The sequence below is a fragment of the Lycorma delicatula genome, chromosome 3 (assembly GCF_047948215.1).
Source record: "Lycorma delicatula isolate Av1 chromosome 3, ASM4794821v1, whole genome shotgun sequence".
NCBI classification, from domain to species: Eukaryota; Metazoa; Arthropoda; class Insecta; order Hemiptera; family Fulgoridae; genus Lycorma; species Lycorma delicatula.
The window spans coordinates 183,579,923-183,724,101 of NC_134457.1; the positions used below are offsets into that span (position 1 = coordinate 183,579,923).

At 31.1% G+C, this 144,179-nt stretch overlaps 1 long non-coding RNA gene across 1 annotated transcript; it reads left to right on the forward strand.

Moving 5' to 3' along the window:
- The first annotated feature begins 23,880 nt into the window (after positions 1 to 23,880).
- LOC142321109 (uncharacterized) lies at positions 23,881 to 99,733 on the forward strand. The gene is made up of 3 exons (XR_012755585.1): positions 23,881 to 23,991; positions 69,126 to 69,254; positions 99,618 to 99,733. It is a non-coding gene; the product is annotated as an uncharacterized LOC142321109 (long non-coding RNA).
- The last annotated feature ends 44,446 nt before the right edge of the window (positions 99,734 to 144,179 follow it).

The window sequence follows — 144,179 nt, forward strand, 5'->3', positions numbered from 1 at the left end:
TTTTAAAAGTGAAAAAATAGTAAAAATTTAACACTAATAAATTAATTTTTTCACCTTACTTTGGCTTTTTTGGGCTCTCCAATTTGATAGGCCTTTCTGATTAACAACAAATTTCATCTAGGAATGGTTATAAAAAATATATAGTATAATATAAACGGAGAAATAATATAATATATTATTAGAAATTACATCTAATCATTTTTATTTTGTAAACGAAATTGATTTGAAAAGGATAGTTTTAAAAGAACTGTTACGTATTCTTCTACAGGGCGAAAAATAATAAAACGATCATAGAATTTCATAATATTTTGCATACATTTATTGAGGAACATTATTTATATATATATAATATCATCTCATACTACTTAATTTTCACCAATAAAAACTTCTAACAATCCTATATCAAGAATTGAAGAAATTATGAGACTATATAAGGGAGTATGTGGGAATATCAAAATTGTACGACATTTACTAACCTGCTCCTGAATTGTATAAGATTACCATGGAAGAGTAATTGTTATCAAGAACAAATAATTATTGTTATAATAATCAATATAATCAATAATATATACTGGATCGGTTACGTGGCTGTATAATTATATTTCATAACCTTATTTAGTTAAAATATGATCTTTTTTTATAACGTACGTCTGTTACATAAAAAGTGAACTTTATCAGTAATGTTCATCTTAAGTATAAGGAAAGTAAATACGTGGATGGTTCAGGAGGAAAGGGAAACAATTTGGGAACGGATTTTAAAGTTTTATAAACGAAAACGCTTTATTATCGAGTTACAAATAGGTAAAATTTCGCCCGGATTTCAGTTCCCCCGCTGATTGATGTCATATTGAAATTTTTAAGCTGTTATACAAGTATAATGGATAATTATATATTTTTAAGGGGTATTATTAAGTTGGCAGAAAATGTAAGTAAACGAGTTAAAAAGTGCATCAACGGTGGAATTTTCGAATATTTATTTTAAATTAATGCAGTATAAACCACAGTGAGTATTTTTTTAAAAGTAAATTAAAATTGTTTAATTTTTAATTTTAGTCTAAATTTTATGTACTAAATAGTTTTTTTAATAATTTTTACAAATTCATAACATTTTTCTGTTTTGTTTTTAATAATAAAAGTTACTTTTTTGTTTTATATTGGCTTTATTACATTAGTTTCCTCAGAATTCAAAATTCTGCAAGTTTTGGTAATAAAATTTACGCATTTATTAAATTTGTAACATGTTATTGTACTTCAAAACCCAAAATAAGTGTCTATGTCACCCAACTTTTCTGTTATATATTGGTTATCATTAAACTACGGCAGATACAGCTCTGGGACCTGTTTTATTCGATTTTTTTATGTCAAATACATAAACCCACCGGGTTGGTCTAGTGGTGAACGCGTCTTCCCAAATCAGCTGATTTGGAAGTCAAGATTTCCAGCGTTCAAGTCCTAGTAAAGCCAGCTATTTTTACACGGACTTGAATACTAGATCGCGGATACCGGTGTTCTTTGGTGGTTGGGTTTCAATTAACCACACATCTCAGGTATGGTCGAACTGAGAATGTACAAGATTACACTTCATTCACACTCATACATATCATCCTCATGCATCCTCTGAACTATTATCTAAACGGTTACCGGAGGCTAAACAGGGGAAAAAAATAGGTCAAATACATAAGATACCATCACGTTTAGTTTTTATATAACGCTTTAAAAATTTCAGTATGACCTCATGTCCACGGGGAGGGGTCATTGAAATCCGGGCATAATGTTTTGCTATCCGTAAGTCAATAACATAGCGTTTTGGAACATAGGTTTGCACGTACTTTTTTCGTTATTTCAAGGTCTAGAATTAGTTCCTAAATTATTTCCCTTTCCTCCTGAATCTCTAATTTAAAAATTTACATTCGTAAATATTTAAATATAAATATTTACATTCTTTAATTCCATGGGAATAAACTCTTGTTTATCCGATTAGGAAAAACAGAATATTAATGAACCCTTATTTTATCAAAGAAAATTTAAGCAAACTAAATCTTAGATTTCCCATCTGGAATGAATTATTTTTCTTTGAAAAGATTTAATGATAAATTTTTAATGCCAAACTTAATTTCTAGTTTCTTTTTTAATGAATTTTTTCTACATGTAATATACTTTCCTTAGTAAAAAAAATAGCCAGAAGAAATTCTGTAACATATAGGGATGGTTTTTAGGGATAAAATACGATAAAAAACAAAATTAATACAAAAATTCAAAATCCGTTTTCTTTATAAAATTTATAATACTTATTACTCACAGCATTTTATTAATACATTATTAGAATTTAATTCAGACATTTCTCATCAGTTAGTTCTAATGAAGTTGATTTCATTCTGTTTTTGTCACAGATTAGAAAATTATATTTTTAAGTCCAAGGATTACTTTTTTTTTTAAAGTGACAACGAATTTAAATGGTGAATTTGACCTTTCAAAAAAAATCAACAAATATTTTAAACATTTTTTCAATTTAATGAGAATTCTAATTCACCGGGATGATCAAGCGATAAAACATGTCATCGTAAATCAGCTGATTTCTATGAGCTAATTTCATGAATCAACTTCTACTATTCAATCATAATCATTTACTTCTATATATTTTGTTGTTCATTTTGTATACTAAGTACTTCCTACAATAAACCAAGATGTATTTAAAACAAAAATAACAATTTTTTATTTTATATATTTCAGTTTACGTTCAGTTATAATTATTACGACATAAAATGAAGTTTCATTGCTCAAAATTATACGAGGTGTTAAAAACTCAAACTAAAACTCATAACTGAAATATCACATCTACTCATAAGTCATTTCATTCATAGGTCATCACATTGATTACGAAACACTTAAATTTCAGGGCAATTCAAAATACAATATCACTTTAAACCAATTAGTACATTTAAATAATATTTACATACCAAAGTATTTCATTAAAAAACCTTTATCTAAATTCAGGCAAAACTGGATATTCCGGAATAAAATTATACACACTTTCCTTTATTTAAGTATTTTACATTTAATATTTTACCGATGAAATGAAGTGCATTTTATGATGCAGCAACTGTATTCTGTTCTTAAAGAGCCAAATAAACCATCTTATTATCGATACAAGTAATAATAGTTCAATTCCGTGTATAATGTGCGCTTAGTACTGTTCTGTTGTGTATCGCTGCAACAGGTGATTTTTCCATGTACCAATGTAACCTAAATCTTAGCATTATCAGGCTCTCAATTTAGTAAATTGACATTAAATTAGTTACATATTTGCTTCGTTTTAGAAGGATATTTTTTTTCTATTTAAAATTTCTATCGAAAAAATTAAGGTATCGGCTCTCTAGTAGATTAAAACATTTTCGTACACCATTTAAATACAATTTTAATGTTAAAAAATGAAATAAATTAATTTCAAAAAACAGCAAAGTAGTCATAAAATAAGTAATTTGGTAAATTAAATTACTTTCCTTTTTTAAAAAAAAAAATATTTTGAGTCTAATTTCAAAATTTCATACTCAAAAAATTCATTTATTTTGGAGCTCTTTGTCTGTGCCTATATATAATCGATCTTGAACTAATTATTATGAATTATATTATTAAAAGCATTAATTGCAAACTTCGCTTTCCTTGTTTCTTTTTTAACAGTCTTTTCAAATCGTTATTCTTCAGGCAAGCATAACCAGAGATATCTGTAGTTATTCACAACTTCTATCGGTTAATTTGCAAACCGTTGTGTTTTATAATTAGCCACTTTTCCAATTAGCCATAAGAATTATTTTTGATTTATATAAGTTTGTTTTCATACCCGATTTAATTCAATACTATTTAAATGTTTTTAACATATTTTGCAACGTAAGCCTATCAGACACCAATAAGAAATTGTCTGCTATCTTTGCAACAACTTCTAATTAACGCCTAATGCAAATTACTCTTTCAATAAAATATTCATCTATATCCTTTAAAAACATAAAAAAAACAAGATCGGACTTAAACATTATTCATGCACGGGACCCATCCGACTTACAAAGTATTCAAAAAATTTATAAATTCTAAATCACAGGAGATATTTCTGCAAATTGATCTATTAATGACGTTACAAATTTGGTTGATAAACCAAGAACAGACGGTTTATGATACCGTCGTGGTTTTTCTGGATTTGCAGCTGGATCAGTATATTGAGAGATTGACGAAAATGTTTATATAACTACAATCTATACATTTAAGAACATAAATAAAATAAGACAAATCAATAATAACAACGACAATAAGAATGATAAACGACAGTAGTAAAAAACTAACAATAATAATCAGAATAGTAACAATAGTGATAACAGCAAACAACAACAATAATAATAAATGTAAATAATAAGGAAATAGTAATCATAGTAATCACAACCACAGTAATAATAATAAAGGGTGATTACATACGAGGTGTGTGAGAAAAGTAATGAGACTGACTTTTTACTTACCAAAGTTTTTATTTTTTTCAACCAAAAAAATTATGCCCTTCAAAGTAGTTCCCTTGGGCAGCTATACACCGGCGGAGTCGTTGTTCCCACTCCTGCTAGCAGCGCTGGAATGCTTCAACTGGTAGGGTTTTTAACTGGTCAGTCACAGTCGTTTGAATGTTCTCCAGAGTTCCAAAATGACTTTCTTTTAAGACATGTTTCAATTTCGGGAAAAGGAAAAAGTCACAAGGACTCAAATCAGGGGAATATTGTTGAGGAACCGAAAGAATGCGTTTTGAGGTAAAAAGTTCCGTGTTGGAAATGGCCGTGTGACACGAGGCATTGTCATGAAATTATTACAAACATTTCTCATGTCCAAATCGTCTGTCAAAATTTTTTGTACGGTGAAACTGTTTAAATTTAACTGTTCACTCATCGTCCTTATTGTTAAACGACGGTCTGATCTCACAAGAACCCTCACACGCTCAACGGTTTCGTCAGATTTTGAAGTTGAAGGTCTCTCTGAGCGAGTTTGATCTTCAACGTCTTCTCGGCCTTCCAAAAATGATTTATGCCAGCGGAAAACTTGTGTTCGTGATAAGCAATATTCCCCAAAGGCCTGTTTCAACTTTTCAAAGGTCACACTCGCGGATTCCCCAAGTTTAACACAAAACTTGATCGCACAACGTCGCTCTAAATTCCAATGCTCCATTTTCGTAACACACAACTTCACTGATGGTGCTGTTAAAAATAATCTGTTGGCTTAACGGATTTGAAACTCGTACTGTTCATGTGGAAGGGATGAACAAACCGGTCTAGCACAGACCGATAGATACAGCGTTGCCAGATCGCTCGCAGTGTTACCAATCTCATTACTTTTCTCACACACCTCTTACAAAACAAAATTTAAAGTAGTTTTAAGGATTTATTTACAGAAAGTTAAATATTGAAAACCAGAATCCAGTTCCATTGCACTAGACATTATCATGACCTCTTTTAATCCTAACACTTTTAATCACTAGTCTTGTATTAACAACAATAGTACAATAGATAAGACTAGTATGAAATTTTTCATTGCAAATGAAAAATGATTTTTCATTACAGTTCAAAAATAAAACTACACCAACAATTTGTGAATGAAATTTAGTGCATTATCTCTTTAACTTATAGTGTAACAGTAACTCACCAAACCACATCTTGTTTTCAAGTACTGGAATTACTGGTGACGTCACCTTAATTGTGTCGAATTTGTACGCACTAAAAATTCGCTCCTTCATTGACCTCCTCGCAGAAAACTCTCGCTTCAACTCGAATAATAACTCCTCGCTTAGAACTCTCTCGCAGAACTGATTTCAACTCGTTTACCCTGGAGTATTTATACTCCTACCTCTTGACCTGCAGGACCATCCCAGTTGAGCGTAAGAGCAACCGACCGCCCTTTTATTTTCCCATGTATTTCTACTCTGGGTCCGGTAACTCATCTCATGAAACAACATCTGTTTAGGTGCGTCAGCGATCAATATTACAATGGATGATTGTTAAACGGACCTGTTAGCTTTACTAAAAAGGTTCCTTTTAGCCCCTTTATGGATTCCTCCCATTATTATATTTTCTGCAACGTCTTCTTAATTGGCAGAAATCCGTTTCTTAGGTCCGTTATACTGATCTTGTTACAAAGTACCTATCTACACAGTTAAAAACGTCAATAATATCTATAAAGTAGGCTAAAATCTTTTGAAGTTTAAGCTTAACGTTTTATATACTTGTTATTATGAATTTTATAGATCTTCAAATACTCTTTCCTGAAACCAGCTTGCCATTCCTTTAACAATAAATTATTAATATGCTTGTGAATATCTTTCTGATCATATGTCCAAAAGTTATTTCTGTTTGTTACGTTTTATCCTCTGAAATATTTTTTTTAAATATTATGAAAATTATATATATTTTAAATAAATTTGATATTGTTCATAAATTCTACTATAAAATAGCAATTTATCGAGAATGAATTCCCTTGCATTTTTACAAAACTCGAACATCATGTTTTCTGCATGAGGTACATGACAAATGAAACGAATGCCATTGACCGGGTAACTCTCTTACGTGTTCAGTTAGAAACGCAATAGGTGTTACATAAGCAGCCTTTTTTTTCTTTTTTTTTTATACGCTACTCCCCTGGGCCGGTCCGACTGGTTGGTATTACGCCTCCCAGAGAAGTGTCTGCTATACTCTAACGAGCCTTCCCGCCTATCGGCTGTATGTCCGGCATGGCAGGTCGGCTCGCCGGTCAGATCTTTTGAGTACTTATTTTTGCCCTCTTTTCTGACACCACGCCATACCATGATTTGTCTTGACATGGTGTCGGGTCTTTTCTCTTTTATTTAATTTAATTTTGCAATTATTCCCCTAACCTAATTTCCCATGGAGTCCCCAGTGGATCCTTGAAGCCGGCACACCTCAGCATGCCGACCCTCACCACTGGGGCTGTCCGCCCTTCCCTATCACTATCCTTAAAAACCTAGTGTCCTCTCATCCGCATCCTTCTGTGATATAACTCCCCTCGCGAAGTCCGCCACCTTCCTCCAATTATTCTCGTTGACCATCATATATCTAAATACTTCTATGGGGCTTTTCCCGTCAATTCCTGAGTGGCCCTGAGTGTTCTCCATTTACCACACTCTAAAAAGGTGTGTTCAGCACTGTCTTCTATCCTACAATACATGCAGCCCGGTTTCGGCCTTCTTCCAATTCTACACAGGTACTCAATAAAATTTCCGTGACCTGTAAAGAGCTGAGTAAGATAGAAGTCGACCTCTCCGAATCTTCTATCCAACCATCTAAATAAATCTGGGATTAGATCCTTTGTTCGTTTGGCGGTCCCCTTCACTCTTCATCTATTTTGCCACCTCGTCTTTAATCTATTTTTTGTTTCTTGTACCTCTATCCCCTGCATCCTCTAACTCTACTCAATGCCATTAAGGGGGACCCCAGACAGAACACATAGCGCCTCATATGACACTGTTCTGTAGGCTGAGACCACCCCCACCAACAGTCCCCTATGCACCCCAGTAAGGCAATACATAAGCAGCCTATTACCGCTGCAAGTTTTTAAAATTACACAAAGAAACATGCTACCTTAAATAATTGAACATATTAATTCCTAACTAATCATTTGATAAGATTTATAGAAAGAAATGAATGGAGGAAAATTAAATTATCTAATTTATTCTGTGCTAAAAATTATTATTATTTTATTAAAAATATTAAATTTGTGTGTAGTTATGTATAAATACTTTTAGTAATTTATTAAAATTTTTATCACAAAATTATTGTGTAGAATTGGCTGAACTGATCTCCAGGTTATCCAAAATTAATATAGTTATAAAATTAAAAAATGTATTTTTTCTGAAAAGTTTTAGGATACTGATTAGTGAGAAAATGATTTTCAAATAAAATTTGTGGTTCTTTTAACCGCTTCTGAAATTTGGACAACCAGTATTTAACAAAAATAAATACGTGTCAGCTCTTGGCGCTAACCCTTAATTACTAAAAATAACTGAATCATCTTTTAATGTAAATAATAAAATATTCAGCCGATTCAGAAAATCTTGCTGTATGTAATGGCTTTCTTAATAATATTATAACCACCGAGTGAAAATAATGGTTATTTAAAAGATTTTAGCTAGGAAAGATATTTTATGTTGCTATATCAGTCTGTGTAAGTCTGTATGCAACATCAGCAAAGGGAGAACAGAGATAGCATCTCTTCTCCAGATATAATAGTCTTACTCAGCATTAAGTGAAATATAGCTCAGGAGGAATTCGGTTAAAATGATTTATCTTCATAAAAGACATTTCTCTTTGACTAACCGCCTACCCATACAGAACTTCTAACAAGACTCCCTCGTTACAATCTCTACAAAGCTGCTGATTTTTTATTGTTTTAAATCATTTTTATTCATTTTATAAATATAGCTTATTAAAAGAAAAATACGTTTTTTTTAAATATTTTTTCTTTTATGTAAGCTTACAAATAGATTTATTTTCTAAGGAACTTTTTTTAAAAAAAAAAAAAACACTTTTTTTCACATATTATCCATTAATTTTCATTAACCAAACAGGGTATGGTGAAATGTTTTTTTGATATGACGGAAATTTTAAGTTAACGAACATACACATTTTATTCATTATCTACTCAGTAAGTTTTTAATAATTTTTTTTTCAATATCAACAATATTTAGAATTGTGTGATATAATCGTGAAATTAAGTAAGCTTAAACTTCTAATTTGTTGTTAAAAGTTGAATACTTATCCGTTTTAACATTTTTCCCTGAATTTTATTTCTAAAAAAATTACGAGTAAACTGACAAAGAAGCATTAAAAAAATTTACTTGAAGATTTTCTTTCATAATTAGCATATTTTAATGTAAATTAATAATAAAATATTTTATTGACCTTATCTTTTGGTAACAAATCAATTTTTTACCGGCTTATCGAAAAAAGTACGGTATTATTTTCTGTCACATGGTAAGATTCAGGGGGAAGGGTGAAATTGAATTTTCTTTACTTTTGAGGTATGAGAAGTAGTTAAATACACTTAAAATGTAATTTCCTTCTATATACGAGGTGCGACAATAAAGTAATGAGACTGATTTTTCTTTGCAAGATTTGTCAACCCTGCCGCTTGCGTAGGTACACCATCTTTGACCTTGGTCTATAAGCTACTTCTAGTCCAAGCGTTACATTGATGCAACTGTTCAGTCGTGAGTTGTGCTGTAATAAGTGAACACGTATTTGTGTCTCTCATCACAGAAATGAAACCGCAAAATATTGCACAACGGTATGCCATTTCTTTTTGCGTTAAATCGGGTGAAAACGCGATGACAACTTATGTTAAGCTTCAGAAGGCTTTTGGAGAGGAGGTTATGTCAAGAGCTCAAGTTTTTCCAATACGATCCAGAGATAAAACGCCAAAGTTCGCGATGGTGCTCAAAGGGATCACCCAGACCACAAAAAGCTCGCATGTCAAAGTCAAAAGTGAAATGCATGCTTGTGTGCTTCTTCGATTCCATGGGAATTGTTCATAAAGAGTGGGTGCCTCCTGGACAAACAGTTAACCAATATTTCTACAAAGACATTTTAGAAAGACTTCGTAAACTAGTTCTTCGTGTTCGTGTTAACATTGCTGATAATTGGATTCTGCATCACGATAATGCGCCATCCCATACTGCTCTATTAGTACAGCAATTTTTAACCTCAAAACAAATTTCAGTACTACCACAGCCACCTTATTCACCAGATATCGCTGCGTGCGACTTTTCTCTATTTCCAAGAGTCAAAATAGCGGTCAAGAGACACCATTTTCAAACAACACAAGATGTCCAAAAAGCTGTGATGAGAGACACAAACACGTGTTCACTTATTACAGCACAACTCACCACGACTGAGCAGTTGCATCAATGTAACGCTTGAACTAGAAGTAGCTTATAGACCAAGGTCAAAGATGGTGTACCTGCGCAAGCTGCAGGGTTGCCACATCTTGCAAAGAAAAATCAGTCTCATTACTTTATCGTCGCACCTCGTATACATACTATATGTGTATATACATATACACAGGCCTATGCCTATGTATAAAAGTTGTGGCTCTAAAATCCATAACTACTAGATCAATTTCGTTAAAAGTTAGATATGTTTTAGTAGTGTATTTGAAGTTGTGCATGTGAAACGCTTATGAAAATTGATTCAATTGTTTTTGAGTTTCACTCAACTGTTCCAAAAAGTTGAAAATATTGTGGCTTAAAATCTCCAAAACGACTGAATCAATTTCATTAAAATTTACATAACATGTGATAGTATATCTGAAATTGTGAATGTGAACATTTAATGAAGATTGGTCGAGTCTTCCTTTAGTTACGCTTAATTTACGACTTTGTATTGGTGTATTTTTTATACGCGCTTAGCAGCGAGTCGTACTGATAAGTGAGTTTAAACTTGATGCATATGTGTAAGGTCTACAAATTATTTTTAATTATTTCATCAAAATACGGTAATAATGATTTAATTTTCTTATAAACAGAAACTTATATTTTAATATTAAATGTTAAAAAATATATACCTCTTTTAATGTTCTCATTTACCCTATGTTTTGTATACTTCTTGCTCAATAAATCATAAAAAAGTTATTATACAAAATAAAATAGCGAAAAGCAGGTCTTCTTGCGCAGAAATGCACAATAATTTTTTCTTTATAAAATTTTATCATTTCAATTGCATTGTATAGAAAAAAATTGTGGTAAATATTAGGAATCTATAAAATGGAAAAAAATAATTGTCCAATTTTCTTCTTTTTTTTTTTTTAATTTAAATGGGTGGGAAACTGGGAGAAGGTTGCCTTATAATTACTTATTACATTTTGATTTTTTCTTTTCTAAAGAAATATCTCACAAAAAATAATACAAGTATCGAAGAAATAAAACAACTAAATAAAGGTTTTTTTTATGAAAGATTGAACACAAGACTGCTTTTTTCAGATGAGGTTTCAGTACCTGTGGAGGTCAGATTTTTTAAATTTGAAAAGATTTTAATGAATTTTTTTTAATGTTTCTTTCACTGTAATCATATTAAGGAACAATTTTAGTTCAACCAAAGTCGGCTGAGAAACAATAAATTAACTTTAAAATACTAGCCAAAAATGAATTAAATTAATAAAAAGATCAACTATTTTACTAATTAAGGAACTTTTAAGAAGTGTGTAATCTAAAACATATCCTTTCTATTAAATAAGTAAAAATACTTCTATTAAAAATAGTAATAAACGTTTTTCAATTACGAGTAGCTAAAATAATGTACTTTTGTATAATATTTTTATGTGTAAAGAAATGTCTGATATGATATTTCTTAACAAAAATTTATAAATTTAATATTAAAAAAATTATAAAAATATAAAAATATTGTAATGAAATAATAAAAAAAAATCTTTCTAAATAGATGTGATCCTAAATATAACTAATGCTTTATAGATAAGGAATTGAACTATTTAAATTTAATTTAAAAAATAGTAAATATGAAATCATTTTTTCAATGTAAAACTATCCATGAATACCAATAATAAAGTTACAGTTAAAGAATATACTAACCAATAAATTACTTTAATCAGCTAATAAATGTTTGGTCATAATGCCAATAGCAAATTAAGAAATATATATAAATACCGACTAAGGTGTATAAAATTTAAACGTTATAAATAAGACTATTTTTAAAAAAATGTTGTATTCAATAGGAAGGAAACGATCATAACAAAATTACGAGTCAAATAACTATTTTTAGAATGATTTTTTAAAGGATTCACTTATAATTGATGGTATAAGTAGATAAAAAAGAAAACTAATAAAAATTATACATCATCGTGGTTCAATGGGCATTGTTTTATTGAGGAGAAGTATTTAAGTGAAGTGCTCGATCAATATTCTTAATAACAGAAATGGGAGTAGGTTAAGAGTAGAAGGATAAATTACAGGACATGATGAAAGGAAGAAATCTTAAAGCGGAAATTTGTGAAGTTCTATGGAAGTGGAAACTCCGTGCTGAAAAGCAGAGATATATGTTTCAATCCGCTTAAAGTAACTAAAAAAAAAAAAAAAATGTTTTCATGCTCTATTAATTATAAAATAAAAAAATATATATATTCATAATATAAAGTAAAAGGGTGAGAGCTTTTAAAAATGAAATAATTTTCAAGAACTAATATAAGAGCTAGAATGTTTTTAATTAGGAAATAATTAAGAATCATGTTAAAAAAGGTGGAAAACATTCGCACGTATGGTAAAGAATACACTAGAAATAATCTGATGTGGACACCACATGACTTTCTTGTACGCCTGTTAAACTACTTATACACATTTTTAAAAGTACGTAAAATTTTATTTTACTGATAATCACTTCTGATTTTTTATCGTTATAGAATTATTATTTATTGTAAAGTTTTTTTTTTACAATAAAAAGTTAATAATTATTAATAAATCAATATATTTAAAGAAAAAAATTACAAAAAGGAAATGAATTCGGATGCAAATTGATGTGGATCTTCCCATGTAAGATCCAAATATTTCATTAGTTAAAATTTTAATTTTTTTTTAAACATGACACAGTTGATATATAACATTATTTATATATAAATAAAATGAAATTCAACCTTACCAACAATTCGTCCGCGTTCTCTTTTTTAGCACTTTCGGTCATTCGACCATCCTCAGGAAAAGTTATTATTCAATTTGAAATCATTAAAATTAAAGTATATAGAATGTAAATTTATATCAACTGCGACCTTCTTACGTAACAGATATTACTAAATTTACACTATGACGACCATTTGTGATTTTAACATTTTATAAATTTACATTCTACATACTTTAATTTTAATGATTACAAATTGAATAATAACTTTTCCTGTGGATGGTCGAATGACCGTAAGTATTAGAAAAGAGAACGCGGATGAATTATTGGTAAGATTGAATTTCATTTTATGTATATATAAATAATTAAAATTTTTTTGGCTATAACTCTCGAACCAATTAAAATAAGTACCACTTATGATAAATCGCTGGAAAGTTCTAAATGAGGGCTTATTACTGCAGTAAAGAAAAAGTAAAAAATCCAATTTTTTTGGATTTTGTGCTTTTTTGGACACTTTTTGCCGATTGTTATAAAAAGGAGAGGTGCACAAGTAAATTTACAACAGTTCTAAATCCAAAATTTCAACATTCTACTGCTAATAGTTTTTGAATTATGCGAGAACTTTGGCCTTTTTTTACTGTACAAGGAGGTAATGTTTTTTTTACTTCCTTGTACGCGTAAAAGGAAGTAACAAAGGCCAAAGTTCATTCTAATTAAAGTAAAATAAATAATTACAGTAGTTAAACGTTTTAAAGAATAATTCTAATGAAAATGTTGACAGAAACATAAAAAGTATTTAAAAAGTCAAATATTTTATTAATTTCAACAAAAAAAATAATAATAATGAAGAAATTGCTTACGAACTCATTGAGTGTAATATTTAATTTATAGAAAAATATATATCTTCTACTTTTATTTAAAACTTTTATTCAAGAGGAAAGGGCTATGAGAAGGAACTCCCACTATATTCACTATCCTCATGCTTGAGTGAATAATACTGATAAATAACAATTAAACCCTGTTCATTTTATAAAAAATTATTATTGTATTGTAATTTCTTCAGAGCAAATTTTGATTGTCGCAAGACTCGAACAAAACTTTCTGAAGTATGCAGATCTAAGAATAGTCGGCTTCCATCTTAAAAATAGTGTGTTTCAAAATGAATATCGGGATTTTAAAATTATGTACTACTTATTAAGTTATAGTAACATTAATAAGTTATATATGAAATGAAAGAGCAACACCGATAGCTTTTTGTGTCAATGTTCAATGTGAGCATGGTCCGTCGAACAATACACATCCAGCCAGTAGGAGAGTTCATCTCATACATTAATCTGCAAGTCTGGAGTAATCGATGCGACAGCTGTTTCAATCCTATCTTTCAAGTCGACTGGTAAAGATGGAACTTGATTTTTATAAACCCCCAACGGTAAAATATCGTACGGTGTCAGATCGGGCGAACGTGGAGGCCACGGCTAACAATCCTGGCGACCAATCCAAAGGTCGGGAAGAATTTTATTCAACCAATCACGTACAACGTTATTCCAGTGAGGAGGCGCACCATCTTGTTGCCAAATAAAGTGCTATGGTTTCATATTGTAGTTGAGAAAAGAGCCATTGTTGTACTATATCAAGATAGTTCTTCCAGACACAGTTTCTTCCGCGAAAAAGTAAACTTGCCCTCGGGATACGACACAAAAACATTTGGTTTTTTCGTTCACATTGCAGTATTTCGTGATGATTTTCTGTTGCCCAAATATGCAGATTATGAGTGTTTACTTTTCCATTAACATGAAATGCTGAATCGTCACTGAATACGACACGATAAAGAAAGTCTTCATCGTCACAGTTCATCATTTCAATTGAGAATCTAGCACACAAACTATAACCTGTAGGTTTTAGAGCTTATAACAGATGTAAACGATATGGACGCAGTTGTGTTAATTTTGAACCACATGGGTAGATATAGCTGGTTGGTTACCCGTTCCTCGTACGAGTAAAAAAATGTATTTTGCACAGTCCTTTGCGTTACCCAGTAAACACCCAAAAAATGTAATTCTCTTTTTTTTTAACTGGTATTTTGTTTTGTTTTTTAAGTTTTATTTTTGTGGAAAGGTTTGCGAACAACGAAATCTGAAGAATGGACTTGTATATAATATTTATAGTTTTTCTTTCTGAAGTTTATATTTATACAGCTTGTTCTCACAGGAGACTCAGGACCAAGTCACATACAATTGAAGCATACAATAGAAGCATAGACTGTCCAAGTGGATACCAGTCACTTGAAGCATCTGCCCTTATAACTTATTTATAGTCATTGAAAAAACAACTTTAATTGGAAACTGGCGGTGCTTGAAAGTGAAGGCTGGTCTAAAGAAATTTACCCCGCACACGGTTGCAAATTTAATGATAATTTTCTCTATAACCAAAAGTGAATATAATGAAAGACAAGGGACCTTTACTGTTGAAAATTAAATTCGAAATAAATTTAAATAGTTTAAATTAAATAGATTAGTCGACTTGACCAAGGTTTTGGTCATAGTAAAGTTCTATATTCGCAAGGAACTTAATCCGGTTGTTACCGCAAGCCATTAAAACTGCCACTATCTTGGAAGTTTGTAACATTTTGTAACGTCAATAGTCCTCTGTTCTTTCCAGATATATCATCTATGTCTATGCAAAATTTCAGCTCAATCGGTCTATTAGTTTTTTACGTGAAAGAGTAATAGATTTACAGAAACCGCTAGATTTATATATATATATATATATATATATATATATATATATATATAAAATAGATGAAAAAACCTTGTCGTTTAATTTTAATTACAAAATCTTAAAAAATAATCAAACGAATATACGCGCAGTCTTCCTTGAATTTCTATTTAAGCTGGCTTTCTTTCAGAATATGCTAGCATTTTAAAATTTCAATAGAATTTAAACCTACAAATATTCGATTGTGAATCTGGCAGCGAATCTAGAATTTTTTTTACAGTTCTAAACCAATAAAATATAGTTAATATTTCGGTAAAATTTCTGTTATATTTGTTCCCGTTAGTTTTAGATAAAAACGCTATTAAACTTAAAAATAACATCCAACAATAATCTTTTTTATTATTATGCTTCAGTCATAATAATAAGAGTAGGAGGATAACTGGTGAAGAATAAAATAGAACAAGGAGGTTTTGCACATTAACATAAAAGAAAACTATAATCCGTTTAGATATAATATAATCAGCGAAGATTATTAAAATAAACGTAAACAACTTTTATCTGTAAAATGCATTGTATTTAAAAGAGTATGAATCAAAAATAAAAAGAAAAGAAAAACGAAAACGGAATGAAAACAGAAAATTAATAAATAGTAAAGTAAAATGTAGAAACTAAATATAATTAAAGAAACATTAAAATTACTCCGTTTAAAAAATGCTATCAGATTCTGAGAAATGCCGAAAATATTATGTTTTAATGAAAAGTGAATATTCAAATAAAATAATTTATTACACATTAAAAAGTAATGATAATTTTTTAAATAAAAAGTATAATATTTTTATTTTATATAAGCACTGTTAGTGGACGATAAACATGATCACAGAGTTAAAGCGTAAAAGCCGTAGCATGTTACCACACGGAAAACCAAGCCGACCAGTTCAAAGCGAGAATATTTTATACAAAAGTCTATGTAATATAAATAGCGAGGCAATAAATTCAGGACGAATTTGGGTCATGTTCAACCTCGACTGATATATTGTGAAATAATGTTGGGTAGAAAATAATACTGAATGAACCTTTAGGAGAAAAGGTTTGGCTTACTCGTAAATATAAAAAAAATTGATATAATAACCGATTCTGTTCATACTTTTTTTGAGAAAACAGAACTATTAAAAAAATTATAAAATAAAAAAAAAACTATAATAAATTAATAATTTATAATTTCTTTTAAATTTTATCTAACATGTAATATATAATCTTTTGTGTCCAATATTATAAAAAAGTATCCATCAAAAAAGAAAAACTTCATGTTTGAACTTTTATATTTTTACTAAACACAAACAAAAAGAATTAAGTTTTATACAGTAATATATTTTAGTTTTTATATATTTACTCAAATTCATTCATTTATTTTTATTCATAGTGTTGTGACATTAGAGCAGGTCCTGTCACGGCTGCCGTTCTCCTCTTTGTTCTGTCTGTTGCTAACCTCTTTGTTTCCTCATATTTTCCCTTTTCTATAATCCCATCCATCATTTGAAATCTCTTTCTTCCTCTTCATTTCCTTCCGTTCACCAGGCCTTCTATCGTATCCACTAATAAACACCTTCTTCTTATTCAATGTCCTAACCGGTTCCTTTTCATATCGCATTTAACATTTTTCTGTTCTCTCCGATTCTCCTTAACGCCTCTTTATTTGTTACGTGGCCATACCATCTGACATTTATAATTCGAGGCCAACCCGCATCTCAAATGCCTCAATTCTTTTTCCGTCTGCCTTTCTCATCGTCCACGTTTCAGTTCCATAGAGCATCACACTCCAAACAGAACATTTTATTAATCTGTTCTTTAACGCTAAATTTAACTTTCCACACAGCAGTCTTCACTTCTTATTAAATCCCTGCTTAATTCTTGATATTCTTGTTTTAATTTCCTGTGTGCAAGACAGGTCTTCCAGTTATAAAGCTTCCTAAGTACTGAAATTTCTTCACCTGGTCTAGAACTTCATTTCCTACATTAATCTCAATCTTCTCCTCTTAATACCTCTCCACCTAATACCAAATATTTTGTCTTCCTTTTTTTGATTCTCATACCGTGACTTTCGCAAGCTTCATTTAACTCATTAAACATTTCATTTAGTTTACTTGGGCTTTCTGCCAGTATTGCCGTGGCGGTAATTCTTGTTTTATTAGTGAATTATAATTCACTAATAAAAACCCTGTTTAGAATTGGTGTTGTGAGCATTAGAAGTACTGGCCATGTTTTTGACCTAAGTTTCTAAGAACCTCAAATATTTTTTCTTAACGATAAAGACAAAAATATACGGACGATAAAGAATTAAATAAATCGTTGGATACTTTATATTTGTTTTTATTAAGGTAAATTGTAGAGTACGGTTCCTTGCGACTATATCCCTGGTGGTTGTTTAAAAAAAACTTGCTATTTATACTCTCAGTAAAGTTGAGAATAATATTCTTTACATTGAACAATGTGTTTTAACAATATTCTCAACAAATTTACATAATTTTAATTGATTATGGGTCAAAAAATCAATGGAACAGTAAAAATCTTATCTTTTGATATTAAATAATAATTTCTATTTTGTTACGAAAGTATAACTCATCCCGGTTTAGAGAAGGCTGATTGTTACAGACTCTCAAGTATCCAACTGCCGATGGTAAATTATTATCGGGAAAATTAGAGAAGTCTGTGCTGTTTCGTGAGAATGGAACCACTACAAAAAGATTTTTTCTGACATATATTTTCAAACCTGGTTGTATCCACAGGCAAAATGATCCATGAGTGATGGTTAAGATTCTTAGGTTCAATTTAGAGAAACCATTATTCTTAATACCTAGAGGAGCGGCAAAGATATCAATAAATTATAATTAATTAAGTTAAAAATATCTCCATGATTTACGAAAATGAACGAAATCAATACAAAATATAGTTGGAATTCTATTTTACTCAAAATATTAATTTATTTAAAGAAATACATATTTGGACTAAATTTCGTTCTACAACAGATTTACATACATTATAATAATGATCAAAGCGCGCAGTAGGAGGTAGCAATCATACAAATAGCTCAATAAACGCTATACTAATTTATTTCAAGAGCAGTGTTTGGGAAATATATACATATACATATACACACACATATATATATATATATATATATATATCACATATTTCATTGTCTGATCATGACGGAGAGGAATTAATGTATAAAGGAACTGAAAATACGTATTAATAATATACAAAGCGTTAATTAAAGGAGTTATAATTTATATCCTACGCATATAACAATTATTTTAATTGTAAATATTCTATATAAAATCTATTGAAAACAGAACTGTTTGTAGTCTTGGGCTAACTGTACAGGCAGTGTTTTATAAATAAATCCACGTTTAAAATAAAGCGTTATTTCTGCTGATACAGTTAAAATTTCAAAACCGTGAAAACGCGACTTAAATTTTTGTTTTGATAGAGATTATATTTAAAAAAATAAATTAATTTACTTACAATTAATATTATTATTGTTATTCCCAGTAGAGCAGAATTATAATGTCAATCGGTGGGGTAAATTATTATTCCTGTTGCATTTATAGAAAAAGATTTTTTTGACGTTTAACCTAGGATCACTTTTCAAATCAATGTTTTTCCTAATGATTACGTTTTTGCATAAAAGTTCTAACTTCCAGGTCGTGATCTAAATCACCTTAGTCCGAATAATATTTTTGTTAAAATTTGTATTTATTTTATAATGATACATGGAGGAATAAGTTTCAGTATTTAAAATAATAATTTTTTTTATATTCATCTTCTGGTTCATAATAAATAAATAATACTAAAATGAATCCTGAACTAAAATTAAAATATGAAAAACTAAATAAATATGAAGTTTCTTTGATTGACGTTAAAAAATGTTTAAGTCGTAATAAAAAATAGTGTTTGGCTTATTCCTTCCATTAGTACTTTCCGATGGATGATCTGTCAGTTACAAAGCGAGCTGAGGTTAAGTGATAGATAAACAGATGCGCTTATGCCTAAGGAAACTTTTTTTAAATGTAAAAATCTTACACCGCGTTTTCATGTGACTTCATAAACGTCATACGATTTGTTTGCTATTGATGTAGTAACGTAGTCTAAGTAGTATTTCTTTCGGCCTTTCATCCGGAGGTCCCGGGTTCGAATACCGATCAGGCATGGCATCTTCACAACGCTACAAACCATTCATCTATTCATCTCATCCTCAAAAGCAATGCTCAAGGTTGTCCCGGAGGTTAAACAAACAAGAAAAAATTCATGTTTGTAACTTTCGTGTAAGGGAAAGTGGAGTACACAACAAATGAACATCTCATTAACTGGACGTTTCATTAAAAATGTCGGAAAACTAACTGCACTCTTGAAAGTTGAGAGTTTAAACTACAATACATTTATAATGAAGAAATTAACAGCTAACCTTCTCAAGATAAAAAAGAGATTTTTAAGAGAGATTACCAAGAGATTACACTACTACGGGTTACGCAATAAATATTTCGTGTTTAGCTACAAATGTATTATCGTAAATGGAGTATAATTAGATTTATCCTCTAAATTAATTTCTTTTTCAATGAGATGAGTTTTTAGTCATTTTTAATGTTTATTGTTTTATCATATTTTTAAATGCATCGGTGTTATCACAAATAATATTTACTTGTTACTTGAAATGTACGTTAAACGATAAATAACGGCTTTAGAATGGTATAATTATTCATCATCCCGTGTAAGTCAGCTATGAAATAGCTACACAGAATACTATTTACATAAAAAATTCAAGATCAGCAGCCTTAGAAATCCCAAGAGTGAAAGTTTTATAAATATTTATTACTAATTTTTCGAATTTTTCTTGAATTTCACGACTTTTAAACTATTTAAAAAACTGTAATTCTGATTTCTAAAACTTCTAATCAAATTTTATATTTTTTGTTTGGTGAATTTTTATTAATTTTTCAGCTTAGATCAGCCATATAAATTCGTTATTTGGTGTATTATATTTCTGATATCAGATTTACTTTAATCGCTTGTTTGAGCGGGTAGGCTAAAATTCAAAAGCTATCGGGATATATTATTAAAACCTCAACGCCTTATACTATTAACTTATATATTCAACGGGTAACGGGAGGTTACCGTACTAATTCACGGGAGTCAATCTTGGTGATTGTAGGCGTGAAACCGATAGATTTAATTGCGACAGAAAATCAGCAGCGTTATGTTGCTAAGAAATCAGGTGAATTGACTTCAGGAAAACTTCGCGAGAGAGAACGGTATGGCAATGCTTTATGGCAGGCCAGATCGGATGAAGCAGAGGGTGGTCGTTATACGCATGATCTTTAGCCAGACTTTGTTGGTTTGCGAGGCGCCCCTTGGGTTCACTCTAACAAGTGTGTGACACAATTGCTTTCTGGTGATGGCGCCTTCCGAGGCAGACTCCAGCGATTTGGCCTGGTGGGTTAAGGTGTGTGTCCATATTGTGGACAACTAGATGACGCTACCATGTAATTTACGAATTTGCAAAATACGAAATTTTGCGCACAGAGACTATTTGTCGGTTCGACATTATCGGGTCGATATTAGAGCTCCATGAGATTTGGAAAAACCAATTCTGGCTGGGTGTAGGCTGGGAATGGGTATATATATATATATATATACCCATTCCGACTGAATGGGTAATCGTTGAAAATTTCCTGGTACCTGGCAAGAGAAAGGATTACCAAGGGAATTTCCGCCTGATCTTTCCTGTGTTTTGGTTTTGTTATTCTTATGTTATAAGGTTTGATGTTTTTGTAGTGTTTTGTTTGTTTAGTTTTATTTTTAAGTTTATTTTTGTTTCTTGTTTTGAGTTATGGTTACGTGATGAATTCAACTTCTAACCTATCGGGTAGGTAGATGCGTTTTTAATTTCGGTTTCTTCATGTCACTCAGTCTTTTTAAAGATTCGACATAGATGGGTTTTGTTTCAAAGAGTCCGTTTCCTAGAAGTACACCGATGGGAATATCACATATGGTATTCGCATCGATGGCATCCTGACTGAGGCAAGAACAAGGCTGAGAGATGCCTTTTGCCGGGGTTCTGAAAGTTATTAGGACTAGATACGGAGGGGTGACGTGGCGACCAAAAATACCCCATAAAGAGGGGTATCCTTTTAGGATACCCCTCAAAATTATTTTACTGTAAATTTTCGCGATTAAATACCAAAATTGATTAAGTTAAAAATTTTGGTTCTTATCGATTACCTGCCCGCCACATATATTTTCGTTCCATCGGTTTCACACAGTAAGTAGTAATCAATTTACATGTTAGCTAAGTATTATTTACTTAAATGTCATTATATTTTAAAATTAGTAAAACAATCAAGACGATTTGATAATTGTTATTTCTATTGACAGCAGCGCTTATCATTCAACTGATATCTTTTGAATACTTCTTCTTTTTTTAATTCTAGTTATTATTTCACTTCAATTAGGTCGGTTTGGAGTTTAGTGCTTCTAATCTGCATTGTACAAAATGAACATTTGGAAATTACCAAATACGAAACAGAAGGCCGTGCAGTTCTTTACTGAGGTTGGGATTCTACTGAAACATCGTCTATGTCCAAAAAGTTATAACATGACGTTGTCTGTAAGCGCTACAGCGAGATGACGTTGCAACCGTCATGAATATCGTATATCAGTGTCTTTGAGTGCTGGAAACTGGTTTCAAAATTCCAGATTACTTTTCTTAACTGTGGTACGTTTTATTTACTTCTGGGCGTGAGAAATATCGTCGATAACATGGTGTAAACGGGAACTGGATATGTCGGATGAAACGACCGTTGATTGAAATAACTATTTATGTGAAATATGCGTGGACGCATATTTCACATTATGGAGGTAGAAGAATTTATGGAGGTAGAAGAATTTTGTTATTTGTGAAGTAGAATTACTAAAGATGGACGAAGCAGGAGCGATATAAAATGCTGAATAGCACAAGCTAAACGAGCCTTCAGTAAGAAATATAAGTTGTTTACATCAAAAATTAATTTAAATGTCAGGAAAAGATTTTTGAAAGTGTATGTTTGAAGTGTCGCTTTATATGGAAGTGAAACTTGGACAATCGGAGTATCTGAGAAGAAAAGGTTAGAAGCTTTTGAAATGTGGTGCTATAGGAGAATGTTAAAAATCAGATGGGTGGATAAAGTGACAAATGAGGAGGTATTGCGGCAAATAGATGAAGAAAGAAGCATTTGGAAAAATATAGTTAAAAGAAGAGACAGACTTATAGGCCACATACTAAGGCATCCTGGAATAGTCGTTTTAATATTGGAAGGACAGGTAGAAGGGAAAAATTGTGTAGGCAGGCCACGTTTGGAATATGTAAAACAAATTGTTAGGGATGTAGGATGTAGAGGGTATACTGAAATGAAACGACTGGCACTAGATAGGGAATCTTGGAGAGCTGCATCAAACCAGTCAAATGACTGAAGACAAAAAAAAAGCGTGGACGTTCTATCACAAAAGGATGATCGAAAGATTGGCGGTATTCGGAAAATTGTTGAATTGGACACAAGCTTATTTACAAGGCACAAAAACAATGCCGTGCGAATTCTGCCACAACAATGGATTTTTGGCAGTACATGTCGAGAAACCGAGGAATGCTTTCTCAGTTGCGTTCCCGATCGTTAATTTTCAACATTTATGAAAGAAATTAAAAAAACACGTGGTGGTAGGATCAACGTTGTACACGGATTAACGAACGAAATCGATGAAGCGGGATTCAAGCACTTAAAAGTGAACCGCCGTTTTAACCTCGTCGATCCAACCACACGCGCCCACACACAAACTATTGAAAAATTAACGGCTTTGTAAAATGACGGAGTAAGAAGTACAAAGTCACGGACCGCCATTATCTGGAATTATATTTAGCGAGTTCGTGTGGCGGCGAGACGTTCGCGAAAATGTCGCGTTTGACGCTATAATTGAGGCGATTAAGGACACTTGGCCAAAAAAACATGCAAAATACGTGTGAGGTAAATTGCAATGTATTGTAGTAGTAGACTATCGGGGGTTTGATTAAAACATTTGATTTAAACTACGCTTATATGTGGCGGGCAGATAACCGATAAATACCAAATATTTTTTTAATAAATGTAATTTTGCATTAATAAAATGATTTTTTTTATCAGAAAAACTAAGAATTAAATTAAATTATATCTATTATCAAGATTTAATAGTTTAATCTTTAAAAGTGATTACAAAAAAAAATGGACAACTGGTGACAAGAAACATTTTAAAACAGTTCTCTTATTTGCGCTGCTCCAGTACATAATAGATTACCTAACAGTATTAGACTGTTCGCAACGGAACGTTGGCTCAAACGTCATCTAAGACAACTCTACCCCACCACTAGCTAGTCAACGGTTAGAATGCGTGCGCACTCTGCTGCTATCCTCCCTAGGAATAGACTCGTCACGTTGATTAGTACAGTAGTGAGTTTCTGTTAAGTGGATATGTGATTATTAGATGTAAAATTTTTCTCTTGTGGGTTAAATACAGGAGTTTCAAAAAATATTTGTAAAGGCTAAGTAATGAGTTAATATCTGAAGTAAGTACAAAACAACAGTTTAAAAACACTATTTAAATTGCTTAAATTTAATACAATGTAAATTCGTTTTATTTTAGTTTTTAATAGCATAATCTGTAAACCATTAATAAAGCATTATAGAGACCATAAAGCATTCATTTGCTTACACGCATACAATTCGTTCTCTATTCTGTATACGCCTACTATATGACTAGCTTGCGTTCTACTGAAGCTGTATTATAATAGTAATAATAATGCATCTTGACATAACACGCGACTGAACAGTTGTAGGAAATTTTAAATAGTCGTGCATTTTTAGAAGTATCTATTGACAAACAGGCTGTTTGAAAATAAATACCACCGATGATAATATTTATGACGATATTTCATTAATGACATTTTTAATGTAGAATCTAGTGCATACAAAATAAATAAAACTGTTATTCTGAATGTTAACAAATTTATTCGGGCCCATTTTGTTTATATTATATGCAGTATTTTATTCTAGACCAGCATGGTATCTTAATATTAGTACTGCTATTGAAATTCATAGTTATATTAATACTGTTTTTATATATGCTTGTTAATTTACGTGTCTGTTTATGGTAATAACAAGAACCACCGAAATTATATGAAAACTTTTAATGTGTAGCAGTTTCGTAATACTCTTCTCATTTACCCAAGTTTTTTCTCTTTGGTGTTTTTTCTTTGTAATAAGGTTAAAGACATACAAATTAAAGATACTACGTGTAATTAGTTTGATTATAATGAAAATATTGAAAAAATATTGAAAATTTTCTTTTTCAGATTTCAACCTTTATTAAAAACATATATATATCAATCAAAAGAAGAGGTAAAGATCCTTGGTTCACGATTTTAACCCAGTTCAGCGATCAGAATTGATAAAAATTATATGAACTTAACAGAAATAAATGTATTCTTCGATTTTTTCTTTTTAAAATCTATTCCTTATTCAAATAATTAAGACAAGAAGAAATACATGTCACACCTCCTTTTCTAACATAGTGCCGTAAGTAACTTCAGTCAAACTAAATTGAGCTACAACAGTACACAGAACATTTTTCCTTCCTTGTATGAAGTAAAGGAAGTATTGTAATCGCGAAAATTTCGGTTTTTATATTTCAACGGTTAATATCCATTTTGACTAGTTTCGGCGTGACGTCTGTACGTACGTATGTATCTCGTAACTGAAAAACGATTAGCCGTAGGATGTTAAAATTTTGGATTTAGGACTCTTATAAAATCTAGTTGTGTACCTCTCCTTTTGATTGTAGTTGACTGAACCAAAAGTGTCCAAAAAAGCCCAAAATTCCCAAACGTTTGTATTTTTTATTTTTTCTTAAATGCACTAATAAGACCAACTAGAGACATATAAGACCTAATCTATAAGACCAACATTTCGTTATTTTATTTTACTTCCATTTGAAAAAATATCAACTAAATTTATCTAAAATTTTGTAGAAAAAACCCTTGATCCTTAAAAAATAGTTACACGTCAAGAAAAAGGCTCCACTCAACTCATCACCGTAGCGCGTATGAAAAATACATCACTACAAAGTCAACATAACCTTCTTTTTTTTACTTCTAATTGAGCATAACTAAATAATCTTAATCACATTTTCACACGCACAACGTCAGATAAACTATTACAGTGTATGTATATTTAAATGAAATTGATCTAATAGTTTAGAGATTTTCTAGCCACAAAACTTTATAAATAAATCTATATATATATATATATATATATATATATATATATATATATATAAGGAAATTTATATAAATGTTTTTATGCAAATAGTATTGTCGTATTCCTCGTACAACAAAGCGTAAAGAAAATTCATTTTCACCTTCCATTCCCACCATGCGACCAAAAGTAATACCGTACTTTTTTCGAAAAGTTTGTAAAACAGCTTAATATTGAGATAGTAGAATTGTTATATTAATATCATCTTCTACTTTAAAGAAAAAGATACAAAAATATATTTTTGTCTGAGAGATCAGTCCTCCTCCCTTTTGGTCTGCAAATTTATTTAGTTCAAAACTGATAGCTTGAGGTTTCAAGCCTTTCTTTTTCATAGTGTTATACAATTTGGGAAATAATAAAAAAACTTAAATATGAAAATCTAAGTCATGCCGCCTACCTACCCAGGTTCTAATTAGTTTCTTATTAATATAAAAAATAATAAACTTTCTATGGTTAAACTATACTTTCACTTTTCAACATTTTTCAACGGCGCGTAAAATCTCAATTATGTCAAAGAAGCGAGGTGACCAACTAAAATCTTAAATTTGTTAAACATTTAATTCATTATTTCCTGTCTCAAAAAGATTTTTATTCTAAAAAATATTTATATTCAGAAAATATTATAAAACATTTGGAATAATTTTTGTAAAAATATATTTTAAGTAAATATGTTTTTTTGTTATAGCATTTTATTTCAATATTTCTGTTTTTGAATTATGTAAAAATCTCTACTGAGTAAATCATATTATCTGATGAACTTTGAAATTAACATAAAATTATTACTTGAAAAGGTTAATCGATGAAATCTACAAACATAAAATTAAAACTTTCGGCAATATATGTTCAGTATAGGCTTTTTATGGCTTTGTATTATAAAAAAAACCTGATACAACAAATCTTTTAATACACTATTTAGTGCTATTTCTATAAGTTATTTATTATTATTGTTATTATTTTTACATAACAACAGACATATTTTAATATAATTTTTAATAAATCATAAACCATGATTGAAGTATATTTGCATTCTTTCAGCAAAAGACTATTGTTTTAGCACAAACTATTTAAGGGGTGCATTACCTTATCTAACAAGTTTCAAATGAGCATTTCAGAGAATTCTAATAGTTTGGGTTTTGTACTCATTCTGAAAATTATTTACATTTTATGAGAGTGATTATGGTTCAGTAATAGACTGCGGTAATTCCACTAATATCAGATTTGATCCGTTACTACTGTTACTTAAATTTAAAACAAATAAAGTTATGTAGGTAAAATCTATAATCTTAAAATTTACTATGTCAATATATTAATAACACGTTCAAAATTAACATAGAATTCCAAATTTAAACCCATCTAATTAACCGAGTCCATTGATATTTTAAGAAACGTTTTATCTCTGCTAAAATACAAACGGAATAGATTGAATAAAATCAGTTCCAGACTATCTTTTTCAGAATTGTTAGAATGGCACTGATAAACTAGAAGAAAGGTGAACTTTCTCAAACTTTACGCATTTGTAACGAGGTTAATAAATAAACGATAAGGAGACTTAAATTCATGTAGATATATATATATATATATATTTTAAAGACCTTTAGTTTGAAATTAATGACAATAATAAACTATATAAAATTTTTCAATATTTTATTTATATTATTATTACTTATAAAATTAAAACCTATAATTTTAAAAATCGCCAACCTAAAGATCATATTCGTGATTTCTTAATATTAATTTTTATGAATTTTTTATTTTATTCGTCAGACATAACGACTGCTAAACGCTAACCCCCTCATGTCTTTCAGCTAGAGATAACGTTACACATGTAAATTCCATTTTTTTTTTTTAATTTGTATTAACAAGCAACTTCAAAAAAACTGATGCTTGTTTTATAAATTTCTCTTTTCTACAATATCTTCTTCAAATTTGAAAATTTCGTTTTTGAATCAAGAAGTGGAATGCATTCAGTATTTAATAAATGGTTCTGGTATCTTACCAAAAAAGATTTTGGAATCTTCGGGAGAGCGTCTTACATTTTTGGAAGAAAAAGGTGAACTGCACAATGATTACTTTCTTCTAAATAATGAACATTTAATAAATAAGATTTAATTTTTAAATAATAGATTTAATGTTTAAATCCCCTTTTTAGAAATAATATTTTGTTTTTTTTCTTTCGTTGTTTTCTAAGATAAGAATTTTAAATGACCTCTGTCTTTTAAAAATTAAATGTCTTAATAAGAAGTTTTATTGATTTATGTAAGATCTTTAACAGCCTGTCTTAAGTATGACAGCACAGTCAGCTCGCTGAAATGATGACAGGTGTATTCCACACAGCGACTGATCACTTTGTTTATTGATAACGTTGGCTGTGTAATAAAATTACTTGCAGAGAAATCAACTTTATAAGGATCTCGGGTTTTTCGTGCATCAAAACTATACAAAATCAGCATATTATGTATTTTGTGTGCATTAATATATTATAGTAGCAGACCCGGCTAGAATATGCTTCGTTATTGCTAGATTTAAGTATATATATATATATATATATAAATTAAATGAACACAATTGAAAGTCTAATGACTTTCAAATTGAACATTACGGAACTTACAAAATTTAAACTTTCCCTTTCACCCTTTTCCTTTTCCTATCTTCATTTTAACATATTCCCTTTCCTTTCCCATTTTCCACATCTCCCCTTTCTTTCTCCCATTTCTCTTTTCCTTATTTTCCTTTCCACTTTTCTTTTGTTACTTCCGCTTCCTTTTCCCGTCTTTCCGTTTCCCCTCTTTTCTTTATTCAATTTTCCCCTTCTTCCCTTTTACCTTTTTCGATTTTTCCCTCTTTCCCTTTTCCAATTTTTCGCTTTCTCCCTTTTTCCCCGCGCGTAAATCGGTCCAGTAGTTTTTTAGTTTATAGCACACATATCGGAAACAATGAATGGAATCGTAAAATATTTAGTATAGCATGTGTTGCTTTTACGTCCAACAGATAGCGCTGTTTTTCAAAAAAGCATGTTTTTACCTGTCACAGCTGTGACATCTTAGGATATAAAAACGCGCGTATTCGAATGCAGCGTTGTGTACGAATTTCAAAGCAATCGGTGAAGAACTGTCGAAGATTTAAGATTTTGAACAAAAGAACATTTACATTTTTATTTATATAGATTATTATATTATTATCATCAATTTATTAATCACTATTAAAACAAATAAGTTATGATTTTGTGTTTTTGATAATTTATATCTCGAATATTTACATTAACCAAAGAAATATTGTGTATAGATTACTTTAACTATTACTTATATTTAGGTTCATCATCTTTGTTTTCAAAAATATTATTAAGGTCTATTATAATTATTACACATTACTTGTGTAATATCTGTTAATATATTTTCTCTTTTTGTCAATAATCTCACTAAAAATCAATTATGATGTTAGACAACTTATTTAACGTTTTTTGACGTGGAATTTTTACAACCTACAAAATTTCCATTTCATCTCATCCTCTGAAGCAATACATACCTAGGAGGCTAATAAAAATATCGAAGTTTTCATTGAATTTGTAAGTAAATTGACCGTTAAATTTTCTGATACTACAAGTTAAAATAACTCTGATATAATAAAATACAAAGAAACCAGTTGAGACTAGTTTTTTAATGCCTCTGCACAATCGGTGTCATTTTAGATACTTACACAAATTTTAGGTACTACAGTTTCAAAATACATAGTGTAAAAAATGTACAAATTGTAACAAATTTTGGAAGGTTTACTGGCAGCATGAATTAAACAACATTTCTATGAACCTTCGTGCTATTACTTATTACTAACTATTACTAACTATTACTAACTAGCTATTACTAACTATTACTTATATTTAGGTTCATCATCTTTGTTTTCAAAAATATTATTAAGGTCTATTATAATTATTACACATTACTTGTGTAATATCTGTTAATATATTTTCTCTTTTTGTCAATAATCTCACTAAAAATCAATTATGATGTTAGACAACTTATTTAACGTTTTTTGACGTGGAATTTTTACAACCTACAAAATTTCCATTTCATCTCATCCTCTGAAGCAATACATACCTAGGAGGCTAATAAAAATATCGAAGTTTTCATTGAATTTGTAAGTAAATTGACCGTTAAATTTTCTGATACTACAAGTTAAAATAACTCTGATATAATAAAATACAAAGAAACCAGTTGAGACTAGTTTTTTAATGCCTCTGCACAATCGGTGTCATTTTAGATACTTACACAAATTTTAGGTACTACAGTTTCAAAATACATAGTGTAAAAAATGTACAAATTGTAACAAATTTTGGAAGGTTTACTGGCAGCATGAATTAAACAACATTTCTATGAACCTTCGTGCTATTCTGAAAAAAAAAAATTAGGGAAGAATTTTGTTTCGTTTTTACTCTGTAAATTTTATTTCTCTTTCAGACATAAATCTTTAAAGTGGCTGTTAATTTCCACAATTTTGATTGTTTCACAACATGATACACAAAGTAGAATTTCGAGATCAAAACAAATCGTTTGTTGTTTTGTTCCATTCGGGGATTTAATTAAAATCGGTATTTCCCTTTTGCCAGCGGCAATATAATAAATATGTAAATGTCGATAGTAAAAACATAACACTTCTTGTCTGGGGGCGTTCGAATAATAATGGAAATGCATATGTAATATTGTTTAACGTTGTGTAAAATAATAATTTAATTAATTATGAATCAGTTTCTAAACATCTGTAAGCAAACTTCAAGGATATATTTTATAAAGGGTAAAACTTCACATATCGTTATAATATCATATAATCATTTTTATCGTTATACGATCTTTGAGTTAACAGATTTAAAAATTTTCCGATGTATGAAAAACTGACAATATAAAACTTATAAATAAAACAAAAATCACAACGTCATAATAAATAAAATATCTTTACAGTCATTCCGTATAAATAATTAAATATTTATTATCAAATCAGAAAAATTATTATTTTAATAATAGAACTTTAGGCAACTTAATAATAAAAGTAATACGAGGTCGCCCAAGATAAACCGAATCCAAAGCAAGCGAAGAACACATGAACTGTAAGGCGATATTATACAGGTAACCCACCGGGTTGGTCTAATGGTGAACGCGTCTTCCCAAATCAGCTAATTTGGAAGTAGAGAGTTCTAGCGTTCAAGTCCCAGTAAAGTCAGTTATTTTTACACGGATTTGAATACTAGATCGTGGATACAGGTGTACTTTGGTGGTTGGGTTTTAATTAACCACACATCTCAGGAATGGTCGAACTGAGACTGTACAAGACTACACTTCATTTACACTCCTACATATCATCCTCTGAAGTATTATTGGAAAAGTAGTTACCGGAGGCTAAACAGGAAAAAGAAAAATATTATACAGGCAAATGAAAGATAAAAACTTACTTACATGGGTTCCTCCATCTCTACATGCACTGCTGGAAATTTTGACCGCCGTAGTCCAGGTACAGTTTGGCCCCATGAATCAAGTTCAGTGCGACATGCTATAACTCTCTCCGTTGGATTTTTGTGATGGCGTTGCGTATATTCTGTTGCGTACATCATGAGTTTGTAAATTATTGTAATAAACCTTGATTTTTAGGTTGCTCCACAAAAAAATCAACTGAATAGATCAGGCGATGGTGGAGGCCATAGATCCTTCGAGATAGTCCTATCAGGTGTGAAAACTGGAGTGCACTGCTTAGATAGCGTGTGCTGTTGCGCCTTCCTGGTTGTAATAGGCAAAACGTCGTTGTCTGGCGTCAGTTTCCCCATGAAGGGATGGAAAAAGTCGTAATGTTACGTGCTGAGGTCATTGTGCATTTGAAAAAAATGGGTCTAATGATTCTCGTCCCCAACACAGCGCATAACACTCCAATCTTTACATCATGCAGCAGTAGCTCGAATATCTTTGGTGGGTTTTCCACATCCTGATCCCATAGTGGAAAACACCCGTCATGTGACGGTTACGGTCCCAACGCCACCCCCTCCGTTCGTAGCCCTGATGGCTTTACCAAAGGTCATCTTCATAACCTCGGAAAAGTGCAAAAGCCTTTATCTTGCCTCGGTCAGGATACCACCGATGCGAATGCCTCATGTGACATTCCCATCGGTGTACTACCACCTACAGAACTCATAAAAACAGACAAAACACATCTCATCAAGTCTTTAACAAGACTGATTTGACAATACCCGAAGGAACTGATCTACTATCCGAGAGTTCAGCAGATCACAATAAACTACACTAAAACATAACATAAAACAAAAACGAAAACAAATTACAAACCATAAAATAGGGCAAACCCAGGCAAAACACTAGATCCCCTCTGTAATCCTCTCCTTTGCCAAATAAACAAGGAAATTTTCCACGATCATCCATTTAGTCAGATTTCTTCAATTCATACGGACTCAATGATATCAAGCCGAGAAATAGTCTCCGTGCGAATTAATTCATATTTAGTGCATTCATTCACCATGTGAAGGCGTCGTCCACATTGCGGACACATACTATATCCAGCATACTGAATCACTGAAGTTTGTCCCTGAAGGGATCATGCTCAGAAAGTAATTCCGTCTTGTATCTGTTTGAATTTACCAAAGAGGCGCTCCACAAACCAACAACATTACAACAGAAACAAATTTCAATCAAAAATCAAATAATAAATAAGGTTAAAGACTCAATAAAAAATATATATTTATCGTACAGTTTACTTGGTTTATCGTATTATTTATTAAAATATAACAAAACTAAGAACAGGATAAAATGGAGATGAACAAATTCCTCTTTGTTTTTATTAGTAGTTTATATCTTACACTTCAACAGGAATATTTATTTATTATTTAATCTTTAAAGCTTTCTATATTTTTACATTCTTTCTAAATTTTTAAGGCTTACATTTTTCCCTTTTATTCTTTGAAAAGAAATTGTAATTTTTCCATGTGAGTTGAATGACAGTTGGTAAAATATTTGAAGATATTGTAATTGATTCCAACTGTTGTCAGTATTCAACTAACTGTAATAATCAAACATATTTATATATATATATATATATATTTTTTTTTTAATGAGATATAAGCCTGAAAATAATATAAATTAATATTTTTGACATCCTGAAACAACCTCAATCTTCTCTTTTAACAAGAAATATTTTATGTAATTCTGTTACAATTTTTCTAATATGAAAATAGAAGTTATTTTATTTGTCTTTGTTATTAATTTATATAAGGAAACAAGAAAGGTTTATCTAAATGTTTGTCTTAATTGGACGAAAGTGATTTAAATGAAATTCTCGTATAAAAATCCGTGTAAATATTAATTTAAAATTATTTAATAAAAGAAACAGTAATACTAATCGTATATCTTTACTTCTTTGTTTTCAATCAAGACTGTAATTACGTATTATTAAAAATAGGAAACGTAAAATTATTTTGTGTTATTTTCCAAAAGTTGTACTTTTTTTATATGTGTATCTCTACTGATTAACATGTTCCAGGTAAGACTTGTATTTGTAAGTATTTGGATTAACGCGTACATTCATTAGTATTGTTATCCTATGAAGCGCATCCATTTTCGTGATATTTAAATGAATGAGAAACACAGATTTGGTAATTCAAATCTCGGATACATAATTTTTTATTTATTTATTTATTATTTTTTTACTTAACTCGATTTACAAAATTGTAGTCTGTTATAGGGTACGTGTACGTGTGAGCTATTAATATTTTGAAGGAATTTTTTTTTATTTTCCTAAAGTGTACGTTGAAATTTGTTCAATTAATGAATAATAAGCGACTCCCTACCGCCCAATGAGATGAGGATGACAGATTTGATACGTAGATTAGGTGTAGTCTTGTGCAGACTTAGGCCGACTATTCCTGAGATGTGTGGTTAATTGAACTCCAACTACAAAAGTACACCGGTATCCACTGTCTAGTATTCAAATAATTATTTAACATACAAAAGCACTTATGTTTACTAGAATTTGAACCTCAGAAACTTTGATTTCAAATTAACTGATTTGCAACAAGTTAACTACTAGACCAGCCCAGTGGGCTAAAGAACTTAAAAGCTTTTTTTATAAATCTCGTGTTATAATAATCTTATTCTATTTTTAAATTATAGAAATTTTATACTAAAATAAATCTTTTACTTTATATACTAAAGCCTTTTATTTATAAAGAATTTACTCTACAATATAAAGGCAAGTATATTATTATAATATGTTACTCTATTATTATACTACCTTTTTGCCTATCATCTTGGAGGGGTAGCAGCGTCCTTTCTTCTATGCAAAGATATTGTGCTTTCGAATCCCTTTCAGGGTTGGCATTTTTTGATACTAAAAAAAAATAATTTTCATTTAATCATAGAATTAAGAATTAAATAACTTAATTAAACATTAGCCTGCTTGTACTATAAGAATAAATTAATAAAATGAAAATTTACATTTTTTTCCTAAGTAGAATCTCAGGTTGTTAAATTTCAGAATGATATAATTGCACAAATATAATATTTTATTAATAACGTTATTATTCTTAAATAAATAATATTATTATTATTATTATTAAATATCATTATTCATATTGTATAAATGCATTAAATATAGATAAAATTTTATTATTTATTTATGCTTCATTACAGCAGTGAAGGTAAAAGTTATGTTGTCTGTTGATATTAGTTTATGTATGGAGAAACACTACCTTTTATACATTATACTCGTAAATATGCAGCATACAAACCGTGTCGTACAAAGTACGATATTAAAAGGTCTTGTCTTTCTTATTATTATTAATTAAAATAGATGTATTTATATTCACTTAATATATTAAACTTTTAGGTTAAGCAAAAATTATAGGAGACTAAAAAAAAATAATATAGTATTATTTATGAAAAAGGGGAATTTCCGTCAGACTTCAAAAAAAGTGTTATAGTAATGATACCAAAGAAATCAGGGGCAGATAAATGTGAAGAATACAGAACAATTAGTTTAACTAGTCATGCATCAAAAATCTTAACTAGAATTCTATACAGAAGAATTGAGAGGAGAGTGGAGGAAGTGTTAGGAGTAGACCAATTTGGTTTCAGGAAAAGTATAGGGACAAGGGAAGCAATTTTAGGCCTCAGATTAATAGTAGAAGGAAGATTAAAGAAAAACAAACCAACATACTTGGCGTTTATAGACCTAGAAAAGGCATTCGATAACATAGAATGAAATAAAATGTTCAGCATTTTAAAAAAATTAGTGTTCAAATACAGAGATAGAAGAACAATTGCTAACATGTACAGGAACCAAACAGCAACAGTAGCAATTGAAGAACATAAGAAAGAAGCCATAATAAGAAAGGGAGTTCGACAAGGATGTTCTCTATCTCCGTTACTTTTTAATCTTTACATGGAACTAGCAGTTAATGATGTTAAAGAACAATTTAGATTCGGAGTAACAGTACAAGGTGAAAAGATAAAGATGCTACGATTTGCTGATGATATAGTAATTCTAGCCGAGAATAAAAAGGATTTAGAAGAAACAATGAACGGCATAGATGAAGTCCTACGCAAGAACTATCGCATGAAAATAAACAAGAACAAAACAAAAGTAATGAAATGTAGTAGAAATAACAAAGATGGACCACTGAATGCGAAAATAGGAGGAGAAAAGATTACGGAGGTAGAGGTAATTACTAAAGATGGACGAAGTAGGAGCGATATAAAATGCCGAATAGCACAAGCTAAACGAGCCTTCAGTAAGAAATATAAGTTGTTTACATCAAAAATTAATTTAAATGTCAGGAAAAGATTTTTGAAAGTGTATGTTTGGAGTGTCGCTTTATATGGAAGTGAAACTTGGACAATCGGAGTATCCGAGAAGAAAAGGTTAGAAGCTTTTGAAATGTGGTGCTATAGGAGAATGTTAAAAATCAGATGGGTGGATAAAGTGACAAATGAGGAGGTACTGCGGCAAATAGATGAAGAAAGAAGCATTTGGAAAAATATAGTTAAAAGAAGAGACAGACTTATAGGCCACATACTAAGGCATCCTGGAATATTCGCTTTAATTTTGGAAGGACAGGTAGAAGGGAAAAATTGTGTAGGCAGGCCACGTTTGGAATATGTAAAACAAATTGTTAGGGATGTAGGATGTAGAGGGTATACTGAAATGAAACGACTAGCACTAGATAGGGAATCTTGGAGAGCTGCATCAAACCAGTCAAATGACTGAAGACAAAAAAAAAAAATAAAAAATAAAACAATTATAACAAAAAAATTAAATATATGATACCCATTAATTTGCTTTTGCTATATAAATTCTCATATTATTTTCAACCATAATATGTTTACATTTCAGAGTATACTGCTAATATAATATAGCTAATTTAATAGCTAATACAACTAACTTCTTATGAAATAAGTAAAAATATTTAAAATGTTTTTATACGTTACGGAAAGGTTCATCGCTAGGTGTAATTATATTTATTCATTAAACTGGTTCTCTGCATGACCAATATTTTAATAGGATAAAATTTTTCTCTAAATAAATATTCACAGCAATAAAAATCATATTAATTAAGTTAGATGAAACCATAATCAGCTAATAAATAATTGATTTTTAGTCGGTCGATTTTCTGTCAGTCCTAACCTTCTCATTCTAACTTCGTAGTTGACACGTTTCGGAGTACCTCATTCTTAAACCTACTTAAAAACGCGTCAACTACGAAGTGACAATGCTAAGAAGGGCAAAAAATAACACTGAAATCAATTGTGATAATCCTAACGAAAATATAAAATATTAGTACAGGAAATACTTTATCTTTATCTAATAAAGTATTCATTAGATGTTGTGAAAACATCTAATAATACTTTTCAAATCAGGAAATTAAAGAAGTAATACATCTAAATTAATCATATTAATGATTACAGTGCGTTATTAAACGGACTAATGTAGTTCGTTTAACTAATGCAGTTTGCTTACAGTTGCTGAGTGTCGGTGACGTCACATCAATCAAATAATTATACCACTGCGCTTGACCCTTTCCCAGGGATTTTCTGCAAACACTATTGAATTATTATTTTGTAAATATTACTAAGATGTGATTTTACAGTTGAAAAAATTATAATAATTGTCCAGTGTTTACAGATTAGTTCTTTTATAAAAGTTTTTTTTTTTTGCTGTAGAACAAAAATTTACAATCGGTTTCTCCTGATGAAACCATAAGTAAATCATATGTTAAAATATCACATAACAGAGGGTCCTCCAATGATAACCCACTTCCCACGTAAATAAACAGTAAAAAATTATAATAACAGAAACGTCCATATAATAAATATACTGAATAGTAAAAATTAAGCTTCATATTTACTCATGTAAAAAGTATTATCATCACTGGGTTCTATAACTTGTCTGTAACTTCTTCATATTCAAATCTATAGACCATATACGTCCACCATATTAAGTTCGCACGCAATGTTTATTATCGAATAGAAGATAAATAGAGGTAAACAAACGAATGAATGAAAACAGCATTAAATACTAATAAACAAACAGTAATACTGTTAAAAGAACAAAAATAAAAGTCAAAATAATAGAAAACGAAAATAATAAAATAAAAAAATAGTAACAAGGTAGTACAAAATAAAAACATGAAAAAAATTTCAAATTTAAAAAAAAAGTTGAATAAAGATTACTCGTATTAAAGGTAGATTGAATATCCAAATTTTTTTTTTGTTGAAACTATCCTGGAAAGGAAGAAATTTTCCTACCAACTTCTTATCTATTTTTTTCAAAAATTATATTCAATCGTTTTTTATATTTTAAAAATTTTAAAGAATATATGAAACAGATTAAAATATTATTACGTCGGGAACATTTGTTTACTTAGTACCAAGCTTAACGTTAATAAACTAACCTAATTTTAATAAACGGGTGCATTTTCTTGCAAGTTGCATGAACATGCACCCGGGAGTCGAGGTTGTAAGACTTCACCCGTGTCATGACTCGGCGGTGCTTGTCCTGGCGTGGTATTTGCAGGGGACAGCCTCGTCCGGGATCAGCTGATTTAAAAGTCGAGAGTTACAGCGTTCAAGTTCTAATAAAGGCAATTACTTTTATACGGATTTGAATATTAGATCATGGATACCGGTGTTCTTTGGTAGTTGGGTTTCAATTAACCACACATCTCAGGAATGGTCGAACTGAAACTGTACAAAACTACACTTAATTTACACTCATATATATCATACTCATTCAGCCTCTGAAGTAATACCTGAACGGTAATTCCCGGAGGCTAAATCAGGAAAAAGAAGCTTCGTCCGGGAGGAGTGGAAGGCTCCGATCATCAATGATCGGGCGGGGACTCCCTTGCTGCAACTTTGGGGGAGAAGGTAAGACCAACACAGGTAAAGACTACCTAAAGGTAGTCCTGTTGGGGATCCCTTTGGGGGTTCCTCATTAGAAGCGAAGCATAAAGATCGGAGTCCCAGTGGGGAGACCCCTCATTAGAGGCATGGTATGACAATAAACGACCGAGTCCCGGCTGCCTGGGTAGGACTTTGTTCCTGCCGAGGTAGTTTGAGGCGGTGGCACCCCTCGGAGCTGAGTTTATGTTTGAATGCGTGTCCGGTTCCAGGAGACGGGAAAAATAAAGATGCGACGTATTAAAAAAATAAAAAATAAAACCTAATTTCAATAATAATAATAATAATAATTGTATGTTTTCAACTTAAACTTCCTACATATTTGAGACATGGATAGCTTTAATGACTAGCCATATACGTGAGAAATTTTTTTTTTTTTTTTTACATGATTTTACTTTACTGATTGATAAATTCATTTATTCGCTATAAAATCTTACTGGCTGAAGGATATTTATTTCACTATTTCCCTCTGTAACCCAATAATATTAATTTTTGTCATTATTAAATAAAACTTTAATCTCTGTTTCGACCTAATGAAAAAAACATTAGAAAAAGTTCCCTAGTAATATATTACTGATAAAATCTTTTGGAGTTTTTTAAGAAATTTTATTAAAAAATTTATTAGTTAAAAATTAAATTATACGTTTTCTCTCTTTATTGTAACCCATTTTTCTTCTTTCATTCGGCTTACAATTCCTTAAATTTGAAAGTATTCTGTCAGTTTACATTTAACTCGCATGTTTTTTTTTTATGTTTTTCATTAAAACACTGAATTATAAGAGGTGAATATTCTTCATTTATTCTTTTGAAAAATGAATTATAAATATTTTAATGCGGATTCATAAGATACTTTTGAAGTAAATTGTCCTTCGATTATTCTATAAAGTTTCATTTAGACCAGTGATACGATATTTTTTATGGTATGATAGGTGAATAACAAATAAGAGTAATATTTCCATAATTTATAAGTAACACAAGATTTTTTTTACCCACTTGGAGTGGGAATGAAAATTAATTTTCTTTACGTTTTGAGTTTTGAGGAATATGAATACACCATTCACCTGGGGTTTCCTCCTTCCATATATACCTATGTATAAAACTTTGTGTCTCAAAAATCTCCAAAACTACTTAATCAATTTCATTGAAATTTAGATGTGTTGTAGTAATGTTTCTGAAGTTGTGCGTGTGAAAATTTGATGACGAATGGTCGAGTCGTTCTTGAGTTAGGTTCAATGCAAGGTCGAGAAAATTTGACCGGTCAAGTTAGAACGGAATTCGTTATGGTGAACCAACTGGAACGTTGACGTTTCTTTATTTGCAGTATCTATTGTTGAGTTAAACGTGATGTATCTTTCCAAGAACACAAAAATTTTTAGGAATTTAGCATACACACGCTGGTAAACTACAAAACCGTTATGCTATACCCAAATATGAATTAATTCTGTTTTATTACGGACAGTTCCTTATTTACCGGTGAAAGCTAATATCTTGCAAACTTGAATCTCTCTTCTAAAAATTTATATTTGACTTATACTCTCCGTGTTCTTTATTTAAAGCACCATATTGTATTTACACTTTGAAAGAGAAGAAGTCATTATAATTAAGTCTTTCAAGATTCCGGATGTAAAAAAAAAAAATAATATCGGAATTTTGATTTAAACAGTGCGGCAGTGATTCAGGCGAGTCTGAAAACGTTACTAAGAGTAATTAATTTTATTTAGTTTTAAAAAATATGAACATAACGTTGATATGAAAGCATTAACTATTTTTGATTTTAAGTCATCGAATTTATTGTCCAAAAATGACATCTTGCGAATGACTGATATTCTACCGTACATACTCAGTAAGTTTCTCGCTAAAATCACCCATTAGTATTTGCATGCGGCATCTCCAGGGAATTCTAGGGTTTTTGAAAGCTCAGTATCGGAGACCTTTCTTGTTAAAAATCCTGACAAATGAAAATGAGCCTCATCGCTCATCAGTAAATTGTTAACAAGGTTCTCCCGTTCATTAATTAACTGCAATAAAGTTTTACAGAAATTTACCCTGTTTTCATAGTCACGTTCATGTATTGCATGAGATGGATGAGTTATTTGAACTTGATACCGCTAAAGTTTGAGGTCATTGTGTAAAATGCGCCATATATTACGATCAGACAGTCCGAGTGACACAGAATAGCGACACATTGACCGGCGTGGACTACGTTTAAATGTCTCTCTCACAGTCAGGATATTCTCGAGTGCACGTACTGTTTTTACCCTCACCTTTCTTCTTTAGCGTAATACCAATGGTCTCAAAGACTCGAACCCAAGTCTGTATGGCTTGATCTGATGGAACGCAAGATTGCGATTAAATATTTTCGAAATTCACATTGACTGATTCCGTAACTGTTACAGTTTTTGTAAAACACTTTCACAGAAAAGGTTGCTTTTTACTCCATTGCTCCATTGGAACTAAATGCTTTTCAGTAAACTACAAAGTGACAGTAGCGGTTTCATCCCTGTTCAACTCTATTCCTAAAAAAATGTGTTGCAAAATCACACAATCCTTTTCCGCATCTGTATCTCTCGGATAAGGTGAAGAGTGTTGATTTAAGAATAGAACCAAAGAACTAAAAGGACAGTTTTAGCTGCACATATGGCTAGATTGATTTCCTACCTTTCTGCTAAACACCTTTATTAGAAAAGATGGCTATTCCTGAACAAAATGTCTTCTGTGTTTTGCCGTTTGCTAGACGTGAATCTGTAGTTAAAATTTAACGTGCGTTCTGTAGAAAGTTTCATTGTGATCTTCTAAGAGACAATAACATTAGTCGATGGCAAAATCGGTTTGAAACGACCGGATATATTTGTAAAAGGAAAAGTACAGAACGATAAAGTGTATGAAGAAAATGATGAACGGTGAGGGAGTGTTTTCTCTGTACTCCCAAAATATCTGTTTCGATGGCCAATCGCGAATTAGCAATGCCGGTATGTCAGTGTGAAATATTACTAAACGCTTATAGGCTTACCGTTTACGGGCTTTGAAGCGTATCGACGACTCCGTCCGAGGCGACTTGGCAATCGAAATGCTGCAGCACGGAGTGACGACTTTTTTTATCGTAATGTGCATAGTGATCATTTCATCTTAGTAGAAAAATAACACACATCTCAATGTCAGGAAATCCTCATAAACTCTTACAATCTGAAAATAACTTTCTAAAATTAAATATTTTCTGTACGATATCCCGTTGGCAAGTTTACGGATTATTATTTTTCGCTGAAGCAAGCGAACAGAAGTTGCTTGTTTGGATATGATTCGTACTTGGTTCTTTCCTTAACTGAAAGATGGACCAGAAAATTTTATTCGACAATATGTCGGTGCACCGCCTCACCGGTCTATCTGTACGGGATCGGTTGAAAACGTTTTTCCCAACTGCTGCATCGATAGGAATGGACCCGATGCTTGTTTTTCAGTGGCCCACAAGGTCACTCAATGTAACCCATGTGGTTTTTTCTTTAGTGTTTTATAATGAATCTTGTATATGAGCCTCCCTAACTATTAATCAACCCGATTTGAGGCACAGGATTTAAGCACTTGAAGAATTAAAATACCGTTATTCTTTTTTGTATACCCTATATTTTTTACGTGCATATTAGGAAGTTAATTCATGTGGAAAAAATGAACAGGGATTTAAATACCTTACGGGAAACTTGCTCTGATTTACCTTTTTCCAAAAAAGCATTTTAATTTAATAATAGTTTTACTAATACTGTCTGAAAATATGATATATACGAATAAGGATTAATAGTGACGAGAAGGAAATTTTATTTTGTAAAATTAGCTAGCCCGTGTGTTAGGAATCTATCAGCATTATTGAATTCTTTTTATATTTACTATAATTTAATTTATTATTATACTGTATTTGAGGTTTATTGTTCTCAAAACTGCAGCAAAATGCAATGAATTAGTCGTGAAATTTTAAAAAAAGTTTCCCGTTGACTACTTGCAAGGATTAGATGAATAAATATTTATTTAAAATCGTTAAAAGAATGGAATCAATATTTTTTATTTTCTATCCACTCAATTTTTAATTTAAATTTTGTATGTATATATATTATTATTTACACACACTCACACACACGCATATATGTATATATATATATATATATATATACACGCGCGCACACACATACACACACCATTAACAATGAAACAAGCTTTTATTCCATTTTAACGTAATAAATGACACTATGTTCACTGCAGTTGTGACTATACAGAAATGTAGAAGACACAGTGATTTAACAGTTTGAAAATAGTCTAAAAATAGTTGGTTAGAGCTTATAGGCAATTCAAAAAGTTCTATAAAGATTACCGATTCTATTGCATTCTGTTCAGAGGTGGCAACGAGAATTGAAAAACAGCTATCCGGCCAGTACTACTGTTTATTGCTTTCCTATCATCAATACTCCGTCGACCAAAACTTCGAATCTGCTTGTTCTCTATTAAACAGCCGAATAACAAACCAGTATGAGTGAGTAATACTTGTCGAAGAGGTCCATTATAAATATCATACTGCATTTTACCAGATAAAATTTCTGAAAGAAAGAATAATTTCCGACCTTATATATAAAAATACATTTATAATTTATTAACAAATATATATATATATATATATATATATATATATATATATATATATATATATAATATTAATTTTAAAATTAAACATATTCACAACAGAACTAAAATTTGAAACTTATGATATTATTCAGTAACAATTTTTTTCTGTTTAACAAAGTAAATCAGAATAACTTGAAATTGTATGAAAAAATAAAATAATAAAGAAAATGGTCAACGTCATTATTATTATTATTATTACTGTTATTTACCGTAGATTATGTCATTATGCTCATTAATGCATGGTTGTTTGATAAAACTCTAATTGAAAGTGAAAATGCTCTCTTTCATGGGGAGTATTTTCTTGTGTTCATATGTAATTTACCAGTTCTGTTTGTGTTTATTAATTTTTATTTGTTTGTATACCAAGAGAAAGTTTAATTCGTATTTATTTTTGTGTAAATAGGTTCCATTTACAAATAAAATATGTTAAACACTTTACCTTAGTTAAATGGCAAAATTTTACCCTCTGTTTTAGAAACCATTTTCGAAAATTTAGCTCTTTTACGTTTTAATTAGTATTAGAATAACTTTTTTTTAAACGTGGAAAAAGTTTTTACTTCCAACAAAATATATTTATCGATTCATTTTCTAATGTATCTTTACATTACAAATAAAATCACATTCCACTTATGAAAAATATTTATGTATTACCCGCCGTACAAGTCCTAGTAAAGCCAGTTATTTTTACGCGGACTTGAATACTAGATCGTGGATATCGGTGTTCTTTGGTGGTTGGGTTTCAATTAACCACACATCTCAGGAATGGTCGAACTGAGAATGTACAAGACCACACTTCATTTACACTCATACATATCATCCTCATTCATCCTCTGAAGTATTATCTGAACGGTAGTTACCGGAGGCTAAACAGGCAAAAGAAAAAAAGGTTGGGAAGGCACAACCCACTGGGTTGGTCTAGTGGTGAACGCGTCTTCCCAAATCAACTGATTTGGAAGTCGAGAGTTCCAGCGTTCAAGTCCTAATAAAGACAGTTATTTTTACACGGATTTGAATATTAGGTCGTGGATACCGGTATTGTTTGGTGGTTGAGTTTCAATTAACCACACATCTTAGGAATGGTCGATCTGAAACTGTACAAGACTACATTTCATTTACACTCATACATATCATTCTCATTCATTATTGAAGTATTATCTGAACGGTAATTGCCCGAGGCTAAACAGGAAAATGAAAGAAAAAAGATCGGGAAGGCAATGGCAAACCACCCGTAAAACCTGTCAGGAAAATTCCAATGGCAAAAACATCAACGCCTATGGAATTGTCTAGAGTCAAACACGACTAAATGGCAAACTTTGATTTTTGGTGTATGTATATATATATATATATATATATATAAATGTATCTTAAATTATATTTACAATCGGTTTCGTAGATTAGAAACCATAAGTAAATTTCATCACAATGATCAAGTTATAAAGGAGTTTCTCTTGAAATACGTTAATTAAATACATTCTAAACACCAACCGTGAACTCTTGGCATCTAAACACCAAACGCAACTCTCAACAAGGATTGGCAAGCTAGGTGGGATTCGTCCACGAAAGGAAAGTGGACGCATCTTTTGATCACGCACATTGAGCCGTGGACCGGAGGAAGTTTGGCGAACTGGGATTCTGGTTGACACAATTCCTGATCGGCATGAGGTCTTTCGTTCATACATATGTAAACGATGAAGACCTGAAGACCCCTTCTGCCCTTACTGTCGTAAGTTAGACACGTCAGAGCAAGTGATATTTCAGTGCTTGCAATGGGACGAGGAACGCCGCGACTGTGGTGCTGTAACTGGCAGCAGAAACTGACATTTCGAGGTAGGGGTCATCTTTGGAACGATGTTTCGCAGTCCGGCGGACTTCAACACTGTGACAGGTTTTGTGTCGGGAATACTTCAAATCTGGAAGCGAGGGATTGCGGGCAGCTCCGTACCGAGCTGCTGTTCGCCAATGCTTGCGCGGGTGGTTGGTGGTGATGAAGTGTGAGGACTCTCGAGCCCCTGAGCTAAAAGCCTGAGTCCCGACGGGGCAGTCCCTTCGAGAGTGTCCTCGTTAGAGGTGAAGCATAAAGGACCGAATCTCGGTTGCTGAGTGATGGTGGCCGGGAACGGTATATCCGGGCCTGGCGTTTCCTTCATCTGGCGGCTAAAGGCGAAGGCACCTCCCTGAACCGTGTTCATGCTTAATTAGGGGTTTGGTTCCGGGTGGCAGGGATAAAAAAAACTCCAGACAGTACTGAACTAGAAATCATAACAATGTCCAGTACTAAGAATAAAACCACAATTAAAAAAATAATAATAACATAGGAACAAATAACATTGTAAATATAAATGATCATAAAAATAGACAAAAATACTTTGATGATGTACAACTTAAGAAGAGAGACCTCGTCCTGAGTATCACTATTGGGTCCCTAAGTCAATACATGTACCCGCTTTAATCGCCTTTCATCCTCCTTATTGTCTAAGAGGTTAACAGCTAGATAATTTCCGTTAAGTTTTAATTTGTACTTATTTGCAAATCGATCGACTACCTCTCTACACACGATAACTCTTAAGTACGTGTGAATTTTGTTGTTCCGTACGAACCACGGCGCCTGTGTAATGCATCTCGCAAATTTATTCTAGAATTATCAAGAATCTCTAAATTGCTGATACTTGCCGTACCTAAGAGTTAGATTCCGTATGTCCAAACCGGTTTTGGAATCACTTCGTATAAAAGTAGCTTGTTAGATAAGGGTAGCTGCAATTTCCTGCTTAACAAGTATAGCTCCTTAAATCTGATATCTACCTGCTTCTTTTTTTTCTTTAATGCGAACCTTCCAAGTTAGACGACCCAGATGAATACCTAAATACCATACACTTTCAGATTGCGAGATGTAACCTTCATCTAAATGGATTTCTGGGCTGTCACCTCTTCCCATCGTGAATTTCATCGAGTCGATATCACTCGATTGACCTTTATTTTATTTTTTTTCAACAATTCGGTTAGAAAGTTTATAAATTATATATATATATGTTTATTTATTTATTTTTTACTAAAATACACATGTAACTTTTAGTTTCATCTTATCGTATATCTGATATAGGAATTTTCTACATGTTTCGCCGCATTAGTATATCAATAACATCAGGGAATGAAAATTATCCGCATTAAGTTACGTCAGTTTTACATACAAAAAAACTGATAACATCACAAAATCTGCGCGGCTTATTGGTAATTTCAGTACTTTATTAAGCACAGCTTTCTCTATAGGCCAACAATTTTTCGAAAATTTTGAATTTGAATTTAAATACATAAAGCAAATAACAATGTTTAATGGTTGTCGTGCAGACATGGTTGACAAGTTATGTACAAAACTAAAAAATACGAATAATCAATTACGTATAAATAAATACAGGCTACACAATTAAGTTTGCAGAATAGAAATATTAGGGACAAAAAAAATATCTATTTGAAATATATTGGACCAGAAACTTATAAAAGCACAAATTTATTCAGAAAAAGAATTGGTACACAAATAGCATATGAAACTAGTAATAATTCAGAAATGAAGATTAACGCAAATATTGAACATAAAGATAAGTACAACTGTTCCGATATGTACAGAATGACTTGCGATTCGTTTCATAGTATATGTAAACTGGTTAAACAATAAATTTAAATAATGGGTACTAACAACTTATAGCTGCTACAAGATTGAATCGGCCAGAAAAAATAAATTATTCACGTCATATGTTCAGCAAGGAACATGAATATAATGTAACTTATAAATCTATGAAGATAATAAAAGTTTGTAATAAAAGCTATAATATGAATCCATTTGACATTTTACAACTTTATTAAAACAAAAAATCGCTAGATTCAAAACTCTTAAATAAACAAATTTTGAATGTGTAACATGTTTTCTGTATTAGCAATAAAGGATAAGATTAATAGAATTTTTATCAATTCAAGCCTCAACTTAGACCGGATAACACGGCAATTTGCTTGCGTGCTTCTTGTAAATATATATTTTTATATGTAATATTGTGGTATGATACGTGTTTTTTGTATGTGACTGAAAAAACATAATGTGGATAATTTTCATTCCTTGATGATGTTATATTTTACGCGGCGAAATATATAGGAAATTCCTATAACAAATGTATGGACGATATTAAAAATGATATATGAGTTTTTAATAAAAAATGCATATATTAACTTTTTTTAAACTGATGAATCGTTTAAATTGTACAGGACGTCGAATAAAATTATTTTTTATATTAAAAAGTTAATTTTATGATTATTGTATTTAGAAATTTCCAAGAAAATAAACTAAATTAACAATATAAAAAATAAATAAATTAATAATAATTTATCTAACTAAATAAAAATGTAGTTGGAGCCAATGGAGACGTTTGGTAATATTACCAACTTAAACCAAAATGGATACTTAATGGTTAAGTGCTTAAATACAGTCAGCCGGCTTGTGTACAAATCAATCATAGTTGCTATAGTTAGGCTGTTGCTATAGTTACGGAATCTGTGTTCCATGGTCATACAGTCATGACGTTGACAACATTTTTCTTGTCAATATTATGGTTTGGCTAAAACATAAAAACCTATTTAAAACTGTTCCCTCCTAATTCCATGATAATTTATTTTTTTAAATGTACATCTCGTACAATGTTATTCAATATTTTTTTTTTAATTAAAAATTATAATACATAATGAATATAAATTATACATCTATAATTATATCGGTAGAAATGAACAGAAAATAAGAGAAATTATCAGTATCCAGATAGCTTTTAAGATTAATCTCAAGAAAAAGTTTCTACAATTCTGAACAAACGTCATTAATACCTAGGAAGAATATTAGGAATTTTATTATTTATTAATTAATTGGATTTAGATAGAGACAAATTATTTTAACATACAACCATTTTATTGATGTTCTTTCTTTACTGTAAAAAAACATATTACGCCAAAAAATTAGTAGAAAGACTCGTTCACACTTAAAAAAAAAATTAATCATCGTTATTTAAGAAAAAAAAAATTATCCACAACTAGAATAGATTCAAGCAAATATTCTAACCTATATATACACCATTAAGAGTATCAAGATACTCTTGATAATTGTTGAAAAATTCATAAAAATCGGAACTGCTATTTGAAATGTAGCGGTTTAGCAAATTTTTATTGTAGAAATAAAAATTCTTAACTAGATCAATGAAATCGTTTTATATAGTTCTGATATAAACATAAAATTTGAAAAAAAAATTTTCCAGCGATTTTTGTTTCAGAAGATCTTCCTTAGTAAAAAATTAGCACGTTAGGATTTTAAAAACTATTTGTTTCAAACACAAAAACTAGACTCGGATTTCAATAAACTATAACGAGTAAATTTTTAAACTATGGTATGATATTATGATATTGTAGCAATATTGTATCTTATCTTTTTTTTCTTAGAAAAATAAGAGCAGTTGAAAATTTTGGACATTTATTTCATAATATCCAGTTCAGAATTAAATGCATTAATAGTTTTTAAAGAATCCAGTGTTTCAAATCTTTTCAGTAGTTGTGACAATAATTTTTACTTTCAAGAAGAAAGATCTCCTTTAGCCTATATAGTGTGTTCCATTCTAAGGCTTATTTTCTGCTGAACAGACCGATTTTAATAAATAATCATGACGTTTATTTCTTACCGAAATTTCTACGACGTTCTTTTTGTACGTTTACTTCATAAAAGTTAAAGATTTAAAAAAAACTTTTTTTTTACTATTTGACTGTATTTTTTTATATTTGTGCCATCTTTACTTACTATTAGATAGTTAATGCGAAATAATGTATACCTTGATGTCCTTCTGTATTGAAAATATTTGTTGCAAGCAATTTAATTTGCAAAATAAAATAAAATAAACATTCTATTATATTCTTTTTGTATCTCCTGAGGAAGTTACTGTGTACCGGAACAGCTGTTGAGATCTTCTAAATAATTTTGAGAAAATCAAATAAAATATTTCTTTATTTACATTTGTTATGGATTTTCATCAACTAACGACTTTATCCATCGTTTATTTAATTCGACAAACTTTAAGGTATAAAATTCTTAAACTCAATTACAGAAACTCGCTTGAAAAGTATTTTACATAGATTCTTAGCATATTTTTCCTTACCTTTATCAAGACAAGGTTTTTTGCCGTATCATTCTTTGTTAACTACTTACTTATAAATATTTTAAACAAAAACAGTGGTAAATAAAAAATCAATAATATTCTTTAAAACAAATAATAGATCTAAAAATTCAATATAAAAACTTAGTGTTATTTTTTCAATCGATTAAATTTTTAATTTTTATGTCAACTAAAATTTAATATTTAGTAAATTGAAGTTGGCAGTTTTTCCTGAAAATAACGTAAATATTAATAATGTTAATTACAAGCAACGTCAGCCGTCAAACGGATCAAAATCTTTTTTTAAAAAATCAAACTGATTTTTTCTCGGTAAACTTTAACATTCAGATTTCCCATATAATTCAATGCTTAAGAAATAAGACCGGTTGAATTGTTTCGTTCGAACGAATCTCCAGATTTTATATGTTTGTTATACATTTACTTAGCTCAGAATGGGCAGATGCCCATTCTGAGCTAAGTAATTCAAGCGTGATGAATTTTTTTTTATAAATCATGTTATAAAAACTGGAGTCTCAATTTTTGTTATAGACGACCTTTTTAATAAATTTGAGAGTTACCGTATATTACAAGAAGAAATTAATTTCGAATTCTGTGCAATTCAATAACCTATTCTAAAGCAGATATTAATGATAATTTATGTTATATTCTGGTTCTTTTGAATTTTTTCTATATAAACTATCAGAAACTTTTTTTTTAAATTCGTAATAAATTTAATGTCATAATAAGTGGTGACTTTAATGTTAATATTTTAGACAATTCTAGTCTTGTGACGAATGGCATACTAACTCAGTTTGAATTAGTATTAAATATGAGTTGAGTTCAAATATTTCGATATCCCAGCCAACTAGAATTACAAGAACTTCGGTCACCTGTATAGATAATATTTTTATAACTGTATTTAAAGTTAATTTTCATCGTTTACTGTAGATTCTGTGTCAGATCACGTTAGTGAAATTGGAATAGGATAATTTAATAATGAAAACATTCAGCTAGAAAAGAAAATTACTTTTATTCTTTAAAAAGGATGATCAATAACGATTGATTTAGAAACTTGAGAATTTTGTTGTAAGAAAAAAATTGGTACAGTAATAAGATTAGCTTTGATGAAAAATTTAACAATTTTCTTATTGAATTTCAAAAGACATTCTTTACAACTTGCCCTGTAACAAAAAATTAGCAGTTTTAAGCATAAAAAAGTACGATTTACTAAAGGAAGTTTAAATCTAGCTCTATTTTTAGAAATCTGAAATACCTCAATATAATTTGTCTCATAACTTCCAAAATTATTTAAAAATTTAAAACGAATTGAAATTAAATTTAGTTGCACTGCTATAAAAAAAAATATATTATGGCAATTTAATATTTAATTCAAACAATAAATTTAAACCCTTTTGGGAAGTTATCAAAAGTTAAAGAGGATTTGAAAATAAAACAGTTCAGATAAAGGCAACAAAAAAACAAAAGGACTAAACTTCCGTTTTCTCATCCCCTATTCAGGTAGCAGAGGAATTTAATAATTTCTTTTCCAGTATTTCCAACAATAGAATTCATGCATTTCAAACAAAGCCTTGAAACCGTCAATTTCAAACAAAGCTTTCAAATCCTTGAATGACGTCGTGGATGAATCAATATTTTTATTTCCTGTTGACACCAAGGAAATTAAAACTTATATTTTAAATGTGAAGAGAAGATATTGCGCGGGTATTAATGATATTCCTGCTAGTATTTTTAAAGAAGTCGTAGAGGTTCGTACTGTTATATCCCTTAAAAATTTAAATAATGAATCTTTCTTTCAGCAACAGAATATTTCCCAGCTACCTTAATATTTCTGTTGTTATTTCCCTCCATAAGAAAATATCGGTACAAAATTTACAATATTATTGGCCAGTTTTGTTATTGTCCATATTTTCTAAAGTATTAATAAAAAAATATCAAAAAGTCACATTTTTTTCTTCAAATGCATATCGTATTAACGAATTTTCAGAAAAAAGTTTAGAAAAACAAGTTAAAAAAGAAATTGTCTACCGACATAGACATTTTTCAGTTTTTGGGAAATATTCTTAAATTTGTAGATTAAAAAAAATCCCACTTTCAATTGTTGTTGCTTTTTACAGTAAAACATTCGATTTATCTCCATATATTTTACTGATAAAAAAAATTAGTAGCTGTGGCATCAGAGGATTTAAAATTGTAAACAATCTCTTTTGCTAAACAGCTCCCTTTTTTTTACTAATCGTAAACGAATAGTTGAAAATTTATTTTTTGATAAGAGTATACATTTAAGATTTAGATCATCACTTCAGGGTGTAGTATACGAAGTGCTTCATGGAAGAGTTCTTGGACCCTTGCTTTTTTTATTGTTTATTATTGATTTACCTTTAAATCATGAGCTATTCATTGTAACCGTTTTCGCATACGACACAACTGTAACTATATATGAATATAATTGAAAAGTGTACAATAGCAGCTCAAAAAAATTATTCAGTGATTGATTGTAATCATCTTACTTTAAATATAAAAACGCCCTTGCACTATGATTCTCAAATAGATAATATTGCTGATCGCGTGTATAGAATTCCCATTAACGATAACGATAGTATTTCTGTTGCCAAAAAAGTGAAGTTTTTAGGTATTTTATCAAATGCAATTTCTCTTTGGATTATCAAATTTATTTTGTTTGTTACAAACAAAAGCCGTAGTGTTTTGTTCTTAAGCGCGTTAATAAAACGGTAAGCTTGATATAATTATTAAACCTATATATATATATTATCTTATTCTATAGAGTATATTACCTCTTAAGACTCCATCATAGAGTCCGAACATGTTTTTAAGATACAAAAGTGAGCATCAGATCATTATCTAGCGTTAATAAGTAATGATAAGAAAATAAAATAAGTTAATTTATCCTAGTGTTTATATTTATGATATGCAATCTTTACTGAAAAAAGTAATCGTTCTTCAAAAATGACAGTACCCATCTTTACTAAACCAGACTACGGAACTATTTTCGTAAACCCCCTAAAAAAAAAAAAAAAAATACTTGCTTATGAGAAAAGTGCTGCTTCTGTTAGCATTTTAATAAATTGCCGAACCATTTGAAAAATCTTGCGCTTATTTATTTAAATTACAACTATATGATTTTCTTTCCAAAAACAATATTGCTCTGTTCTTTAGCTCAATTGGTAGACCAACAAAAAGATCTGTACTATAAAACCAATTTAAATCTTTGGAACGGTCACGACATTTTTGTTTTCAGTAATCACTGTCATTTTACAAAAAATTAAATTAAATTTTTGCAGCAATAGAAAAATAACTGATTAAAAAAGTACCCTGCTTCTTAAATGAATATATATTTTACCCTTAAACCTCATGAATTTTTGTAAGCTCATATTTTTGCTTAAGATTTCAAAAAGAAAAATTTATTTATAATGCAAATTAGACTGCAGAAAATTCGTTCATCAATCTATTGATATTTGTGAAATTAAACTAATATAATGAATTAATGAAATATTAAATCTAATTCACTCATATTCGCGCTTCTTAGATATCCCGATTCCTCTATATCTACCTACACATTGCTTCACATGTACAAAAGTGTGCAAAGATCGGGAAAGTAGGATGCTTAAACAAGGCTTCTGGGTTTAACCTAATAACTAATAAAATGCTGTTGATGTAACCATTTAGAGCCGTCAAATACATAACACGCCTCTTCAATGGCATCCTTTGGATAACGCAAAGTGAAAAGTTTTCGCAAACATATATGATACCAAAATTAGGCAAACCTGTAGATGGTGTATCCTTCGTAAGACGTATCAGGTTTTACTAGATTTCTCTAAGAACTTTGACAAGCTCTTTCTCGGACGAATTAGAGATATTCTAGTAGAAAAAGTTGTTATTCATGACCACCAATCTGGATCAGTAGTGGGCACTCCAGTGTAGAACAAACTTATAGAATTGTGATATCATCAGCGGTTGTTTGGAAAGAAAGGAATACTGCTTGGTGGTATTTTTGGTTATCCATAAGACTTTTGATAAGATATCCCAGACCTGGTCTGCTTCATAAGTTTAAAATGAGCCTGCCACAACCATATTATTTGATCTTATGCAACTAACTTGATGGATGGTTCTCACGGAATAAATATGGCCATGAGTTCACGTTTTATGATACGAAATCGGCGCTTTCGCAGGGTTCAGTCATGAGACCGGTTTTGTATTCAGTTTACTCTGCTGATTTTCCTAACACGAAAATATGCGTTCATTGCTGATGACACGGGGTACGATGTACGCATGATATACGATGCCAAAGACTTCATTTGTACCGGCCGCCTAACATCACGATAAAAAATCTCGTGAGAGAAAAGAGAAGACTGTTAAATATCAAGGTTAGACGGTTGAACTAGTTATTACGAAGCAGGTCCGTGTTATCATTAAATAGCGAACTTTTGTTGTATAAGGAACTTTTGAAGACAATGTGAGCCTACGTTATACAACTTTGGTGTACGACAAGCAATAACAATATCGACATCATCTAAACATTCCTGAACAAGTGCTGAGGAACATATGGGAAGCGCTATGGTTTGTAAAGAACAAGGAGATCAACGATTTACTAGGGATGCCACCTATTCGTGAAGAAATTCACCGTCTAAACTGAAAATATCTATTTAAGGTTAACGCGCACGAAAAACATTTGGCTGTTAATCTTTTGGATAATCTAGAAGATGGGAGATGACTGAAGAGGCTGCATGTATTGGATCTGGAGGCTGTTGTGCGTTGAATATCATACTTTTCTTACTGAAATTTTGCTGGTAATATTTATGAATTATTTTAATTTAATAATATAACTTCTTTTGTTTTGTTATTTATGAATTACGAATTGTTTTAGTTTCGTGGTTCCGACTTTGTTTCGTGTATGTGACCAGTGTTAATTTGTTATATGTCTTCTTTGTTTCTCATATATAATGTGCGATCATTTTTTTGTTTTAATTGCTTGCTTTTTTTGTTAAGCACTTAATTTTATTTTTTCTATACCTATTTTAAGTTATGTTTAGCATTAACTTTTTTCTTCTTAACATTTAATTGTAAAATTATGTGTACTTCTTTAAGCTTAGTTATATTTTTATTCATTATATTTTTTATTGTACTGTACCTTGTTTAAACCTTTATATTGTCTTGGAAAGTATCACTGGTGGATGCTACCCTTTCACGTTATTATTACAAAAAACGTTCCACCACAAAAGAATGTTAAATGTTATCTATAATCCATATAACAAAATTATGTAATTTACAAAACATATTCAGATAAATTAAAATTATTAGCTAATTTTTACAATTTATTTTAATTTTTTTCACAAGAAAACAGTGTAAAAATGATTTTTCAACGAATGTTATGCAAATAATGATATTTCAATCTTTCCCAATACGATTAATCAATCGTTTGTTTTATACTGTTTTATTTTATTTATACATGCATTTTTAATAAAGGTAATATTAATTACCTTTAAAAGCAAAAGGTAGAAGTATTATAATAATTATTAGATCAAAATAAAAGCTTGTATCCAATCAAACAAAATATGAAGCCATTAATTATTTCTTTAGAAATTGTAAAGGCAGCTTCATTGATTTAAAACAAAAAGAAATTCGTGCACATTGTATAAAACTACACACATGCTATCTATATATATATATATATATATATATATATATATATATTCTGAAATTTTAAATAAATTTCAGAATATATATATATATATATATATATATATATTCTGAAATTTTAAATAAATTTCTTTATTTAAATATTCATTAGGTGCATCTAATAAAAATATTTCTTACACGGTTAAATTTTTAATTTTACGGCAACAAAATCATTATTTGCTTGAATTCTTGAAGAAATTATTATAATATAAATTTATCTGCTAAATCCTGAAATCAAAAAGGTATTTTTTGAGTACAAATCCTGAAAAATATCATTGTTAACAAACTAAATTACTGTTTGTTTTGAAGATTTAAAAAAAATGATTTAAATTACCTAATTTAGCGGGTGCCACCTTGTCTTGAAGTTTTACAGAACTCATAATCAATTGTTTTACAAGAGAAACACTATTGAACAATACAATAAAGTATCGAACGTAATTTTACAATTGTTGTAAAAGAACCACTTCAAAATAACAGAAATAAGGATCAAGTAAAGCATGGAAAAAACTGTACACTGCAACATTTAAAAATATCGTAATCGTAACTTTTACGTTACTATTTACATACAGATTGAGATTTGTCCTTGGAAACGCTAAAGATAAAACAAAATCCGTTGGATGATCAGGCTTACGTAAATTGACTTTTACGTTCATTAATTACAATTTAGAATACGTAAGGAAGCCTAAAAGAATTCTAGAAACTACAATAATGTAGAGTTTTCCTCATTTTAAATTTGGATATCCACATAAATTGATTGAACCTTAACTTCGTCTGAGAAGTGGTTACAAAATTGGTTTATTAGAATGTTTTAAAAAATATCTATAATTAACAGGACTTTACACAATTTACAACCTTACTTTATTATCAGTGATGTAGAAATTTTATTGTGGAATAACCTCAAATATATCAGTATCTAATTGAATTTAAATTTATTAAAAATAATCTTTATGCATAGCTTTTATTAATAAATAGAAAATCATAAGAAAATTATCCCTTCCCTTTAACAAAACTGAATTACAATCAAAGATATTTATTTCTTAACTGTTTTCAAACTTCATACTACCTTTTATGTAAACTTTTACCTTATTTTCTAACCTTACGTAACATTCATATGCTTTCCAGGCCTTGGTGGGCGATGTGAAGTTTGAAGTTTCAGTTATTTAAAGTTTACTTTAACTAAATTACCTTTTTTACAGAATTGTTAAAAACGATACCGTATAATTTTTACTGTAACCTTTTTTTTTTTAATTAACTTCTATATAGTAATGATGACAGTTTCGCGATAGAAATCGTCAGCGAGTTCTAGTTTATATCTTTTTGATGTTAAATGGTTTCGAATTTCAACAATCACATAAGTTTTTAAACTGTAAAAAAGTTTCATTTTTTATATGATAATTTTAAAGATAAATATTAGAGTTACGAAGTGATTAATAATTAAAAATGTGGATATTTGGATAAATATTTAAATTATCCGTTAAAATAAAATTTAATGTCTATCAGGAAGTAAAACATTAGAAAAACACATATTTTTTTTATTTTACTAAATAAGTGATTTAATCACATAAATGTAAATTTATGTGATTTGAACACCTTGTTCAAAAAATAAATAAACAAAATTTAAAAAACAGTTATATTAATAAAATTGCTTACAAATATTACTCTTTTAAATTAAAATTTAAAATTATAGCGTATTTATAATGGTGCATATTCAATGACTATATTATTCGGATTTACTAGGACAGTTGATTACATAATACTGCCCACAGTTAGGCGGAATTCGTCATTTATTGTAAAACCCATTGATGTGTATGATCCTTATAATTAATTCAATTGAACAGGTGAAATCTACGTAATGTAGTGTACAATAGCGTTAAATTTCCTTTACCAGTTTCTCTCTACTGATAACTTACACGTAATTCTCACTTTTGTAACGACTTAATTGGTTGCACTAATCCTTTACAATTTTATTGTCATTCTCCTGATTATGTTTAACTATAACATTTTTTTTTGTCCTTTTCTTGGGTTTAAATGTAAAATTCGAGAAGGCCTGTCATTTTTACATAGGAAAATAAATCTTTGGAAACTACGTTATCAATTTTTTTTGTACCCGCTAAGTGAAATGGTCATCAATCAGCAGAAATTACCAGAATATCTGAAAAACTTTCATCAGCTGTTTCTCAGTAACTACACAAGCAGTTTCATAGAGAGAGACTAAAGATTGTTTGTTTTTTTTTTATAAATTATTTATCATAGTTTCAGTAAAATTATTTATAAAACAGGTATGGACGAATTTTTAATTAATTTATTATTTCAGCAAATAATTAATTAATCTGAATATTCTTGCTTGCAGTGTAAAAGCATGCTGAAATTCGTAAAATTATTTCAATATAAAAAGTAACGCATTTTAATTTTAGAAAATTGTTAAAAAACATTTAAAAAAATTTTGCACTGCTTACATTATTTGGGAAGGGTTTATAGATCAACAATTCTCCCAGAAAATTATTTGAATTTTATGAAAAAAAAGAACATGTTTGAGTTGAATCACAGACTGAAGTTTATCCACTATTTATTCTTAGAAATATTAATACAACTTATTATTTTTTCCTAATTTTATCAGCATATTTCCATAGATTGTGTAGTTTATACGAGTAATTAAAATATGGACAAACTTTATTTAAACTGTCATTATTTATACATATTGTTCTACAATTAGGACCGGTCCTGTCACGATTGCTGCTTTCCACGTAATTCTATCCTTTGTTATCCTTTTTGTTTCAGCATATTTTCACTTTTCCATAATCCCATCCATCATTTGAAATCTTTTCCTTTCCTCCGATTCACCAAGCCTTCCATTGCATCCAGTAATAAACACCTTCTCATACAATGTCCTAGCCAGTTCCTTTTCCTATATTGAATCACATTTAACATTTTCCTTTCCTCTCCGATTCTCCTTAATACCGATTCATTTGTTACATGGTCTTGATCTTGCCATTTGACATTTATCATTTTGCGCCACATCCACATCATATAAGCCTCAATTCGTTTTCTAACTGTCTTTCTCAGTGCCCACCACGTTTCAGCTCCATAGAGCATTACACTCCAAATAAAACATTTCTTTAATCTTTTCCTTAACGCTAAGTTTAACTTTCTACACAGCAGTCTTCCCTTCTTATTAAATGCCTGCTTACTTCTTGATACTCTTGTTTTAATTTCTACTGTCCAAGTCAGATCATCAATTATAACGTTTCCTAAGTACTGAAATTTCTTAACCTGCTCTAAAATTTCATTTCCTATCATAATCTCAAGCATCTCCTCTTCTCCATCTAGCACCAAACATTTTGTCTTCTTTTTGTTGAAACTCATACCCTGACATTCGCAAGCTTCATTTAGATCATCAAGCATTTCATTTAATTTACTTGGGCTCTCCGCCGATACCGCCATGTAATCAGTAAGCAAAACGTATACAATCTCCACTTTATTCTTCTTCCCCCGATCTTTATTCCTCTTTTCCCATTCAGATAGCACTTAATTATTTCTTACCAGATATATACTAAACAGTGTTGGTGACATCCAGCATCTTTGCCTCACTCCCCTTTTAACCGTTATTCTTCCAGTTATTTTGTCTCCTACTCTCTCTTTTATTCTCTGGTTATAGGAAATCTTTAACTGTCATTAAAAATGTTTAATTAACCCTTCAGCCCGAAAAATCGGTCTGAATTCCGTTAACCGAAATGTCCGCCTAGGAATCGGATACCATATTTTCTATTGTTCATAACATTTTTGTAATTTCATACCATATTTCTGTTGCCATGGTGACAGAAATATAATAATGAAGTAAAAGGATTAATATGTTTTTTCTCTAATGTGTACCTTTAATTAATAACATCTCTTCCAAGGGAACTACGGCCTTGATTTATGGCTTAAAAACTTCCCTGGAATAACACTTATACACTTATATTCTGAGAACAATCGGTCGGTTGGTTCTTGCTTGATGCGAGTACAGACAAACATTCGGCTTTATATATAAGAAAATAGATAAAAAAAAGAAATGTATAACAAAATTTAAAGTTTCATTACACAGTTGTTGCGCAGTTTTTGTTTACATTTTAGGCAATTAGGCCCTTGAAACATAACACACATATACGCCGTCATTCATCTGTTTTGTGTATTGGCAATAACAATTTCTTTTTATACAATATATCCGATCGCGTTATAGGTATTCTTGTTTTCTTATATCTCATTGAGTTATTTGGAAAATTATAAAACTAGTGATTGTCCTTTCAGATATTTCTACCCAAACTTATGACTAAAGTTTTCTTAAAATGAATTTTTATTTTTACCGACAATTGGTTTAGGAAGACGGATTACTCTATATGTTGATATCGAAAGTTTATTTTTTTCTTTACACAAATTTTTACCATCATTGGATACATAAGTGTTGAAAAGATAAGAAATACCGGGTTCTGTTAGGCAAGCGACACGGGCCTACAAATGGTATCCAAGTTTTATTCAAACAACCGTGCGCTACTGTCGAATAAAAAATATCTTGACAATTAAAGACAAATTTGTAAAAGTTTCAAAATTACAACTGCGGGATATTCCTTTTCTCTTTCTGTGTGGATTAACTGATGATCAGCAATAATAACAGATCTTCATATCTTTTAATCGACATTATATCTCAAAGTACAGAACGACCAGTACTTTGGCAAAACAAAAGACCATAGCGACTCTCTTCCTGGTTTGAATGTAGCACAATATATAAAAAGACCTACTGAAGTAAAATTGTCTCTATTCTTTTAAGATCAGTGATTTTATAATTTGGATTTTCTGAATTTTTTAGCTTTCCTTGCATATGTGCCAATTTTTTATGAGTATTATTGCTAATTTCTAAAATAATATCATCAGTAAAAAATAGCGTCTTACCTCTTCAGAACTGAGATTATTTCCAAAACACAAAGCTCGATCTTCTTCCCTCTAAATCCGTATTTTTAAAATTACTTTCAGGGGTTTCTCCTTTCCGCCTTTGTTCAACAGAAATCCATGAAAAACAGTTTTATCCGGCAATATTTCAACTGATTATTTTTTCAACATTTTTTAATGTTGATCTGAAATTTTTTAATACTTGATTAAGATTTTGAACCACTAAATACAGTTTACTGTCACTATTTATCTGAGCGGTATCATTTTCATTCGACCGATCTCATTTCCCGTTTCCTAATCTGATGAATATTAATTTTCAGAAAACAATACAGATTCTCTTGAACTTCAATTTTCTTTTGGAACGTACGATTCATCTGATGAAATTTTTTATCATTGATGTTTGAATCATTCTCAGGAATATAAGTCATTATAAGTTTTATCTTTTTAGAAACAAATAATTTGTTTGGACTTCTAGTCATTTTGAAATATAAAAGAAAATAATATTTACAACAATAAAATTAGATAAAACTACAAAAATCTGATGTGAATACCACATGACTTCCTTGTACGCCTATTAAATTACTATACACGTTTTTTTTTTAAATGAAAAGTACATAAAATGTTTTTCATTAATAACTTCTGATATTTTTTCCTATTTCTTTTTATTGAATTACTATTTATAGTAAAAATCTTTTTATAGTCAGAGATTAATAATTATTAATAAATCAATATATTTAAATTTTTAAAAAAATGTTAAAAATAAGGAGGTGACGTCTGATTCCCTGACCGATGGCCTTCCCCTTGTAAGATCCAGATATTCTATTAATTAAAGTTTTATTTGGCTATAAGTCTAGAACCAATGAAAATAAGTACCAGTTGTGATATGTCGTTGAAAAGGTCTCAATGAGAACTTATTACTGGAAAGAAAAAGTTTAAAATCCAGATGTTTTTGAATTTTGGGCTTTTTTGGATACTTTTGTTTCAGTCGATTGGAATCAAAAAGAGTAGTGCAAAACTAGTTTTTACAACAGTCCTAAATCCAAAATTTCAACATTCCACGGCTAATTATTTTTGAGTTATGCGAGGTATATTTGTACATACAGACGTCACGCCAAAACTAGTCAAAGTGGTTCAGAGGTGGTTAAAATGGATATTTCCGTTGAAATCTAAAAACCGAAGTCTTTCGCAATCACAATATTTCCATTATTTTGTACAAGGAAGTAAAAAAAGGTGAAAAATAATAAAAAAAATTACGATTCGCTTATTGAAAACCCTGTTATTGAATCCTGTAAAATAGTAATAAATGAAACAAAACAACTTACTAAGAATCCGGCAAATTCACGTACGTCAACAAGAACAACCGACTGATAGACGGATACGGTGATAACTTAATGTTTAAGACATTATAAATGAAAATGAAATGTTAGTAGTGATGTTAAACACTAGATATAAGTACATAAAAGCATTATTTAAACTTCATTAAACAAAAACCTAAAATTACGTTAAAAAATAAAATTTGCGGCTTTATAATAAATAAAATTTTCACAAACATAACTGTCTCACAGACGGGTGTTTTGTTAACGTCAATCTAAGATTACCCTTCACTAAAAGAAAATTAATGGGTTGTGTCTATTACTTTAACCTCCTTTTTTCTCATATTTTAGTATTTTTCATCTTTTGATTTCAACATTTACGGATAATTAGGGATTTTTTGAACTAGATAGGACTAATGAGCAGAATTCTGTTTATCTTCTAATTTTCTTTCTATTTATCTTCCTTATAGTCTGTTCTGTATATCCGAAAAAAATTCGGATAAACAGAAGAAGGAAATAATATACCTGTTTATCAAGAATCATTTTATTATCTAAATCCTCTTGGAATACTCGTGAATCCTTCTACCTTTCGATATGTCATTTCTGCCAAAACGATACATTTCCGTGTCGAAACCAAGAATTAAATTCAATTAATTGAAGTAGATTCAATTTTACTGAACAAGGCACCTAGGGATCAAGACACCAGAAATGATTCCGCTTTTAACTGATATTATTGTCAACTCGACTCGATTATTATCAACTAACTATTATATCGTCTTTCCAAAACAGCCGATTATGTCCATAGATCAATTATGGGAAGGTGAAGATGAAATTACTCACCATTATATCTATTGTATTTTCTCTTTATCTCGTAAATATAAATTCTAAAACTTAATGACTTAATATAAATCGCTTAAATGCTTTATAAATTGATATTTAATTTTTTTCCACGTTCCACTACAGAACACGTACGTTAGCCGGTTAGAATACTTACTTTTTCCATTGGTTTATACAATGAGGATTTGTATCTTCCCACTTCAGAAGAACAAGCTCTCAATTTTTTGCAATTAAGCGATATTCTCCCCAGGAATCAGGTTTTGCAAAAACTGTCATGAAAAGAACTTGCTTTTCAACGATTACCTTTTGGAAGTGCAATGTCAAATCGTGCATGCATTGGGAAGAACTGATAGGAAGGTTCCCGAGCTCCGTTTGGCACGTTTTATTTGCGTAAAGAGCTTAGCTATATCGATTTTTACGGTAGCCGGTTGGTAAGGGTACCGTTGTCGAGTGGAATATGTATTTATTTGAAATATATTCGTACGCCACCACAAAAATAGGTGAAATAGGTGAATAGGTATAATAGGCGTCCCGATAGTGTTGTCGAAACCAAAAGAGGTCTATTTAGTCGACGAAAATCAAATTCAGCCAGAGTACTGTTTCAACACTGGATTTTTGTAGGAATACGTAGGAATAACTAATTCTTTATTGTTCAGGATATTAATTGGTTGGCTTGTTACCTTACTTAAAATTGTCAAAGAAAGGATAACAGAGAGTACTTCAATCGACTGCTGAAAGGCAATTAAACACGAACTGGAGGTAGCAGTTTTCATGCATGAGACGGTTATCAACAAGTGTAATTGTGTAGATCCCGACAACGGAACACATATACAACGTTTATATGTAAATCTGACAGCGGAATGCAGGATATAGAACGTTTTATAGGGCTTACTTAAACGCTGGAATAAAGAATACCGTATCACGGCACGAATTCTGAAACACATCTAGCTGAGTTCATGTTCGTGTTAAATATTCTAAGAATAATATATTCTAAAACATTGTTTAGTTCATCGGCAAATTTTCATTTCCCAGCCACTCAATACCGCAGTAATTAGTATTCATTTATTCCTATTTCTTTTTGTTTTAAATTTCACGAGCTTGCAACAATGTTACCGCTGTACTCGTAATAATGGGGATTGAAGTAATAGATTTGATGTCTCACCGCACAGTTTGATGTCTCTTACACTGTCGAATAAAATATAATTATTATTCGTAATAATTTACTAAAGGCCCTGCTTGTAATTACTTTTCTAAACAAAATAATATACAAATTTCCGTTAATGATAATATCAAATAACGAAAATATTATTTTACAAGAAACGTGGGAGGGGTGGAATGATATTAACAAGTATGGTGTAAGTTATTTTCTTTACAACTATTAAAATAACTGTGTATAAATAATAGAATAAACAACTGTAAAAATGTATGTAAAGTGTATAATATTTTTTTGAATAACAATTTTTACCTGTAAAATATATGCAGAGTAAATACCTGCTTTATTTTTTTAAATTTTGCTTAGTAAACAGATATCAATTCCTTAGATAAATATCAATTCCTTATGACAACAGATCATTTTATAAATTTTATTTGTTAAGGAAATAGGGAGTTGGAATTTTTTTGTAAACCCATTTTTGTTTAAAATGAATATCATATTATTATATTCTGCTACAAGATTGTTACAACAATTACAATTATTTTTGAATATAATTACAAGCTTTACTAAAGCAAAATAAAGTGATTATGGATATGAACACAAAGCTATCCATTAGATAGATATTAAAATACCAAGTTTTTGCTTTTCTCAAATTTTTCTAAATGCAACGTTATCTTTAAAACAGTTAAAATAACTTAAAGACAAAAGATATTATTTTGCAAAAAATTACAAACATTAAACAGTATAAAATGTTAATTCAAAAATAGTTTAGTTGGATCTAGTCAGTATAAAAAAAAAATTAACGAGTCAAGAAAAAGAACTATTTTGTTATTACGTAAATTAATTTTTTTAAAACTGCGATATAAATATAAAAAAAAACTATACATAAAAAATGTGTTAGGTTAAAACTGGCAAAAAACCATTCGGGAAAAAGAAAGTATATAGTACGTAAAAACATTTATTAATTGAGAATTTTTAATGAACCTTATATTTGTAAGTCCACGCACTCCCACAAACGGACGCAATATAACCTAGCCAAAAATGAGACTAAAGCACTATATGAGAGGCATTGCAGAAGAACCTTCCAATTTGGCGCTTTGCCAACTTGAATATTAGTACATAAAATGTTATTGGAAAACGTAAATATTATCAGATGGTTTTATCAGATAATATTATTAAATAGGAATTGATTTACGCAGGCATATGTTCGTACAAATGTTATTAATAAAATATTACGTGTTAATGTTTTACTTGAAAGTTACGCAAATACTGGGACAAAATTAGGATTTAAATAACAATTTGTTTTAATCATTCTTCTCTTGTCTCTATTTTCTCTCTCTCTCTCTTTCTCTCTCTGTGCGCGGGGGGGGGGGCACTTGTGTTCAGATTTATAGCTAATTGTGGATTCCAAAAATTACATTACAGATTAAAACTGTGAGGTCAGAAATAACTTTTGCACCCTCCTGTCAGGTCTCACAAATTATAAGACATATCTTTTACTGTTCTAGGATTCCAAATCAATCAAAAAGTGGATGAATTCTGTATACATGGACGTAAGTTTTTCATATTTTTTGTGGCAATGCAGCTTCGTTTTTACACACCAGTTTTATTCACAAATATTTACACAATTAATCTGTAAAGATGTAGGAACCATTTGCGGAAGGTCACAACTTCAGCACACATTATTTTATAAATTCAAATTTAATGGTTTATAATGTTGCAACCTATATCTGATCTAATTCCTGTCAATGGTCTTGCATTATTTATCGCTTCAGCCATCTTAAAATCAGTAAAAATTCGCGTGAAAATGAATGGACTTGATCGTAATAATAATAAAAAGAATAACAATAAAAAGAATAAAAAAATCATGGTTGTAAAAATAAAAATAACATAAATATGATCAAACCAGAGTACTGTTACATCACAGAACTACTATAACAATAAGCACTTATGCGTTCTCACTTCTAATAATATACCTTGTTCTTCAAAAACTTTATTTATCGCTGCCAACCAACCAAAGCGATGGTTTGTTCATTTCTTTACAAACATGATAAGAAACATGCAATTCCCCATTCATTTCTTTATGAATTACTAGACCACTTTACTTTATCATATCTTAAACATTTTTTCAGTTTTACTTTTTTACCCCATACGACTAAAGTCTTTCGTATATAATACAATAATCTTTATCAGAAAAACAACCTTAATTTGTCGCTTTTCACAAACTTTTCCACTTCTTCTTATGAGTAAGACAATGATTAAGAAGGACCAGAACTTAAGGAGGCATAAATTAGTGTTGCTTTTTCTGACAGTTTTGATATTAAATAAAAATTTTATTCAGATTTGAATACAACAATACATTATGCAGATCACGTCCGAAATAATATTTCGTTCCATACTATCGGAAAAAATTTACGTTATAAACCTGTTTTGTTTGCTTCTTGTGTACTTCTTTCATTTTTTTAGCGTTAAAAAAATTGAACGACAGTAACCTAATTAATTAATTCTTAGGTTAAAAAAAAAACATTTGCGGTCAAATGATAGAGAATTACGTTTATATTTCAAAAGACATACTGAAAGCGACATTGTTGGACACAACAATATAACTACCAAAATAGTTAGCAAATATATGACATTCTTCTCACCTAAGAATTTTTATTTATATTTATTAGTTATAGCTGGATATCATTTGTGAATAACCCTATATACTTCTTATAAGCGAGTGTTTACAGGTGTAAAGGCTGTAAACACGCAACCGTTTCTCACATCCCAACCGCCAAACTTTTCTATTCCGCCAACTTTTCACTTCTACATTCCTTCTCTCCATCGCTTCCACCTCTCTATCACAGCGGACGACAACCACTATTTTGGAGGTCGTCCATATTTCCTCCCCTCTGCTGAAGTCCATTCCAACAGCCTCCTAGGCCACCTATATTCCTCCTTTCACCGAAAATGTACCATTATAGTACATGTCCTTTCACCTACCATTGTAGCCTTCTTTCCTCCAAAACATGTCACTGTACTGGTTGTCCTAACTTTTCTTCTGATCACATTTCTCATGCATAGCATTTCTTGAACTCCACAACGCCAGTGCAACACATTTATCTCCACAGCTAACAACCTTTCCTCATCTAACTTTTTAATTTCCCGACCTTTTGACCGTACAATAAAATGCCTTCGATAATATTCTTGTGCAACCTATACTTAGTTGCTGTCTGTATCCCTTCAGACCACCATAAAGAATTGCACTTCTGGATAGCTATCCGCCCCAAAGCTATACGATGACATATATTTTACACTATTTTTTTCGTGTTAGTATAAAACCAAGGTACTTAAAGTCTACACATGCCCGATGATATTCCCACCAGCCACACTAGATAGTTCGCCTTACTAAAATATATTCTCAAATTCGACATAATGAAGGTTTCCGTCAATTTTCTTATCATATGCTAATATCAAACCGATCTGATGCTATGATAACCTGATCATAGCAATAATGTATATATATATATATATATATATATATATATATATATATATATATATATACACACTCACTGCACACCTCCACTCCCATCCCTCTACATTTTCCCGCCATTCTTCCAATACCTTATCCAAGTAAAGCTTAAACAGAATTGGAGAAAGACAAAAACCTTGATGTATACCCTTACTGATTTTAAAAAAACTTTGACAGATTTTTTCTTCCTTAACAGTGCTTACTTGATTCCTATAAAAGTCATAAATTGCTTTATGTACGTTGGATGAAGGCCACAATTACTAACAACTTCGAAAAATTTCTTACTAGCCCTTTGTCATAAACTTTTTCAAGGTCTACGAAAACCATGTGAGTCTCCAAACTTCTAACTATCCTTTTACTTAAAAGTTGTCTCAGAATAAAAATATTACCCACACGTAACCTTCTTGCTGTAAAATCAGCCTGATCCACTACAATCATTATCTCCCTCTCTATTCTCATTTTTGCAATGCGTCCATACAACTTCTCAATAGACGACGTGGAATTATCCCACTATATTTCCTATAATCTATTTTAGTTCCTTTTTTACGAGTATATATTAAAATAATATATGCCAATTTCCATTCGTTTCACATTTACTGCTTCTTAATAAGATATTCATTAAAAATACTTTGCAATACTTCAATCATAGACTTCGGGCTATTTTTATTGAATTCTACTGGAATGTTTCCAGGACCTGGTGTTTTCCCATTTTTTGTCTGTCTCAGTAATAAATTTATTCTTTTGTTACCCACTCGCCCCTCTCTCCTTCCGGCCTTCTATCTCCAATACAAGACCTTATATCCCCGGCAAACACCGCACGGTTCTCTTTCAGTAATTCCTCATAATATCTTTCACATTCCTCCATTTTAACCATTGACATACTTATTTTTTCACGGGTATCCTTCCTCAAACTTTTTACAATCTCTCATGCCTTTCTAGTCCCAATGTCACCCATAAACATCTCGATTATTTCACATCTGCTGTTCCACATATCACGTTTTGCCTTCACCACTGCTTTCTTTACTTCCGTATTAATTCTTGCAACCAACTTTTTATCCTCCGTATCTTTACCTAGTCAACTACCTCTCATATGGTTTCTTCTCTTTAATCAAGTCATCCAATCGTTCATCCCACCAGTTTTCCAGCTTCACCGATTTGTCTACCTCCCCTAAAGCCTCATTCGTTGCTCCATGAATACACCCTTTGAGTTGACTGTAATTCTTCTCCACACTCTCCGACCATCTCTGATCAGTTACCTTTTTTTTTCAACCGCAACTTGTATAAGAACCTGACTTTCTCCTGATTCAACAGCTCCAGATTGTACCTTGGGTCTCTTATTTCAGTTTCTCTTTCATTCTTCTGGATTTTAATGTTACATTTAAACTGTTCACACCTTCGCTCTTAACGAGAAATGATCCGTTCCACACTCAGAACCTCTGGGTGTGTACCCTTACTTCTTCGGTATATAACAGATTTCTGTCTCTCGATAAAATAATCAATAATAAATTTTAGGTTCCGAGTGGGCTGTATCCAAATGTATGAGTGAATTTTTTTATCTTGAAAGTATTCGTTCATTATCCGTAATCCGAATGTCTCACACACATTAATCAACCGTCTTCCATTATAATTTACAACTTTATCTCCAAATCTCCAATGATTTAATCATGTTTCTTTCATCCTGTTCTGGCATTCAAATCCCTCAAAATCAATATATCTTTGTGCTGGCATATTCCAGTAAGGATATCAACAAAGCTATTATCAGAACCCTCCTGTAGAAAGAACATCACACTGTTCATTTCTTTTACTCTTCTTCTTTACTTCAGTTAATGTTCCAATATCATTTCCAAACCTATCCAACTGTTGGAAAACCTCTCTCCGTTTTGTTCTAAACCTCTGAATATTCCATATTCAAAATTCTTTTTTTGTTGACGTATTCAATTTTTTTTTTCCGAGGCTATTTCTGTTAGGATTTTTAGTGTTAAAAAAAGTTTAATGAGTGATGGGGTACTGGTCCAACACCTCAACCCCCAACCTGGAGGACCAGGAGTTTTCTATCGGGCTCTTCTTCCCCTAGCCTTTGGAGAACCAACTATAAACTGCAAGGCAGTAGTGTTATTTTGTGTCCTCCTTGGGTATTTTATTTCCCTGGTATCCAATATATCTAGTGAAAATTCCTGTGTCCGCAACCTGGTGAGGTTACCGATGGAAGATTAACATCTCCACACGCGTAATACTTTATAACCTACAAGAAATAATTTGTATGCCTAGCAATTTCCATATTAGACACATAAGTTAAATACAAACAATGTCTTCATTTAAGTTACTAAGTCGTTTAATATATTAACTTATATGATAAATAAGACAAATCTATATTTCTGATTTTAATTAATAACGATCAGAATATTTTTAATTGTGACATAATTTAAAGATCTTTAAAATTAATTTTTACCTTTACCAATAGTTCTAACAAATAACTCTAGTAAATTATAGAATTTTCTTCTTTTTCTATATAAAACGCTGGAAATTTCGTAGGATTTTTTTTTTAAATTATATATTTATTATATAGCACATTTAATTGTAAAATTTTTGATTTTTTAGTTAGTTTTAAAAAGCACCAGTTTATTATTTAATTTTGTGATTATTTTTCTTTTAAATATTTTTAGGTTGACTGGTTTTTCCTGATTCTAAAAAAAATCAAATTAATATTGTTGTGAGGGATACGTCATGCTAAAACACACTTGGTATCTACGTTCATTTGACAGGAGAGTCCTTACGTGTGAGTTCCTACTTGTGTAAGTGTAACTAAATTTCATCATGTAAGTAAAGCAAGCAAGTGTAAGTATGTGTAATTAAGTAAGTAAGAATGTAAATTCATCATGTAAGCTATGTACGATACTCATCCATCTGTGCGAGCCTAAAAAGGTTTGTACGTGTAAATCCCCTTCCGCCTTCATGAGACCCCAACTTGTTTGTGTGAAGTTTTTAGCATAATAACAGGATGGGAGGGAGGTAGCCTCAGTAAAGTAAACTAAAAAATTCCTTACAAAGGTATAAACATTTGTACGTGTGATACCTGTAAATATTGTTACAGAAATGAAGATTCTTAATAATATTTCTGTAGCATAAAAAGTATGCAATTTTATTTTTCTTATTGTTGAAAACAAATTATATATTTTATTTTGATAAATTATATAAGAAATAGAATAAAGTAATTAATGTTATATATGTTTCTTTCTCAACTTAAACGAAAAAAATAGTATCAATAAGTTTCTAATGATTTTAAAATTTTGTAAATGTAATGCAATTAAACAATTATCAAATCGCTTATTGTTAGGAAAGACAGCTTTTGGAGTTACGCGTGTAAACACGAACGTAGGCGCGCGCGCGTGTGTGTGTGTGTGTGTGTGTGTGTGTGTGTGTGTGTGTGTGGACGCGCTAGACGGTGAAAGAGCGGTCGCCTACACAAGTTAAGAATTCGAATAAAGAATTTTCTTCTTTGATATGGCTTATAAAAAAAGTTAACGCTTGTTATTTCCCTAAACATACTTTCACATGGTTACCTAAATGATAAAATTACATAACTGACATATTTAACTGTAAAATGCTTTTTTGTAAACTAAAATGTTGTGGAACAATTCCTTCGAATCAATCTCAACAAGAAAATGAAAACATAAAAAAAAAATTTTCGCAAATTATCATTCTGAGATTAGTGAATAATGAACTAAGTAGGGAATAAATCAATCTGAAAGACCGGTAGAGGCCAGAACTGCACGAAACTAGAGAATGATATGGAAACAAGGTGACAATTTTTGCTATAAAAGCAAACATATATATATATATATATATATATATATATACACTCATTTAATTTGTGTATATTTGTGCTCTTTTTGCTTTATACTATTTTCAAACTGCGTAACTTGAATAAACCAATTAAAAAAAAAGTTATGTTAAAATATAGACTTTTGTCTTCACCCTATTAAATTTAATGTCACTTCGTATATAGGTACTTCAGTACCGTGAAAACTTTTGGTATCTCTCCTTTCACGTATATTGAATTGGAATGATCACTTATTACTGAAATTAAAAAAAAAACACTGTTATTTATAAATTTCGAATAATGACTAAAAGAAAGAGGTAAGTAAATTAACGAAAAATAAAACCATTTTAAAACGTTCAATCAACTTCCTTTAACGCCCGTTAACGTTTAATCTCTGACCAATGGTAAAAAAATTAAAAACTAAAAAAATTCACTGTACCCCCTCATAACAGAGTCTTAATATCACTGAGTTTATGCTTTAAATGAGAGTACAAATTCATTCCAGTACATAAAAAAATCTCAGACACTACATACATGATTTGAAATCGTATTTTCCTTTTTAGGAAGATTTCATAAAAAGGCTACCTAATGTAATGGGTACCATGATTTGACTTCCGGAAAATTTCGACTTATCTTCACGTTTCACATCCCCCAAACACCAATACCACCGTAATTTCAAAACTTTATATATATATATTTAACTTTCTTATGGACACGATAACTGCCGTAATTTTGCGCTAATTACTTTCAAATTGATACATAAAATATAATGACCCAAATACTCGGTCGAGTTCGTTAATGGAAAAAATCGGACCATGGGGGTGGAAATAGAGAGGCTTTTTCGAAAAAACAAAATAACGCTATAATTTTTTTATTAAGTAAAATATCGAATTCGTTTAAAGTATCTACTATTCTTTGGATAAGGGCTTAAAACTTATCTAAATACAGTTTTTTGATATCAACAAACATTGGTCCAGGGGGTAGAAAAAATCGAGTTTTGAAGACAAAAATAATCATACCTCCCTTTATAGGCATAGTATCGAACCAGTTTAAAGTGATCGTTAGTACTCTAAACATTACCTAAAATTTTGTCTGAAACAATATTTGATATGACCAACTCTTACGGCAAGGATGACCAAAATGTTGCTGGAATTGTAAGAAGATGGGACTTGTCACATGCTAAACGTGTGAAACTTTTTTTACATGCAACCACTGTCGTACTGAGTAAATTTGAAATTTTTCTTAACTTTAAGGTAAAAATTTTTTTATCCCCTATTTAGCACCAGTGAAATCTACCTCCATCTTCCGGCGTGCCGAAAGGGATTTTTTTTAACATAAATTATTTTGATTATACAGAAGATAAACCTTGATACCCTGTAACAAAACTTTACCGACAGATTAGTCACGAAGAATAATAACGATATGTAAATTGGCTTAATATGGTCAATATAATGTTCAAATTGAGACGTGAAATTTCATAAGTATAATAATAAAAGGCATTATTTTAACATATGTAAAGATTTTTATAATTTTATTTAAATTATGGGGTTATCATAAGCCACAAAAGGATTAAAAAATCCTCTTTTTTATACTTTGATTGTTAAAATGTGTTCTTAAAAAAGAATGAAGAAAGTTAAAAGCTTCATTTTGGTATGTAATACAAATTTGTACCATAAAACCTCAACTCAGTCCTATTTTTTTGTTAGTTAGGATGTCATTCAGTACAGAAGGCAAGTGAAGTAATTTTTTTAATCCAGTTTATTAATAAAGGTCGACTTGCATTTTTCTAGAGATTTGTTCGATTATTTCTTTTGTGTATTAGTTTGTGCGTGTACGTTTTTTATATCATTATATAGTTATAAGCTCTGAGGTAAACTCCTTTCAGCATGTTTTTCTCCTCTATTTCCAGTTAAACTTTTACCGTAATTAATTGAAATTAATTTCAATTATGAGAAACAATAAATTAAAAATTATAAAATTAAAATATATTTTGATTATTTTATTCTATTTTTTTGTGTTTTTTTTTTTTTACTTTAAATTACCACCGGTTTTTTGAATTGTTAATAAATAAAAACTAATCTTACTTAAATTTGGGTCATGCATCCAGTTCTTCTAGAAATTCACTATATTTGCTTCCTTCGTTTCATTTCCATTGTTTTAATCACAGTCTAAATGTATAATAAATTTTCCATCATTTTATGTATTAACGGTTTGCTTCAAGTTTTAAGCAATCAGTTTCCCTTCTCTTCAGTGAGGTTTCCACTCATTTTTATTCATTGCACTGATTTTATTTTCAATTAATTTTCGCGTTGTGAGGTAACTAGTTGCATGCCTTTTCACAGCTGTAAAATATCAATTCGATTCATATCATGATGGTAAGACAGAATCCAAAGAACCCGATGTTCATGGTTTTCTAAACGTTTATCAAAGTGATACGGTCTCTTTTTTTAGTTTTATGAGTAAGTTAATTAATTCACTTAATCTTGTTTTCCATGTCGAAGTAGATTGAATATTGTTTGTTTCTAGCCAGTCATTATTCTTGTCACTTTACTTGGAATTAGAATTCGGAGCTTTGCCAACTGTGAGTTGTAATGTGGTGCGTTATTGAAAATCATACTGAGAAAGAAAGCTAGCTAGTAATTAACTTTCTGATGCCCGCTTCATAAATTTGTTTATTTTCATGTAATCCTCACAGACACTGCTACTTAAACTGTTTTTTTTTTTCAAGTTAATATTCCGTTTGGGATGAACCCCATTTCTCTTCTATGTATTATATATAGATTATATTTTATATAGAATTTATTTACTTTTTTATTTATATAATTATTTTTTTTATTAATTAAAGTTAATAGCAAAATAATCTCGGTACTTAAAGGGTACCATTTTTTTCTTTTTTCTCAGAAATAACAATAAAAATGCGCATTTTTACATTTATGTAATAATAACTAAATAAACAAATAACCGAATAACATTTTTACCGGAAAAGAACCAATTTTCCATATGAACAATTAATTAATCTTGGATTATTCTTCTATATTTTTTTATTTCTACTCATTGATAGTATTCAAATATTGATCTTCCAAATGTACCTGAGACACGTCCAATATAAGCATTATTGCTTATAATTAGAAATATAAATTATAAATATAATCTTTTTTTTCTGTTTAGCCTCCGGGAATTACCGTTCAGGTATTATTTCATAGGATGAAATGTGTGAGTGAAAATGAAGTGTAATCTTGCACAGTTTATAATATAATCAGTTAATAAATATAATACAGTCTATAAGTATAATCCAACCAAACTTACCCTACGCTCGCTTCGCTCGCTAACCTTGACTAGCAAGTGTAGGTTAACTTTAGTTAGATTGTATTTATAATTTCTCTTCAAAATCAGTGGATTTTGAAGAAAAAAAAATGCTACTTGCTTACCGAAAAAGATTCATAATCTCTCTCATAAACATAACAAAAATTGATCACATTGAAATAAACTCTTAATTTATTTTTACATTAGTAATATTTTTCCTCAAAAAATTACATTTTCCAACTTTTGCGCAGAAACGATAATCTGGTGAAATAATTTTTATTGTTTCAGAAAATAAAACTTTTGTCACTAGAAACCTGAAGAATTAATTATTTTTAAAATACAGTTTTATTTTTCCGTAAGATTAATTCAAATGTTTACTTTTAGCAAATATTTAAATTTGAATAAACTAATGTACTACAAAAAAGTTCCAGAAAAGTGAAATCACTTTAGTATTCTAAACAAACAATCAAAACTTTTATTTTTTATTTTTTGAATTAATACTTTTGCGCTTAAATTCGTTGTAATTAGAACTTTTATACTTGTTTTCACAATAAAATGTTTATCTCATACTAAAAGTAATGTATAATGACGCTATTTCATAGCGAGCATGTTTTTTTTCTTCTCCCCTGGGCCGGATCCTGTAGTTATGTATTACACGCCCCAGGGAAGTGTCCTTTACTCTAACGGGCCTCAACGTCTTGGCCCACCGGTCGGAACTCACTTTGCGCCCGCCTCAAACCCCCAGAGTAGGATCCACCAGGCCCGGCAATGCAGTCCCTGGGTCCCCACTTTGGGAGCCGGGATTCGGTCTTTATGCCAATGCCTCTCGGGGACACCCCGAGTGGGGTATCCCCGCCGGGACTCGATCTTTTTCGCTCGGGGGTGCGAGAGTCCCCGTGCCTCATCGCTACCGCCCACTCGTACAAGCACGTGTGAACGGCAGCTCCGCAGAGGGCTGTCCCTCATCCCCGAGCCCCCTGATCTTATCCTGAAGAACTCTCGCCACGAACCCTGTAATGGTATCAAAACTCTTGGGGCTCCGCAACATGGTGGCGATGATGTTCTCCACGCTGAGCGGTCCGGTAATGGCCGAGCAAGCTAGGCGGTATTCATACCAGAACACCACGTGTTATGGGGTATCCGGGTCACTGTAGTAAGGGCAGTAGAGGTAATCCGCCCTCCTCCTACCAAACAGGTAGGCGCGGAAGACCCCGTGGCCGGTCAGGAATTGCATGAGCCAGTAGTTCAGCTCACCAAACTTCTGACCGGCCCACGGCTTTATATCCGCGATAAGGCGGTGCGTCCACCTGTCCTTGGTGGACGCATCCCATCTAGCTTGCCAATCGCGGAACAGGGCCGCATGAATGTCCCGCAAAGCGGGCATGTTAGAGCATCGCTAGGTAACTTGAGAAATCAATGTATTAATTTAGGTCTCCGAAACGACTAAAATACAAAATACAATTTTGTTTAAATTGGTAAATAAATAATATTATCGAATTACTTGATTTTTTATTTGTATTTTAAATAATTATTTTAACGAAATCACCCATTATAGCACTTTCTTTAAACATCCATCTTTTAAAATTCCATATTAAAAATTAGTTTCACCTAAAATCTTGCAGTTAATGTCTACATTTCACAGTTTTTAAGAGTACCTGAAGAAAATTAATTATAAAGATACCCTTAAACTACGAGAAATCACAAAGGTAGAATATTTTAAAGTTTAAATTATCTGATAATTACAATCAATTAAAGCTAGCCTGGGTACAAACTTACTGAGGCGATAAATACTTGAAACGCTTTAGTTTAATCAATTGCTTTATTATAATTATTATACAAAGTCCAGGAATGTCTCATTTTGTGTTTTTACAGCTTCCGTTAATCATCGTAGTTTCATTTAAAAGGAAAATTTTTGTTTAAAATATTACAATAAAATTAAAGAAATGTGCTTTTTATCCGACTCAATCGTTACACTGTGTTAACATGAAAATAATTTAAATACGGTTAAACTTTAATAATGTTCTTTAATTGCCCTCGTTTAACTTATTAATGTTTATGATCAACGATTTTCTTCTTATTTGCCATTATTTCAAAAAAAAGCAAATCATTTTTTATTCTTATAGATTAAAAGAAATTTAAATTTTGACTTTGAGAGTAGGGTAAAAATATTTATAGGAAAACCAGAATAACCATTAATATGTCTAGAAAGAAATTATGTTAAAAGAAAAAAACAACCTATTTGCACAAGATAAATTGCTATATAATCTTCTGCAAAGAGTAAAGTGCAGTAAAAAAAAAATCACGTTTAAATACTATTTTTAATTTCTACAGAGCGCTGCTCCTCTTTAACATAACACGTGTTTAATCATTTTTGTGCTAGTCACTCTACATTTTCTGCCTTGGGCCAAAATATTTAACGATAATTTTATTTATAAATATGTATCTTTTCAATTTTCCTGACACCTATTAAGCCATACGCTGTTATGATTTACGTGGTAAAATAATATTAAATTCTACATTATACTTTGTAGAATAAAATAAGTTAACGCTTTAATCAGATATCCTTTTTCACGTAGTAGAAAGCGATAGTGAATGATCAGTATACCTTATCGCTGTCTGAGCGATGTAGAGCCATCGCTCGCGCAAACAATTTTATTCCATATGCGCTTGTGTTAAAATTAATTTTCTTCGTTTAGCCAAGACTTGTAAGAATAAAGAAGGTGCAGTGAAGTTTTTTAAAAAAAAAGGAATTTTACTAAATTCTTGTAAATGTAATCGCAGTCACGATATAATTTTGAACTTTAATACTAGTAGATGAGTTTCTTCCAAAAAAGTTTGTCGCAAACGGTTACAAGATACTTATTTCAGTTGCGGTTTGTTGTGGTCAGTTTTTTAAAACAATACTACTTTTCGTTTATTTTCGGTCAAATTTATTATTATTGAATTTTGAAAATAGAATTGGAAATTAATGACATTACTTTACCTGATTCAATTACACGCACAAAATGTATAGCTATAGTAGATTTCGAAATCCAGTAAAAATTAGTAGTCTGGGAAATTAACGAGTGTTTATGTTCCCGTAGGAAATTTCCATAGTGGGTATTCGGAGGAATGTATCGAGATCTCTAGTCTGTTTTCTGGTTGCCGTTGCTTAGAAATTCGCCGATCAGTTTTATTTATTATTAGGATTGTAATTTCTATAAGACGGTTATTTTCCCGGAACACCTCTCATTTCGATGAATAGCCAGATTACCGAATAGACTAACCGAGCCGCTTGGTTAGTCCAACACTAATGTTATCAAAACCAAATAGTATAGTCATGCATATCATTTAATGCAGCCAGATGAGCGCAGGAAGACTATTTATAAAAAGTGTTTGGCGGTCTGCTAAATAACATAACAAAGCTCAGTACGGAACCCGTGGAACATTATTGAACTCATACTTGTGAGAATTCATGAAACAGCGATGGAAAAGATTTGTTTAAGCAAATACTTCTTGAAATTAAAAAAAATTATTGTTTTCTTTATAAAAATAATTTTCCTTTTTTTTCTTTTGTGTGCTATTTCAAAAAAAAAGTATTGTTATAAATTTATTGGTATTTCACGTATTATTGTTGTTTGTGAAAAGGTTTACGAATTTATATCAATTTAATTAAATTATATTACCTGTAACCTAATATTAATCAAATAGTCTTTTACAAGTTTATACATATATATAAATCTCTCTTTCTCTGTGTTTGTGTGAGTATGTGCGCGCGTGCGCACGCGAGTTTATATGTTTTTTATATATATATATATAGATATACTATACACATATATATTTTTTATACAAATACACACACACCCAAAATAATTTTTTTTTTTATTAAAATAAAACAATCTTAATGAACATATATTTAATAAAGTACATGAAAGTTCAGAAATGATTAACATTTACGTCTAAAAGTTTTTTAATCTTTAATTACAAGGAACATTATTAAAATAAATTTAATTTTGACTGATGTAGAGAATAGATTTGAACTCTTAAAGCAATTAAATGTATCTGAGTTAAACAAAACTTAATCCAGTATTGGCGAGTCATACAATAAAGAGTGAAGGTGTTCATTTTAATTACTAATCTAAGTAGAGAACTGTTGTTTGTCTCATTTGATTTGCATTTCTTTGTTAGCGTTCAAATTGGTTTGCCTTTTCTCATCACTGCTCAGTTTACTTCCAAGTGTTCTCAATGAGACTCAAGTGTTTTCGCACTTTATCATTGCTCTGATTTTCTATTTCTTCCCATCCATCCATTAACGACTCACTTTCACTCTCCCTGTATGTAAGTAAGCTTAATTTACAATTAAGAGAACAGATTGAAATTATTACATTTATTAAACTTTAATTATTTCATAAAGATAAAAAGTTAATTTCATTTCTAATTTAAGCTTTTAAAAAAATTGTTATATAATTTTATTACATTTATTTTTTTGAGAATTTCGTTTCTGTACTGAAAATTGAGATACTTATTTTACGATAGCTAATTCATAAAAAGATTATACTCACAAATCCTTCTATTCTAGACATTCTATAAAACCTTATGATCGATGATTCAAAATATCTGCTGCCTGTTTAATTTTTTTTTATTTTTTTATTCTTTGTGTACCCCGCCTCCCAGAGCCGAAGCTGCAATTAAGCATAGTACATCTCCTCACTTGGGGAGTGCCATCGTCTCAAACTACCTTGGCAGAACTCAAGGTCCCATCCTGGTAGCCGGGACCCGGTCTTTCAATTAATCGTCATACGTCTGATAAGGGGAACCGAAAGGATCCCCCCACCGGAACTCCGGTCTTTACGCCACACCTCTAGTGAAGAACCCTTAGAGGAATCCCTCACCGGGACTACGGTCTTACATTCCCCTCATCTTGCCTCTACTACGGGACCTTCGAAGGGATCCTCCACCACGACTACGGTCTTAGTTACCCCTTCCATAGCTCCGCCAGGAGTCCCTATCCACTCATCGGAGATGAGACGCCGGAGCGTCCCACCACTTCTGGGTGAGGTTATCCCGCGCAGAAGCCACAATAAAGCTATGCTCTACAGCGAGTACACCTCACTTTCGGTGTACATTTCTACCTGTTTAATTTAGATAATAAAATGTAAAATTATTATTATTAACGGGTTGCGGGTACTTCCAGCGCTTATCTCCATGCCATAGCAAAGCGTCGTCCTTCGATAGCTTCTACTGCTCCGATGTACGGGACGACACTGAGCACAACTTTTACAAATGTGCTCGGTGGGCATCAGATCGAGGGACACTAGAGGCGGACCTCGAAGCACTAAGCCCCCATAACGTGGTTGCAATGATACTTCATGTCTGAGCGGCTGGGAGATTGTGGCCCGATTCGGCGGAGGCATTCTCAGGGCCAAGAAAGGTAACCTGGATAGGCCTGAGCCAGGTGAAAATAGGTAGTGGCCTTCTCAGGCCACTAGGAGGACTTGGCCTGAAGTAATGTGTTTCGGGTCGAGTCCTGGTAGAAAGAGGGGTGGTTTTAGCCGATGGCGGTTGGATAACACTACTGTGCATTTCCACCTTCCCCTCCCAGCCACCCCAAAAATAAAAAAAAAATTAATATATTAACTATCAAGTGCCCTAATAGTTAGTACTTCATTTATTACACAAATTTTAATTAATAACTGAATAAAATTATTAATTTAAAATATATGTATATATATATATATAAATAATTCATCAACAATTTTCGAAAGTGAGGTACCTAACTAACAAAAGAATCATCAAATTGGAGATTCGTCGATTAGTATCGTAGATTAGTAAATGTAGAATTACATTTACATCATCTTTTAGATTAATTCGGTGGCGTTTTTTTTTTTGTTTCTTAATAAATCAAATTGTTTCTTATAATACACTTTACCATATTTTAAGTAGATCCTCTTAACATATCCGCTGTTGTCCTCATCTAACAAAGCATTTTTAACTTTTCTCCAAGGGGTTGTGTCCCTTTATTTTATTTGCAACTATTAATTTTCGTTCGTAGCACATCCTATGTTTTTATGCACTCTGCTTTAGTTAAAAATGGTATCTAGTTGTGATGGATGGTCGATTTCTCTGGTATGTACTTACTTTATTCATACGTTTTTCAATTTCTTTTTTAGATGTACATAGAAGCGTGATTAATGTCCATTTTTATTTAAAGGAACTTCATTGCGGCGTGAGTGACTTCTTATTTCAGAGATGTAAAAGCTCAAATCCTCTTTTTACATTATATATATATATATATATATATATATATATATATATATATATATATCGTCCTAATTTAAATCGTCCTAGGCGATGTTTTGAAAACTACGTTCAATAAACAAAAATTACCTAAACAAAAGTTACTCGGATTAGAAGGGAACATCTCATGTTGACCTTGAGCTTGATCGTTATTTCAAGGTTATCGATATTTTCAAACGAAATGATCTATTTTTTACCCCACCGAGTAAAAGAGCAAAAAGATTAACATTGGAATATGTGGTCACACATATGTCCTTGGAGAGGTTTTGAAGGTCATACGGCTAACCATCAAAGATATTGTCATAGGTGCTGGATTATTTTCGCAGATATTTGCAGCCACTTTCTAAGTTGTGAGAAGAGGATTGTTATTTGGTATTGTTTTGAATCAGCAAATTGTGATAATCGAATACCGTATGTGATTAACCCCTAAACCATGAATTTCAGGATCTGGAAAAAATGAGACATAATCATAAAACGTCATGACTAAATTCAAATATGTTGAAGTAACATTTTTCGCTCTCTCCATTGGTGCTATCGAAAAAGGTGGTAATTTCTTTTGAAAAACCACAATGAACTTGGGACGAACTCCAAAGGGGACCTCAAGTTCATGGGTTAAGCTCAGTGCTGAATACCACCCTGATATCCACATAACTTTATAAATAATTTTTATTCCCTCTCCCATAGTTTGCGAAATAAATGGCCTAAAATATAAATATTTCAGGAATATTGTATAACCTTCAAAAACGTGTAACTTGTTAAACACTATCTCTGATAGCCGTCATATACAAAAAGGTCCTCCAAGGTCATGCATATGACCCAATATTTCATTGTAAAATTGTCTGCTCTTTTCATTGGTAGGGTGAAAAATAGAACATTCCATTTGAAAAAATTACGTTAAGGTCAATTTCAAGTTTAAATCCAAAGTCACCATAAGGTGTTCCCATCCAATCTGTAAATTTTCTTAGCGTAAATTTCTTAGAGTAAATTTTCTTTACGCAGGATTTGGGATGGGGAGTCAACTGAGGAAAAATGAGCGTCACGAAAAAGCGTCAAGATCTAGCTGTTTCCCCCACTATGCCTAACGCGTGTGATGCAATACAGCTGACAATATAGTATAGAAAACACGTGCTCCAACTTATAATAATGATAAAACTTCAATGTTATAGTTAAATTCTATGTTTTATGTAAACAATTATATTTTTATAAAATGTGTATTTCATTGTTAGTTCATATCTTTCTCATAAAAAAGAAGGGTGCGTGGGTTGTTTTGTTTGATGTATGTGCATCAAACAATTATCATTTTTATTTTAGCTGCTATTGGCGCAGAGCGGACCAACGGTGGTGCGCCGGGCGACTGTGTATATCGATTCTCTCTCAGAGTCGATTCTTTCTCGCTAGAAGTAGTTCGTTGTCAGTTAATTTACAGATTATTTTATTTTATTTCTAAGCGTAGATTCTCCCTCTATGAATCATGAAACCATGATGTTGAGGGAGCTAGAGTGCTCAGTGATACAGAGTACATGGACCGAAGGTGCAACCGGAGAGGTATCTGTTGAGAGCCAGACTAAGGAATGATTCCTCTTCTGAATATTGCGCAGCTGAAAGCAAAGGAAAACTAGAGCTGTTTTTTCCAAGAAAATTTAGCTCTCTGCATTTTCATGTAACAAAGATGGAAGCGCCTTCCTTGATAAAATATTCCGGAGGTAACCTAAGTCCCCCGTTCAGTTCTCCGGGTGGGGACTACTAAGGAAGGGGTCACCAGAAAATTAAAAAGTAACATTCTACAAGTCGGAGCGTGAAATATTAAAAGTTTAAAGATGGTTGGTAGGTTGGAAAATTTAAAGAGGGAAGTGGATAGGTTAAATGCAGCTGTAGTAGGAATTATCGGGATTCAGTGGGAAGAGAAAAACGAGTTTTGGTCAGGTGATTTTAGAATAATTAACTCAGCGCAAATAAAAGGCAGGCAGGAGTAGGTTTCGTAATGAACAACAAGATAGAGACGAGAGTAATGTATTTAAAAATGTTAGTGAAAGAATTATTGCAATAAGGATAAAATCAAAACCTAAGCCTAAAACAATCGTTTTAGTCTTGGGTTTTGATTTTATCGTCTGAAAATAATCGTCTACAAGCCTTGTAGGTCTATATGCCTACAAGAGTCCATGATGATGATGATGAGGTAGAGTGTGTATACGAAGAAATTGGTGAAACAATTAAACACATAAAAGGGATGAAAATTTAATAATAATTGGATATTGTGATGCAGGCGTCGTAAAAGGCAAGGAAGGAAATATTGTGGGTGAATACGGGCTCGGCAAAAGGAATGAAAGAGGGTACCACCTTTTTGAGTTTTGCACAAAGTATAATGTAGTAATTGTTAACACCCAGTTCAAAAATCATAAAAGAAAAATATACATATATATAGTAGAAGAAATAGATAATGTACTAAATTTCATTCATAAACTATTAGGGTATTTTTATTTGTGAACAGCAAATGTATTTGCTGTGAAAGAATTTGTACTTGTCTTATCTGTCGCACTATTGTTGTTAATACAAGGCTAGTGGTTAAAAGTGTTAAGACTAGCGGTCATGCTAATGTATTTTTTCAATGGGATTAAATTATATTTAACTACCTGTAAAAAATCCTGACGATTACTTTATATTATATTATGTATGTAATCACTGTTTATTATTATTACTGACATTTATTGTTATTATTGTGGTTGAGATTAGTATGATTATTATTTGTTTATTATTATCGTTTATTATTCTTATTGTCATTGTTATTATTGATTTTTCCTATTTTATTTACGTTCTTAAAGTAATAAATAGTAATTATATAAAAATTTTCATTTGTCAATCTTTCAGTATCCTGATCGAGCCGCGAACACACGACAATATCTTAACTGGATGAATAAATAAATATGACCAAAAATCACATTTCATTTAATAAAATAAATAATATAGCTGTATTTAAATTAAGTAGGTTATACTTAAATTTATTTTATGTAACAATTTAAACATTTTTATTATAATTTATAAGTGTTAAACTATTTATTATTGTGAAACGGAGTAAATTTATACACTGTTATAAAAATTGATGTTTATAAAATTTAAAAACCCTTCTGTTTGTAATTATTTTTAATGACTTATTCAATTGTTTATGAAAATTGGGGATAATATTTTCTTCTTCTTTGCAATAATTATCGGGTATTTGTCATATGCATTTTTCTCTGTATTTTTGAAAATAAAACTCGAATTGTTTAAATAACATTGTTTCATTGTATGTTAAATAAATAAATAGAATATTAGATATTCTAATACCAACAACAACCAAATGTTGTTATGATTAGAAAAATAATTTATACCCACATTTTGGAAGAATTAGTTGAATATTAAAAGCCAAAATTTTATTATTTTAATACTACTGGTTATTAAAATTTATAAAATATGAAAATCAATTCTAAATATAGGTTATTATTATTATTCTCTTGGGCAAGCCCAGTAAAAAGCATCCTGGCCAGCCCAAAGGCAAAGCGCAGGAGCTATAACTATTGTTCTGACATGCATTGTATATTATGGTAACATGAACTATTGAATACTATGGGTGAGATATATTAATGGAAGACAAAATACCAGACATAAAAATTTATGAACTGACAGATGTTAACGCCCATTGTCCCCCTTCTGGAGCTCCATCTGATGACGATCAGGTAGCCCTTCAATAACAGGCGTTATCTTATCGCTCGAGTTTGTGATGTACCGACGGACCAAGCGGCATGTATCCAGCAACACAGTCTTCTGCATTGGTCGGAACAGATTTGCTGGTGCTCCAACGGATCTTAATGAACCATGCAGAGAACGTGGAATCTCTTCCATCGCGCCCAAAACCACCGGGACCACCATTACGCTCTCCTGGTCCCAAATCTCCCTGACTTGTTCTGCAAGATCCCTATACTTCACTAGTTTTTCTGTGTACTTCTTCACTATGTTGGTGGACAATGGGATTGTGACATCAATCAGGAAGGTGATCTTTTCCTGCTTCTTGGTCAGAACGATGTCTGGCCTATTATGCTCCACTGTCCTGTCCGTCAGAACAGTACGATCGTAGTACAGTTTACACTGATCCTCCTCTAATACAGGCTGAGGAGCATACTTAAAATACGGGACTGAAACGGCAAGGAGACCTAGGTCCAAAGCGAGTCTCTGATGAAGTATCTTCGCCACGTTGTTATGTCGGACTGTATATTCCCTTGGAGCTGGAAACTGATACCCGCTAACGACATGTTCGATGGACTCGTCGGTCGATCCACAAAGACGGCACAGGTCAATGGTTACAACAGGATCCTTGACGACATGCTTTTTGTAGCTGAGTGTGCTGACGACCCTATCCTGTATAGCAAATACAAGGCCCTCCGTCTCCGCAAACAACTCGGCATACTCCAGCCAGGCCACAGACGCATCTCGATCAACCGCTTCATCCATAAGCGCCGCATAGTACCTCCCATGCAACTCCCTCGAATGCCACCTATCCATCACACTGATCTCGGAGAAGGTATCCTCAAGGGGCTGAAATTTCTCATCACTGAGGCGCAGTGGGGTTAGACTACTGTCACTTTTTACTACAACCCCGTGGAGCAAGCTGGATTGGCTCTTCTCTAGGAAGTATTTCCGGAGATTCAGCAGTTGTTTTGCATGAACCTCCCGCAAATCCACAACGCCTCTTCCTCCTCTATTCCTGGACAGGTGAAACCGCTCGACGGAGCTGAGCGGGGGATGGGAGCGGTGTCGCGTGAACGATACACGCATCATTCTATTAAGCCCTTCAAGGTCTGTCCGCGTCCAATTTATCACGCCAAAGCTATAGGAAATCAACGGAACGGCAAATATGTTAATGGTCTTTACCTTATTAGAACCACTCAACTGGGAACCCATGACGGCTCTTACTCTACTCTTGAAGCCTGTACTCTACTCTTGGCTAATTCCAATATCCTGCAGGAAACCAAGGTACTTATATGTCTCACCACGCTGCATTGCAATCATGACTGCAGGAACATCCATCTGCGGCACTTCACACCTCAATCTGCGACCATTTTTTCCTCTCTTCATGGCATTGACCCTACACTTGTCAAGACCAAAACTCATGAATATGTCGACACTGAACCTCTCGATTAATTTGACAAGTTGCCGGATCCCTTTTTCAGTGTTAGAAATAAGCTTAATATCATCGATATACATGAGGTGGCTAAAACTGTACTGCCCAAGAGCAAAACCCTTCTTGGACCTCTGTAAGATGGAAGACAGGGGATTCACCGCTAAGCAAAACCATAGAGCGCTTAAGGAATCGCCCTGAAAAATGTCTCGGTTGATCTGTGTTACTCCGACCTTAACGGGGTTCTTATCTGGAATAGTCAACAAAAGATTTGTACACCACTTACTCATAACGACAGTTAGGCACTCAACGACAACGGGATCGACTTTGTAGAGACGTAAGACCTCTATCAACCAGGAGTGCGGAACCGAGTCAAAGGCCTTCCTGTAGTCTATATAAACAGTATATAGGCTCCGACTCTTCTTTGCCGTTACAGAGATAACGCTATCAATCACTAGCTGCTCTTTGCAGCCCCTACTACCCTGACGACACCCTTTCTGTTTCTCAGCTAAGATCTGATGCCTCTCAAGATGCTTATTGATTTTGGCAGTGAGAACAGAAGTAAAAAGCTTATATATTGTAGGGAAACAGGTAATAGGTCTGTACTTAGACGGGTCTGCCTTCGCAGTAGATGATTTCGGGATCAGATAGGTCATCCCCTGGGTGATGAAGGTCGGCATTAGACTTGCATCTCGCAAGATGGCAGAGTAAAATTGTGCAACCCGCTTGTGAACAGAAGAAAAGCGCTTGTACCAAAAATTATGCACTCCATCAATCCCAGGCGCCTTCCAATTATGGGTTTTCCTAATCTCCTCCCGTACATCTTCTAGAGTGATTAATTAATAATAATTAATCATTCATCTTAATAATTAATAATAATTAGTGATTAATAATAATAATAATTATTATTATTATTATTATTGATCAGACATCAATAAATGTAGTTCAGTAATGCCATATAAAAATAATTGTTCTTTTGCCCTTGCAAAAAGTTGTTAAAAGGTTTGATTGAAAGGTTTAAAAACATTTTGAATGGATTGAAGGGCATAAGTTTTTATTTTAATTAAATGTATTAATCTATTGTTAATGTTATGCAAAATAGGATACCTTATAAAACTCCTGCATACTTTGTTGTTTGGCACGCTTACTTGAATACTACAATATTTATTTTGTTGGCCTGGTAATATTTTCTAATGATCATTATTCTCTCGATTATATTACAATGTTTGTTTGTACTTAATAGGTATTCACAATAATATACTGTTTTTGTTATATTAAAATAAATATTTATTAACTGAATTCAAATACTGATGTTCAATAATTATATCATAAACAAATTAATTATGTTGTGTATTAAAAATTTAAATAATTAAAACAGAATACAATTAGCAGTTGTAAAATTTAATTTAACGTATAAATTAATAAATTTGTTTTTTACATCGTATTAAAATTAATCACAATTTCAATAACTGACATAACTCAATCCATATAACGCAAACAAAATAATAAATTTCCAGATTCAGTTTTACTAATATTTTCAAGTATTATTAAGGTTTTCCACTATGTGCACTCGTATTACACCGTGATATAATGTAATACGAATATATATCTGAATGGGCTTCATCATTTTCCTTTATGCTCTCACCCCTTCATTTCACTAAAGCGTTCAACTCAACCGATAATCTCTATACCTGGTCTTAGATTACTAATTTGTATGCCTTGCTTACCGATTTATGCATATTAGATATACATATGTGTTTCATCAATATCAGAATCTTTCATGGAAGTTTTTCAATTTGATACAATAAATTTTCACCTTTAATTAATGATACTATATAAAATGTGAGACAAAATTGACTTCAATTAAAATATATAGGTTTTCTAATCTTTATTTTCTTTTATAATTTTCATACCGTAGGTGCAGCCTTAAAATCCCGATGAACTAGAGACAGAAACACAAAACTTAACTTGGGAATTTATATTTAAACAACAATACACATTCTGTTTGAAAAACATGGCTCACTTCATACCTTGTAATAAATACGCGTTATATTGCAGAGTTAACTTATTCTAATCCAAAATTCATAACTTTTATTGCTTGATGAAAATATTTATGTTATTATGATTTCAGCAAATAAAAATATTATAATTTAAGAAATTATGAGTCTTTGCATTAAATCGGCCACCACAATTCATGGACTGTTATTAAATACGTAATAATAAATAACCAAATTATTAATAAATTGTTTATTACAAATTGTTATCTCTTGTATTAATGAACATTCAGATGTATATATTTTTTTTTAACATTAACCGTAAACCACCGGATTGGTCTAGTTGTGAACGCGTCTTCCCAAATCAGCTGAATTGGAAGTCGAGGATTCCATCCTTCAAGTCCTAGAAAAGGCAGTTAATTTTATACGGATTTGAATAATAGATCGTGGATACCTGTGTTCTTTGGTGGCTGGGTTTCAATTAACCACATATCTCAGGAATGATCGAACTGAGACTGTACAAGATTACACTTCATTTACACTCATACATATCATCCTCATTCATCCTCTGAAGTAATATGTGAACGGTAATTCCCGGAGGCTAAAACAGGAAACAATAAACATTAACCATAAATTATTCCTTATCTGTCGTAACAATAACATTACGATGACAAAAAATCTTAGTTATATACGACCACTTTTTTATCACGTTTCAGTTTTATTTACTTCTATGCTTGCTGCAATGTATAATTATGAACCACTATTAGGCGATATGTTTCAACACATCTTGAAGTTCTTGGAACACAATAGATCACAGCGGAACTTCTAGTTACATTCGTTTTACTTTTAATTCATTATGTCGGTGTTCTTATCAACGCTCGGGATTCTAAGGGCAAAATCCAGCTCCTCAAGTGGAAAAAAATTTTGTAGAATGTTCGTTTTCATAATGGGCATGAAATTCCTTCACATTCGTCAGACAAAAATTATCGTCCTGAAATGCAACCGCATCGTCTCCAGCTTAAAGTCGGTTCTGTTATTATGCTGTTACGTAGTTAATTGTAGCTTCACCAAAATTTTCCAACGGTATCGGCTCGTTGTGAAAAAACTGTTAGTTAACATCATAGAAACTATAATATTAAGAGGAAAAGAGAAAGTTCAGGTCGTGTTCCATTGATCCTAACTGACTTTCTCTTCTGTTTCATGCGATTATAATTTACTGTTAGGCTTGCTTTTGCCATCACAATTAACAAAGCTAAAAGGACAGTCAATCAGGTGGTGCAGCGTTAATTTAGAATCCTCGTGTTTTCTCAAGGACAGGTTCATGTAGCTTGTTCCAGGATTGGCTGACCAAAACATCTCTTTATCCGACGTCCAGGAGAAAAAAAGATTTTGTTTACAGGAAAGCATTGGATTAGTCTAAGTCGTAGTAGCCTTGAACCAGTTGTGTTTTAGTTTGAAAGGTGTCTTTATTTGAATATATAAAATATAAATATATAAATTATAAATTTGTATGTATTTATCTTGTTCTATTAGTTATTTGTATATTGTTCATTTGTATGTGTACGGATGTACAATTTTCTCGACGCTTACGGCAGAATTAATTAATTAAATTAAATTGTACAGATTTTATAGTATTACAAAATGTAACGTAGTACATCATCATTACTCTACCGCAATTCACACTCATTTTATGTTATTTTTTATTCTATATAAAATATTAGTTCCATGCAGAAATATAAAGGCAAACTTAAAAATGACCATTATAGAAAAAAATTCTTTGGAATTAAAAATAGAAAATTGTTGAGAGATAGTAGAAGAAGTGATCCATATTAATTTTAATTTCGTTTGAGCGTTTTTACAATATGTATGTATTTTGATTTCCTTTTAGGCTTTTCAGAGATGATAAGCTTATTATGAAATGCCCAATTTATTTCTTCTCATTTACGCACGCATGAAAAATACTGTAATGCAAATTGAAAGGTTTAAATCTTTTGAAAGGTATCTCATTTGTTACTTTAATTCTTATTCTAAATTCATGGGGAACATTTTACATCCCAATTTGATTACCTCCGCCAGGTTGGCCGAGTGGGGAACTCATCATAGCAAATAAGCTGATTTCGTTGTAAGGTTCAAATCCTAGTGAAGGCAGTTACTTTTATACGGATTTCAGTACTAGATTGTTAATACGGTGTTCTTTGGTGGTTGGGTTTCAATAAACCATACATTTCAGAAATGGTCGACCTGAGACTGCACAAGATTTCCCCTCATTTACGTTCAAATATATCATCCTCTGAAATAATACCGTACGATGGTTTCGGAGGGTAAACAGAAAAATAAAATACAATTTCATTTTATTTTAAATGTATTTTTTATTGTGGGTACCACATTTTTTATGTATTTATATCAATTAAACGAGTCTTTTGTTATTGTTATTCATTATTCCGCAAAATAATATTTAATTATTATTTTACTTCGTCAATCTCTATGGCGATGTTGTAGCGTCTCGGAGTTCATCGGGGTTTGAAGATCCCGGATTTGAAGCTCGGAGATCTCGAGCATTTTACTTACGCAACAAAATTTCCATTTCATATTCCCATGGCAAAAGCTTCGAGCTTTTGTGGTGAATTAACCATCTTCAAAAGAAGATAAAAAAGTTTTTATTTAAAAATTTAAAACTATATCTTCATTGCAAATGTTACTTTCAACTTTGTAATTATATATGTATTACATTATCATTTGTCGTGATTGTTTCTCAGAGGTTACTTATATAAATAAGTTTTTTATTCATCCTATTATCATTATGAAATATATATTTTTTTATAGCTTGTCTTCCAGCTATTTACTTTTCAATTGAGCTACTATTCTTTTAGGATTAAATGCTTAAAGATGTACTTTTTATGTTTCGAATTTAAGCTGTAATAAACTGCAACATTGTTTAGCTCTTAACGTTAAAATAATAAAAGTCAATATTTCTATTAATATAAATTTGACTACCGTTCCTTTTACTCTATAAAATTTTACTATATAAAAAAAAAATCTCTGAAACTATTTTCTGAAATTCAAATATGAATATAAAAAACAATAGGAGGAGATTTCATTGTGTTATTCATCCTACTATTTTATGAAATATTTCAATCAATTTTATTTTCTTAAATTTTGTCCTACTACCGTTAAAAAAAAACAGAGGAAAACTTACAATACTTTTACAAAAAATTAAATATTAGATTAGAATTGAAGAAATGTACAACTAAAGTACATTTTTCAGATTGAAAACACCAACAATGCCCGTTTTCAGTTAACCATTAAAAATGATTTTCAAATTTCTTTAGTTGCCGAAATTTCGTTGTTGTTGAAATCTGTAAATAAATTATGTTTATCAATACTATTTTTAATGAGTTGGTTGTTTTTAACGATTGATAGTAATGGATAAAATGCAATGAAGTATCATATCGAAAAAATTTTCTACAGATGTAATAATATAAAATTTGATTCAAAATATGATTTAATCGATTTAAGTCAATATGTCAGTGTGCAAGAGTAAAATTGTCATTTGGAAGTTGGTCTCGTCGATGGAAAAATAATTGGGAAACACTTATTTTATTTTTAAACTGTATAAAATTGTTTGTAGATGTGTGTTTGATCGAGGAAGAGAATAAGCGATTATTAATTAGGTTTTCATCACAGATAGAAATGTTCCAAATTTCGTTGAAATCGATTTGTGATTGTAAACTTTGTCATACGTATATAAACAAACACAAATATGAAAAAAGTTTATTTTTTATGAAGTTAATACATAGTTCGTAATTACAAAACTTGCTACAGCAAACAAATTCTCAAAAGTAAATATTTACTTCAGAAGCCATGTTGTTTTAATCAGTTATGTATATTATAACTCTAGTAATAATGTACGTTAACTGGGTAGTTTGTAGTCGTAGTAATAATAACATCAATAATAATAATAAAATATGATCATCATATCTTTGGAGTATACATATTATCTCAATTGCAATACGCAATACGGAACCACTGTTCGTCCGTGCTTGCACGGGTGGGCGGTTGCGTTGAGGCACGGAGACTCCAAACCAACGCTGAAAAAGACCGAGTCCTGGCTTCTAGGGTGGAGCCCAGGAACGACATAGTCGGGCCTGGTTATCTTAATCTGTGAGTTAGAGGCAGGCGCGGAGGAAAGATCCAACCAGCGGGCCGATCTTTCATGCCAAATATAGCCGATAGGCAGGGAGGCCTGTTTGAGTATATAGACACTCCCCTGGGCGATGTTATACTTAATTGCAAAGAGTCGGTTCAGAGGTGAGGGGAAAAAATCCACAATACGTAAATTATTAATCATCGATTAGTTAATAACTTCCATAAGTATAGTTTATACTTTCATCTTTTCATTTTTAAGAGGTTTATATATCACTAAAGAAATGTAATTCTTTTATTATTTTTCACATTTCTAAAACTTTTGTGAAGATGTACATACTCAATTTTCTACGATTGTCACGATTTGTTTTCAACTCGGTTCAGTTGAATTAAAAAATTACTCCAATGATCGCGTAGGCGTTACTTCGAATTTAACATTTCCATAATAAAAAATGTTAGCGGGACTGGATGAACGTTTAACGGGCGGAGTTTTCCCTCGTTCGTTCAACGCACAAGTGAATTATCATCATGGGATTTCTACGGTCTGTAAGAATAACCTGCTGAAGGTCTGAGTTTATCTGTTATTCCCGTTACGATCTGAGTGAAGACCTTAACTCCTATAAATCTACAGCGTCTAACTCAAACAGTTTTTCGTGTTTCTAACAAACTTGTCCTCAATTGTTCTTTTTTCCTACCAATACACTTCCTAGCCAAATATATCAGAATTAATTAGCTCCATTATTCAAATTGTAAAAATAAAAATGTAAAACAAATAAAACGGGAAATGAGTCAAACCCACTTTTAGAATTACTTTTCTTATAAAATATATATTTTACTTAAAAGTAAGTACTTTTCTACATAAAAAAAGTCTTATGTTTTAAGAAAGAAAAAACATATTATTAACATTTATATATTAGCCGTTAAAAATAGGTATCGTTTCTAGGAAGTTACTTTTTCAATAATTTTTTAAATTTAGTATTTAATAAAAAGCTAATTGTCCAGCAGTTTGTTTCATAAACCAACACAACCAAAAATTAATAAAATTTATTGTAGAAAGGCCGTACCAAAGAATAATTTAAATTTAATTCTTAAATAGTGTTGCAGGAGAAACACCCTAAGTAGAGGCGATATTTTTTTTTTAATTCTGCGCAATTAATTACTACTAAACTCATCATAAGTGATAGTATTTCACTATATTTTTATAAAATTATGAAAATTAATCTTTTATTTTTAATAATTGAAAAATATTTGGAATATTTTCGAGCTTATAATCCAATTTTTTACTCCAGAGATATTGCAAATGGCATTGCTATTTAATACCACTCACTTTCAAATGGTACGAAGTCTATTTAGTATTGGTTCACGTAGTAAATTTGATATGGTGTATTAGCATATTATTATTAAATATAATGTGCTTTTAAACTTTGAATTAGGTGTGATTTTTAATAGTTGATTCTGTCAGAATCAAATGTGACCTATCAAATTCAAATTACTTAAAAAAATTGGGTTGATATAATAATATATACCCTGCAATAACATATAAATTTTATACGTAGTACGGAAAAATCATGACTTCAACGTGGTTGATTATGCAAGCTTACAGAGATTAAATTTGACAATAACAACGTAATAAACGAAAAACAACCAAAAATCAAATGAACTGTTTGAACCCATATTTTAACGACTTCTTATTACTTCAAAACGAAATCTGCTGATTTGTTGATGAGTTCACCACTAGACCAACCCGGTCCGTTTACGTAGAACTACTACTTATTTACATACTACTACAACTTTTATTACATAAAACATTACTTTCGGCATTTTCCGGGTCGTTCCTAATTCATTTTTTTTCTGTTCAGAGAAGCTGACGTTTATACCATGGACAAAGTAATCTATTTTAGAAATTCTAATACAGATCTGCGTTCATAAGAGAAACACATAATAACTTTTTTGATAAAAGACAATCGTTGGATTGGCAAAAATATATTCATACATTAATCCTAAAGACTCATAAAACGCTGTAAAAATTGTCTCACAGTCATGTAAAAAATAAATAAAAACAAAATAAATTTGAAAATCGTTTGCCAAATAAATAAATATGAAAAATATTCTGAAAGGAAAATTTTTAAAAAGAGAAAACTTGTAAAAACGTAGTTCGGTACTCGAAAAAACACTAAATATTGATACAAAAAAAAAGATAATATTTATAAGAATGTAAATTAGATTTTTCCTAATATATATAAACAACTTGAGGTTCGCAGAGGATATAATTCTCTTCACACAAAAACCAGAAGAACGACAAAGACAGATACAGGAACTGCAAGTGGCTGGCGAACCCTATGGCGTAAGGATTGACCTTAAAAAGAGCCAGGTCGAGTTCAACAAGTTTGCCGAGAAGAGAAAGATGTTTGTTCCTGGAAAAGAATTTAAAGGGAAATCATTTCATATATTTAGCCAACGGATGTTAACTGAGGGTAATACAATCAAAGAAGTTGAACGACGAGTTAAGCTTCGGTGGTAGATATCGGAAGAATTAATATCGTTTTCAAGAACAAACTCCCTTTTTGCCTTAAAAAGAAAGTTTTCGATCGATGCATCCTGCCAGTTTTTACCTGTGGAAGCGAAACTTGGACACTAACGTTCAATCATTACAGATGCACAATGAAATATGGAGCGATTCATGCTTGGAGTTCCCAGACGGGATAGGAAGTCCTGTAAGTGGATCAGAGAACAGAATAAATTATATGATATCATCATGGAAGTTAAAGAACTAAAATAGCGGTAGCGGTGGGCAGGCCATGTAGTAAGAAGAACTAAATTAGGATGTAAATGGATACCACTAAATAAACGCACTCGAAAAAGACCAAAAGCTTGTTGGATTGATGGTATTATCAAATTCATTGGACCGAATTGGCAAAAAATCGCACAAGACCGTACTAGTTGGAAACGTGCTAGAGAGGAAATCATCCTGAAATGGATCGATAACGACTAAAATGATGATGATACGTATATAAAATGTATTGATACATAGATAAATGTATGTTTATAGTATATAAGATGTATTCAATCTTTATAAAGCAGAAATACAATTCTCTTTCTCATTATTTGAAAATTATCTAAAATATTTTCTTTTAACGAAATCTTTATACCCTTCAAAAGTTTAGATTATCCCACCGTTAGAAACCGATTTTTTATATATTATCGTCATTATAAATTTAATATTTCGATTAAGTATTATTGAAAGTAAAGTCAAAAAAACTATTTGTTGTCAAAATATACCAGTTCATATTTTATGTGCATTCTCTGCCAAAAACAGTAGAATTACAATAATGGAATTTTTTTTTTTTAGATCTATCAAAAAATAGTTTAGACAAACATCTTCAAAGTTTATGATAATTAAATAAATAATTATTTCCTTATTAGTGTTCTATTGAAATAATATTAAGCGAGAAAAAGCCTGTCGTGGACACAGAACAGTTCTTTCTATGTCAAAGAAACAGGAAGGATTTTAACTCTTCCGAACAAAATATCACCCTCTCCCGGGCAATGTGAGCAATTATGGTTAACCTGAATTTAGATATAGGTTAAGCTTTATAATCTAATATCACACACACACATGTGATGGAATATATATGGATATATAAGATATATACCCCGCGTTTGAATCAGGGCCAAACCAAACTAACCCGCAAGTTTTGCTGCTAACAGATGATGTGTTGAGAAGTTTTGGAGGAATGCCTGTACAATAATTACGTATATAATTCATTGGTAAAAATTAATTTCTGAATTTTACGAATATACAAAAAACTAAGTAGAATATAATTACGTGTATTTCTAAAGTTATTTTATACATCAATTCTTGAAAAAAATGAGAGTTAAAAGGTAGATCTATTTATATAATTGTCTTTTCTACCAAATTAACTTTATATTTTTAAGATAAATATTGAACCAAGAACAATGAAATTTCATCATGAGTGATATAATAACCTAAAAAGTTGTTCTTGATTCATGAGTATGATATTTTTATATTACATGTGTATACTTACATATTTAGAAGATTATTATCATGTGTAATTCTGCATGAATAAGCAAAGCAATGACTGACTTAATAGATTTACTGAAAATTATTGTTAAGTGCTGATATGTGGGAATTCAAGGAAAACAGTAGTTAAAAGAATTGTAACTACAAGATACAAAAAAACAGAATAGCACTTGAGAATGAAAAAAATTTTTGAAGTCTAGTTACACATGTCATTTATTAAAATTGTTACTTGTTAACTGAGATCATGTACACTTCATGTACAAAAAATATGTTTTTTGTTTCATTCGACTAAATATTATTAGACGGATTATAAGGAGGTTGGCAATGAAACCGTTAATTAATTATCATCATGACTAAAAACAGTTCACGTCAGTGACTGTAAATCGTACGTAAAATTTTATTAAATGATAACTGCAAAAGATTCACTCCATCATAAAATAACTTAGTTCAGTTCATTAAGTGACTATTGTGGTAATATTAAATCAAATTCCCAAAAAATTACCAACAGAAAATAATAATTAATTTTTTTAATTCTCTTAATTAACTAGTACGAATTTCTTACATATAAATGAAGTAAAATATTACAAAGTAATTGCCTAAATCCTTAAAACACTTCTTAATTTTGAGAGTTCACGTCTCAATTGCATTACGTAATTAATTAATTACATTGTGTAATACTTTGCCTTACACCAATGTAAAGATATATTTACGTTTTACATGTACGAGATCGTTCCGCAGACTGAACCAATTAACTCAAAAATTGATTAATTAATTATTACTGTTCACTTCATTGTATAAAGTAAAGGAAGTATTGTAATCACGAACAATTTCGGTTTTCAGATTTCAACTGAAATATCCATTTTGACCATCCCTGAATCCATTTTGAACAGTTTTGGTGTGACGTCTGAATATATCTCGAATAATTAAAAAGAAATTAGTCGTAGGATGTTGAAATTTTCGATTTAGGACTATTGTAACATCTACATATGCACCTCCCCTTTTGACTGCAATTGACTGAACCAAAAGTGTCCAAAAAACCCGAAAATCCGAAACATTTTTATTTTTTCAGTTTTCTTAACTGCAATATTAGCCCTCATTGAGAGCTTTTTAACGATGTATCATAAATGGTACTTATTTTCATTGATTCCAGAGTTATAGCCAAATAAAATTTTAATAAATGAAATATTTTAATTTACAAGGGAAAGGCACATCAGTTTGAATCCGACTTCATATACATATATATTTTTTAACTTTTTGTTTTAATTAAAATATTTTGATTTATTAATAATTATTAACTTCTGATTGTAAAAAAAATTACAATAAATAATAATTCAATAACAATAAAAAAAAATCAGAAATTATTATACATAAAATTTGATGTCCTTTTATTTCATTTTAATTCAAAGATTTTTACAAAGGTAATTTTTTTTTAAAAAAGTTAACAAAAATATATGTAAATAAAGTCTAATTCAAACCGATGTGTGTATAGTTGCGGATCCTACTCGTTTTCATTTACACCACATAACTACTTGGGCGCCGTGAAGCAAAATTAAAAGAATAAATTAATATAAAATGCTGATACGAACACCACAAAGAAAATGTGATGCAATGTGGTCTCCACCACAATACAATTGTGTAACTGTCCACTTCCTTAAAGAATTGGAGGATCTTATCACACTTTCAAATGAAATAAGTTTAAATGAAATGCAGTAATAAATGTGTATATGTAATTTAATAGGGGTATAAGGAAATGATGTGGTATTCACATCAGATTTCTTTTTTTTTTTAACTGTAAATGATTATACGTCTTTCTGCTTCTTCATAAAAATCATAAAAATGATTTTTATAAATACCTATTACTACTATTACAATTACTACTATTTTTATAAATTACCTTATCAATAATAAACCCTTTATTAATACAGACATGGTAAAATCTATTCTGTGTTAGAGTCAGTCAGTCTCTTTTTTATTTAACGTTATTTGTGAAAATAAAAGTAGATAAAAATAAGTCCATATATCGGCGCCTGCAGGCCCTGTAGTTCTAATCTCAGGTATAAATACATTTTGTAACGTAATGCACAACTATTTTTTTTAGCTATGTTGAAAGCTAAAAATATATTCATTTTTTTGTTTTTAGGGTATGTAAAAGTACCCTTTTCGTTTAATAAATTACAGAAGTAATATCCAGTTTGACTCCATAATAATATAATTCCACGTCCAAGAGGAGATGTATTCTAAAACTTAAGTGATGAAATTTAGAAAAAGTTTTACTAAATCCATTGTAACGACATTCAATAAATTCTTTATTACAGCTGATTAATCTCAGTGCTAGTTTTTTTTTTATGTATATTATTAAAAATATTTTTAAATCCCGTTTTTAATTCTCTTTGCAGATAGTAGCGCAGTAAATACTGTCTCTAACTCAATTTATCGGTTAGTTTTTTTAAAAAAAAAATAGAAAAGTGAAAGGTTTTTTATTTATTTACTCATAAAAAATAAGGTAATTTTAAACAAGCATTTATTCATCTCTATAATTTTTTTATACTTTAATATACCATAGAAGATATTCTTAGGATCAGAAAACAAAAGATCAAAATGTCGGAAAGTAATTTTTGACAGCGGGAGACCCGTTCAAGGTCAAAGTCTTCTTTCTTTTTCCTGTTTAACCTCCGAGAATTACCGTTCAGATAGTACTTCAGAGGATGAATGAGGATGATACGTATGAGTGTAAATGAAGTACAGTCTTGTACAGTCTCAGTTTGACCATTCCTGAGATGTGTGGTTAATTGAAACTCAACCACCAAAGAACACCGGTATCCACGATCTAGTATTTAAATCCGTATAAAAGTAACTGCTTTTACAAGGACTTGACCGCTGGAACTCTCGACTTCTAAATCAGCTGATTTAGAAAGTCGCTTTCACCACTAGAACAACCCGGTGGGTTAGGTCAAAGTCTGCGCCGTGTTTTCAGTACTCGAGGTAATTAGCTATCATTATCGAGACCAGTTCAGATACTAATACGTTTTATGGAGGTAGGTAAGATTAAAGGTTGAGGTCTGGGAATTCTCTTTCAGAGAAATTGAGCCTTTTCTGAACATATTAATAGTATATGCAATAAAGCGGACAACATGATAAAAGGGTTAAATATGATCATGTCAACAAAGAAGTCTCCTAGAGCGTCCAAAAGGAAGGTGACAGCATCGGCAGTTGTATCATCTTTATTGTATGCAGTGCGTGTGTGGTGGACTTCATTACGAATCAAGAAAAACAAAAATAGACTTGTGAGAACGCATAGGAGGTTGTTGCTGGGAGTGGTTTCCGCTTACAGAACAGTCTCCTATGAGGCACTTTGCGTTTTGGCAGCAGTACCTCCAATCGAATTAATGGCCCATTACAGGGTAGAGATATCGCAAGGACTGGAAACTCAGGAGGCTAAGCATAGGCTGATAACTAGGTGGAAAGAAAGGTGGAGAGAGGTAGGACCTGCTAGCAGGACAAAACAGCTAATCCCTGACCTTGAGAGTTGGATCAATAGGAAACACGGGTAGGTGGACTTCTTTTTGTCGCAGTACTTTACGGGCCACGGTAATTTTAATTATTACCTTCACAGAGTTGGGAGAAGACAAACGCCGGCCTGTATGTACTGCGGCATTGAGGACAATGCAGACCATACCTTCAAGGAATGCATCAGATGGATACAAAATAGACGGGACACAAATTTATCAACGATGAGACCTGAGGAGATTACGAGTAACATGCTACATAGTGAGGAAAAGAATTGAAGGAACTATCAGGAATATCTTAACAGTAAAAAACGAAGACGAGAGGAAACTGGGCTTCTGAGTGAATAGATTAGGGTAGGGTGGATAGCCCCAGTGGTGAGGACTGGCATGCTTAGGTTTGTCAGTTCCAAGGATCCACTGGGGACTCCGAGGGAGAATAGGTATACAAGTGTAAAAGACCCATCGATGCGTCACGACTTTCCAAGGTATGGCGTAGCGATACAGAAGGGCAAATGAGACTCAAAAGACCTGACCGGTGGGCCGACCTGCCTTGCCGGACATACAGCCGGTAGGTGGGGAGGCCCATCAGAGTATAACAGGCACTCCCCTGGGTGGCGTAATACCAACCAGTCGAAAAAAAAAAAAACTAGGGCAGTATTTTTCACCATTTGGAAGGATACTTAGCTGAATTTATGTTTAAACGGAAATATAGTCTCTACAGAGATGGACTATACCATACGTTCCGTGGTATTAGTCATCGGTACGACCTGTAATCACCTTACAAAAATTGCTTCATTCATCTTCAACGGCTGACTCCGAGGCCGAATTTGACCACTATTAGGTTAATTTATGATTTATTCCTTTCTCCACAAGATTTCAGCTCTAATTGTAACTTTTTTCTTTTTTTTTTGTTTAACCTAAGGGTCCACCGTTAGGTATTGCTTCAGAGGATGAGATGAATGATTTGTAGCGAGTGTGAAAGTGCTACGTCTGACCGGGATTCGAACCCGGGACCTCCGGATGAAAGTCTGAGACGCTACCACTTCCTTCACGGAGGCCGGCCTAATTGTAACCTTAACTCCAACAACCTTAACCCTAACTTCTCTCGAAACGGATTAGCATCTTAACTTGTCACAATGATTCACAAAACTGATTGGAAATTGGATAGAACATATCCTAAGAATATCTACTACGGTACGAGTATATTAAAGTATGAACAAAATTTGTATTGATTAAGTCAAGTATTTGCTCAGAATTACCAAAAATAGCTAATATTTTCAATATTTGTTTATATGTATTATTAATTATGTTAAGACAGAAAAATAATTCATAAGTTAAAACAAAACCTCCTGAATTTTGCAGATACAATTCGTAAAATTTGTTTCCATTTCTTTTTTAATAACCTTTTCTCAGGCCTCTAAAAAAAAAAAAATTTTTTGTATCATTTTTCTTTATTTCGCTGTTTTTCTTTGCAGCTAATTTTATTTTGGACTCTATTTTACTGTACGGAAAAATATATTTAAGAAAAAAAACAATTGCCTGAAAGATCTTATTTATTTCAGATATTCCTTCTTATATAAAATGTTCGTTAAAATGTTTTTGTTTATTCCATATCCTAAAGAAAAATCGTACTCTCAAGAAAAAAGTTTATCCGCAAATATTGTTAAATGAAAATCAGTTGCAACAAATAATTTCTCTACATACGCTTTTCAACTCTGACAACATCTAATTATTTGTACATCCCCGAAAATTTACAATATATGTTTGAATTCTCGTCTTTTTACTGTTACTTATAAAAATACTCTTATTTAAATATTTTTATTGTAACCTCTTATATGGTTATATTTCTATCAAAACACTGTTTTACCGTGCTTGCAGAAAAAGTAACCGAAATTTTTTTTTTAAAGTGAAAAATGGAGCATCTTTTGTATCATATCCATCAGTAGCAGAAGTAATACAAAGATATTTTTCTTGCCTTTTGAGTTATCATGTAAAGGCTCATTTTGGACGGATTTTCAGTTTTTTTTTCATAAAGGTAGATTTTAAAAATATCTTCTCTTGTCTCATATCGACGTTCGTTTTGCAAAGATTTTCGGTTGGTTTTGGTTGTTAATGTAGATTTTAAATTATTTTGTACTGTGTCTCATGTTAATGTTAATTTAAATAAAAATAATAAAAAAATTATAATGTAATCTGAAAATGGTGTTTTGATTGTACATGCACTTTTTTTTAAATTTGATGAAAAGCCGATTTTCATGAATAATTTATCAAATAAATTCCGATAATTCAAATAATTCCGATTTTTATCTATTCCGTTAAGTGATGATAGTCCCTTTAACACTTGAAAACAACTGGAAAAATATAACTAATAATTTTATTATTAAAAATTCGGTGATACAACGATAAGTTATTTTCTATTAAGAAGTTCCCAGCATCAGAAAATTAAATTCATCAACCATATTACTTTTATTATAAAATTTTTTTGTACCGTTTACGCATTGTAAAAACTTAGTTTGTATGTAAAGATTAACCTCGGTATGTTGTTTATCATCGTCCGGGTTTTCATATTTTGTATTTTTGTTTTGTAAAATATATATTGTAAAATTACTTCATATAAATCTTAAACAATCATATACATCAAATAAATAACTTTTATACTTGGTAGGACATTTTTTATTTCCACTAAAGATTATACGATTACATTTTATTCTGAAAATAATTTCCAGTTATGGAAATTATTTCAGATCTGACAGATTATAGTAACTTAAAGTATTGTATGATTGTATAACTTGAACTACTGTATAATTTTATGACCCACAGGAATCATTCATTATTTTATGCAAAACTGAGTTTATTCTGTACGAATAAAGGTAATTTTAAACAAGATTAAATGTTCATTTAGTTTTCATTTAGGATTATGAGCTTAATGATTATTAGCTAATTTTATTTGGGTTGAAATAAATAAATGATACCAAATTAATTCATTATTAATCGGTACTAATGATTATTCAATTTTGTGTTACGTTATTATAAGCCGTGGTAATCTATACCTACTCCTTTAAAAATAAATTATTAAGCTTAACGTCGTAGTATATTAAAATAAATTTGCGCATAAATGTGAGTAAATTTAATTAAATATCCGACTGTTTTCTTTGAATCGGCTCTGTAAAAATTATTTAATCGTAACAGTTTACAACGTCGAGATTGTTTAGCGTTTCATTTATAAACTTTAAATATATTTAAAAAAAAATATATTCGTATATCCAAATGCTGTTGAATATATTCCGAACCCATATACGAGTTGATGCTCTCCATATAGATTCTATAAAACGTTTATAAAAAAGGAGAAAAAAAATTTTTAACAGTTGTATCGATTTATAGTAGCTAAACGAGGAAATAATAAAATCGAAAAGGATTTAGAAATATGGTGTTCAAGGAAATTGAGTTGTGAATGAAGGAATTTTGCAGTACATTCATTCTCAAAACTACTTTTTTCACTCAATTGTAAAGGAGTGCTTGAAGTAGTTTTGAGAATGGAAGTATTTCGAAACACGTTAACTGGGAATGTTACAGTGATAATACTAGGAAAGGCAGAAAATAATATTCAAATTAATCATGAAAATCCTAGCCCAAATAAAAAATATTTTTGAAAATTCTAAAAAATTATTTTAGATCTGTAGATTTTTAATGTATGTTTTTTATTAAAAATGGAGAATGAATGAATCGTATAGAAAGAAGAATTTTGTAAGTAATAAATAATTTGTAAAAATTATATTTAATTTTTAATCCGTCATGAGATTTAAATGTAATGAGTATTACATGATCCGTTTCGGAAAATATCGCCTATCAACGAAGTATCATAATTATTATTTTTATTCTCATAAAAATAAATCAATAATAATAAAATATTAAATAAAACAATAACAATATGACATAAAACATATAAACAATAAATCATTAAAAATTGTATAGAATGTTTATATATATATGCGTATTGAAAGTTATAAAAGGATGTCTGTATGACCTTGGAATACTTTTTCTGGTATGCGTCTTTGTAATATAAGTATCAGATTTACAAGAGGGATTAAAAGGTATACTCGTATAAAACGACTGTATTTCTTAACATCATATGAAAAACGAAAACATTTTATGTATATATTTTTTTTAATCAGTCTATGGGTCATAAGTTACTTGATTAATTCTACGGCTTTGATTAGTTTGATGTAGAGCGTTGTGTAGAGGGTAACATCATAAAGGAAGATAACAATAGACATTATCCATTAATCAGATTGCACAGGAACGAGATGTCGGATTTAGTAATTATTTGAGATGAAAATAATTTCTCAGAACCAAAGGATTAGATACTGACTTCTAATCGGTTAAACGTGTAATGGCAATAAAAAAAAAAGAAAAAGAAATATTATACATTTATTTATTTTTATTTCTAATTTCAGCATTCTAAAAAACAGCATTCCAAAAATAATTTCAATGTACGTCATGATTATTTTCATTAATGATCATTAAATAGTGTTATACATAATTGGTTTCAAAAGCATGTTATATTTTTTTTATGAAATGCTCAATCCATTAATATATTGTCGCATGTTCGCGACTCGATCATAATACTGAGAATGAACAATTAAATATATTTACATAACTACAATTTATTAGTTTAAAGGTATAAGCAAAATAGGACAAATCAATAATAAAAATAACAATAAGAAAAATAAACGACAATAATAAACAAATAATAATAGTAATCACGACCACAACAACAAATATTAATAATAAACACTGATTACATACATAACAGAATTTAGAGTAATCGTCAGGATTTATTTACATGTAGTTAAATACTGAAAACCGGAATTCAGTCCAACTGACAAAAGACATTAGCATGACCGCTAATCATAACAATTTTAATAACTACTCTTGAATTAACAATAATACAACAATAGATGAGACATGAGATAAGTATAAAGTTCTTTCACTGTAAATAGCTTTGCTGTTCGCAAATAAAATTTCCCCAACAATTTATGAATAAAATTTTGTACATTATCTCTTTCACCTGTAGTCTAACAGTAACTCTCCGAGCCACTTCTTGTTTTCATGTATCGGAATTACTTGTGACGTCGATTTAATTGCGTCGAACTTATACCCACTAGAAATTCGCTCCTTCACTGACCTGCTCGCAGAATACTCTCGCTTCCGTCTCACATAATCACTCCTTGCTTAGAACTCTCTCGCAGAACTCTATAGTAGCACTCTTCTCGCAGACTGACTGTCAACTATTCTTCCCCGGAATTTTATAATCCTTTCCTTTTTACCTGTTTAACCGGACCAACTCAAAGCGTGAGAGTGATCATTCGCCCTCACATTTTCCAATGAGATTCTTTCCCTGGTCCGGTAACCCCTTTTCATTGAACATCTGATTAGGTGTGCCAGCGGGTAGTATTTATTACAAAGGACGATTGTTAAATGGACCTGTTAGCTTTACTAAAAGGGTTTCTTTTAGCCCCTTTCTGGATTCCATCCATTATTATATTTTCTACTACTTTCCTCCTAATTGGCAGGAATCTGTTACACAGGTTCGTTATACCGGTCCTGTTACAATATATAAAAATAAAGCTTATTCTCTCAAATTTAATTAATTCTTAATATTCAAACTTGGAATAATAATAAAGAAGAAACAAAGCCATTATGTAGATACATTGATCGATAATGGAAGGGTCGTAATATTTGATTTCCTGGCATCATAACTTCAGAGCTAAGCTGCAAGAAGCAAGTATTGTAATCAGTGAAAGAATGGGGGTGTGGGTTTTTTCACTTCTCAACGTTTCATGACACTTGACACCCCAAAAAAATGGAGGTATTTTTGTACACGTATGTGCGAGTGATGGTCTGTTCGAAACTTTGACTAGATACCGGCCTCCGTGGTGCGAGTGGTAGCGTCTCGACCTTATATCCGAAGATCCCTGTTCGAATCCCGGTCAGGCATGGCATTTTTACACGCTGCAGAAATCATTCTCTGAAGTAATAAATAACTGTGGAAGACAACAAAAAAAATTTTGGAATAACCGATTTTTATGAGATTTGGCACAGATACTTGTATACATGGGAAAATTTGTTGGTAAAAGGTCTTCTGTTTTACTGCAAAATTTTGCAAACATAATCCCAAAAAAAGCTTTTTCTTTTTATTTGTTGCATATTTTTTTAATGCTCCAAAAAATACTGTAGGGACAATATTAGGGGTAGGAGAACCGACAAAATTTAAAAATATCGGTTTTTTGAATTTTCCAAAAAATGTTCATGTATTTATCCACAATATAAGAAAAAATAACCATTTCCGAGAAAGTCTTACGACTTTGTTGACAGCTTTTTTCATAATAACTTTAAAATTCGAATTCACACTAAAATAATTTCGTTTGAAATTTTCGAATCCGTGTAATTTTGTTAGCTTTTGATTAATTTCTTGTAAATTATCTTTAAATATTTTTATCTTTAAGAAAAATAAAAAAGCATAATTTTTTTAAAAGTAAATTTGCTTTTTATTTATGAATTACACAGACGTTACTTTGGATTGTATAAAACAATTTTTTTTATAACCAACTTCTACCGTTTCTAATTGCTGTAGTATAAGGTTACAGAGGAATAACATGATTAAGAATACAATAATTGAAATTTTACTGATAATTTATTCATATATTCACTTAATAAATTATATTCTTTTTAATTTCCATGTTCATAATCAGGTTTTGGTGAGGTAGATTTGCCTAAATTCTGTCTGCCTATGGAGTAAATACAACGTTAAAGGACAGCGTTCAAGGGACAACCTATAAATCACCTAACACTGACATCATCCTGCTGTATCCTGCTTGTTCATCGACCGCATTAACTGGGACACCAGAAAGGGTGGGTAAATCTATCTAAAATGCAGTAGAACGTCGTCCTTATCCAATAAATAATTTATTTGTGGAAATTCGCCAATTTCTTTAGCAAAATTTAAACCTATTAGTTTCTGAATAATCTTTAGTTCATTTCCTGTTAACTGCCGGTGTTAATCACTTCATATAATATGTGAAGTGATTAACACAGTACAATAATAATATTACTATTATTATTATCATCCCTTAGTTTTGAAATAGGATGCCGTTTCCATACTTTAATATCACTCTGTATAATAATTAAACATCATAAATTCCGCATGGATAAATAGGAGTAATTACGATATTATTACGTACATAATCTAGTTGCTTTTTCATAGCTCTGTATTTATACTGCAAGAAGGAAAATATGATAATAACGGGGAATGGGTATTTTTTTATTTCTCGACGTTTCATAACCCAGGATCCCAAAAAATAAAATAAAATAATGGAGGGGTGATTATTTGCATGTGTTGGCGTTTTTGAAGTTTAATAACTTTTTACTGGATAAAACGATTTTGATTAAATTTAGCACAGAGACTCATGCATATGGGGCAATTTGTTGGCAAACGTTTGGGGTCAGCATCTCCAGGTGGTGGGGTACACAGTTTCTTTGGGTTCAATTTCCTCAAAATTTTCCTAATATAACCCGTTTTTATTAAGTCCAGTACATGCATACATGCTTATCATACCATTTCCCAAAAATCAGTCAAAGCTATCTTTTTCGCAAAATGAATTTTTTATATTTCTTTCTAAAGATTATAGTAGGGAAAATATACCAAAAAACTATTTTGGGGGCAATATTGGTGGGGGGTCCAACAAAATTTAAAAATATCGATATTTTGAATTTTTTTAACAATTTTTCGTTTATTTTCGTGAATTATTTTTTATCCTCTATATAGGAATTATTTAATAATGGCAGGAAAGTATAACAACTTGGTTATCAGTTTTTTTCTTTTAACACAGGAATCAATTAAAATTAAAAAAAAAAAATAACAACAATAATAATAGATAGACATCTGAAATATATTCAATAATATAATCTTAATACAAAATAATTCACAAGATATTGCTATACCAATCAACAGAATAATATACAGAACCGTCTGATATATATATATATATATAATCAAAATGCTAATAATTAAGGCGATCTAATTTTAAAGATATATATATATAAAACATAAGATATATATATATTTTGTCTTTAGAATTATATTGCCTTAATTATTAGTATTTTTTTTATTGAAATTATTTTCACCGTGTTTCAACATACGAGTAGATGTAGGTGCTATCGTTAGTTACGTATAAATACAGATCGTTATGCGTCACTGTGATCGGAAGACGAATTTAATTAATATTGGTAAATAAAGTATGCTCTTGGTTTAACCTAATATTAAATTAAACATATCTGTAATTTTATATTCGTTTTATGATCATGAGAGCGTCAATCGCAACTGTAACGATTAGAGTTTGCTATTTCATATAGTAGACTAAAATTCCGTTTGTTATTTTGGACTCGTGTAAATTATTAGTTCATTATTTCAGATCATAATAACAATAATTTTGTGTAACAATTTTTTTGTGTAATAATTTTGAGTATAGTGACTGTATTGTATATTTTTTTTTTGCATATATTTAATCCGTACATTGAATCAATCAAAATCAGACGGTTCGTATTTTTTTAAACGGATGTAGTTCATTTTCGGGATTACAGATCTTTCTTTTTCCTGTTTTGCCTCCGGGAATTACCGTTCAGGTATTACTTCAGAGGATGAATGAGGATGATATGTATGAGTGTAAATGAATTGTAGTCTTGTACAGTCTCAGTATGACCATTCCTGAGGTGTGTGGTTAATTGAAACCCAACCACCAAAGACTCGGTGGAACACACCATTTAGATGTCGGGAATGGGAGGAAGACAGAGAAGCTTCTGGTCTTAGCGGAGTGGGATCAGATCATCTGACCAGTTTCACGCTAACTAATGAAAACAACTGGGGTACTGTGGAGGGCTTTGTCAGGCGAGTCCTGGGAAAAAAAGAAAGCTGAAGAGCGGCGACGTGGGTACTGAGATTTACTGTAGGAGTTAGACGGACAGCCTCATCCGTGAGGGTCTGCATGCTTAGGTGTGCCGGTTCCGATGTGAGCGGGTGGGGACTTCGGTGGAATGTTAGGTAGTTAAAAGGTGGTACAAGAGGTAAACAAAAGGCCGAGTCCCGGCCACTGGGTAGGGGTCCGGGGTAGACGTAGTCAAGCCTGGCTCCCCCTGCTTTAGCGGTTAGAAGCAAATAGCACGAAACTGTATAGAACGAGACCCCCCGGTCGCCGGGTGGCGGGGGAATGACGTACTCGAGCCCGGATTACTCTCTCTCTCTCTGATTAGAGGCAGGCAGGAGAGCCGACCGGGGGGCTGACCTGTCGTGCTGGACTTTCAGCCGGTAGGTGGAGAGGCCCCCTTAGAGTAAAAGGACAGTCTCCTGGGTCGAGCTTTACTTAATTATATGTCCGGTCCAGGGAGTAGAAAAAAAATCAAGAACAACGTTATCCACGATCTAGTATCAAATCCGTATAAAAGTAACTGCCTCTACTAGAACTTGAACGCTGGAACTCTCGACTTCCAAATCAGCTGATTTGGGAAGACGCGTTCACCACTAGAACAACCCGGTTGTTTGGAATTAGAGACCTAGTTTATCTTATTATTGCTACTTATGATTTTTTCTAACAGCTGATTATAATACCGTTAAGGGTTAAACCGGCTTTCGGGATGATTTATTCATATATCCCATAAGTTAGAAAATTAATTGGAATGTATATTACATACACAACCCTTCTTAACGTATGTAACCAAAGTAGATATTAAATATTTATTTATCAGTTGATATAATACATTTATTAATATGCAAGTATTAAAAATTATAAACTCGGTAATGAATTGGCTATGAGCCATTCAAAATGTTGTAATAATAATAATAATCCATACGAACAAATATATAGCTCAGCTAAATTGTGTAACCTCTCATAAAAAAGTGGTTCATCAAATAACAACCTTCATCATCTAAAACTTCAGATTATGGTAAAAAATTCAGTATTTAATTATTACGCTGAAGTTAGTATACAGATGATAGTTAAAAAAATTTGCTGGAGTTATCAAATTACAATTTATTTTTTTAAATGTAGACAAAAATTCTATTTATTATTAATGGTTATCGAGACTATGTCACCGTGAAACAATCAGTAAAATTGTATTTATCCCCCAAAAATATTTCCCTGAGAATAATAATTAGATAATTAATATTAATATTTTTAATTCGACGATTCTATTTGTGGCACGCTCTAATAACTTACACCACGAAAAATATATATTATAAATAATATTTATTTATACGGAACATCTTGCAGTTCTTTCCACATGGAAGAAAAATAAGGTTACACCAGAACTGTTTGCAAATAAAGAAGGTAGAGTTTGAGAAGAATATTTTAATATTAAAAAATATGAAATTGTAAATGTGTTGCACGTATGTTGTTAATATAAAATAAATGTGGTAAAATAGTTCCTTGCATCAGACTCTTGCACGCTTAACATACGTACAGTGAAATGTAGGATAAAGGATGTAGATATTATAACCGACCCCGGAAATAAATAAAATCAACATGAAAGATTAGGTGTTCTTTATAGTGATTTGAAATATGACAACAAATGTAACAAACATCGTTTTAAAATATAGTTTTCTGTATAAAATATAAATATTTATTGGCTCATTGATTCATATTAGCAGAACAGAGTGATATATATATATATATATATATATACAGGATGTCCCATATAAAACGCAATCCAACCTTATATTGGTAGGCATTGAAATAATAAAAAGGCATGAGTAAATGTAAATGTAATTTTTATTATTACCATCCATTACCTTACATTTAGAGTAAATGTTGGAAGTGGCCGCCATTTTCTTGAATACAAGCTTCAATTCTTTTTACAGCGTTTCTTGCAATTTTTTTCATAGTTTGTGGCTGGATATTTAATACAGCTTGTTCAATATTGACTTTCCATAGTTCCAGTGTTCGTGGTTTGTTGCTGTAGGCTGTTTCTTTGAGGTAACCCCGTAGAAAAAAAATCCGGCGCAGTCAAATCTGGAGATCTTGGTAGCCACAAGCCTCGACCGATAACAAGATTACCAAAGAATTCTTCGACGAAATCAGAAGTTGAACCTGCGTAGTGCGATGTTGCACCGCCATGTTGTAGCCAGCAGTGTCTGTCTTCCTCTTCCAAGCGTGCAATGAACTGAAATAAAATATCCTGATATCGTTCTGCATTAATGGTTTACTGGAAAAAAAATAGGACCGATTATTTTCTTCCACGATATCGCGCACCACACGCACAACTTCTGCGGGTGTAATTGTTTTTCGTGATAAATGGGGATTTTCAGCAAATTCTACTGTTTTGGCTGTTTACGTAGCTATCCAAATGAAACCGTGCTTCATCTGTGAAAACAGATTAATTCTAACGAATCCATAACATTAATTCCCTCACGCAGAAATCGACGGAACCATTGACAATATTGTAGCCGTTTTTCTTTGTCGGCCTCAAGAAGTTGATGAACCGTTTGAATGCGATAACGTCGTAATTATAATTGTTTAGTCGCCCGATGAATGGTTGATTTAGACAAATTAATTTCAGCAGACAAACGTCTGATCGATTTATTTGGCGAGGCGAGTAGTCAGTCTTTTGATTTCAGTGACTGTATCTGTATTCAACACTGACGCAGATCTTTTGTGTTCCTTGTTATTAACAGAACCGATCTCTCTAAATTTTGCGACTACCCTTAATACTGATGTTTTGTTAGGAGCTGGTTTATCTGGGTACTTATGGCGAAACAAATCTTGCACTGCAACCACTGATTTCGTACTGAAGTACGACTGAACAATGAAAACACGTTCATCTAGCGAAAACACCATCTTGTCTCTAGCGATACACTGAACGTTATGATTGCATTTTTGCTTACTATCGGTAGTGTTCTACTGCGTCGCCGCGATGTTCAGATGTTGGACGAGTCCATTTCAGTAACGAGTAGGGGAGTAAGCTTGACTTTTGAAATTTCATGGATGTGTGATTGATGGGTTGCGTTTTATATGGGACACCCTGTATATATATATATATATATATATATATATATATATACACACACACACACACACACACACACACACACGAGTATATACTATTATATAAACAGGAAAGGGTTTCTTTGTTTAAAAAATTAGCCGATGAATCGCAACCAAATTTTTTCCCATGTTTCTTGGCATGACTGAGAAGGTTTAAAGATATACTTCATCTCGAAAAAAAAAATACGTTAAAAAATAATGCTTTACTGTCTCCATTCGTAGTATGTTGACTCTCCACTAGGCGGCGGATATGTTGCACTAAAGCAACAACTTTTTACGTAGTATATTGGCTCTCCGCTACGTGGCGGACATGTGCTAAATTCAGTCTACTTAATCACGAGTGCAAAAACTACCTATAATTTTTAATTATCGGAATAATTAAATATCAGAAAATTTTAATCCATTTCTTTGATATACGTACAGTAGTTAGGTTGATGCAATTGTATTAATTTTCTCAGGTAATATGATATATTACCTGGTGGTATTTTTTGAGCGTTAAATATTTAATTATTCAAATTTATAAAATTAAATAAATAAAATTAATAATTATAAGTAAATAAAAATACAAATACAAAATATAAATAAAAATAATCTACGATTAGATATTAAATTAAATAATCTGTAAAGTAACTGACAATGGACTGCTTCTAGCGGGAGAGATCGTAAAGTAAAATTTCGGTTTTAACGAGGCGGGAACCCTGTACAGTCGCCTGGAGCCGTGTGCACACCTGTAGCTATGTGTAGCCGCCCGGCGAACAATCATTGGTCCACTTTGCGCCAGTAGCAGCTAAAATAAAAATGTGAGCACATATGATAAACAAAAAAACAGACCCAGGTACCATCAATTTTTTGATAGAGATTAATTGGTGGTATCATCGATAAATTTTTAATTATTCAACTTCATTTATTTATTTATCTATTTATTTTAGCGGTATTTGTTAACTTAATTTTCTTAAATCATGCGGAAACGGAAGAGACGTAATATTGGTAGAAAATCTACTCATGAGGCGAATGTCTACATTTCGTTTATTTGAGCGTGAAGTTCTACTTTACGATGCTATTTAATATAGGAAAGCCACTTTAAAGTTCAGATCTGCTTTTGAATATGATTCTCATTTGGATTATATTAATAGTAAAGATTTACAAATTAGTGAAATGATTAAAATAAGCAATCATTCTTTTGCAAAACAATGGAAAGTTGAAGCAAATGTTATGTGTTGTTTTGGTGGAAAAGTTCACTTCCTACACTTAATGAGCTACCAGAACCAATCAACTTTTAAAATCAAGTCTTAGGATCTCATCCTTTGTCAAAACATTTTCTCGATAATATTGGTAAATCAACATTTTATTTCATATGACTTCTTCCGGTGCTAAACGAATTGTAAAATTTTTACGCCTACGTTTAATGTTCAAGGTCAAGTTTACCATCGCATGGAAGTTTATCGTCAGCACCTGTTGTCGGTCACCAATTTTTATAAATTAACTTGAAGACGGAATTAATAACAGCACTCCAGCAAACCTTGGTGAAACATAATAATTTGATCGGTGAATTTAAATGCAATATTGATAACACACCTTTGAATAACGTGGAAGATTTTTAATTAATAATTCATGCTGATCGTGTACCTGTCAATCATCATAAGGGTCGCTATAATGCTTCAACTACTGATGAAGTTGCTGTTTTACTGGTCGATGAAGATAAAGGATCTAGAAATATAATTTTACTTTGTCGTGATGGTCAAATGTAACGTCTTCATCGCTCTTATGATCATTTACAACATCCCCTTATATTTTTGAAGAATGAGGATATTATCTAACTATTCCGCTAAATAATAATGAACAAAACAAAACAGTTTTCTGCATGCAATTTTATTCTTATCGACTTACAGTTCGAGATAACACTGACAAATTTTTTACATTATTACAGAAACTTATTTAATCAGTATTATTTTGACATGATAGCCAAAACGATCACTCAAAGATTAGCCGTTATTCATAACAACCAAAAAAAATTACGAGCTGATGATTACATTCATCTTCAAGATACTGTGCAATAAGACACCAATGTTAATCTTAACAACATGGGTCAAATTGTCTCTCATCTTTCACTGGTTCACCAAGGTATATGTATGAGAAATTTCAAGATGCTATTATATACGTGGGTAAACCACCAGATTTATTTAAAACTTTTACGTGCAATCCTGAATGGCCTGAAATAATAACTGAACTAATCACTGGTCAAAACTCTACCGATAAACATGATATTACATCCAGAGTTTTCCATTTGAAAATGAAAAAAAACTCTTATTAACCTAGACCTTATTAACAAAAAATAAATATTTGGTTCAGTCAACTGCTATGCGCTAAGTATCGAGTGGAAAAAACTAGGCTTACCTCATTGCCACATATTGGTACGGTTTGTAACTAAAATACGGCCTCCCGAAATTGATCTTAACATAACTTCTGAACTCCCTGATGAAAATGTTGACCCATTATTATATGACATTGTTTGTAAACATATGTGTCACGGACCATGTGGTGATATAATTACATCATCACCATACATTTTTTGTTGTTTTTTTTTTGTCTTCAGTCATTTGACTGGTTTGATGCAGCTCTCCAAGATTCCCTATCTAGTGCTAGTCGTTTCATTTCAGTATACCCTCTACATCCTACATCCCTAACAATTTGTTTTACATATTCCAAACGTGGCCTGCCTATACAATTTTTCCCTTCTACCTGTCCTTCCAATATTAAAGCGACTATTCCAGGATGCCTTAGTATGTGCCCATACTAGGGCATCCATTATCACCATACATGTTAAATGGAAAATGTTCAAAAAAGTATTCTGGAATGTATATTTGCAATACTCAAACTGCAGAATGACGGTTACCCGACTTATCGCAGGAGAAGTCCATAGGACGGAGGTCATACGATAATTTTAAACATGCAAGGTACCATGATTGACAACTGATAATAAATGGATCGTCCCACATTGTCACGTAGTTTTAATGCTCACATAAATGTTGAATTTTACAACTCTGTGCAAGCGATTCGATGTATCTGTAAATATATTATTATCAAAGGTTCAGATCAAGCAAGTTTTTCGGTTGAAAATCAAAGAGATGAATTGAATCAGTACATTAACGGTAGATAGACTTATATGTATACCTGAGGCCGATTGGCAATTTTTTGACTTTCCAATACGTTATCTACGTTATCCCACTATTGTTCACTTAACGGATCACTTGGAATACTATTAACGTATTTATTTCACTGAACAATATCTCCAACGAGTTCTTAAAATACACAGAAGACCACTCTTTCTGCATTTTTTGAGCTTTGTCAGTTCGATGACTTCGCTAAAACACTGTTGTATCCTGAAGTTTCTAGATACTATATCTACAATAATAACAAATTTAGGCGAAGAAAGCGCGGAACTGACATCGAAGGAATTCCTGGAATCAAAAAGTATGTTTCTCTGGGTAGAGTATATAAAATTCATCCAAACTGAAGTGAATTCTTCCATCTGCGTATGTTACTGTAAAATGTTAAAGGACCTACATCTTTTGATTACTTAAAAACTGTTAATGGTGTGTTACCCCAAACATATAAAGCTGCTTGCGCTTCACTTGGCTTACTGGAAAATGATAATCACTGAAAAGATTCTGTCCAACCAAACGTATTGTGGGAAATGTCCCAAAAAGATTTTTGTGAAGATATTTTATATGAAATCCGATGTCAAACCAGTAACGTTGAGATTACAACTTCGGATGAAATATAAAATAGAGGTCTCAACGAGATTGAAGATATTGTCGTTATGATAAGTGAGAAATACTTATGCGATTTCGGTTTACCAACATCAACACGTGATAATCACGCTTTGAGAAATATCTATCATAACTCCTTGAAAATTTCTGCAATTTGAAATTAATAATATGATTTTAGAAAATGTTGAAGAGCAAAACAAGGTATATCGGTCTGCAGATTCTGCAATCAATACTGAAGATGCAGTCCACTATCTTCCGGAATGTTTGAATTCTCTTAATCCTGCAAGTTTTCCAGCTCATAATCGCAATCTTAAAATGGGAGTTCAGATTATTTTACTATGAAACCTTAATCCTTCAATGTTATGTAACGGCACGAGGTTGCAAATCAAAACTCTGCGAAATCACACCATTGAAGCTACTATTGTGACAGGTCTAGCTGCAGGAGAGCTTGCTCTTATATCCTGCATCCCAATGATCCCAGAAAACTTACCATTTCCATTCAAGAGGTTGCAGTTCACCATATAACTGTCGGTTGCTACAACAATGAATAAAGCGCAAGGCCAGAAATTCAAACAAATTGGTATTGATTTACGATCAGACTGTTTTTCTTATATAAAATTATATGCTGACTTTCCAGAACTGGTAATTCGAAAAGTCAATACATTCTGCAACCAGAAAATCAAAACGCAGCAAAAAATATCATATACCCGGAACTCCTATCAATTTAATATTGTTAAAAAATGCGTTTACTCCGCCCTCAGCAACCGGAACAGCGTCTAAACATAACTCAGCTACGGAGGGGGGGGGGTGCCTTCGCTACAAACACAAGGTCCCACCCAGGTAGCCGGGAATCGGTCTTGAAGTACACTCTACGCCCCCAATTAGAGGACCCCGGTATTAATGCCCTGCATCGAATGGGGAACTCCAAGGGGATCCCCAACGAGACTACAGTCTTACATTTCCTCTACCAGAGGTGCTGCAAAAGAGTCCCCGTCCAATCATTGAAGCTAGGATGCCAGAGCCTCCCACCCCTCCTGGACAGGGCTGTCCCGCAGACACCCATCTACACTGAGCAGGCGCCGCATCTTCATGTCACAGGTGAAGCCTGCGACATGCGGTTATATACCGCTAAAGCAGGTATATAACTTTAGAAGGGAAATTATTATAATTGGTCCAGTTTGGGCATATACGGTTTTCACCGGATTTTGACAATTTGACACCTAAGGAACCCAAAAAACCGGATGGAAATTTTCCGGATGTTTGTATGTACATGTGTGTGTTCGGTGTCGCACTCCTTATATCTCCAGCACTACTGGACTGATTTTTACCAAACTTGGTGAGATTACTTCTATATATGGGGCATTGATATCATTAAATTTTTAACTTAAAAAGATCAAGGGGGTGAGTCTGTAGAGCAAGGTCACCCTCAGTATCACGAGATTTTGCCTTATTAAAGTCTTACTTTTTTTAGGCACATTTGTTAACAATTAAAAAAAATTGGAAAAAAATGTTTTGCAAATACTATTTTTGATTATTAGCAAAACGGCACACAAACGTACGATGTGCGTGCACGTACCCACAGCAGCCATCTCTTCTAAAATTGAGGGGAATAGCCGTTGTTTACTTTTACTTAATTTATAAAATTTAAAAACTCATTAATATGTTACTGTTAATATGTTAGTACTAATTCTGATATTCGTTTGAGTAAGGAACATATTGGACTGACTAGTTACTAAATTCTAATTCTTATATAACTCATCGAAATAAAATAATTTAAAAAATTTTAACATTTTAAAATGTTAACAATAAAAAAATTAAATAAAAATAAATTAATTTTGTTGCTACAGAAACGTTGTTTATAAATTCTCATTTGTCTAATAAGAGTTACAGATGTCACATGTAGAACTACTTTTGTCTTGGGAATGGATCTTAAATTGATTTTACAGAGGATACCTCCGCTCCGAGCCTGTTATTATGCCAAAAACATAACACAAACAAGTTAGTCTCGTGACGGGTGGGGATTTTTCACGCTGTAAGTCTGATCTCTTTTTGAAGTGCACGTGTACTCGCGTTTACTAACATTTCTGTTGTAGATAGATTAATCATGTTTCTATACATACAATACATAGATTCGCATCGACGTATGGGATTTTAATGTAGATCATAGTTTGGTCATTTTAAGCGTGCACTTTGGTAGTAGAGGGAGGAACAGAACAAAGGTATGCTCAGCATATCTTTCTAGTACAAGGTAGGATCGCGCCTCACCCGTCTTTGTCACGTAGATTAACATATTTCAATGATAAATGTATAAAATTACCCTAAAGTACCACAGAGACGCGAGACGGGAGAGTATCGTACATACTTTACACTATGAAATACAGTAACATTTACACAAGTAGGAACTCACACTTAGGGGCTCTCCTGTCAAATGAATGTAGATACCAAGTGTGTTTTAGCAGGAAGGAGCGGACGTATCCCTCACAACAATATTAATTTATGTTTTCTTTCATGAAACTAAAACCAATAAACACAAAATGTATCTAAAGAAAATAATAAAATTGCATTAATATATTACATTTACCCGATAACTTTACTATTATTCAAAATAATATGTAAATATATATAAAATAAATCTACTGAAAAATTGAGATTACATTTCTTATTTACTAACGATATAATCAATAGAAGAACGAAAAGAATTATCTTCATTTATTCAAATATTTTTATTTTTTATTAAAAACATTTACTCATGAAAAACAAACTTTGATGTAGAAGTATCATATTATAGAGAGAAGAGTAATATGTGTATCACAACAAGCGCCTGCCTTTCACAGCCAAGCTTGCTTTCGTTTGGCGCGCTGTAGAAATAGATATATTTATTAAATTTGTAAACAGAGAGTAAAAAAAAATAATCCATTTAACCAAGAATATTCTTTTTTTTAACGACTAGTTTTGTTTTCAATCAGCTTACGTAATTTTTACTAAATTTGAGAAAAATAAGGAAAAAATTAACTTATACCAAAAATAAAAAAAATTAGCTTTCAACAAACAACTTAAATTTATTTTAAAAAATTATTATTATTGTTATTAACGATAACAAGACATTTTGACATTCCGATGGTTTCATCTTCTGACGTATCCAGTGCTATAAACACTGGATACGTCAGAAGATGTAATTAAGATATGATTTACACATATTTCAGGCCTATTTCTATCCTCGGTACCTTTACCAAAGTCTTCGAGAGGATTCTATTTGGGCATATTTATGACCATGTTCTCCCGATGTTATCGTCATTTCAGCATGGATTTATTAAAGGTCGCTCATCCGCTTCTAATTTGACCGCCTTTTTGCAGGATTCAGTTAATGCAATTGAGCATAGGGGTCTAGTAGATGTGATATATTTTGATTTTACCAAAGCTTTTGACAAGATGCCCCAAGGCATTTGTATCAAAGACCAAGGACTTCGGCTTCAGCGATCGTCTTAATGATTGGCTGTCCTCTTATCTTCATGACAGGCGTTTTTCGGTGCGTTTTGGTGGACAGATGTCTGAGGAATCCTTCTTGGCTAAGGGGTGCCCCAAGGCTCTGTTTTGGGTGCCCTTCTTTTTATTCTTTTTATAAATGATATCGGGGATCTTTTGACATGCAATTTTCAGATTTTTGCGGATGACGTCAAAATATATTGTCCGATCAGGAATAGTATGGATTACCTGTTGCTACAATTGAATATTAACAGAGTTGTTGAGTGGGCTAACCTCAATTGTATGCCCTTAAATTTTCGGAAGACCAAACATTTAACTTTATCTCGTAAGACGTCGAACTCCGTTTTCAGCTATAGGATTGGTACACACGCTATTGTCGCTGAAACATTGGTTGAGGACCTCGGGATTTTATTTGACACGAAATTGTATTATCACGAATATGTTGCTCGGATTGTCAAAAAAGCACGCCGGGACCTCGGTCTTGTCCTTTGGATATGTGGACGGTTTAACAATATTTCCACTTGTAACCTGCTATACAAATCTTTGGTGAGGAGTCGCTTGGAGTACTCGACCGTGGTGTGGAATAGTACACGAGGTTTTGCCTCTGATCTGGTTGAGGGTGTTAAGAGTAGATTCTTGAACTGGTAGCGTTTTAAGTTTAGAGATTGTTTTGTTGACGCTAGTAGAGAGGATATGTTGAGGTGATTAGACCTTTCCAGGTTGTCTGATAGAAGAACATACTTTGACTTGGTTTTCTTTTATAAAGCTCCACACAATAAACTTCCGACGCGTTACTATGTTGTCTTACGAAACCGGGCCAGGTCAGTGAGGTCTGTTAGGCTATTTATGACACCGGTTGGTTCTACCGTGTCTCCGATTGAGCGGTGTACCAGCGTTGCAGTGAAGTTCCAGGATAAGCTAAGCTTTTGGGAAGATGAGAAGTCCTTCATTAAAAATTTGAGAGGGTTACGTGGCGATGGATTATTATTCTAAGTGTAATAGTAGAGGCGACACATGAAGATATAGTTAAAAAATTCTTGAGCCGGTTTTTTTACTTTCTATATTTAAAAATATAGAAAGTAAAAAAATAGAAAAATATATTTCTATATTTTTTTATTTATATTTATTCGGTTTTTTTATTATTATATTTAAAAATTTGTATTATGAAAAACAGTAGTAACAGGAATAGATGACAAAGATAACGAATAATGATAATAATAACAATAACAATGCAAGGTAAAAACTGTGGAGTATGAAGAATGCATCGATAATCTAAATGGAATGTAACGAAACGAGCTTTTCATCTTACGTCAACGGAAAATGTAGTAACTTTATTACTTCCAAACTTTAGACTAACCTTCACTATTGATTATAAAGTACTAAAATGTTAGGATAATCTTTCTATTTTGTTTTGTTATTTTCGTTTGTTCCTTATTTTCCAATTTTTACACGTAAGAGCCTATAAAGTTTGTAATGTATGGCGACTGTTGTCGAGACTTGGTTGAAATAAGTTAATTATTATTATATTTGACTTATCGCTTTTTCTAAAAAATGTTATCCCTTTTTTACAAATTTTATTTTTTGAATCACTTTTTTTAATCTCTCTATATGCAATATAGTTAAGAGAAATTTTCTTGTGGTAGTTATTGGTTCTATTTTTCTTCCTAAACAAAAATGTTTTATTAATGAAAAGTATTTTTTGCCATTCAGGTTATATTTATGTTATGCTGACATAATCACTAGTTTTCATCCTTTCCTCTCAGGATGTCTTCCTTCGATTTTGTCGTTTTGAGTTTGTCGTTTCCTCGCTGGTTGCATCTTACAATTACGAAACCATTGTTCCGTGTTTTTTTTTTTTTTTTGCTTATCTAAACAGTTATTACTATTCTGTTTCCTCGAGTATCAAAGCTAAGTAACTGAAATTTTTACAGTACTTTATAGAAGCTATTTTACTTGTCTGGTACCAAATTCATAATAAATATGTCTTCATTAAAAAAAGTTAAAAATTACTTTCCACTTAAAAAATTTAAATTGTCATAGAACTTTAACAAGAAATTTTAAATCTGTAAATATTTCTCCAAATTTAGTAAATCTGGTAGGAAATTGGTATAAAACTATATAGATTCATTGGTAAAAATTTCAGGGAAATCGGTCAACCGTTTGTGGGGGAAAAATAACATAAATATTGCCAAGTTACCATTACAGGCATAGGTAGTCAAGTTTACCTAAAATGAACAAAAAAATGTTATATTTAAATAAAGTAATAAGAATTTTAAATTAAGTTGTGTGTGTAAGTCGTGCATAAGAAAAAAAAGCCTGATGGGAAAGTCCTACAACTGTGTTTTTTTTCTTTAATGAATATCTGTAAAATACTTAATATTCTCAAAAACATGAAGATACGAATGCATCGAGGGTCCAGGGGCAAAGCTCCCTGGCCAGACGGTCGGGCAAGCGAAGCGAGCCCTGTCCGGGTAGTATGTATGTATATATATATATACACATAGATATGTATATGTATATATTTGTTATGTTACGGTTTTTTCTAGATAAGAAAATGTTTTTACCTTATTATATTTATATATAGAGTTGGGAGTCATATTCTTAGGAACTACTAAGACTACATTTAGGATTTAATTCGTTATACAAAGAAACAAATTAGCGGTTAGGTAATAATATATATATAGCTGACCGCTTTTATTGGATGTCATATATTTTTCATAATTTGCTTCTTTGTATAACAAAGTAAATCCTAAATTTAGTATTAAGTTAATAGTCTCTATGATTATGACACCTAACTTTATTTTATTATGTAGGTATGCAATTCATATAAATTTATATTTATGAATATCAATATTAAAAATGTATTTTTTTATTCTGTTTGGATTAGGGATATATTTTTTTTAAAAGAAGACGTTTTTAAAAAAAATAAGATTAAAAAAATGGCTCTTCACTACGGTATTAAAAATGTGATTGGTTAATATTTAATGGGTGAAAAGTAGAAAATTCGTACGTAATTCATAGCTTTAGATACCACTTGCAATAGGCGGTGTAATCCATTTCTTCCCCAAACCCCTATTAGCATCCCTATTAGAATCCCTATTCCGTCTTTTTGCTTTTAAGTCTTTTATTAGAGGCTCATGCACATCCCGGATATAAGCTCACCTAGATTCATACCGATCAAGTATGAAACTTGATTCATAGGTAGATTGATGAAAGATTGAAAAATGTTTGAGTCATTACCTTAAATGTTTGAAATTTATTATCTGGAAGTTTCATGAAAAACAGTTTATCAGTTCTTTAAATAACACTGATATGTAGAATTATTTTCTATTTTACAGAGGTTGATTTAAGAAAAAACCCTGTTTTCAATAAAAAGTCTAGTGAAACTTTCCCGAACGAATATTCTTATTATTATTATTACTGTTCTCTTATGTAATAATTCGTTTCTAACAAAGATATCTCTATCGTCTACTTATGCTGTATACGCTAAATTAATTAATTTATTTCGTGTTTTGGAGGTTTTATAGCATATTTTTTTCGTACATTAAAAAAAGTTAGTTTTCCACTATTTGGGGGGATCTTACAATCGAATTGAAAAATTAATATTTATATATTTTATGCATTTTATTAAACTTTACGTTAGTGCGTTTTAAATAAACTTGATAGGTTACACCTTTATTGCATAATTATCATTACAAAGTTTTAGTTTACGCGGTCTTTTTGAGGACAAAACTCGACAGCTGATCACGGTCATTTGTATATTTTTTCATTGTATATAAAGATGCTTAATTCGAATCAGAATAATAGGAAATCCGAGACAAAAAGTGATCACACACATACACAAAAGATATTGAATTCAATAACAACTATTCGTCCGTAGAAAATTAGATAAACGTTAATTATTTTGTAAAATAAACACAAATATAAATCGAGCATACCAATCTTGTATTACGTAAAATAAATTTTGATAATTTCTTAGGTATTTTCTACGTATGCTATTATATATATATATATAGTAGCAAGTAGGACTGTAGTACATAGTAGCAAGTAGCCGTACTATAGTTGCATAATTTGTCTTAAAATCAAATATATATATATATATGTTCGAGTATATAAACAGAGTGAATCAAAAGTATGAAAACGCTTACACAACTTTAAAACCGTTCCAGATAAAATACTGTAACTTTTAGGATAATTTTTTTTTTCGTAGGAAATGGGAAAATTTGTCTGAACCAAACGCCCAGCAGCCCGCTCATACTGGGTGTGTAGGGTTCACTGCTTATGCGATGGGACCCACTAAAACCCGATTCCCTTACGCAGGGTGATGCTAGAATTGTCGTAAAGGCATAACTTCAGCACCATCCGCGTCACAAGCACACTCCTCATTCACACCAATATTTACAATTAATAATATATACAACTCAGAATTTATACTGTAGCTCAGAATTTACACTGTAGCCTCAGACAACAGGAACGCGTCCCGCGGAAGCCATTTGTGACGACAATGCCGAGACACCGCCGCCACCCACCCCCGAAGGCTGGCGCCCATCGCTGTCTTCAACCGACCTCTCCTTGTCCTCCTCTATTAGTTTCTGCTGTAGCACCCTTATAAAATATCAGGCACACGCAGTCCATCGCTCACCGGGAGAGAACATCAACCTCATGACTCCCCCCCCCTCCGCGAGTTCAGTCACCGCACGGTATCTCCTGCCTCCCTCTGGAGCACATAAAGAAGGCGCACTCCACCATATCCACATCATCGCAGTACTAGCAAGCTCTATGCTTCTGTTTCCAACCCTATAGAGGATTTACATAATACCATTCAATCGATATTTTCAATTAATAATATTTACGATATTTACAGCTCCAAATTTACACTATAGCTATGTCGGTCTCAGACAGCCGGCCCCGCGGAAGCCACCGGAGATGACAATGCCTAGGCAATCCCGCCACCCACCCCTGAATGCTAGCGCCCATCGCTGTCCTCAATCGACATCTCCGTTGTCCTCTTCGCGGTCTTCCTCCGTTAGTTTCTGCAGAATAAGTTATCGGTCAACCTTATCCTTTAGCTTTTGACGAGAAATAGAATTTCAGCAATATCAACCCATTCTTGGGAGGTGACCCAAGGGTTGTCACTTACATAATTTAAACGGTAAGACCCTTTGTGTGATACTTCATTTTAAAGGTTGCATTAAGGCAAGAAAAATAATATAAATAAAACGTTTGTACGATGTCTGTACCCAAAATGTTAACGAGATAATTTTAGATTTTGAAAAATGTTACATTAATAATTTAAGGAACTGTAATTACAAATAAATAAATTTATAAAAATTTGATTTAATGGATATTAATGAATAAATTTATTAAAAAAAAAAGAAAAAAGTATTATACAATGTTTGCTTATTTACTTACATTTCATTTTAATAAATATTCAAGATGTCCTTTTATTGTTGGACAGTAGGCCAGTCGATTATAAAAGGTTGATACTGCATTATCAGTGATTTCCTAGTAATATTTTGTGCTGATTTTTGAATTCTGTTTTGTAAACCATCGATATCTTGGGCTTATTATGATAAAAAATTATTTTTAAGTTGTTCCATAGAAAATAATCCTATGGTGACAAGTAGGGTGATCTCGCTGGCCATTCTACTTTACTTCTTCGACTAATTCGTCTTCCAGGAAAAAATACATTTAAAATTTTACGTAACTGCAACCAGAAATGAGGCGGGGCACCCTCTTGTTGAAACCAAATATTTTGGAAGTTAGGGCCAACAATATTTTGAATTTCGGAATATATTGTCGAGAAGCAAAGTCTCACATTTCACTGGCGTTTAAATTTTCATCAAGAAATATAGGGTCTGTCAATCGTCCACCAACAATACCTGTCCATTAATTCATTTAGATTGGATACTCTACATATGCCTCACGATGCCAGTGTCGATTAATATTAGTCCAGTATTGACAATTATGGCGATTTACATTGCCATTTAAAAAAAAAAAATTTGGCTCTTTAGTAAAAGCTACTTTGTTTAATAAATTAGAATCTGGATAAATATTGTTCATCATAATTTCGCAGAACTCAAGTCTTTGATCGTAGTCATCTTCAATAAATTCTTAGAAACCAGACGAATTTTGAAGGGTTTGAAATGTTCACTTTTTAATGTTCAAATCACTGAACTTTGGATAATTTTATGTTCTCGTGCTGCAACTCAAGTTGACGAATGAAGATTTTCAATAAATTCTCGCATAACTTTTAACGATTTGTTATTATTTGTTTCAATTTTTTTAAATTAATTATATTATTATATTCTATTATATCTATAAAGATTATTACAAACTATTTATAAATTATTAAGATTTATTAATACTCCTTTTTTTCTTAAAATCGTTTGATGGTTTTTGACCTGTACTTTTTTAAATAGGGTTACGATTATTAAATGTTACACTGAGTATAACAAACTTCATTATACGACCTAACTCCTGTCACCAAAGCCCTTCATCGTTGAAAGTGTGATCCTCACCTGTTCACTAAATAACATGTTGATAGCAATGTTAGCAGGTAGTAAAGAAAAAATTAATCCAGTCAAAATCAACTGGATAAAGATAAAAAAGTAGTAACAAAAGTAGCTTACAGATACGGTAAAGGTAGACAAAACAATTAACAAACCAATCACAATAAATTCTCATAAACTAAGAGTGAAGTAATGTAACACTCTAAATGAAATAATACACAACAATGAAGAAAGCTTCATTTTTGCAACAATGCTAACAGACTATCAATGATCAGCTGATCGGCATGAATAGATCACAATATTTTTATTTATTTACTTATTTAATTGGAAGAAAAACAATTTTTTGTGTTTAAAAATTACATTTTTTAAAATTTAAATATAACTTTTAAAATAGATTTTAATTACATTTTAATTTAATTCAGTTTAATTTATTTTTATTTAATTTTATTCTTTGAGCCTAATTTAGAATTTTCAAAATATAAATATTATCCTGCTGCCATTTTGCGTGTAGACATCGCAAAAACCTTAGATTTATACTATTTTTCATGTCTTAAGGGCACCCAGTACCTTGTATCTCAGTATTTTTTCTAACTTAAGACCCATTATCTCAAGACTCTGTAGGAATTCGGAAGTGAAATTTTGAGCAGTTGTTTTAAGATCTTTCTTCTAGATACTGAGTTTTTTCATACATTTACTACAAAAATTCTTTCACTTAAAATTTTTATTCAGTTTTCGTATTTGTGAAGCAATTTTTAAAAAAATTGTATTTTAAAAAATATAAATCATTACATCTTAAAAAAAACCTTTCAGCACGCCGGAAGCCAGTGGTAAATTTCACCGATGCTAAGTACAGGATAAAAAAGATTCCACCTTAAAGTTAAGAAAAACTTCAAATTTAATCAATACGACGATGGTTGAATGTGAAAAAAGTTTCACATGTTTAGTATACAAGTCCCATCTTTTTAGTATTCGAGCTACATTTTGGTTATCCCTTGCCGTAAGGATTGGTCATGTCAAAAGTTGTTTCAGACAAACGTTTGGTAAAGTTTAGAGGAATGAATAATCACCACTTTCAACCGATTCGATACTGTGCCTATTAAGGTATGTATGATTTTTTGTCTTCGAAACCCCGTTTTTTCTATCCCGTGGGCCAATGGTTGGTGAAATCAAACAACTTTACTTTAATAAGTTTTAGGTTCTTATCCAAAAAATAGTAGAAACATTAAACGAATTCAATATTTTACTTAATAAGAAAATTATAGCGATATTTTGTTTTTTTCGGAAATGACCCCCATCACTACCCCCATGATCCGATTTTTCTCATTAACCAACACGACTGAGATTTGGGTCGTTATATTTTATGTATCAATTTGAAAGTGACTGGTAAAAAATTACGGCAGTTATTGTGTCAACAAGAAAGTGAAAAAAAAAAAATATATATATAGTGACAAGGGAAGCAATTTTAGGCCTCAGATAATTAGTAGAAGGAAGATTAAAGAAAAAGCAAACCAACTTACTTGGCGTTTATAGACCTAGAAAAGGCATTTGATAACGTAGACTGGAATAAAATGTTCAGCATTTTAAAAAAATTAGGGTTCAAATACAGAGATAGAAGAACAATTGCTAACACGTACAGGAACCAAACAGCAACAGTAATAATTGAAGAACATAAGAAAGAAGCCGTAATAAGAAAGGGAGTCCGACAAGGAGTTTCCCTATCTCCGTTACTTTTTCATCTTTACATGGAACTAGCAGTTAATGATGTTAAAGAACAATTTAGATTTGGAGTAACAGTACAAGGTGAAAAGATAAAGATGCTACGATTTGCTGATGATATAGTAATTCTAGCCGAGAGTAAAAAGGATTTAGAAGAAACAATGAACGGCATAGAAGAAGTCCTACGCAAGAACTATCGCATGAAAATAAACAAGAACAAGACAAAAGTAATGAAATGTAGTAGAAATAACAAAGATGGGCCACTGAATGTGAAAATAGGAGGAGAAAAAATTATGGAGGTAGAAGAATTTTGTTATTTGGGAAGTAGAATTACTAAAGATGGACGAAAGCAGGAGCGATATAAAATGCCGAATAGGACAAGCAAAACGTGCCTTCAGTAAAAAATATAATTTGTTTACATCAAAAATTAATTTAAATGTCAGGAAAAGATTTTGAAAGTATATGTTTGGAGTGTCGCTTTATATGGAAGTGAAACTTGGACAATCGGAGTATCTGAGAAGAAAAGATTAGAAGCTTTTGAAATGTGATGCTATAGGAGAATGTTAAAAATCAGATGGGTGGATAAAGTGACAAGTGAAAAGGTATTGCGGCAAATAGATGAAAAAAGAAGCATTTGGAAAAATATAGTTAAAAGAAGAGACAGACTTATAGGCTACATACTAAGGCATCCTGGAATAGTCGCTTTAATATTGGAAGGACAGGTAGAAGGAAAAAATTGTGTAGGCAGGCCACGTTTGGAATATGTAAAACAAATCGTTAGGGATGTAGGATGTAGAGGGTATACTAAAATGAAACGACTAGCACTAGATAGGGAACCTTGGAGAGCTGCATCAAACCAGTCAAATGACTGAAGACAAAATATATATATATATATATATATATATATATATATATATATATATATATATATATATATATATAAACTTTTGAACTGACGGTGGTTTTGGTCTAGGAGATGTGAAACTCTAAGATATGCGAAATTTTCCGGAAGTCGAATCATGGTACTCATTACAATACGTAGCTTTCTTATGAAATGTAACTAAAAAACTCAGTAGTTGTGTCTTGAATACACAAACTCTCTTGAAAAATTTCATTTTTCTACTTTAAGCGGTTCATGAGATGACGGGTCTTTTATTTAAAAATCATTTAATTTTTGGAAAACGATTAAAAACATCATTTACTGCAGGTCAGTGCATCTCAGCACCATATTCTGCATTGTCTAGGTTTTCTTCCTCATCATCCTTATATTCTGACTGAGTACTTTTTCTGTTTTTTTTTATTTTTTTTAGTTCCATGCTAATAAACTATTTTTGCTTCCGTATCAGCTCTTTATATTTGATGATAGTCCAGATTTTCCATGGACTAAGTCCATGTTAAGAATTTTCATCTGTCGAGATTTTATGAAAATAAATAGCCCATTATTGCACGCTTCATTTCTTTTATACTCTGTTTATTTTTTGTTGATAAGTATATCTGTTAGTTGACTCTTTCCTGAAATTTTTTTTACCATTTTCTAACAAAATATTCTTCAAGGCTTCACTGAGATTTTGCAATCATGAGCCATCCGCTTCTGAATAAAATCAAAATTTCTAATTCAACCAAAATTGACAAAATTTCCCTATATAAACACTAAATTTTCCTTTCATATTAAGTAGAAAGTGCCATCAAAAACAAATTATTTAAAAAAAAAACGTCAAACTTCAAATTTTTCAGTGAGTAGTGCTTAACAAACAAATCAATTTTGGCACTAAAATTCTTATATTTGCTTATTTTATTATTTTATATGCATAAAATAACATTTGAAATGAACAAAAATGCAATAAAAAAATAGAATTTAAAAAAGTACAAGGTACCAGGTGCCCTTAAAGCGTACTTTGAAATTATTTATCACACAGAGTGTTATCACTTAAAATATTTGAGTTACTAATCCTGGGCCACCTCATAAGTAAGGGTTGAAATTCTGTTTGTCGTCAAAAGGTAAAACAGTTAAACGATACCTTATCCTGAATGCCACAGTATTCTACCTGGAACGTTTATAAAGTTGTTGAAGGGTTTCCATATTTCTAACTTGCTTAGTATAAATATTTGTTTTTATTTTTGTTCGATTGTTCACAGCGAATAATTAGCAAGCTTGATAAATTACAATAATTTCATTATTTATTATGCAAATAAAAACAAAAAAAAAAGTTATATTAAATACATTTAATTACAACCTAGATAGATAAATAATTATGATAAAACAATTTGTTACGTGGATATTATCATTATTGTTATTTCGTATAACAAATTTTATTCATATTTTACAAATATAGTAAAGAACATATTTTTTTATAATTATTTAACTTCCAATTGATCTCATTAAATTTAATATTTTGAATCGTAAAATTATATATACAGAGTGTTCCGGGAATTCCCCGAACTTCAGGTACTAATTCAGAAAACCAAAATGAGCAAAATAGTTCGTGTTGACATAAGTCCTATTTTGTTTTTTCCTTCTGAACGCCATTTTATGATTTTCAAAAAATAATTATTTCTCAATCACGGGATCACCTATTTTAATTAAACTTGCAAATCTAAGCTTAGTGTCATATTTTATAAAACAAAAAATTTTGAAAATGTTACCTTCAAAAAATTTCTTAATTTTTTAATTTTCAATGTCTTTCTGATTATGTTTGATCAAATTTTTACTTATTACAAAATTAATTAAGCATTTTATTTTGAACAAAATGACACCTCATTTGTAAAAATTTGTTAACAAACAATCGAGTTATTTCAGACAATTAACCCGGCAGTACGCTTGCGCACAGTAACGCAAGCTGATAATTTTTATTATTCTACGACTATTATTTTTATTAACAAATTTTTTCATATAATGGAGAAAATAAAAACAGGAAAAAATTATCAGTCTGCGTTACTGTGTGCAAGCGCACTGCCGGGTTAATTACCTGCAAACCACCAGGTTGGTCTAGTAGAGAACGCGTCTTCGGAAATCACCTAATTTCGAAGTCGAGAGTTCCGGCGTTCAAGTCCAGTAAAGGCAGTTTTACTTTTATATAGATTTGATTACTAGATCGTGGATACCGGTATTCTTTGATGGTTGGGTTTCAATTAACCACACATCTCAGAAATAGTCGACCTGAGACTGTACAAGACTACAAATCACTCAATACACTCATCCTCATTCAACCTCTGATGTAATACCTGAACGGTAATTCACGGAGGCTAAACAGGAAAAATGAAGGAAGGGTTAATTACGTGCAATAATTAGATTATTTGCCAACGGATTTTTGTTCAAAATGAAACGCTTAATAAATTTTATAATAAGTAAAAATTTGATCAAACAAATAGTTAATTATAAAGCTACTGAGAATAAAAAATTAAGATGGCCGCAATTTTTGAAAATTTTGAAGGTAACGTTTTCAAATTTTTTTATTTTGTACAATAAGACACTAGTCTTAGATTTGTCAAATTTAGTTAAAGTTGGGTTATCCGTTCCTGATAAATAATTTTTTTGTTGAAAATCACAAAATGGCGTTCAGAAGAAAAGCAAAGAAAAATAGAACTTAAGTCGATATGAACGTTTTTTCTCACTTTGGTGTCCTGAATCAGTACGTGAAATTCGGGAAATATATCCCAGAATCCTGGAATAATCCCTATATACATGTTGTTATCAATATCTTTTATATCAAACATTGATATCAAAATTTTCCTTTTATTATAGATTCTAGTTGCTATTTATAAAGTATATATAAATGTATTGCGAACCATTTTTTAGGATTATATTACTTGAAATATCATAATAGAGCACTTTAATACCTGCTCATTACGTAGAAAAAAGACTTGACAGAGATTAATTTGTTACATATCTCCATACATCAACTGGAAAGAAAATATAGTTTAACAACCAAAGATAATTAATCAAATAAAAATAGTAAAATTCTGCTTTACATAGGAGCTATACACAGTATATAAATTATTATTTATTTAAAAAATAAAATAACAAAAGAAATTACTGAATATGATGGTAAACGTTCGCAAAAAATTTCCATATCTGTGTATTAATTGTCTACGCACTCTACCGTGGTTGTCATTTATAGATGATATAATTCATTATTTTCATTGGCAGTTAGCGATTTATAATTCAACTCGTTCATATACCGTACGTGTAATTGCTAAAAATAATAGCATCTACTGAACTGACAGAATAATGGGTGAACATTTCAATCAGTGTCAATTCTAAAAAATTTTATTAAAAAAAGGGGAGATTAAAAGTCAGTGAATTAAAAAAATAATAATTCCGCTTTTACGGGAATAATGTTAGTTAATTTTTTTTAGGCTTTATATAAATTAAGGGCTTGTATTTTAGTACGAATAAATGGAAATTCTCACTGTAACCAGAAAATAAAGTAAGAAAACTAACACCGTATTTTTTGTTTTGGACTGTCAAAGTATTTAAAATATGTTCTTAAGTGAAGAGAGGCGAATATATAAAAAAAGTGAATATAATATGAAAGCTAAAAAAAAAAAAAAAAAAAAAAAAAAAACTGCTCGATATCTTTATTTATTACTTGTCAAAGTTTAGAAAATGACTATCACATGTACGCGTAATAGTTCCCTCAGGTGTCTAAAATTGTGTTGGTATAGACATGGTGTCATAAGTAGCAAAAACCAGCTGCCGGTTAAGCAATCCGACCCCTCTTCACATCAACTGAACTTTTTAGTTATTGATGAATAATAAATAATTTCCGTCTGAGTAGCAAGTAATTTTTGTGCACTAAAATGTCATTGAAAAAAAAGTATTTATGTCCCACGTAATAGTGGGACATAATAAAATAAAGTTAATTATTGGTTCATTGAAAATATTTTACATTAAATATTTCTAAATTTATGAGTTGAATTTTTAGATTTTTCATTCCGTAGGATAAAATAAATATATTTTAAGGTTTTTTTAATATATTTTTAATATTACAAAATTATCTGATAAAATTTTCAGAAAAACAGAATAAAAATAATCTTAGTATGCTGAATTATTGAGAAATAAAGATGTATCGTAAAAATGAATCAAGCAATTACGGTTAAATAAAATATAATCCCTTTCAAATGTATAAAAGTACATTAGTATCTAGAGAGTTGTAGAATTATATGCTAGCAAAACTGGGATTAGAAGAACCAGTTATGATGGTTTATTTTATAAGAAAATTTATCTTACGAAAATAATGAAAAATTTATTGTGTTTTATATCATAAATTTATTGAAATTAATATTTTATTTATTCTGATATTATGTGAAATGTGTTGCCTTTACTTTTTGTTAAGGATACAATTTCTGCAAACTATATTTCTGTCTCTGAAACGTTCACTGTTCATTTTCAATATTTACAATTCTCCATACGTTTCAGTTACGTAATACAGGAATAATCTTAGTTCAGAAATGTACACATTTAAAAAATTATAGTTTTTTTTTTGGAAAAAAAAGGCAGAATACCAAAAACATGTAAAATAGTAAGAAAGACAGTTTTTGGGTCTTTTATCAGTCAATGATCATATTAATGATATTTTTTTATTGTTTCAAAGCTTATTTATAATCGGTTACATTTATATAAGCCTTTAGTAAAATGGAACGCATTCCCAACCACATGATAAAGGAGTCCTCGGTGAAACTCCTCAAAAATGACACATTAGTGCAATAAAAACTTTAAGGTAAACACATTCAATTAACAGTTATGAAGGACACTCAACACCACTAGAACAATAGAAAGCTAAATATGATGCCATAACTAGTAGAAAAGATAAAGCTATCTAAAGAAAAAAGAAAAATATATATAACGAATTTGAAATTAAGAGTCGAACAGATAATGCACAATACCCACAGTCTAACTTAATATAGAAATATGAAGACACTATAGGGACACTTAGGTTTACAACGTGCAGTCGTTTTAACCTTCTATTAGGTCACTGCCAAGTGATCTGTGTGGTATTAAGCCAAACTTCATATTTTAAACTGAAACGTCGTATCTCGTCCGCATGAACCGTAATCCTAAATAATACAGTACTGTAGTTTCTAGAAAATCTAGGTGCCTCTGTTATATACCTCGCCAATTTATTCTGAAACCGCTGTAAGAAGTCAACATTGCTTCTACTTGCGGAACCCCTATAGTTCGATCCCATATGTCCAGAGAAGCTTTAGAATTGTTGAGTGTACCAGCAGCTTATTAGACAATGACAAACGAGAACGTCGCCCAACAACCAGAACATTTCCTTGAATTTTATCTCAACTTGTCTTCTCTTCTCTGTTATATGAAATTTTCACGTAAGTCGACAATCGTCGACTCAGTTTGTGGAATTAGAATACCATCAAGGTGGACCCGATGACAGTCTCCTCTCGTCATTATAACACATTGTTCAATTTTACTTGTTTAACACTTATTCTCAATGTACTCAACCATCTGTTGATTAAATCAACTCAAGATAGGTTATTTCATCCTATAATTAGGCTGGCATCAACTGTTATAATATCCTTGTCATTTCCAAAGGACGCGAAAGTGACCTCGTCTGTAGAGAAAGGTTTCCAGTAAAAATGGCGTATAACATGGGCACCAAAACAGAATAAGGTAATAGTTGAGGAAGGCTCATCTTTAACTTGTACAAGACCCCACGGTGCCATAGCTTGTCAAAGTCCTGTTGGATACCTATGAAGGCTGCCGAATAGTAATTTTTCTCTTTTTTGGGTTTCTTTTTATACGTTTACAACTTTTTGCATTTGATCGATAGTGGAATGCCCTTAACGAAACCGAACTGATATACCCGTGTGTTCCAAAACAGATCATATTCTCCGAGGGTATAACCTTTCGAATACCTACGGTAGAATAGGTACCTCATAGGTCTGTATGAAGTTACATCGTGTACCGGTTTCCTCGTTTTGGGACTATGACTATTTCCAATCCGTTGGGAATTATGTTGCCCGATTAGGTCCGGATAAGAATTATTAGAAAGCCGTTAAATAAGTGTGTAAAATATACGATGGCTTTGGAAGGTAACATAAAGAGCATTTTGTTTGTGATTAAATCGAAGACAGGGCTCTTCTGTGAGATTTTTTCTTTCTTTATCTCTAGAATAACTTCAGCTGTAGAGAAAGGGTTAATAGGAAAACCAACAGGGACTGGGCTACTTAAGAAATTAACGATTTCTTCCTCACGAGGACATCGTATTTCAAGCTGTTCAATCGCTTAGGTAAGTGGCAATTATTTCAGCTTTTTCCTTATTTCTGTTGGCCCAAGTCCAATCAGACGTTTTCAATGGAGGATGTGCGAATGGAAGTGTTGGAATCTTCTCTTGGTCCTCCATAAAGAGTAATTATTTGTACTTAAAGGTGGGATTTCAAAATAACACTTAAATGTCTATTCTTATAGCTTTGCAGTAGCCGTTTTAGCCTACGAGCGATCCAGTTTAGAGACGAATTTTATCGTAACATTGCCACCTTTTATTTTTTTCACCATACCCCCCCGGGCCGGATCCACAAAAAAGCAAAAAAATGACCAGGGAGTAGTCTACACAAACAGGCCTCCCCGCCCGCCGGCCATAAGTCTAGTCGGACAGGTTAGCCTGCCGGTTAGATCATTTTATCACCTGCCTCTAACTTCTAGGGCGGGTTTCCAAACCCGACTTTGTCGGTCCTGGATCCCACCCGAGAAGTCGAGACTCGGTCTTGACGCCAATGCCTCTTGTGAGAGCACTCTGTGTAGGACAGTTACACCGGGTCTCGGTTTATTTCGCAAATGGATGGGGAAGTCCCAATATTTCAGTTACTGCCGTCCATCCATGCAAGCACATGGTCGAACGGCAGCTTGTCCTGAGCTTCCTTTACGTAGCAATAAGGTTTATCACTTCCCTCGGATGGGCTATATTCATTCGATCCTCACGTTTAACCTCCGTTGTTGATCGCCAAGCAGCCGCCTCTAGGATTAAGGTCAAGCACTGCGTTACGTTATCGATGTCATCGGAGCATCTCAACCGAACAGCACTACCAGCACATTATCCACTGCTCTAAATTTTCATAAAACAATATTTCTCATAAAATTACGTGAGGTAATTGTATAGTAATGGATTTAGTATTCCATTATCTAATCAAAACTAATTCACTGAAATCCCGATATGCACTGTTCACTAACTGCAATAGAACTTAGTTAATTTGATTACATTCGTATCAGTGTTACGTAATACTATTCAATTACTACTCCACCAGTATCTGTGTAGGAGTACCTGCATTTCTTTTTTTTTATTAGAATGATTTAGGCTTTGAATCCCGGTCAGTGTTTTTTTCATATGATACAAAATTCTTCCATAAAACAATTTTAATGAGTAATTGAACTAATAATAATTTACAAATTTACTAATAATTTTTAAAGAATAATTGGATTTTGAAATCAATAAATGAATAAATAATACGTCTACTAATAACCACAATAGATATCTTGTAATACTTTAAATTTATTGTTTTCATTTGTTGTATTTATTGGTTTTATTAAGGTAACGTTTATTTATTTTTAATATACTACCCTACTGTATTCAATAAACCATAACGAACGAAGTATACAAATGACACAGTCATAAAATCTAAATATATTCCAAATTTTTATTTGGATTTGAACATAGTTTTACATAGTTCAGTTATAACCGTATACATTTATCAAAGTAATAAGAATAAATTTAAAAAAAGTTTGATAATTTTAAATCATTTAAAATGTTAAAAAAGTTACAAATTACGTACAAAAACTCATCTCACCCCGGAATAATAAAAAATATAAAGTTTTTAAGTAATTAACCATTTTCAATTAATTATATAATCGGCTGTTAGAATAAATAGGAATGTGATATAGAACATTAACATTTTTAAATATAGATTCCCAACTTTACGAATTTTTCTTTTTTTGCTTTTATTTAAAATTGAATAACAAATATGGAATAATATGATGTTTTTATGATTAAATTCTATCTCTAAATAATACAGTAAAATATGGCTTATTTTGCTACATTTATGTCACAGATAATCCAAGCTATTTATAATGAAACGATTATTTTATTATAGTTTAATAGAGAATAGAGAATTATTTTTAATCCTTCTCTCCCTGCAAAAAAAAACTCAATCCACAAAAATTATGTCTTTAACTAAAGAACTTCAGGCAATAAAAGATTTTAAGATATTTTAGTTTACTTCTATAAACTGAGTTTCCAAAATGTAGAATTCTAAAAATATAATTTTATTTCTTGTTGCTAAACATAATTATTAATTTTCTTGTAAATGTTTTCGATTATCAGAATCAGATAACCAATAGTATTTGAAAAGATTATTTCGTTTAGAAAATCATGTATTTAATACATTTGATTTTTGTTACTTTATTTATAAGCAAAGTGATCGATAAGCTTAGTTAATACGTTTATTTTTGTTTTATATAATTACACACGTATTGTGCATGCTCCCGCATGCACAATAATTTTCTTGCCCAACCTCCTGGTTGGACAAGAAAATTGAGAGATAGCACACGTAAAAATTCTATAAAATGCATTTTTTTAATCTTTAATAACTTGTATAAGAAAGGTTAATTACAAACAGCAAAATACAATTCCAATCTATAGTATACCTTACAGAAGCAAATATAAACTAATAGCAGTAAATTCTCATAGTAGCAAATAGACATTAATAAATAGATAATTAACTCGAGATTATAACATCAAGATAACTATCGCAAAATCAACAAACGATTTATGTAAGAATTATCCTCTTTTAATGTTTACAAAAACCTTACACTTTATAAATAAATAATATCATTTTATAAAGAACTCACTTCTCTTTGTTCAAAATGGAATACTCGTGGGGCAATATACGCTTGTTTGTACACTTATTCCGAATTCTCTCACTCACTTGATCGCAAACCGTACATTTATCGCAATCCGCATTCGGGTTTATCGATTACTGTACGGAATTTATCCTCCACTGGTCCCCAGCAATATTTATATCTCCGCGCCTAGGAGCTGACTTGCAGTACCATTGCCCGATCCGTCTTTCTGTTTGTTATAGATTATTTCTAGAAACAATTCCTTTGTCAATTTTGCTTGACTTTTCTTTCGTGACTTTCTCTTACTTTCCTCTTCCGGAAGCTTCTGTACTTATTACAATATATATATATATATATATACATACCAGGTGTGACCACCTTAACCTGGTTTGTTATATATGCATATCAGGTGTATATAAAACTAAACAAAAAATATCCTTAGGAAAAATGACAATTTCTCCTTCGTTCGTTTAGAAAAACCAAAATTAATAGAAATTTCATTTGAAAGAAATAGGATCAGAAATTAAGATTTTTATCATATCAATATTCCAAGTTATTTTATATTTTATATGGGAAAATCTAGATTTTAAACCTATTGTTCAATCAAGGATCCCTGATTAACGTCCATTAAATTGTCTAAAGTAGTCTACATTCATTCACATTACTTACATTCATTATATTTGAAATACTATCAGTATTACTCTACAATAGAATGACTTCCACTAAATTCAAAATAAAGATTAAGAAAATGATTATTTTCTTGGGTTTAGTATTTATATAGATAAACATCAGTTTTTTAAAGCGTGTTGAGTGACTGGTAACACAGACTGGGTTGTAAGAACTAAGTTTCATCATTCTTTTTCAGGCTTTAAAATCATTACAACTTCCTCAACCTTCAGTTTTGCAGAAAAGTTACCAGATTGTATAACTGCGTTGAAGACATCGGTTGACAATAAATACTATCCCTTATTTAACAAGTTGCATTAAGATGTCTCTAGTAAGTCACACCTGGGGCTTCTTAGAATTTTTTAGAATTGGAATTAGCGTGAAATAAGCTTTTTTTTGTAATAATTTTTTTTAATTTTCGTACTGTCATACCTAGAGTCACCGGATTACTTCCTTTTTTTCTTAAATATTTATTTTTATTTCCACCAGATTACGTGGTTTAATAGGAAGTAATAACTGGAAACTGGCTTATAGGTATTCCGAAATTTTGTTTTTTTTTCGATTAGGCCTATAGGGACTACGCATACATAAAGCCAAACAGAATCATTTCTTTTGTTCTTTCAGAATTCTCTCATTCTGATACTTTGTTCTCGTTTTCTTTCTTCAGTTCATTTTCTGCCTGGTCTTTTGGCTTTCTCTGAAGACTACCGTTTTTTATAAGTTTTCAAAATTGATCTCGATCTTGTACTGTGTTTTCGTTTATGATTCATTTTTTAATTTTTTTATCGACTTCTGGGAACCATGTGAGTTCTTGCTGGATTGAAATTATCAAAGATTTGTCAAAGCTTTTGAGTTTGTGGATTCTGTTTTTAAAATATGTGCCATAAATATTTCTTAGGATTCTTTTTTCTACTTTGATTATCTGAAAATGATTGGAGGGATAAAACCCGTATTTTATTAAAGAAAAGAAAATATTTTCCCAGTCATACATTTAATCTAGAATTATATAGATAATTAAACCAAAAATGCAGAAAACCACTTGATATTAATTTTATTATTACCATTTGATTTTAAAAACTATAATCTCAGATTTTCCTTGCGATCTTAAGTGTTATTTTAAAATTGTCATATTTTTTATTAGGTTACTATTATCCTTATTATGGTGATCCTCATTTGTGCTTTGTTTTGTATTTGATTTAATTATCTACAATTTATCAAGCAAAATCTAGTGTAATATTTACTACAAAATTCAAAAATTTCCTACTAAAACTCAGGAAATTTAATTCAGCACAAACTTCCTAAATAGGAATTTCATTTCCAATTACAATACGAACGATACACATACGTAGTTGAGACAAAAAAGACGGTTAAAATAAAAATCACCCAAAATCAGCTTAACATAGCATTAAGAACGCTATATTAAGCTATCACTTTGGTAATACATTCGATATTAATGAAAGAATCCTTTATAAAAGATTTAAAAATATTGTAATTACTTATTCTATATTATTATCATATTATCTTCTTATTAAAAGTGACTGTTAGTTATTCATTTTTTCGTTAAAGCTACAATACCCCACAACCAGGTTCAAGACCTATCAAGGTGTGGAAGTTAGTTTTTTCTAATTTCAGGTTAACCGCTGACGTTTATTAAACCGTAACGAAAAAGGATTTCCTCTTGCATGGAAATACATAACGAATAACTGTTAATAAGTGAAAAAATAAACCATTATTACTTCAAATATTCACAGAATCAATGAGTACCGTAATTTTTATTTACCTATTTATTTTTTTAATTTGGTACTCGCGTAAATTTTTAACGTAGTTAAATACAAGATTGTTTGAACATTTATCTTTATATTATATATAACAATTCAAAAGACACAATCTATGTTCGGAATGGATGGTACGATTTTACAGAACTGGACGTTTTGTAATGATGACGTAAAGCGTAGAGCCAGTGGCAAGGGTTTGATACGCGATCAGGGAATGACGGTGGTGCTGGTGTAGAGATATTTATTGTCCTCCTTGCTGGCCAGAACAGCTAGGAACGGGCCGTTCCTGGCTTGGTGTCAACACAGATGACAAGGCTTAATGGCGCTGCAACGCACCATCCGACCAACAATCCTTTTCCCTCCCTTTTCACCTTCTAAACCCCCTTTACTTCTAGTAGCTTCTACACTCTGCACATCCTTTCATCCATCCCTTAACTGTACTTAACCTCGTTATTTAATACACTTTCTCTACGTTAGAATTTGCTTACATTTGCAGAGTATCCTTAAATAGATATTGACTTTAAAACAGGTAAATAATTCGTTACGTTATAAAACATTCGTAAAACTGATAAAATATTTTTTATTAAAAATACTTCCTTCATCTATTTAAAAAAAACCCCTCTCATTATTCAATTTTTTTAATAATTGTGTAATATCTGTGAGACTATACTTATGACTGTTAGGAATAACTTACTGCCCTTCTTTTGTGCTTAAAACACATCCTAAGGAATATTTTATCTTAGTAAAAAGAAATTTACGTGTTAACACTTTAATGATAATTAACAAAATTGTATATACTGTATATTTTTTTTCGCAATATTGCGCAATTGGAATTATGATCGTTTGGCAGTCATAATAATTTTATTCAGAACTGAAAAATTTTTAATCCTCATGTTTAGTAGTTTTACGAGGTTTTATTTTTAGGGACAAATAAAATATAAATTCCAACTCTATGTCGGGACATGATTAAATATTTGTCATCAGTATTTACCCTTGTTTCTTATTCTTCACATATCATGTAGTTGTCAGATATTTCAGGAGTACGGGAACAGTATAATGTACGATTATTTAAACATAAAAATTGCTTAAATTTATGCCATAAATAACTTTTTGCATAATTCCAAAAAAATGTTTCAACATTTTTAATTTGTAGAGATGGTATAACAGAATATATGAAATGATTAACTCACCCGCTTTAAGTAAAAAAATACAGAATTGGGATATGTAAATTTACTCTTGTCATTCTCATTGTACGAGTAAAACATTTTTATGGGGTTAGTTAGCAAAGAGAGCGTATATAATAGGCTATTCTGGACCGCTGAAAACATTCGTTAACATATGCTCTTTCTCGTGATAAATAAATCATAATAAATATAAATAAATAAGTGATAATATTTCTTCTTTGTTTACGTCAGATGAAATTTGGTCTTACTTACAAGCCTCCTCCACTTCTCCTTTCTGTTCAATGTCTGTTTAGGTTCAATTCCATCATTGGATTTCTCGTATTTTAAAGAGATTTTTTTCTAGCTAATTTTATTGAATATATACCTTAATCATATTGCCTGTTTTCTTTCTTGAAGTATTTAAATTATCTTTGGTCTCACCTTTGTGGTTTATGCTTTTGATTATATCTGATACAATATAATACAAATACATTACAAAATTACATACAAATGTAAGGGAAAAGAAATGATTTGTATTATTTTTTTTTAATACTTCATAGTTTTAGTGAAATTTTCTCTTAATTTAATATGTTTAATTTTATGAAAGTAATAACTAAAAAAAAAAATATGTGTTTTATCTAAATAGTGGAGTTTTTAATTTATGTTACAGAATGTATAAATAATAATAGTAATAATATTAGTAGTAATTATAATATACTATAATAATAATAATATATTACTATTATAATATATTAATTAAATTAATAATAATTATTATTAATATATTAATTAAAAAGCAGTGATTTCATATTCATAGGTAAATAAAAATCAAGTTTTATGAAATGAATATTTACGTTATATATAAATCGTCCTTACTTTGATAATACATTTAAAAAATCAATTACAATGCATGTTAACTAATTCAATGTGTTTTTATTAATTTTTTTTACTCTTGCAGTTATAATCATAACAAAAGTACAATTTTTTTTTTTAATAATTATTGTCATAAAATTAGAACAAAATTTCAGCGTAAACTATTTCCCATAAACAAAAATAAATGGAATATGTAATCTTATGTATCGTGAAAATAAATAAATAAAACCCATGTAAGTATTTCACCATAATATTTTAATTTTGAATAATTGAATGAAAATCGCTAATTTTTTAATAAAATGTTTCTAATTATGTTAAATATGAATAGAAGAAAGTTCACTTTCATTTTTATTTTTTATTTTTATTTTTTGCTGGACAAAAAACGTTCCGGCGTTGTCATCGCCTGAACACGATGTATTTGCTTTAAAAAACTAAATTTTAAAAATTCACAATTAAGAATTAAATAAAAACGCCCGGAAAACAAAACATGAAATATAAAAACAAAACCTAATAGAATAAAAAATTAAAACTAAATAAAAACTTAAAAAGTAGAAAGTTAAAAACAAAAACAAAACAAACAAAAATATTAAAAACAAAGACTCAACAAAAAACTTAATCTAAATTTTAAGACGCAAAGACTTACAGCTAGCGTAAAAAAATCTAAAAATACTATTAAAAAGTATGTAAAATATTACATAAATAGCACCTCGTAGAAATAAAAACACCTGGTCCAAAACTACTTTATTACTGCCCAGGAGTTGCTCTTTTTCAGGGTCTTTAATGTGGAAACATGAGTTACACAATTTTTTTTTAACGATGAAAAATTTAATATAAATAATGGTATTCTTGAAAAATTAGTTTTTTACGCGTATATATACTTTTTTGTTATGAAAGGATAGGCATATACAGCTATGGTCATTAGCATGGTAGAAATTGGTAGTGTATGAAAAGATATAATGTCTAACCAGGATTCGAACCCGGAACCTCTGTACAAGTTTGAATCCCGGTCAGGCATAGCATCATATAATACGCTACCAATCTCTATCTGGCTAATGACCATAGTTGTTGATGCCCGCCCTTTCATATCAAAAAAGATTATATATATATTGTTTTTCTTTAGAATGCAATAAATAATTTGTTAGCCTATTTCAGTTTTTATTTTCTAAGTTCATTTTTAGTGGTAATTACAATTAACTAAAAATGTTTTTATAAAAAGATTTTTTTATTTAAACCAGTTATTACAAAAATCTTGTTTTAAATTTTTTTTTTTAATTTACCTTACCGATTTATGTATCTTATTTTTTAAACAAGTATTTCGTAAAATATATGTTTCAATTAGTATTTATGTAGAAAAATAAATAAACGCAAAATAAATAAAAATGTTCCTTTAAAATAAATAACAGTAACTGGCATAGATTTAGGACTGAACTAATTGATTAATTCACCCCATTCTAGCTGATTGTCATCTAAACCTTTATTCGTTTTGTACCAACAACAACAGGGAAATCAAATTAATTTGAATTAAAATTGGTTTAATTTAAATCAGACCAACTCTAATTTCAAGATAACATACAACACCTGCGTTTTCAAAAATATCCTTAAAAATGTTAGTATTTTTTTTATGAGATCATTTACGGAATCATAATAATATATTTACTGAACTGGGTAGTTTTATGATTAAATTACAACAATAAATTACAAAAGTGACATAGAAATTCTCAATAAAAATCATTTTCATCGGAACTGATGCAAACAAAAAGCACTGTTTTACGGACCGGAAGACTAGCTGCAGGCCGCAAAGGCATCCCCGGATTTCTAACAGAGAAAAGACCATTATTATATTCAATAATTTGTACGTCTTAACGTAACTTCTTTTTCCTGTTTAGCCTCCGGGAATTACCGTTAAGGTATTACTTCAGAGAATGAATGAATCTCAGTTCGACCATTCCTGAGATGTGTGGTTAATTGAAACCCAACTACCAAAGAATACCGGTACCCCACGATCTAGTATTCAAATCCGTATAAAAGTAACTGCCTTTACTAGGACTTGAACGCTGGAACTCACGACTTCCAAATCAACTGATTTGGGAAGACGCGTTAACCACTAGACCAACCCGGTGGATTAACGTCTTAACATAATTAGTGAGTATTTATGAAAAGACGAAGCTAGAAAATTATGTCTGATACCAAACAGCAACCCTTCCAGTTGGTTGGTCCCTTTCATATTGGTATCAACTAACTGAAGGTTGATACAGCTTCAAAAACAAACCTAAACCTTACTATTCTAGGCTTTGAGTACTATGCAGATGAACACAAAGGAAAAGTGCTATCGAATATTTCGAGGAAATGCTTTTTTTCTTAGCCATATATAAATATATAATTATTATGATGACTTCCTTCTGTATAAATATTCCGTTGATTAAATTGTTCCTCGATTAGATCTGTGAGCGGGAGCAAATCAGAAAATAATAAAAAAATCAAAGAACCATGACCCTCTTTGAGTAGAAACGAGGAATCTTAGACAATTTAGATTAGAATTTAGGGGAAATCTAGATAATTTAAAATAAGAATACGTAAGTTTAAGCTAGATATTGTAGGAATTAGGAACATGAGATTCTGATCATAATAAATGCAAAAGATAGAATAAACGTGCAGAATAATAATAATGATGAAATATCAAAATATAAATACTGAAAGTGTAGAAGTATCAATAATAATGAATAACAACAAGGAAAAGAGTAATTTATTATCTATCTCCTCTGGATTACTGTTTTTGGGAAACCTAAAACATAATGTTTACAAAACAAAACCTGCAGACATCGACAAATTGAAAAGAAGAATCTTCGAATCTGTTCGTGTACCACCAGTCATGATATAACAAGTTATAAATGGATATTACTTGAGGTTAGCACATTGCCAAGCTCTAGGGGTAAGCATTATAAACATTTATTAGAGAATGGTATGCTTTCAAAATTTATTTCATTAGTAATTTACGATCGAAAACATTTATTTTAAACTTTAAAATAAATATTGTATTATTTAAAGTAAATATAATATCATATTATAGCCGCTTAATCTGTTTTTGTGTTGTTAATTATTATCAATATTACAGCACTGTATAAAGTTTGTTATTATATGCATTATTAAGGTAAAATGCGATAAAACTGTTTATGCAGCGCATTTTATCTCGTTTTATTAATAAGCACGGTTTTTCCGTCATTGAAATTTTGAATGTTTATAACTCGATAACGAAGGCGTTAACAGAAAAAACGGGTTTCACCATCGTCTTTCCGTTAAATTTTTAATAAAAATCGTAAGTCATATGTCCATCCGCCTTCCTATTTAAAGTAATTAAATTTGACTCAATTTGGTGGATCCAAGATGGCGGACAATAATTAAAATCCTACCATAATGCAGAATTTTTTTAACTATGTAAAACTCCATTTTTTCTACTTCCAAGCACCTTTCAGATATGCAGTATAAAGCAGTTTTCATACTTAAATATCATTCGGTATATATATATATATATACGAGGTGCGACAATAAAGTAATGAGACTGATTTTTCTTTGCAAGATGTGGC